The sequence below is a fragment of the Chionomys nivalis genome, chromosome 18, assembly GCF_950005125.1.
Source record: "Chionomys nivalis chromosome 18, mChiNiv1.1, whole genome shotgun sequence".
Classification (NCBI taxonomy): domain Eukaryota; kingdom Metazoa; phylum Chordata; class Mammalia; order Rodentia; family Cricetidae; genus Chionomys; species Chionomys nivalis.
Window position 1 is genome coordinate 11,468,505 of NC_080103.1, and position 142,885 is coordinate 11,611,389.

At 46.2% G+C, this 142,885-nt stretch overlaps 4 protein-coding genes across 6 annotated transcripts; 1 reads left to right on the forward strand and 3 right to left on the reverse strand.

Moving 5' to 3' along the window:
- Window positions 1-3,152: 3,152 nt before the first annotated feature.
- Cd160 (CD160 molecule) lies at window positions 3,153-21,390 on the reverse strand. The gene is made up of 5 exons (XM_057792910.1): window positions 21,272-21,390; window positions 12,271-12,412; window positions 8,840-9,166; window positions 4,701-4,820; window positions 3,153-3,459 (listed from the first exon to the last, which is right to left on the reverse strand). Exons 2-5 carry the CDS (start codon window positions 12,347-12,349, stop codon window positions 3,452-3,454), a joined length of 534 nt encoding a protein of 177 aa, XP_057648893.1. The 5' UTR covers window positions 12,350-12,412; window positions 21,272-21,390; the 3' UTR covers window positions 3,153-3,451.
- On the forward strand, window positions 18,301-73,810 carry Pdzk1 (PDZ domain containing 1). Of its 2 annotated transcripts, none has more exons than XM_057792904.1 (9): window positions 18,301-18,376; window positions 60,140-60,351; window positions 61,361-61,610; window positions 64,428-64,564; window positions 65,471-65,666; window positions 66,785-66,981; window positions 71,604-71,828; window positions 72,504-72,800; window positions 73,672-73,810. In XM_057792904.1, exons 2-9 carry the CDS (start codon window positions 60,142-60,144, stop codon window positions 73,723-73,725), a joined length of 1,566 nt encoding a protein of 521 aa, XP_057648887.1. In that variant the 5' UTR covers window positions 18,301-18,376; window positions 60,140-60,141; the 3' UTR covers window positions 73,726-73,810. The 2 variants fall into 2 exon arrangements, with proteins under 2 accessions (XP_057648887.1, XP_057648888.1); XM_057792905.1 differs by lacking the exon at window positions 18,301-18,376 and adding an exon at window positions 39,111-39,206.
- Window positions 73,811-74,415: 605 nt separating this feature from the next.
- On the reverse strand, window positions 74,416-117,345 carry Gpr89a (G protein-coupled receptor 89A). 2 transcript variants are annotated; one of them, XM_057792908.1, is made up of 14 exons: window positions 117,204-117,345; window positions 105,290-105,349; window positions 103,938-104,041; window positions 100,394-100,500; window positions 99,778-99,879; window positions 97,900-98,020; window positions 96,747-96,827; window positions 90,423-90,532; window positions 88,519-88,607; window positions 87,656-87,748; window positions 78,211-78,306; window positions 76,715-76,804; window positions 75,885-75,950; window positions 74,416-75,080 (listed from the first exon to the last, which is right to left on the reverse strand). In XM_057792908.1, the coding sequence occupies exons 1-14, from the start codon at window positions 117,243-117,245 to the stop codon at window positions 74,874-74,876; spliced, it is 1,368 nt and encodes a 455-aa protein (XP_057648891.1). In that variant the 5' UTR covers window positions 117,246-117,345; the 3' UTR covers window positions 74,416-74,873. The 2 variants fall into 2 exon arrangements, with proteins under 2 accessions (XP_057648891.1, XP_057648892.1); XM_057792909.1 differs by lacking the exons at window positions 105,290-105,349; window positions 117,204-117,345 and having other exon boundaries at window positions 74,420-75,080; window positions 100,413-100,500; window positions 103,938-103,961.
- Window positions 117,346-132,072: 14,727 nt separating this feature from the next.
- Window positions 132,073-133,395, reverse strand: Gja8 (gap junction protein alpha 8). Its single transcript, XM_057794166.1, has one exon. It carries the CDS (start codon window positions 133,393-133,395, stop codon window positions 132,073-132,075), a length of 1,323 nt encoding a protein of 440 aa, XP_057650149.1.
- Between the last annotated feature and the right edge of the window lie 9,490 nt (window positions 133,396-142,885).

The window sequence follows — 142,885 nt, forward strand, 5'->3', positions numbered from 1 at the left end:
TTACAGGACACTTGGCTTGGATAAGTAGATACCTCATTACATGGTCAATGGCAGAGATCCGCTTAAAGTAAAACTTTGTCATCTCTAAGGGTCAATAACAAATTACTTAAGGATGTTTATTATATAGTACTCATATATTATAATCAGTTGAACTCACATTTGTGTGTGTGTGTGTGTGTGTTTGAGGGGGAGGGTGGGAAGGGTTCATGTTGTAACCGAGGACAACCTTGGGTTTCTGAATCCCTTCAGCGTGGGATTATATGAGTGTGCCACCATGCCCAGTTTATGTGTTGCTGGGGTTGGAAGCCAGGACTTTATAAATGCTGGAAAGCACTCTACTGGGAGCCATGCCCCCAGTTCCAGTTACCTTGGTTAGTGTGAGAAGTGTCTCACTGTATAGCCCAAGCTGGCTTGGAACCTCAGACCCTACTGCCTTAGCCTCCAGGGCTAGGAAGACCGGTGTGCATTTCCACGCTTGGCTTGGTTATTAATTATTTTGTCTATATGTGTTTATGGTTTTGAGGGGACTGAGGAACTGAACCAAGGACATCAAGTACTCTTAGAGCATACATTAAAACTAAGCTTCAGTTGTACACTAGCCCCCCCCCTTTCTTTTTGTCACAGGGTCATGCTCTATAGTCCAGGCTGGCCTTGAACTCACCATCCTCCTGCCACAGCCTCCCAAGGGCTGGGACTATAGGTGTACCATACCAGGGTTAATACTATTGATACATGTTTGGTAGCACATTGAATTTCCCGTGACCTCTTGCATACTTCAGTTTCTGTCTGGCTACAAGTGCTGTTCCTCAAGGAGAGCAAGATCACTCAAGAAAAGCTTCGTCTGTCTCGTCTAAATTGCACCAAAGGGGTTTCGAAGTGAGGGAAGCTTCAGAGTTGTCTGCTAAGCTGCTGTGAGACTCACTGACATCAGTGAAGGAAGCAGACTGTAGAAGCAGGGTTTGTATAATAGATACTTAAATATTAAGGGCAAAACCTTTTCCTCTGTGGTAAAGAAATGGGAAGATAAACATGCTTGTGATAGCTACTTATTTATTTTTTTGTTTTATTTATTTATTTGTTTGTTTATTTATTTAATTTTGAGACAGGGTTTCTCTGTAGCTTTGGAACCTGCCCTGGAACTCGCTCTGTAAACCAGGCTGGCCTCAAACTCGCAGAGATCCACTTGCCTCTGCCTCCCGAGTACTGGGATTAAAAGTGTGTGCCACCATTGCCCTACTTTGCGATGGCTATTCTTGGTTGTCAACTTGCCAACATATGGAATGAACTAAAATCTGAAAATGAAGGGCACACTGTTGGGGGAGGCCGCTTGTTCTTCCCAGCTTCCCGGCTAGCTAAGAACTGAAATAATCACACAGAAGCCGTATTATTTAAATCACGGCTTGGCCCATTACCTATAGCTTCTTATTGGCTAACTCTTACATATTAATTTAACCATTTCCATTAATCTGTGCATCACCACGAGGTCGTGGCCTACCAGCAAAGTTCCAGCACATCTGTCTCTAGCGGCTCCATGGCGTCTCCCTAACTCTGCCTTTCTTTCTCCCAGCATACATCCTAGCTTTCCCTGCCTAGTTCTGTTCTTCCCTGCCATAGGTTCAAAGCAGTTCTTTATTCATTAACCAATAAAAGCAACACACCAGCACACCAGTGAGGGATTTGTCTTAATTAAATCATTTGATGCGGGAAGACCTATCTTTAATCTGGATCTTTCGATGTGGGAAGATCCACGTTTAATCTGGGCCACACCTTCTGGTGGCAGCCTCTACAAAGGACATGGAAGGACGAAGCTTCTGCTCTTTGCCTGCTTGCCCTTGCTCTTGATGGCAGCTTCATTCTCACTTGCCATCAAGTGAAAACGTCACACCTACTTCTTCAGGATCCCAGCAAATACTGAAGACAAGCTGAGACATCCAACCTAGTAGACTGTGCAACTGCTAGATCCTTGGACCTTCTGTTGGACAGCCATTACTGGGCCAGCCGGGCCTCAGCTTGTACACTACTCTAATTGTATAGTACGTACAATGTTATTATATGAATATATATGAATCATTATACATTATTTATATGAATATATGTGTGTATATATTTATTCAAGATGATGAATTCAGAGTTGTGGGATTAAAGGAGGAGACTGCTCTTAAGAGTTTCCAGAGCGAATCTCCAAAGTTCTATGAATGGAGCTGGGAAAGAGTTAATGGGACAGTGTCATTCCTGCGGGAGGAAATTCCGGCTGGTACTAATGTCCTTGTCTGGGCACACGGGTGACACTGTCCTAGGGGGTTCTAATGGAAATCAGAGTACAGTGTGCATGACTAGGGGCGTGTACCAGGACCAAGTGTAGCTCTTAACTGAGCTAGAAGATGTCCTGGACAAGAGGAACTGTAGACATTCAAGTTTGAGATCTTTTTTTCTTCTCTTTTTACATTTTCTTTGTGACAGATTGGATGGTGTGCACATAAACAAAGTATCTGTTATAGCTTTTTCTTCTCACTGAGATCCTGGCTGCGGCTTGTGGTGGCCATTTTTTCTAATCAGAAGTACAGCCGTTTTTTATTTGGTTTGGTTTTGAGACAGGGTTTCTCTGTGTAGCCCTGGCTGTCCTGGAACTCACTCTGTAGACCAGGCTGGCCTCGAACTCACAAGATTCACCTGCTTCTGCCTCCCAAGTGCTGGGATTAAAGGTGTGCGCCACCACAGCCCAGTTAGAAGCACAGTTTTCTTTTATAATTTATTATTTTTATTTGTGTTGGTGCTTTGCCTGCCTGTATGTCTGTGCGAGGGTGTCAGAGCCTGGAGTTAGACAGCTGTTAGCACTTGCACAAGCTTGGCCACCTGAGTTTGATTTCCAGCCCTCATAGAGGAAGGAGAGAACCAGCTCCCAGGAGTTGTTCTCTGACCTCTGCGTGTTCAGTGTGCATGCATAGATGCATCGTACACACGTATAAAACTAGAACTTGCTTATTTTACTGTGTTGCAGGGGAGACGAACCATTATTCTGTGGTATAAAACATACCTGGTATTTAAGGCCAGCACACCAACCACACTTGTAACATGTTTTCTCTCTTGGCACTGAGGCGGGAGTAGGTAAACTTGCACTGGTAATAAGGAAGGAAGATCCAGAAGTATGCCAAACGCTCTGCCAGATCCCTGGAATGATTTTATTTATTGGGGTCAGAGCACGGCACTCCCGTGGAGGTCAGAGGACAGCTTGGGGGAGTCAGTTATCTCCTTCCACCATGTGGGTGCAGAGGTTTGAGCTAAAGCTTGGCAGGTAAGCTCCAGTTCTTGGCTGAGTCATCTTGCTGGCCCTCCAGATTCTTGGTCTGCTCGGCATCTGGTCCCCGTTCCGTTCTTCTTGTGTGCGTTGTCAGACTTAGACTTATCTTGCTGTACCTTCTTTTGAAGGTTTTTTTTTTTTTTGTCATAAGGTTTATAGAGCTGTCGAAAGAAAATGAATGGTTTGTATCACTACCTCACAACTTAGACTAAGAAGCAACACCTGATTTGAGACGTCTCGCCCATCCTGAGGTGGCTGTTTGATAGGCTCTCGTGATTAGAAAGGGAATGAGGAAATGTGTGAACATAGTATCTGGGCTGTGTGGGAGGCGCAGAGGGAGGCACAGGGACATGGAAGAAAAAGCATTATAACTTGGTCTCCATGATATCGCTAAGGCTCTCGGAAACACGTACATTTTTCTGCTGAACACTGCCTTTTCCCTCTGTCTGCTAAGGCTTGGATTGGAGGAGGAGAAAGAGAAGAAAAAGCTGGACATGGCTCTTCACACCTGTAATCCCAATGGTCCGACGCCTGGGGTAGGACTGAGTTGGAAACCAGTCTGGGCTGCATGGGGAGACCATGTCTCACTCACACAGCTTCTTTTGTGTACCTTCAGAGCTCCTTGAGTATGGGAGAAAATAAATAGTTGAATGTAAGGCTTTGTTCTTGACTAGAAAAGGGCACTGGGAGAGAGGCCTTGCTGTTCTGGGGTGACTCTGGAGTCAGGTAGTGGCGATAGTGCAAGGTGGACCCCGTTTCCCTTTGAGTGTGTACTCAAAGTGTGCCCGTAGAAATAGCATTTATTAACAAGAATATAGCTTAACCCACTAGGGAAACTTGTATTCAGTATTAGTAAATGACCAGACTGCTCCATCCTCATGTCCCCCTTTGGCTGCCAAGGACAGTCAAAAATCTCGTATCATGTATTTGTTATGCAAAATCTTAGTGGAAAATTATTAAATGTCTCAGTCTTAATACTCAGTACAGTCATCATCTTTGTGGAGGTGCTGTGTTCAGACTCTACCTCAGGCCGACCCTGTCTCCTGCCTTGTTCATCTTTGTATAATAACTAGAGACCTGTGGCTTGTCTTGGCATTACTGTGTTCATGAGTGAGTGGGGGCAGCTGTGTTCCTTGTCTCCCACAGGCCTTTCCTAAGAGGCCCGACCTCTTACCCAGAGGGAAGTCCGATTTGTCTGTCTCCACATAGCTACAGTATGAGGACTTTAGTAACTTTAAGCCGGTTTCACCCACATACTGGTTTGCACTGTTCTGTAGATGGCCAGGCCTTGGGGAACATGTTTTCCCCTCGTTCCTTTCTGTGCTTTCCCACCTAGGAAATAATTAAGCTGGCAAGGATACAAACTCATATCTTGGAGCGCTGAAATCTCTTCTGAACATACCTTGAAGAGCCACCAGGATGGTGACCAGCATCCCGCAGGCCTTTATTTGCAGGAAGTCTGAACTGGGAGTGCTGTCAATATGGTCCTGCATTTGTCTCGGTCTTATCTCAGTGTGGTTCCCTGTTCCAGGTTCAAAAGAGAATCACAGATTAGGAGAGGGGGGTCAGAGGTTAGGACTTTCTTTTGTTGCTTTTCCCACGTGATCTCAAAGAATGCCCGGCAGCATAATCCACTTTCTGAATAAACAGTTTTGATTTCTGCGGGCTGTGGTGATAGGCTTAAACTGAGCAAATAAATACAGAACCTAGCCTTCAGCAGGTACAGAGACAAGTCAACCTCGGAGGAGCTCTAGAGTTTTTAACAGGAAGGGAAAACAGCTCACCTTGGACTTGGGTTTCCTCAATTGTGTTCATTATAAACAGTCTTCTATAATAGATAGAGTAATTTAACATAAGTTAAAATTTTGGGCTGAGCTAGTGGACCTCTGTGAGTTCAAGGCCAGCCTGGTCTACAGAACAAGTTCCAAAGCTATATAATATGAGAAACCTTGTCTCGAAAAACCAAAATATATAAATAAATAAGTAAATAAATAAATAAATAAATAAATAAATAAATAAGAACCTTGGGCGCGGGAATAGGGTTGGAGTGTCTGTTGCTGCCCTCTGAGTGAGCGCTGAGAATGTGTCCCGGGACAACAACACCTCCTGAAAGTCTGTGAAGACGACTATCAGCACAATGCCAGGTGCATGCTAGCGCTCAGTACACGGTGGGCACTGTTTATTAGTGCCGCCTGTTGCCTGTCTGCTCTTACCTTCCAGAAGGACCTTATTTCCACAGCTGACGATCATATGTGCTGAGTGCCTGTCACTCAATTAGAAACACTGGGGCGCATTGGGAAACTGTGAACACCGGGTTATAAGGAGCAAGGACTCTTGCACCCCATTCTTTTGTCCAGCGCTTGGCATTGTGCTCAGGATACACAGGGAGTGTCCATCAAAAGAATGAAGAGGAGGCAGGAGAATAGCCAGTTTAACTGGAGCAGAGGGGCCAGATAAATACAATGAAATTGCCTGGAGCAGTGAGTCTCAGCCTTCCTAATGCTGCGACCCTTCAATACAGTTCCTCGTGTGGCGGTGACCCCCAGCCATAAGATTATTTCATTGCTACTTTACAACTGTAATTTTGTTACTGTTCTGAGTTGTAATGTAAATATCTGATTGTGGGATATCGGATATTGACCCCCAAAGGGCTTGTGACCCACAGGTTGAGAACTAATGAGCTAGCACCTCATATAAGCTAATGTGATTAAGACATTGTAGACACTAAGAAGCCTTTAATTCTCTGAATGATGGCATAGAACATACACGCGAACTTTCTAGCTAAGTCTGTGGCAATCTCAAGTGAATTGGACAATACAGGGGTGGTGGCCCATGTATTGAACAATAGGTCCTGTAGCAAGTGTGAGAGAGGAAATGTTGGCAATCTCAAGGACCCCACTTGTTAAAGTTGAGAGGAATGTTTTAACTGTGATGTGAGAGAAACTTGGGAAACATTTGAAAAGAAAATAGTAGACATGGGGAAACTTGTAGTAACTTATTAGATGGGTGAAGAAAACGAGAAACCAGGACTTTGACCGAGAGCCATGGACAGATGCTAGTCTCAAGAAGACAAGTTTGGGGAGATGGGGTGCTGCCAGGAGGTGGTCCAGCTGATAGTGGGGTGTTCGGTTAAAGTGTTGAAAAGGAGGTAGAGCTGGAGAAGGTGACTTGGGGATCGCTTGTGAAGTGCAGGTTTAAACCAGGGTAGATGTAAACTCGGGGGAGGGAGGGAAGTTAGGTAGATGAGACTTAGGTTGTTTTGTTTTTTTGGGGGGAGGGGGTTGTTGTTGTTTTGAGACAGGGTTTCTCTGTGGCTTTGGAGCCTGTCCCAAAACTCACTCTGTAGATCAGGCTGGCCTCGAACTCACAAGAGATCCACCTGCCTCTGCCTCCTGAGTACTGGGATTAAAGGTGTGTGCCACCACTGCCCAGCTTAAGGACTTAGTTTTGATAGATAGGAAATAGAGGCAATGTAAAGGAGAAATTAAACCAGTCAGAGAACACTCACAGAAGCCGGGGGAGAGGATTTTGGTGGAAGAAAGAATAGTTAGAAGTGCCAAGTGACGGGTCGTTTAGGTAGGTAGCAGCAAGCAAGGAAAGAAGAAAATATAGATCTAACTGAAGAGAAGTGGACCATTTGAATGATTAGTAACCATAAAAGAGAATAGGAATGTTTATTAAAAGGCCCTGCCTCTCAGATTTTTTATTTACTGTGGGTGGAGGGCTAAGATAATGTTTATTTGTGTGTTTGCTGACATGGTCTAGCTATGTAGTCCAGGCCCAAAACTTAGAATCAGTTTTGTTTGCCAGAGTGCTGAGATTATAGGTATGTGCCACCATGCTGGATTGGTGGATTCTTTAAAAAAAAAAATTGTATGAGGGGCTGGAGAGATGGCTCAGAGGTTAAGAGCACTGACTGCTTTTCCAGAGGTCCTGAGTTCAATTCCCAGCAACCACATGGTGGCTCACAACCATCTGTAATGAGATCTGATGCCCTCTTCTGGTGTGCAGGAAAAACATGCTGTATATAACCAATAAATAAATCTTTAAAAAAAATTGTATGAGGCTGGCATGTGGCTCAGTGACAAAGTACTGACTTAGCATGTTCTAGGTCGTGGGCTCAATCTCCAGCATTGAGAAACGTTCACAGATGGCAAGCTTTTTCAAGCCATTGTACATCCAACAGTGTCTCTCGTCTCATATAGATTGGTAGTTTGGCTGGGTATAGAATTGTAGGTAGAAGGTGCGTTTTCCACAGAATTCTGAAGGCTCAGTCCCAGATGGGCCCTTTCTACAGCTTGGCTAGAGTCATCATAGTGAGATTCAATGGGGAGGTGATGGGACACGAAGGGTATAGGCAGAGGCTGGAAGCCTTGTTCCCTTGGTGAGCTTGAGACCCTGATGGACTGTTTTGGGTCCTGTTCAGCTTTCTGGCTTCTGATTCTAGAAAACTGAACTCGTGGGGGCTATCCACACTTCCTGCTTTATTTTTCTGTTCTAATCCAGTAGCTGGAGTAGGTTCATTTCTTAGAGTCAAATGCTTCTTAGGGAAATCACCGATTTTATTTTAAACCCATCTCTGTGTATTTGGGAAATACAGGCTCTTCACTGAGAGAACTGCAGAGTAGTCATCAAAAGGCCTGGGTTGATTATTATTATTATTATTATTATTACTAGGCAGTGCCTTTTAATAAACATCCCTATTCTCCTCTATGGTTACTAGTCCAGTTGATGAGTGGCATTAAATAAATCCCTGCACTTCCTGAAGACTCAGTCTTCTAATGAGAATGAAAGGGCCATTCTATAAAGATGCTGAACAGTAAAGACAAAGATGAGATTACCTTCATACATATACTTTGAAGAAAGGTTTAACATGAGGTATATTAGCCATGTGGTGCTGGCAGAGGACTGAGTAAGAGGAAGGAAGGAAGGATGCTCAAGGGAGGAAGGATGTTCTAGGAAGGAAGGATGCTCAAGGGAGGAAGAATGTTCTAGGAAGGATGGATGCTCAAGGGAGGAAGAATGCTCAAGGGAGGAAGGGTGCTCAAGGGAGGAAGGGTGCTCAAGGGAGGAAGGATGCTCAAGGGAGGAAGGGTGCTCAAGGGAGGAAGGATGCTCAAGGCAGGAAGGATGCTCAAGAGAGGAAGGATGCTCAAGGGAGGAAGGATGCTCAAGGGAGGAAGGGTGCTCAAGGGAGGAAGGATGCTCAAGGGAGGAAGGATGCTCAAGGGAGGAAGGGTGCTCAAGGGAGGAAGGATGCTCAAGGGAGGAAGGGTGCTCAAGGGAGGAAGGGTGCTCAAGGGAGGAAGGATGCTCAAGGGAGGAAGAATGCTCAAGGGAGGAAGAATGCTCAAGAGAGGAAGGGTGCTCAAGGGAGGAAGGATGCTCAAGGGAGGAAGGATGCTCAAGAGAGGAAGGGTGCTCAAGGGAGGAAGGATGCTCAAGGGGATTGCTATTTAGGACCTCAACTCGCTACTCGAAATTCCTACTGTCAGCCCCACTCACTGATCCTCTGGCTGCATTTGGTTCTTAGGGACTTACCCGTGACTGTAACAGAGACAAAATGACCATGAATGTAGATTTCTGGCTTCTGGCTTCGGGCACAGCACTGGTAGGTCCCACTGTCTGATGATGTGGCTTGGTGTATTGTGAACACCAACTGAGATTGCTGTTCATTGCTGCCATCTGTCCCAGGATCCCTTTTCACCCTTAGCTGCTCTAAGCTGGTCTCGGGAGAACAGTCAGACCGCCTGTCTTTGCACCAGAAGAGTATTAGCCCCTCGGCTTCGCCCCTCTTGTGCCACAAAGTGCAGGTGAAGACCAGTTGTCCTCCTTTCTGGGATACTGAGCTGGTGATTTGGATGCATCCTGAAACAGGGATGCAGGAGTTACCATAAGAAGTCAGGGAGAGTTCCTTAAGTCACACCTAGCTGGTCCTTGTCACTAGAGTGTCTTGTGTGAGACTTGTCTGACAGTGACACTGGCAGATGGGAAACACAATTTCTAGTTGTTCCTGGGACAATAAGCACCTTGCCCGCCTCCTCTAATTTTCCTGGGAGGTGAGACTTAAGGGACCAGATACATCCATGTGAAGTTTCTACTTCATGATGCTGGGGGGAGGGGACTATCTTAGTGACTTTTCTATGGCTATGACAAAGCACCATGACCAAAGCAACTTATTAAAAAAAAAAAAAAAACCTTTAATTTTTCAGGGAGGGTTAGAATCCATTGATGGCAGAGCAAAGGCGAGGTGGCAGGAATAGCTGAGAGCTCACATCTAAACCCATAAGCAAGAGAGAGCACACTGAGAGGGGTAAGAGGATTTTGAAACCCCAAGCCTGCCCCCCAGTGACACATCTTCTCCAGCAAGGCCATACAACTTAAATATTTATTTATTTATTATGTATACAATATTCTGTCTGCATATATGCCTGAAGGCCAGAAGAGGGCGCCAGATCTCTTTACAGATGGTTGTGAGCCACCATGTGGTTGCTGGGAATTGAACTCAGGACCTTTGGAAGAGCAGGCAATGCTCTTAACCACTGAGCCATCTCTCCAGCCCCCGAGGCCATACAACTTAATCCTTCCCAAATAGCCACTAACTGAGCACCAAATATTCAAATACCAAGACTTATCCAGGACATCTCATTCAAACCATCAGAGTTCTGCTCTCAAGGGTACAGCCCAACATAAAGATCACCAAAATACAAGCCAGGCAGTGGTGGTGCACACTTTTAGTCCCAGCACTCGGGAGGCAGAGGCAGGCGATCTCTGTGAGTTTGAGGACTGCCTGGTCTACACAGAGAAACCCTGTCTCAAAAAACAAACAAAACAAAACAAAAAAAACCCCAATAATAATAGACAACATAGATAAAAATAAAATAAATTTTAAAAGATTAGCAAAATACTGCAATCCAGATTCCAGGCAGTACCAGCAGCCATGGGTAGAGGCAAGACACGCAAATGCCACTTGGTAGAGATGGAGGCAGTGGCAGTGGAGGTAGTAGGGTGGATGGCTTGGGAGGATGCCCTATACCAATGGGGTGAACATGTTCGCAGGGTGAAATTTCATTCTTGTATGAATGCGAACGAGTGCTCTGAAATATTTTCTGTCTTGGGAGAGAAATCAGTGGTACGTCATACACACAAATGCCTGGGAAGCCTTAGTTGGGGTCTGCAGGAAGTGAGGAGGGATATGAGACGAAACTCCAGGAAGGTAAGACAGGAGAGCTGTGTGTCAGGACAGGTCTCAGGTGTATTTTCAAGCCAAAGATGAGAAGCAATAAAGTCTCAAAAATTCTACTCTCGTGGTATGATTCTACCAATGTAGTTGTGACCAGGCAATTCCCCTCAAGGGCAAACAGGCCCCCCAAAATAAGTGTTGGGGGAAGCAACAGCAGCAAACATAGGTGTCTACCTTGTCCAAAGGAACCCCAGGAGGAGCAGGGCTGAGTGGCAGTCTGAAGAGAGGAAAAGATGAGATGAGTTGATTGAGAGTAGCAAGGAGAGACAGGGACATAATGGCCACCAAGTCGGCCTCTCGGGGCGTCTTTGTGGTGGTGGACCTCACCTGGTTCACAGACACCAAGAGTCGAGGGGTTGTGTGTGCAGAAGATCCCTCCATGGGTGGCTACATGGTATTGTACTGTTTTCAGCATCTGAGCAAAAGCTACGGCATGGATGCTGCTGGAGCCATGGACCACCTGGGTCTATCTAGGAACTGCCAGATGGGGCTAGTGTGCCTCGTGCCTGGTACTTCCTGTCACCGGACGGTCAGGAGGGCTTCCAGCAGAGTGATGGCCCTGCTGCAAGATTGGGTGGAAGCCTGCCATGGATGAAGCGGTCACTAATGCCATCTCCCCTCTTCAAAGGACAAAGCCCTCAAAGAGAAAGGATTGTTTTTATGCATGAGTGTGGTGTGTATGTGTGTGTGTGTGGTATGTTTATGTGTGAGTGTGGTGTGATGTGTGTGGTGTGTGTATGTATGTGTGAGTGTGGTATGTGTGTGTGAGTGTGGTGTGTGGTGTGTGTGTATGTGTGAGTGGGGGGTGTGAGTGTGGGGTGGGGTGTATGTGTGTGTGTGTGTGGTGTGGTGTGTATGTGAGTGTGGTATGGTGTGGTGTGGTGTGTGTGTGTGTAGGTCAGAGGACAGTTTCAGTGGCATCTTTAAGAACACTTTACCTCTTTTGAAACAGGGTCTCTGGCTAGATTGGCTGGCCAGTAAGCCCAAAGGATCCTCCCGTCTCCACCTCCCTGGTTCTGGGATTACAAGTACATGCCACCGCCATCCTTGGCATGTTTTTGTGTTTGGCCAGCACTTTACCGATTAAACTGTCTTCCCAGCACAGTTTCTTTTTCTTTTTTAAAAATAAAATCTTAGAAAATTACTTAAGCTGCATTAATTTAAAAAAAAATAGATGTGTACATTTTATGTTTATGGGTGTTTTGCCTGCGTATATCTATATACAACATGGACTTGCCTGGTGTCCAAGGAGGTTAGAAGAGGGTGATGGACTCCTGGAACTGGAATTATCTATCATCTAATTTATTTGTCTGTCTGTCTGTCTGCCTGTCTGTCCATCTGTCTATCATCTATCTATCTATCTATCTATCTATCTATCTATCTATCATCTATCATCCATCTATCATCTATCTGTCTATCGTCTATCCATCTGTTCATCTGTCTGTCTGCCTGTTTGTCTATCATCTATCTGTCTATATATCTATCATTTATTACCACAAAATAAAACATTTCCACCAAATTATGCAGTTACTATAATAATAGTATAATATACTATTGAGGGAGATAATGAGTACTCGTGTGTGCCTGGAAGAACCAGGGAAAATCTCCACAGAGAAATCAGCGCTTGTGTCAAGACTTTTTCCTACAAGAAAACATGCATGGGGAATTCCTTCCCCTGAGCCCCGGATTCTCCCCCAGTGGCCGTCTCTGTCCCGGCACCTATACTCACCACCACATTGGAAGTCCACGATTGCCAGCAGGATGGCTAGGGCACAGCAGCTTTGGCCAGGTGGCATCAGGATTTGCATGTTTTCAGCAGCCCCGGGAATTCCACGTGAGTGTTGGCTTTGCTGCTCTGTGGCCTCACACCCCTGAAAGCACAGACACACATTAGCTGAAGCCTTCCAGACCTCTGGGACTGTCTCCCTATTTTAGGCACTTATTGAAGTTTCTCAAAGTGTGATGGAGATGAAGAGAGAGCCCCAGGGCACAGAGGGTTTGGAAGTGATATAAGAAGATCAAGTAAGGTGTAACTGGAGAGAGGAATGGAGCGGGCTGGACTGAGAGATGTTGCCTAGTTTTCATGGGCTTATTTGGCAAATAGCCCCTGTTATATCCATCCATCCATATATATGCAACTATATGTATATGCCTATATGTAAACAAATGTCCATGTGGGTAAATATGTAGTATATAAAAAGGAGAGAAGAAAGTGCAAATATGAGGGACCGAGGAAGGACTGAACTCAGGTAAAGGGCACTGTGTCCTGAAAGCAGATACAAAGCTAACATTGCTCCAGTTTCAACTCTTCCATGGATATTTTGGTGATGGGTAAGCACAAAAAAATATATTAGCTAATGAAAGCCCAAGATCCGACATGAAGCTTCGGAGTGCCTGTCTCAGCTCCGTAGGCATTTACTAAAATGCAAGGACTTTGGGCAGGGCTAATTTTGATGTGTGATTTTTTTTTATTTGCAAATTCTTTACAATAAAGTTTTAATTTAAAGAATGTTTGAGTTTCCAATATTGTTTTAATAAAGTTTCCCTTGGGTTGAGATTATTTTCTCCTAATATTTTTATTATTTTATTTTAATATATTTAAATAACCTAATTCTGTTTAAGCAAAATTATATCCACATTTTAAAAAGCACTCAAATAGAAAGGAAAAGTCAACAGGAGGCTGACTTGGTAAATTTGGTTCATTCATACAAGAGAGTATTACACGGGCATGTGCTGTGTATCAGCATTTCAGCCAGCGACAGACAGCACGGACATCAGTGGTCCTTAGAGATTATAACGAAATGGGGCAGAAATGAGTGACTTGAAGGACAAGAGGAAAAAGAACCGAGGAAAAGAGAGTGGAGGAAAGGGAAAAGGAGGCCAGAGGAAAAGAGAATAACAAGAAAACCACGGTGAAGGGGTTCGCAGACTTTGCAGACTTCAGCTAGCTTTGAAAACAGAGACCTCAACACTGAGGTCTCTAGTAGTTTGTCACCTGCTCATCAACAGAGACACCAAGCAAGCTGCCATGCATGAATATCTGAAGGGTCCCACGCAAGAGGAGCTTGGGCAGGTCTTTCATGAGGGATGCCAGAAAAAGATGGTGGCGTCTCAGGGGATGACAGCCTTGAAGGCCTTCTAGTGGGACGATACTGAAGATGTAAGACAGTAACATTAATGACCTTGACCTCTGCAGACATAGGTTACATGTGTTGTGTTTTTCTTTTTTATTGAATGTGTTCATTTTTAACAGAAAAGGTTTAAGAATTGGGAAAGCTTATAGGATAAGAACATATGTATATATGTGCACACACACACGTAACGTGAACGAGCCTGATTGTTGGGGTTTCTGTCCTGCCCAGTTCCCACAGCTGGCAAGTCCCAAAGAAACCACACAGAGGTCTTCATAAGTTATAAACGGATTGGCCCATTAGCTTAGGCTTTGCATTAGCTCTTATAACTTATATTAACCCATTATTCTTATCTATGCTAGCCACATGGCTCGGTACCCTTTTCAGCAAGGTAGATCACATCTTGCTTCTTCTGTGGTCTGGGCAGGACTCAGGAAGAGCTTCCTTCTTCCCAGAATACTCCTGTTCTCATTGCCCCACTTCTACTTCCTGTCTGGTTGTCCCACCTATACATCCTGCCTGGCTAATGGCCAATCAGCGTTTATTTAAAGCATAATTGACAGAATACAAGAATTGTCTCACACCGCACACACACAATTCTTATACAGCTGTATAATGTGTACAATGTCTTTGTAGGAACTTTTCCCCAGACTGGCCTCAAACTCATAAGCCTTTTGCCTCAGCCTACCCAGCTGTGATTATATGCATGGGCCAACCAAACTGGCATGGTTATGTTTTAGGCTAAATTTAAAAATTAAGGAGACTGTAAAGTAAAAATGTTATCGTGAGCTAAGGCTACTTTATGACTGAAGTCAGTTTCTTTCTGAGGTGCTGGGGATCCAGCCCAGGATTTGGGGTCTGACCTATTTAGAGTAGCTGCTATGCAGTGCACAGCAATGCTCAATCATGCCCCAGGCTTCCATCACTCATGCTCTGAAGATATTCCCAGACCTGCAGACTCCAGGCACAGAAAATGCTTTCTCCAGGCGTTCAATTTAAAGCCGTCGGCCCCTAATTTTAGTATATATTGTGTCTCGATGTATAAATACTGTTGTATTATGGCTGCCTACAGTATCATTATAGTAACATACCATGCGGATGTGTAACCCAAGAGCAAAAGGTTGTGCCAGATGACCAAGGTGTGCAGAGGCTGTGGCGTCTTGGTTTGTATGCATATGCTCTATGCTGTACAGCCATGAACTCATCTAGTGATGTATCTCTCAGTGTGCCATCACCATTAGTGATGAATTATTTTAAATTATTCTTATTACTCTTAAATTGTTTTTAAAATGGAGGCTCTCCACCTTGCTATAATGTAGCAGGCAGGCCCCTCAGCAGATGCTAGTGCTACACACTTGGACCTTTCCCTGTCTAGAATCAGGAGTCAAATCAACCTCTATTATTCATTTAAAAACTGAACTCGATTAGTTTTATAAATATGGGCTTAAATTATATCTATCATAATTTAGTATGTCAAATGGGCATCGTGTAGGAGATATATATATATATTTACTGTACATTATCTGTATCTGGATATATAACTACCTACTGTTGTATTACAGTTGCCTACAGTATTCATCATAGTAAATGCTGTGTGGGTGTGTACCCAAGACCCTTGCTGTACCAGATGGCTAAAGGATGCAGAGGCTATGCCATCTTGGTTTGTATACACACACTCTACGGCTTTTAAGAATCTTCTGTGTGATATATATATTTCCAGTCTGTACCTTCTTGAAGAGGTATACTCACAAGTTTTGTGGTCAGTTGTTTCACTTACTGAAGCAGCTCCAGGAAGGGAAGGACGACTTTGGCTCATGGCTTCAAAGGGATGCCAGCTTGTTATAGCACGGGAGGCTTAGGGACGTGGCTTTTGGTGGAGAGAGCTTGTGGCGTAGGTTTGTTTACACGACAGCAAGCGTGACACAGAGAACTGGGCCAGAAGAGGCTGGTCGGCTCACCTCTGGTGAGCCAGGCTCCTTAAGATGCTGTTAACCATGAACTGGGGAATAAGTATTCAAAATACAAGCCACTGGTGTACATTACAGACTTGAGCTTCAGAATTTGAGGGAGAAAACCAGAAATAGTTATAAATCCTGTTTCTGGTTTTTCAGTTGTATATTTAAAGATTTATTATTTGTATCTTTGGGCACTGCGTGCAGGTGCACAAGGAGTCCAGAAGAGGGCGTCAGACCCCTGGAGCTAAGAGATGGGTGGTTGTGAGCAGCTCTGTGGTTCCTGGGAAGTGAATCCTGATCCTCTGCTAAAGCAGCCAGTGTTCTTAATCACTGAACCATCTCTCCACCCCCTACACCATATTTCTGTCACATATCAGTTATATAGCGCTATGGATTTCATTGCTCTTTCATACACAGAGACAGCACCTTGATCATATTCATCTCCACCATTGCCTTCTCTTATCACCCTTTCCAGCCCAAGAAAGTCCAATTACTTTTCTTTCATTTTTATTTTTGTGCATGGGTGTTTTGCCTGCATATATGTTCATGAGCCACATGTGTGTTGTGCCCGTAGAAGCTAGAAGAGGACATCTCCCCCATTGTTATTTTAAAAAATAGGTTATGTTCAATGTATATTTTAACTTAGGGAGAAGTGAAATTTTTGTGACATTAATTCTTCAGATCCAAGCATAGATTTCCGTGTTGTGTATTAGTTTCTTTTCCGTTGCTCTGATGAAACATCAGTACCAAAAGCAACTTAGAGAAGAAAGAGCTTCAGTTTACAATCCAGAGGAGTAAGATTTCATCATGGCTGGGCAGTGGTGGGGCATGCCTATAATCCCAGCACTCGGGAGGCAGAGGCAGGCAGATCTCTCTGAGTTTGAGGCCAGCCTGGTCTACAGAGAGTTGCAGACCAGCCAGCTAGGCCTACACAGTGAGACTCTGTCTCAGAAAAAAATCCGACCATATACTACATGCAAGAGGAATGCTGAAGATTGCTGAGGGCTGGTGAAACTGCTCAGAGGGTAAAAGTGCCTGCCACCAACCCTGACACCCCGAGTTTGATCCCCAGGACCTGAATGACAGGAGAGAATGGACTCCTAAAAGTTGACCTCTGACCCTTCCTCAAATACACACAAAAATAAAAATAAATGTCATTAAAAAGAGCAATGATGTGGAAATTCAAAACTAAAAGGATGAAAAAATAGTGGTTAAGTATTGTCAGCATAACTAAGTTAATACAAGGCAAAAGTGTACAGTTTTATAAAGAAATACATAAGGTCACTGACATGCTTTGCTGGCCTCTACAGACACCACACACGTTGGTGCACAAACACGTTTGCAGGCAAAACACCATACACATAAAAACAAAGCAATGGAAAAAGATAGCCTGAAACTATGTAATAACCCTTAACTATATAAAGTTTGAAGAAATTGCTGGAAGAAATGGGAACTACAATGATACCCATAGTTCAATCCAGCTTCCTCAACTGTGAAGTGATAAAAAGATATGTATAGAAGATTTAAAGAACAACCAGCCCAATGGAACTGTAGAAGTCCTTCCAACAGTTCTTTGCAGAACACATATTCTTCTAAACAAACCAAACAGTTTAAAAATTGATAGTGTACTAGCCAAAAAAGCGAAGCTCAGACTGTCAGTATTGCAAGGCCAGATTCAGTTTCAGTGCAACTAGCTTAGATGTCAAAAACAATAAGGTACATTTTAAAAACTCTATTCCGGGGCAACATCAGGCTTCTTAGACTTCTGTGCTGGGCCCTAGGTCAAGCCCCTGAGAAGTGAAAACATCTGACTAGTATATCCCATCTAGCATCTGCCAGGTAGGTACGTGGTGGACAGAGAGATCATTAAAACAGAGTCTACATGGCGCTTGATGCCGCCTAGTCAGGTCGGGTTTGAAATCTGGTCTGACACTTACTAGTTGTCTGATGTTGGAAACGTATCTTAATCTCTCTGAAAATGAGTTTACCGATGAATAAAATGTTGACAACAGCGTTCTCTCCCCCAAGGTAACTATGGAGGTCAATCTAGCAGCTTTGTGAGCATAGCATGGTGCCTGGCGTAGCGCAACTGCTCAATAAATGCTAGCCGTGCTGATTCTTACGGCCGCACAACTGGCTGCAGCTCATACACAGTCGTATTTAGTGCTTGTAAAACTCTGAGCTATCATTAACCACGTGCTCGGTGCAGAAGTCTTAGAGGAGCCGTGTGACTTGCTAAAAGTCACAGAGACTGGGTGGGGAGCTGGGATCCTAACCCCCTCGCAGTCAGTATCTTTGGTGCCTCTCCTTACAGCCATCTCATTCCATTCCCAAACAGTGAAGAATAAAGGGCTATGACAAGAACAGAGTTGGGGATGCAGTTTACAAGGGTTAGAAGAGGAGGAATGCGGGCCCGGGGCTCTGGGAAGGTTGTAGGATGGCAGTGGAGTTTTGTTGACTTTAGGTGTTGGTACCGGAAGGATGCGGTGGGAGAAGGAAGGTGAAGGAGAACCGACCGGTTGGGAGATTTGGCTTGTAACCAATGCTGTGTACTTGCTGGCTGTGAGATGCCAGAAGGTCCTGCCTCTTCTTGAAGATTGTGTCCTCAGGGACTGGTGCAATGGGATGAGAGGGGCGGAGTAGGGACCGCTTCCAACTTCAGAACGACAGGCAGGCTGGCCTGCTGCAAGAAGCCCGTCCCTCCGCCGGAGTGGCTACGCGGTGATGAAGTTTGGCTGGAACACAGTGTGTAAGTATGTTTGGGCTCCTCAGCCGGTTTGGGGGTAGGCGGGAACCATTCGAGTAAGGACTCCCTTGTCAGAAGTGACCTTGATTCTTGGAGCACCTGGTGCGTCCCGCGGGCAGGCATGGGTGGCTGGAGCTCTCGCCGCTAGAGGGCGCTGCCTCCCAGCCCCGGGTGTGACCTTCGCCGCTTTGCCTGGCTCAGTCCAGCCCAGGACTCCTCCAGGCAGAAGAGCAGGGGCCGGAGGGGGGGGGGATCCGAGGTCGGAGGTGGGGGCAACAACCTTAACTAGGAGTGGAGAAGAGGAGATTGGGTCCTGTGGGCCCAGTGACTAGGACTGCGCTCGAAGCTACTAATGGCTCTTTAGCATCAAGAGAGGTGGGGTATGGGAGGGCAGAACTTTCTGGGTCCATTACGCCCCCAGCCGCAGGTCCTGCCTCCCTCATGAAATGCGGTGAGCTCTGGGGGTAGGGGATGGGAAGGGTGCAGATAGGGTTGGTATCCTCACATTTTAGTTTTCCTGAACTGCTCTGACCTCAGGGATTTCTTGGACTCTCAGAAATCCTTGGTAAGAGATGGAGGAAAGTGGTAAACGCCCTCATCTCTAGTTTATGAGAAACCAGAGTTCCGAGGAAGCCTTGGCGCCCTTGGTTGTTGTTCTCAGCCTGCCCTTCTAACCAGGTCCCTTGAGCTGGAGCGCAGCTTCCTCCCCCCCCACCCACCCCCCCACCCCCCCCACCCCCCCCACCCCCCCCCCCCCCCCCCCCCCGGCTCAAAGGGAACTATGGAGAGCCAGATGGCTCAGCCGGTAAAGGCGCTTGCCACAAAGCCCAAGGACTTGAGTTCAGTCACAATGGAAGGAGGTAACCGAATCTTGCAAACTGTCCTCTGACCTTCACGTGTACGGCATGCACACACACGCACACACACACACATCTATACACACTAAATAAATATAGTAAAACTGTATTTTAAACGGGACCAAGGAGCCTTTTGAAGACCTGGTGAAGAACATGCCACTTGTGCTCACAGGGAGGCAGCCACGATGTTTTTAGCGAAGTCAAATCCACACGATTTGTCTGATTTTCCTTTAATCTTGGGTATTTTGTTTCTCTTGCTGAGAATGTGTGGAAACACTAGAAAGCCTGCAATCCTGTAGCATGAATCTGCAAACTTGTATTTCTCTATACAGTCACAATGTACGTTCACTACCTTTGCAACATGTTACTGTACAGTAGTAAATCACTTTCAGTTATGTGTAAAGGAATAAATCAATTAAAATGCTCTTTGTAAAAAAATTAATGAGATGGGTTGGAGAAATGACTCATTGCTCTTGCCGAAGACAAGGCTGGATTCCAGCATCCACAGGGTGGCATCTCTGTCTGTAACTCCAGTTTGAGGGCACCCAACACCCTCTTCTGGCTTCTGTTGGGTCCAAGCTCACATGCGGTGCATGTGTGTGTGTGGGGGGGGGCATGTGTGTATGTGTTCGTGTGTTTGTATGTGTGAAGGCAAAACATTCATAATATATGGGATAAAAAAATCAGCCTTAGAATTAATAAAACAAGATGTATAGGATAATAAAGGAAGCAAATTCTATAAAGATGGTTGTTGGACTACATGATGGATTAACACACCCTTCCTCAGCCCCGGTGTCCATCTGACAACGACCATCATTTCTTTTTATTTTATGTGTATAGTTTGTTTTACCTCGGTGTATGCCTGTGTACTGTTTGGGTGTGTGGTGCCCGTGGAGGCCAGAAGAGGGCACTGGATCCCCTGGAACTGGAGTTATAGATGGCCGTGAGCCTCCGTGTGAGGGAACCAGGTCCTCTGCAGGAGCAGCTAGCACTCCAGCCCTCGTCTAGTCCAATGAAGTGTAACAGCTGCCAAGAGATTCGAATTTATCCGTGCTTTCTGCTAATGGCAGATTCTCCTGTGGCTCCTTGCCTGCAACACCCCCCCTCCCCATCCCGAGACAGAAGGTTTCTCTGTGTAACAGCTCTGACCTGGAACTCATTTTGTAAACCAGGCTGGCCTCGAACTCACAGAGATCCGCTTGCCTCCCAAGTGCTGGCCTTAAAGGCATTTGCCACCACACCTGGCTCCTTACCTGCATTTTTAATGGAAGCAAATACCAACTCCCTAGCAAAGGCTGACAAAAGCGAAGATGTATTTTCTCCCCAGACTCACAAACCCCGAGTGTGGTCTGACCTCGTGGGGTCACACACCCTAGGAAGCAACCAGCTCTGACTCACAGGCCTTCTGAAGGAGGCAGCTGGAACTGAACTGAGGGCAAAACATTGCTTTTTTTAAACCCCAGGAATTTAGAGGTTTACTCTGCCCAAACCACACCACGACTAAGGCTTCCCTTGTTTGTGCCACCTCCGGTGCCTAGGACATGAATGTCCCTCAGAGACACCTCACAGAGGCAGCTCACATCTCAGCCCAGACCCGAGGGCTGGAGCAAAGGCTTCACAACCTTTGGTACCTTTCTTGTGGTGATTCTTCATCTCCTTTGTATTTATAGAAATATGTGTTTTCCACCCACCACCTTCCCATGAGCATAGAACCAAAGGGAGCCCCTGGAGGAGTTGGCCCAGCATGCCTGAGTTAAGCTGGACAGGGGTAACTCTAAAATGCTCACGGAGAGAGACTTCCCTCCCGTGAATGGGGTGTGGTCTTTCCCCTTGAAGGCATGTCTGAGCCAGCCAAGCCCATGAGAAGGAAGAGTGAGCACGCCAGCCCACTGCCATAAGAAGCCTATCTCTTCCTCAGGTTTCTGAGGGCAGAGAACATTTATTTCCCTTTGAGAAGCAGGCTTCTCCATGCCTCACTGAAAGCTTGGCCTCATGTGAGCAGTTCTGTCAGGCATTCCATCTCTCCCCAGAGCCCAGGTACCTCAGGACAGAGTTCTTCCTTGCTCTCAAGCTGGGCGCTCACGCTGGTTGCTCTTGAATCTTATGCTGGTGTCTTTCTCTTGTTAAAAACTCTCTCCCCACTTCCGTCTCGGCTCCTGCTGTTATCAGTCTCATAGCGAGCTTTGAAAAGCCACAGGATGGGTTTTTAGCAGCTGGGGGGGGGGGGGGGGTCTTCCTGCCTTTCTTTCCTCCACCCCTAGAACTTTTCCTCTCTGCTTTCTCCCCAGCACCTCCTTCTCTTTCCACGCCTCTCTTATTAGGAATCCACTAAGGTTCTGAGAGGACTGAGAAAAATCGCCCCTTGCAATAGGTTTCTTTACCTTGGGAAATGAAGATTTCTCACTTGTTAATGGATAGAGATGGCTCTGGTAATAGAGCCGGCCAGAAGGTGCAAAGACAGCGCGTGCTCTCAGGGATAAAGGCGCTCTGTTTTTTCCTGTGGGTACCTTTGGATTTGGAGCCATTTAGAGCGCAGCAGACCTGTTCCACTCTGAACCCGTGCAGCAGGAAGTCCTGTAGTTCAGAGACACCGGCTGCGACTGCCAGCTAGTGCCAGGCTATCCAGAAGCTTGAGTTAGTGTCGGTGGCGCACGCCTTTAATCCCAGCACTCGGGAGGCAGAGGCAGGCGGATCTCAGTGAGTTCGAGGCCAGCCTGGTCTACAAGAGCTAGTTCAGGGACAGGCACCAAAGCTACAGAGAAACACTGTCTCGAAAAACAAAAAACAAAACAAAACAAAACAAAAAAAAAAGTGGCACTGGGGAAGCTTCTTCATGGCTACTGTAGAGTGCTCACACCGTTGCCACCCTGCTCAGGAAAGTGCTCTAGCATCGTGGTCCCCGCCAGCTGCCTCCCTGAAGCCATCGTTGGGTGAGACAGACCTCACATGGCGCCACCCTTTCTCAGTGCGGCATGTCCATCTTGCTTTCTCGGCCCCTGGAGACAGACTTCAGAAATGTATCAGTCCGCCAGTGTTTGGCCTTCTTGGTCTGATGAGAAGCTTCTAGGAGCTTGGCTGATTAGAGCCCATGTTAGGCAGGAGACTCTCCACGTCATCTCCATGTTTCTCACCACAGTTGATGTCATGGACATGGACTGCGGAAGTAGCCTGGCTTCCGGGGTCCCAGTATCCCTATCCTTTGTCCCTTAGATAGTGGGAAAAGCGCTGGAGTCCAGTTCTGTGTTCTTGCCAATGCTGCATTGTTGTCGAGGGGAAAACAGTAAGGGTTCTGCCTGTTTTTTTTTAAAAAAAAAAAGAGGAAAAAGTAAGAAGAAGCAAACTGGGTGGATGATAAATTATATTTTTATTTTCTATAGAATTATAGAGTTTCTGAATTGGAAGGACGACCTGGGTGTGTTGGCACAAGCTTGTGAATGCAACATTTGGGTGGCAGAAGTTCAAGGTTAGTCTGGGCTCATAGATCCTACCTTAAAAACAAACTAAGTACATCCTGATCAAAAGGCAGAAAGCGCCACAGTCGTCTGCTAGTCCAGTCTGTAATGATGTATAGAGATGTCTGTGCTAGTGGTACTCAAAGGCAAGCATGTCCAAATCAGCAGGCTGGCTTGTTAAACAGTTGAGGCTCTGGAATTACAGCTCGGTACTGGTGCAGAGACCAAGCTCTAACAAAGAGGATACGAGTTTATTCTGGAACCAAATATGAGTGACCATGGTCTGGGGCTATGGATTTAGGTCACCCACCCCAAGTTCCAAGTTCTGATGTGGAAAATGTTTCATGATATTTTTATAGAGACAGAAAATCAAAAACCAGGGCACTTTTCAAGGACATTGGTGGCAGTGTCAGGGAGGAGGGGAGAACTCCCCTGTGGTCCTTGGTGCTAGCCCACCGGTTCTGTTGAGTTCATTCATTCCAAAAGGCTTTAAGATGTCAGTCTGATAGGAGGCTGGGCAAAGATTGGCTATTTGGGGAACTGAAGGTAACCCCAGAGAAGCTGCAAACTGCCTGTTGACCTGCAGCATTCCCAACTCTACAGCTACTGAAGTTCTAACCTGCCAATCCACCTTGCCCAGGTTTTGGTGTTAAGGTCGGGCCAGCCGCTTTCTGGAAGCTTTACATCACTGGTTGAGGGCTTGTCCACCTTGCCCAAAGCCCCAGGTTTGATCCATACATTGTATAACTTAGGTGGGATAGAGGAGGATCAGAAATTCACGGCCAGTCTGGGCTAGAGACTCTGCCTCAAACCAACAATAACGTCATAATTGGCCTGGCGTTAGATTATACTAATGGCTAATCAGTTCACATTCACCTGCCATCTCTCTGCCACTGAGGAGAATTCACTGGGAGCTGGCTGTGATCCGTAAACAGAGTCCCCAGACATGCTGCTGAGACTACAGTCCATCCACATGTGTCCCCAGTCAATTCTCATGTGGATTTTGGGGTCTCTGCTGCTGTAGGGAGACAGCCACCCTATGGAAGAGTTTGTGAGCCAGTAAACACACTCCCTGACATCACACTTCAACTAGCGGACCCCTCCTCCATAGCCCCGTCATCCTAGGAGTTTCGCCTGTCTTCTCTGGAATTCTCTTCTCTTGTAGCCTGACCATGGACTCATGCTACAGAACCTTCCCCCTTTTGGGACCTATAGAGAAGGATGTTTAGTCTGCCTCACAGGCCTGATTTGCTATTCGAGCCCCTATCCTTCTGTCTGTCCATCAGTGACACTAGGGATGGACCCTGACTATGCTGGTCTCTGCCTGTCTGCTTACATGTCTACAGCATTAAGAACTCATCTAGTAAATTTCTTAATCAAGCCAGGCAGTGGTGGCGCACGCCTTTAATCCCAGCACTCGGGAGGCAGAGGCAGGTGAATCTCTGTGAGTTCGAGACCAGCCTGGTCTACAGAGCTAGTTCTAGGACAGGCTCCAAAGCTATAGAGAAACCCTGTCTCGAAAAACAAAATCTTAACCTAAAGGACAATCTGCCTCATTGTAGCCCTTGAAACACATAAGATCTTTTATATATGCAGTGTCTACCCTTTGGGTGAACCAAGCAGTTGCTTCTCTTCTGCTTCCAGCTGCTGCTGTGATGGGTCTGCCAGAAATGAAGATACTCCAAAGAGACACTGTCTCTCAGGTTGAACATCAGTCTATGAAGCAATGGACCCAACAGAAGTAGTCCAGCCTCAGGGAGAGAGATCTGTCTTCCAGAAAGATTCCACAGGCTTCTAAGAAGGTGTCAGACCGCCTTATGGGACACTACCAAAGCTCAGACAAGGATGCATCGATGGTGGGCAGGACCACACTTTGATGGGACTGCTTAGAGGCCATGTCTTTGGCCCTCTATTTATATTATTTTAAAGGATATATTTATTTTTATTTCATGTGTATGAGGGTGTGTGTGTTTCTCTGTTTGTAGACCACATGTGTACCTGGTTCCTACTGAAGGTCAGAAGAAAGCATCCCTGGAACTGGAGTTATAGCCAGTTGTGAGATTCCAGGTGGGTGCTGGGAACCACACCCAGGTATCCTATAGGAACAACAACTGTGTTTAACCATGGAACCATCTCTCCAGTCTCTGGGCCCTCTATTTAAACTTAAAGTTCACTTCAGGACCCCAAGGATGGACTTTAAGAGGTCACTGGATCTCTTTGTTCCTTTCCCCAAAGAATAAAACTCCATTTTCTGAATTTTCATATCAAGTTGGCTGTTTTAACTGACTTCCTGGGGACACAGGCTGTGAGCCTAAGTCTGGTGACATTACTGTTGTGATATTGCTTGAAAATGGTTTCCTTCCTCCCTCCCTTCCTCCCTCCCACTCTCCCTCCCACTCTTCCTCCCTTTCTTCCATTCGCCCTCCCTCCCTCCCTCCCTCCCTCCCTCCCTCCCTCCCTCCCTCCCTCCCTCCCTCCCTCTCTCCCTCCCTCCCTTTCTCCTCTTTCTCCTTCTCATCCTCCTTCTTCTTCATAAGGTCTCACTAAGTAGCTTTGGCTGGCCTTGAACTCACAGAGATCTGCCTGCCTCACTTCTCTAGTGCTGGGATCAAAGGCGTGCGCCACCACTATAGCTCCATATCTTGCATCCTTGTTTCAGTCCCTCTAGTGGTGTATAGCTCATTACCCCCAAACTGCTCGTCTTTTCTTTTTCTTTTTTTCTAATTAAAGATTATCTTCATACAATATATTTTAATCATTTTTTTCCTCTCATTCCCAGATCTTCCCCACCTCCCTACCTGCCAACTTCATGTTCTCTCTCTCTCTCTTTCAAAAAGAAATGAAACAAAAAACGAAACCAAAAAAGTCCAAAAAAAGCAAAATGAAACAAAATATCAACAAAAATACCTTTGCTTTTTGTTGGCCTACTTCTCCTGAGCATTGGCCTGCCCCGACGTGTGGTTGATATACCTGGTAATAAGACTCCTTTAGAGAAAATAGGTTTTCCCTTTGTCTGTGGGTATCAATTGTAGATAACTGTAGGTTAGGGTTGGGACCCTGTGTCCACATCCCGGCTCAGTGCTGGGACCTCTGCTTGTTTGAGCCTACGCAGGTTGTGCATGCTGACACAGTCTTCTTGTATCTGGAATACACTGTTCCTTGGCTCTCATATGTGTCCTTGGTCTGTAATCTTTGACTCTTATAATCATTCTGCCTCCTCTTCTGCATAGTTCTCAGAGTCCTGAGGGGAGAGGTTTAATGAAGACGTCCGACTTAGGACTGAGTGCTCTAAAGTCTCTCACTCTCTGAGTATTGTCCAGTTGTGGGTTTCGGTGTTAATTCTTATGTACTGCGAGAAGAAGCTTCTCTGATGAGGGCTGAGTGAGGCACTGATCTGTGGGTATAGTGGTATGCCATTGGAGTCATTGCATTGCTGTGTTCCCTTAGCAGAATAATAGTAGTGGGTTTTCTCCTATGACCATGACCTATTTAGTCTCAGATTCTTGGCCACTTAGCAGTTTCAGTTTTGAGCTCCATCTCATGGAGGGGGCCGTAAGTCCAATTTTTAAAAGGAGGTTGGTTACTACCATAACATTTATGCCACTATTGCACCAGTATATCTTGCAGGCAGGTTGCTGTTGAAGGTTGCAGGATTTGTAGCTTGGTGATATTGATAATTACTTTCCCCTCCAGTAGCACACAGGGTACTTTTCAGTACCATGAGTACTAGTCAGTAGGGGTGAAGCTTCTAGTTAGGCACCAACTCGACGTCTCCATGTTCAATGATGGATGTATTATCTTCAGCAAGAGAGCCTTACCATCAGGTTGTGGACAGCAAGAGATAGCCGCGGCAATAGTGTATGATGTTTGGGAGTTTCTATGGGATGCCTTTGGACAAGGACTCAACAACAGGTATCTTATTCCTACTACTGGAAGTTTTACTTGATGGCATAGGATGTTAAGTTGGAGCAGTCTCTCCCCTATTATTTGGTGACTCTAGTAATATTCCTTTTATATGTGTGTATATTTTAGAATGCTTCTACAGTAGTAAGTTTCCATATGGTGTTTCAAATGGCCTTCTGGCAGTTGTCCCTCCCCATACTTCCTCCCGTTCCCTCTCTATTCAATCCTCCTAGCCCAGTTTCCCCTTTGTCTCTTATTCCTTTTTTTTTTTGATTTCTTTTTTAAGTTGTTTTTATTGAACCATATATTTTTCTCCACTCCCCTCCTTTCCTCTCCCCATCCCTTCTACCCTCTCACATGGTCCCCATGCTCCCAATTTACTCAGGAGATCTTGTCTTTTTCTACTTCCCATCTAGATTAGATCCATGTATGTCTCTTAGAGTTCTCATTGTCATCTAGGTTCTCTGGGATTGTTAAATACAGGTTGATTTCCTTTGCTTTATGTCTAAAAGCCACTTATGAGTGAGCACATACTATATTTATCTTTCTGGGTCTTTGTTACCTCACTCAATATGTTTTCTAGTTCCATCCATTTACCTGAAAATTCCAAGATGTTGTTTTTTTTTTTCTGCTGTGTAGTACACGATTGTGTAAATGAACATTTTCCTTGTCCATTCTTTAATCAAGGGGCATTTAGGTTGTTTCCAGGTTCTGGTTATGACAAATAATGCTGCTATGAACATAGATGAGCACATGTCCTTGTGGAGATGAGCATCCTTTGGGTATAGAACCAAAAGTGGTGTTGCTGGAACTTGAGGTAGGTGGTTTCCTAATTTTCTGAGAAATCGCAATACTGATGTCCAAAGGGGCTAAAGCAGTTTGCACTCCCACCAGCAATGGAGGACTGTTCCCTTGACCCCACATCCTCTCAATATAAAGCTGTCATCAGTGGTTTTGATCTTGGCCATTCTTACAGGTGTGAGATAGAATTTCAGAGTTGTTTTGATTTGCATTTCTCTGATGGCTAAGGAGGTTGAGCATTTCCTTAAGTGTCTTTCAGTCATTTTAGATTCCTCTGTTGAGAGTTCTTTGTTTAGGTCTGTACCCCATTTTTTTTTATTGGATTATTTGTTCTTTTGATGACTAGTTTCTTGAGTTCTTTGTAAATTTTGGAGGTCAGTCCTCTGTCCGATGTGGGGTTAGTGAAGATCTTTTCCCATTCAGTAGGCTGTCATTTTGTCTTGTTGACAATGTCCTTTGCTTTACAGAAGCTTCTCAGTTTCAGGTGGTCCCATTTATTAATTGTTTCTCTCAGTGTCTGTGCTGCTGGGGTTATATTCAGGAGGTGGTCTCCTATGCCAATATGTTCAAGTACACCTCTCACTTTCTCCTCTGTGAGGTACAGTATGGTTGGCTGTATGTCGAGGTCTTTGATCCATTTGAACTTGAGTTTTGTGCATGACGATAGATATGGATCTATTTTTGTTCTCTACATGTTGATAACTAGTTACACCAGCACCATTCATTGATTATGCTTTCTTTTTTCAATTTTATATTTTTGCTTCTTTGTCAAAAATCAGGTATTCATGGGTGTGTGGATTGATATGGTGATTGAAAGTTATGTGGGTATAGTAGTTTGGGCTGGCATCTGTGATCTCTTAATGTCTTCAAAACACTTGACCAGGGGCTGGAGAGATGGCTCAGCGGTTAAGAGCACTGACTGCTCTTCCAGAGGACCCTGGTTCGATTCCCAGCACCCACATGGCAGCTCACAACTGTCTGAAAATGTAGTTCCACGAGATCTGACACCTTCACACCAATGAACATAAAGTTAAATAAATCATTAAAAAAAAAATTTAAAAACAACAACAACAACAAAAAACACTTGACCAGAGCCGGGCGGTGGTGGCACATGCCTTTAATCCCAGCACTCGGGAGGCAGAGGCATATCTTTCTTTAGGTTGGGAAAGTTTTCTTTTATGACTTTGTTAAACATATTTTCTGTGCTTTTGAGTTGGACTTCTCCTTCTTCTATGCCTATTATTCTTAGGTTTGATCTTTTCACGGTGTCCCATATTTCCTGGATATTTTGTGTTAAGCTTTTGTTAGATTTAATGTTTTCTTTGACTAGTGAGTCTATTTCCTGTATTGTATCTTCAGTGTTTGAGATTCTCTCTTCCATCTTTTGTATTCTGCTGTTCAAGCTTGCATTTGTGGTTCCTGACCATTTTCTCATAATTTCCTTTTCTATAATATCCTCAGTTTGTGTTTTCTTTATTGTCTCTATTTCGGTTTTTCATGTCTTGAATAGTTTCTTTCATCTGTTTGGTTGCTTTTTCTTGGTTTTCTTTAAGGGATTTGTTGATTTCTTCCATTTTTTTTTGTTTTTCTTTTCTTTCATTTCTTTGAGGGGATTTTTTTTTTTCATTTCCTCTTTAAGGGCCTCAAACATTCTCCTAAAGTTATTTTTTAGGTCATTTTCTTCTGCTTCATCTATATTTGGTTCTTCAAGTTTTGCTGTTGTTGGGCCACTAGTTTTTGTTGGTGCCGTGATGCTCTTTGTGGTGTTGAGTATGTCTTACTTTGTCTACTCATCTTTTCCTCTGATTGGTGTAGCTGGGGCTGTGGCTGTGTCTCTGGTGATCAGTCTTCCAGGTGCCAGATGGTTGCTCCTCGTGGTGCAGTCAGGGATATGGTTCCAGTCACTCTGGAGGTCACCTGGTGCTTCTGGAGGTGGTTCAGCGCTACTGGGGGTTGCTCTGTAATTTTGGGTCATTTGGGCCTCTCTCAGGAAGGTTGCTTGGCTGGGGCTGCTCCCACTGAGGTTGTTGCCTTGAGCCTGCTCCTGGGAGGTCTCTGGCTTGGACCTGCTCCTGCTCAGGCTGAGGTAGCTGACTCAGGCCTGTTGTCACAGATGTCCCTGGGTTGGGCCTGCTCCCTTGGATGTCCCTGACTTGCGCTTGGTCTCTGGCTGTAGCTGGTCTCCTGGGCACTCTCTTGTACCTGCTCCTGTTGAAGTCCCTACCTCAGGCCTGCTCCAGTGTAGGTCACTGGCATGAGCCTGCTCTTGCGAAGGTCCTCGCCTCTGGCCTGCTCCAGCAGTGGTCCCTTTGTCTCTTATTCTATTTCCCTTTCCTCTGGAGATCCCCGCCCCCCTCTAGTCCTTTACTAGCTAACTGACCTCTGGTTATTCGATTGTAGCACACAGAGAGAAGAATTTACAATATTTCTCCTTTTGAGTCTGGTTCACCTCATTCAGAATAACTTCTAGCTCCATCCATTTACCTGCAAATTTCATTTTCCTAGCATCTGAATAACATTGCACTGTGTAAATGTATGACATTTTCGTTATCCTCTCAGCAGCTGACAGGCATTAGGATGTTTTGCATTTTTGGGCATTATGAATAGAGACGCACCGAAGACGGATGGGAAAACGTCTCTGTAGTTCACCTGATAACCTTTGATAAATTTCTCAGTTAGTGTTGAAAAACTCTTCCTCAGGTTAACTTCCTAGCCACCTTGGACTTCTGAGCATGGGTCCCTAGTTCTGCTGAGGGCTCATGGGCCGCGTTTGTGTTTGCTTGGAGATTAAGTCACAAACTTAAGGGTCAGACCATCCGTGTTTCTGTCCCACTTCACCACTTTACTGTATGATTTGGGGCAGGTCATCCAAGTTTTCTGAATTTCCCTCACGTTTAGAATTGGGATAATAAGCCGGGCGGTGGTGGCGCACGCCTTTAATCCCAGCACTCGGGAGGCAGAGGCAGGGGCAGGCAGATCTCTGGAGTTCGAGGCCAGCCTGGTCTACAAGAGCTAGTTCCCGGACAGGCACCAATGCTACAGGGAAACTGTCTCGAAAAACCAAAAAAAAAAAAAAAAAAAAAGAAAAAAGAATTGGGATAATAATTGATATTCAGATAATTGAGACAAACCTGGGAGCCAGTGAGCCTGGTCCTCAGCAGGGGAAGTCTTCAGTGTGCATCGACTGTTATAATTACTTCATTTTATTGTTTACTCTAGAGCCAACGAAATCTCTGAAGAAATTAATCATTCTCAACCTAGGCACGGCAGCACATACCTGTAATCTTAGCACTAAGATTATTCAAGTGAATTCAAGAGGACCTGGGCTATAAAGTGAAATAAACCCAAAACAAAATAAGAACTTTATCATTCTCCCTAATGTTTCTTCTTTGGAGGTTAAATATCTCTAGCTCTTTTGATTATGTCCTGTGGTTTTGTTTTCAGAGCTGGGGACTGAGCTTCTAGCCCTCTGCACAGGAACGTGTTTGACCATTGAGCCATCGGCACAGCCCAGTGGTTTTAATGTCGCAGTTCCCTTGTAACTCTCCTGTGGGCAGAGTCCGGACTGCCATGCTCCCTTGTTAATTGCAGGAGCTCTCAGCTGCCTCCTGTCTTCCTTTTGTTACTGCTCCCAAAGAACCCCAAGTTAATCTCCACACCTCAGACTCGTAAACAGCGAGGATACTAGAGTCTGTCCAGCCAATACTTTGGGAGGAAATGCTGCTGTTCTGAGTTGTTTGCCCTCGGGGCTCCCTTGACTGACTCCGTGAGAGGGTCAGATTGCGTCTGTGTGCTCGTGCGCACGCGCGAGTGCGTTGGCGCGTTTGCGTGTGCGCTTACACCAAGCAGGGCTCCCACTACCATGTATTACTTTGATGGTGATGAGCAGTGACCGATGAAGCCATGGGCTAGACTGGGCAGAGGGGATGGAAGAGTCTCCTGGCTCCAGAGGCTGGCGGGAGATGTGACGTTTTCCGTAGAAAAGAGTGACCTGCTACACTGGCACAGCTTTCTGGAAGGAAACCAATCCTCCGGGCCAGAGGGCAATTGCATCAAAGCAGTGCGGGTATTTCATCCCCACCCCGCTCCCGTCTCTGTTGGCCTGTAGCCCAGAGTTCTCCGTTAGGGAAGACAAGGAGGGAGCCAGGACTGCGTTACTGTAGAGACAAGGATGGCAGCCTCAGGCGTTTGGGTAGCGGGCTGACAGAGCAGGCCATGAAAAGAATGTCTCCGCCTCATTTCTAATCTCCGGTCTGTACTGAATGGTTCACCAAGAATTTGGGCCTCAAGTTCTGTGCTTTTAAGCTAGAAGGCAGAGCATCTTCCCAACACTGTGGTGTCCTGGACAGTCTGTGTTTTTCTCCTGGACCACAAAGGGTACCAGGTCCCGTTCTAATTAGACCTCTCACTGAACGGAGGCCAGCACATGGAGGCTGTCTCAGCGGCTCAGCCCCCAACCCCCACTGAATACTTAAAGGTCACTCGAGTTTTTTCACAATGTCTCAGCCTGGTGGCAGAAGTGGGCACAGTCAGAGTTCTGCCGGAAGGACGAGTGGACTCCACAGCCCTCACTATTGCAAAGCCAGATTCTACTGTGAGGATAGAGACTTGCTCCTCACCAACCACGTCTGTCACTGCCTTCTGAGCCTGGCCCGGCCTACCCTGTGAATACGAGGGTACCCTCTCAGGCTCCTTCCAAACTCTGTCCTTAAAGGAGCTGGGGAAACTGGTCTCCTGTACTTGTGGGTTCTCATCTTCTCGCAAGCCAGGAGTCCTAAGCCTCCTGATGCTGAATACCTCGGATTCAGGATTTATTATTTTACTCTTCAGGACTTTGATCCTGGTGAAAGGAAAGTCAGTATCCAGTCCAGGGTTCACCGTGAGGGCAGACCCTCCTGCAGTTGGTGCAGAGGCTGCACGCCCCTCTCCTTACCAGACCAGATGCCGCATCCTCAGGCTTCGGGGAAAGTGTGCCCCTAGGGCCCAATGAAAGTAAGAACTGATTTTTTTCTAGTACATTAGACTTTTTTGTGTGTGTGTGTGTGTGTGTGTTTGTTTTTTGAGACAGGGTTTTTCTGTAGCTTTGGAGCCTCTCCTGGAACTAGCTCTTGTAGACCAGGCTGGCCTCGAACTCAGAGATATGCCCGCCTCTGCCTCCCGAGTGCTGCAATTAAAGGCATGCGCCACCACCGCCTGGCTAGACTTATCTTTTATCTACTATATTTTATTCTGTGGTGCTGGAGATAGAGCCTCATGCAGGCTAGGCAGGCACTCTACTGCTGAACGATACTCCCAGAGCTTTGATTGACCCTACACTGCCCAGATTGCCTTAAGCTTGCTGTGTAACGCAGGCAGGCCCTGATCTAGAAATCTTCCTCCACCTCCTGAGTAACTGAGATTACAGGTGGGGGTTGTCATGTTCTTACTCTGGCCTGTCAGGATTCTGAGCACACCAAAAAAGAACAGCCACAGCTAAGTTGTTTTCTGTAACACCAGGGGTGCCAGGAGCCTTCATGGAGGCCATACTTTGAGAGAAGGTTTCTCTGTGTAACAGCCCTGGCTGTCCTGAAACTCACTTTGTAGACCAGGCTGGCCTCGAACTCACTGAAATCCCCCTGCTTCTGCCTCCCAAGTGCTGGGATTAAAGGCATGCACCACCACTGCCCAGCCACGAGGGATGGCTTTTTTGAAGTCAAGCCAGAGGTGGGCCACTTTGCCTCTGGTAGGGTGGTCCCAGCCTCTCAGTACTTTTCTTGCTATTCTCTTGTCCCTGCCTAACCTGTTCCTGTAGGTCAGTGGCTCTCAGCTTGTGGGTCATGACCCCTTTCATGGGGGTCACATGTTAGATATTTACATTACGATGCATAAATTACAGTTATGAAGTAACAACAAAAACAATTTTGTGGTTGGGGGGGGTCACCACAAATGAGAAACTGTATTAAAGTGTCGAAGTGTTAGGAAGGCTGAGACCACTGCTCTAAAGGCTCTTGAGAAACTGAATCTATAAGATGGAATCCAGGTCACACACAGTCCTTGTGTCCCTCAGAAAAGTAAGCAGAGACCCTTAAAACCTATATTTCAAAAGAGTGACATTGCTACGTTAAGGAGCCTAGAGCACGGTTACATATATTCTTGCTCTGTCCCATAGTTTACCTTTGGTGGAAGCAGACTGTGTGTTCTGACCTCTCAGTTGGGAAAGGAGAGGGAATGACTAGATACAGTTCTTCATGAGGCTGGAGAGATGGTTTGGCATTTAAGAGCACTGGCTGCTCTTCTAAAAGACCCGAGTTTGATTTCCAGCATCTCCATGGTGCCTTACAACTGTCTATATTCCAGTCCCAAGGGATCCAACATCCTCTTCCGGCCTCTGGAGGCCCTGCACACATGCAGTGCACAAACACGCATACTGGCAAACACCTACTTTTAGAAAATAAAAAGGAAGAAAAGAAGTCTTCCACAGACAACTTACAAGTTTTACCAACTCATAGCTCTCCAGGGGTCCTCAGGCCTCCTCTGACCTGAAACCTGTTTCCTATAAACACTAGAAAATTCTGGTCAGCAACCACATGGGGCCTCAACGTATACCACGGCAGAGAGGAATGGCGTCGTCCTACGTGCCGCCCATCAATCCACACAGCTGTAAAACATTTATCTCCGTTCTGCATCTGGACCCTGGCCTAATAAATTCCTCTAAAGGTATGCAGCCTACGTGGCCAGCTTCTGTAGATGTTAGGGGAGGCCAGGACCGCACAGAGGCAAAGGGAGAGTCATTGCGCTGACTCAGAACAGGGACAGAGGACAGCAGGATCTAAAACGTTAGGGTTGGAGTAAGTTAATGAGCTACTAAAAAGTAATGCGGGACAATCAGATGTTGAAGCTGAAGTAAAAACGGGGGTCTCTCAGGTCCCCTGTGGCCAAGCTGAGAGAGCATTCTGTCGAAACAGAAGCACCGGCCTTCAGCCGCCACATCTCTGCATGCACAAGGTGTCCTTGGTTAAGTCACTTCATCTCTCTGGGTCTTTGTGTCATGGTCAAAAACTGAGGCATCTCAACGTGAATAACAAGAACAGCTTTTTAAAAACGGGGCAGGGACTCGAAATAGATGTTGCTGTAAAGAGGTATACAACCGGCCAGGAAGCAGATGCAAAGACGATGCTATTGGCATCAGTCGTTTGGGAAATGCAAATGAATTGTTACACACATCAGGATGATGAGTGTCAAAACAATAAACAAACCAACAAGTTAGGTGAAGGTTTATGAGGATGTGGAGGACCTTTGTGTCACTACTGGTGAAGAAGCAGAATGGTATGGCCATTATGGAAAACAGCGTGGGGCTGGTAAGATGGCTCAGTGGGCAGAGGCCCTGGAGTTCTATACCAGGAGCCCCAGAGTCGAAGGAAGAAACTGATTTCCAAAAGCTGTCCTCTGACCTCCACACATGTATACACACGCACGATTAAAAATAACAAAATAAATCTGAAAAAAGTATATCCTTGCTAGGCATGATGGCTTTTAAATCCCAGCACTAGGGAGGCAGAGGAAGGTGGATCTCTGTGAGTTCAAGGCCAACCGGGTCTACAGAGCAAGTTGCAAGACAGCACTACACAGAGAGATACTGTCTCAAAACAACAAACAAACAAACGAAATTCTACTTGTTTCCTAACCTCGTGGTCAAGCACGAATTCAGACAAAACAAGGGGTGAGCCATCAGCCCCAGGAAACCAGACAAGGAGCCTGAATCTCAGGGGCCTCCCATCAATCAGATGAACATCCTAGCCACCAGTCAGGCAGCCTGCAATACTCTGCCCCGTGTTCAGATACTATCTAAATGGAATGTTATAAAAGTATTAATTATTAGTATTAAATGACAGTAAAGCACACATATCAACTTGGCTGAATCTCACACATATTTGATTGAAAGAAATAAAACATACACACATTTTTTTTTGTATGAAAAAAGCCTAGCTCCTTTGTCCTCATTGTTTGTCGTGAATCAACTATTTGTATATGTTTGAAGCTGTTTTGGGGCTTTCTAGTTTATTTCATTCTAGTTTATTAATTTGCCTACCTTGTCCCCAAATCATATTGTAGTAAATGCCACCATTAACTACATGGTTTTGGTATCCAAAGAAATTCCTTCCTGAGTGCTGGTATTTAAAAATAATTTTACGTCTCTGTGTGTGTGCATGTGCATGCATACGCACAAACACTTGTGCAGGTGTGAGCATGGCAAGGCATGCAAGTGAAGGTCAGAGAACACTTCAGGGAGGTTTCTCTCCTTCCACCTTCTTCAGGGTTTCAGGGATTGAACTCTGGTCTTCAGGCTTGAATGGCAACCACTTTTACTGGCAGAGCCATCTCATTGGCTCCCTTCCTTATGATTATTTTTATTTCAGAAACTAGCTTATCCAGGTTCTACCAGCAAATGAGGGAAATTTCTTTCACTGGAAATGCCAATATCTGTCTGTCTGTCTGTCTGTCTGTCTGTCTGTCTGTCTGTCTATCTATCTATCTATCATCTATCAACTATTATCTATCTATCTATCATCTATCTATCTATCTATCTATCTATCTATCTATCTATCTATCTATCTACCATCTATCTAGTAGATTTGGAGAGAACTGGCGTCTTTATGTTATTCATGGACTTCCATCTCCATGACATCTTAGAGTTTTCCAAATATAACAGAATATCAACCCCAGCTTCTGGGGCATCTGAGCAGAGTCAGGGACCTGGCCCCAGGACAGTTGCTCCAGTCTTGAGAAGCTTCACTTGCCCACCCTAACAGCTGCAGGACTATTACCAATCTTTGTACGTGACCAGCAAAGGAAGCATTAGGAAATAGTGAAGGCGCAGGATACTGAGCTGCCAGTAGGCAGGGTGCCATTCACAGTGTCCCAAACACCACCGTGTGCTTCTAGCCCATCCATTTTCATGCATGTTGGTACACTGTGCGCTCAGAAGTAAGAGGACTGATTCTTGCAAACATGAAGCAGCCCTGTGCCCTGAACGTTTACTAGATCTGGATGGCTATAAAAGTCTTCTTGGAAGCTGGAGAGGTGGCTGAGTGGCTAAGAGCACTGGCTACTTTTCCAGAGGACTTGGGTTCAATTCCCAGTACCCACAAGGTGGCTCACAACTGTCTATAACTCCAGACAGTTCCAAGGGATCTGGTGTTCTCTTCTAGACTCCCTGGGAACCAGATATGCATGCGGTACATAGACGCACACTCAGGAAAAACACCCATACAAATAAATAAAATTAAAAAAAATAAATCTAAAAGAAAACACAAGTCTCTGTCCCTGAGGAACTGATATTCTGGCAGGAGGGACAAAGGGATCAAACAATACAATACTCAAGTCTGAGGACAAAATGGAGCGCAATGAAGAGACCAAGAGAACCACGAGAAAATGGCTGCCTCAGCCCAGATTCTGGGGAGAAAAAAAGAAATTTCTTTGGCAAATTCCTAGTCACAGACCTGCTTTGGATGAGGGGTGGATAGTGGAGGTGCTGGGGTTGAGGGTACCTCGCACGAAGTCTTTTCTTAACGGAAGCAGCCAGGTAAGCAGTGAACACGGATTGTAGGTGGAGGATTTTTTACCTTTCCTTGGGGCGGACAGGTGCTGCCTGACTGAAGATAAAGCCTCCAGCTGGAGAGAACAAACGAACCAAAGAAGAAACCATTAACGACTTATTTAGGATTTAATGTCGTATCTTCTTGATGCCAAAGCCCGGGCTGGGCTATGGCTCAAAATTAAGAGCATTAGCCTAGCGCAGTAAGGCCTTAGGTTCCATGGCCTGGATTTTGAGAAACAAAACTCAAAACCACTCCTATAGCCTATGCTTCAGCTGTACTCATAGCTTCTTACCTGCAGGACTCTAGAGACAAAGCAGAGCTTACACTTCACATCCTCAAGGGTGGGCTGCAGGGTGTGTGTGCGTGTGTGTTTGAAAGACCCCCCGAAGGATGTCTTTTTCTGGAGAGACCCCCTACCCAAGGATCAGTCGAGACCACTCGTGCGGATGCAAACAGCAAGAGGATTTTTTATTCTGTCATGACAGGGTCCCTCAGGTTCAGGATATGAAGGACATCCACAGCTGTTACAGCCCATCTTTTAAAGCAAAAAGCCACAGAGACAAGGGGGGGGGGGGACCTGTAAGTTGTTTTCCAACTTATTGGATTGGCTTATTCAAAAAGGCTGTTACCAATAATTAGCTGGAGAGTGATTGCCAGATCAGATGAGGTAAAGGGAAACTTCTGAAGGTCACTTTGCCCCTTCCCAGGGACTAAGTCAAAACATCAGTAACTGAGTCAACACCTAAGGGTTATCATGCCCCTATTCAGGGAGATGGAAAGTTTCCAACATCTCAGTACGTGCATACATAGCTGTTATGTCCTTGGTTCCCAGGGGAGGTGGGGAAGTACTGAGAGTCATCAGAAATGACTTTAGATTTTTCTACATTTTCTTAGGGTTGAGGGGGCTTACAAATGCATTTAGAGTCTTTCATGTTAAATCCCAGCAGATTTAGCTGGGCAGTGGTGGTGCACACCTTTAAACCCAGCACTCTGGAGGCAGAGGCAGATGGATCTCTGAGTTCCAGGTCTACAGAGTGAGTTCCAGGATAGCCAAGGATACACAAAGAAACCTTGTCTCAAGAAACAAACAATGCTTCCTCCCCCTCTACGCCCCCCCCCACCCCTGCCGCCTCACCAAGCAGATTTAGGATCACCGGATCTTGAAGTTGGAAATGACCCAGGAAATCCCAACTTGTCTCCGTACAGTAGAGAACGCCTCCTAGAAGAGCAATAGCTTATCATCTGCCTCCCCACCCCCACCCGCTCAAATGCAGCTGGGGAAGGTGAGGAAGAGGAGGCAGAAGGCTCTCCCAACCGCAGGCCTTATTGCCGCTGTAAAGGACTCATCTAAGAAGACAGGGCGGAGTCCAAGGCTGGCTCTTCAGTCCTCCTGGGCAGGTGACCCTGGGCAGGATTATTAAACAGATGAACCTCAGCTTTCTTATCTAGAGATGAGTGTCATGTCACGTGGTGAGGGCTGAGGAGAGTAATGTAAGGCCTTGAGGGGCACATGAGAGATAACCCTACGAGATCTATAGATCTATAGCGAAGAACTTATGCCGTTCTTGCACTACTCGGGTCGGACTCACTTATAGGTATGATATGAAAATTTTGTAATTGTTATTGTGTGTGTCCTGAGTTCCACCCATAACACTGTAAGAAAGAGAATCAGCCCAGATCAAACATCTGGAATCTGGCAAGTCAGAGTTTCAACTCGGGGGTTCAGATCCTAAATGTACAGCACCCTGATGCTTTGAAAGTTATATTAGCAGTCAAGAGAATATGGCCTAAAGATGGAAGGCAGCTGGGTATGATAGAGTGGTTCTGATGCTGGCCAGTTTCAAATGCTACCCACTGGCTTCGGTTGCACATGGGTTGAGGGCAAAGCCAAGACCCAGGGCAAACTAATGGCTGGCTCTTCATGAGTGGAGAGAGGTGAGGCCACCCGGTCCACAGCCTAGGGCTTGCTTTGTCTCCTGCTGTGAGCTGCCTCCTGCCCTGGATTAGGAGTGTGGGCTGGGAATCCAGGTGAGGATGGTTTGTGTGGGTGTCGTTGATAGAGATCAGCTGCTGCACGGCACCAACCCACAGGGGAACTTGTAAAAATGCTGTCCACTGCCCCGCCGCCTTCCTGAGGGCTGCAGAGTGTGGAGAGGAGTTCAGGTATCAGCCAGCGGGAGACAGGAGGGAGCAATAAAGACGCCAGGGCCCTGGCTTTGCTGCTGCTGACCCCAGCAAGCAGGTAAGTGCGAGCTCCCAGGGCACAGGGGGAGGCAGGACCGGTAAACAGGGGCTTTGCCGTCTTGTCTTGGGGGCTTTCTGGGCAGGAGGTGAAGTGCCCTGCTTTCAGGATGGCCTCAGAAGGTGGCTGGTGATGAGCCCCTACTCTGACCCTGGGCTAGGGGCAGCGGGGTTCCTACTGGGATTAGGGATTAGCTGGGTATGACCCAGTCATCTGTTCATTGGGTAGAACTGGAAAAGCAGAGGCACCTCCTCCCCAGCTGCCCCCACCTCTGCTCCCCACTTTTTGTCCTGAGGGAGCACAGATAAGCCCTCCTACTCCCCACATTGTTAGGCTGGGGTGGGGGCAGGGCTTCTTTTGGCTGAGGGATCTTGAGGGTTTCCAGCTGGCAGGGAGTAGGACAGAGGTCGCTTGAACTCAGACCACACGTCCCTGTTAAATACATCAGCTTTTAAATCAATCTTTGTCCAAAGTCCAGTAAGTTCCAAGACTAGTAGTGTTAGCAGCAGAGAGAATTCCTAGTGGCCCGGTGGCTCCTTCTCTCATAGGTAAGAAATGGCTTCTGGAACCTGCCATCTGGCCTGAGATGCTGTTTCCCTTTTCTTTTTCCTAGCAAGTGACTTTGGGGAAGGGTTGAGGCCCTTGGTGGTGGCAGGAGGACAGGTGTAGGGGAGCAGACTGTCTCCTGGGGTTTCTCAGTTCTTTCTGCTGGGGCTGTGAGGGCTAGTTAGGCTCTACCTCATCAAGGTGAGAGGCTCGCTTTCCTTGGATTGTACAAGATGGGGTGATGGGGGTTTGGGGAGTGTTGTATAAGATGCACAGCCAAGAGAGAAACCACAGACCTCATAGGCCCCAGGAAATTTTTTCCTGAGACCACTACCCAAGCCTTTTGGGTGTAAGGACAGCTAGCCCTTAAACTTACTGGCTAGTCAAAATAAACGCCGCCTCTCTACCTCCCAGGCCAGTGCTTAACCCTTTACCGTGAGGAAAGCTACGGATTCCGTGGGTGAACCTGAAATGTCTGTGTTACTCTGACGTTCCCCCAGATTCTTCTGTGTGTAGGCATTTTGGGAGGAACTCATTTCTGGAGCCATCAGGACCTTTCCCTAGGGGCCCACTAATTCTGAAGATTGCTGGTCTATAACTGTATTTATAAAGACTCTCACGGGGGCTTTGGTGTAGAAAGTGTCATCTTGTATCCATAAGTGACAGAGCCCTGACTGCTTCAGGCCACGGTTTGACTAGTCTTTCCTGTACAAACAAATCAGGGACTTTGAATTTGTGTGTTATGGCCGAGCACACTGTTCTCATAATTGACTCTTGTGTGGTCCCTGCCGTATGGGCTTGTTGTTGCTGTTGTGTGTCCTAGACCACTTGGTAGACAGCTGCTGCCCACCCGAGGGAAGGAGCACAGGTCTGGGAAACCAGGGGCTAAGGTGTTGTTAGATCATTGATCACAGGTCATTAGATAACATACCTTGCCTCGATTTTGTTATTTGTTGAAGGAAAGTCGGGCATCATTTCCCAAGGGTTGCTCTGAAAATAAAATTATAAACGTGAATGTGTCTGAAGGACTTGACAGCCCAAATCTAAGATGCCTACTCTTCAGATGAGTGTATCCAATTGAGTGGTGGAGTAGCGGGAAGCCGCATTCGTGCAGTTTGCTGGAGACCTTGTATGAGTCTTTCGGCGTCACTGAGTCTGTTTTCTTACCCCAAACTAAAAAGAGTTGACACTTGATGTTGACTAAGGCCTTTCCCATATAAGGGGATCTGTGCTTTGAAGGTGGGTTCCTTGTGACTTGAGGATGAATTCAAATGTTACCTTCCAAGGACTTCCGAAACCCAGCCTCCCTCCGTCTTGTCACGATCTCGTATTACTCCATAGCACCTGTCGTCCGAAATCATTGCTACCTGCTGTGTTTCCAGTTCTTGGGACAGTTCCTGACTCAGAATAGATGCTTACATGTTTGGGTGGAGGGAAGGGAGCTGGGTCATGGGTTGTTTTCGTCAGCTATTCCTTGGACTTCCTGTCAGGCTGTCTGAACGTGGAAATGGACCTCTCCACTCGCATCTTAGTTTAAACGACTCACAGTTTTGCATAGAAGATGGGCAAGAAGAGACGGAGGTAGATAGGATTCCCTCAAGCTCTTCAGCAAATCCTTTCCTTGGTTCTTCAGGAGAGACCACCACCCAACTCTCCTTAATCTTCTTGCCCGGTTGGCATTCTAGACAAGTGGTTAAGAGCATGGTGGTGGTGCACACCTTTAATCTCAGCACCTGGGAGGCAGAGGCAGGCAGATCTCTGAGTTCAAGGCCAGCCTGGTGTACAGAGTGAATTCCAGGACATCCAGGGCTGCACAGAGAAACCCTTGTCTAGGGTGCAGGGAGTAAAGAGTGCAGGCATTGGGATTGGAAGTCTGTGCTTCAGGTGCGACGTGGGTGTTACTCCGAGCCTCTGTTTCTTTCTCACATGAGTATGGTGGGGCCCAGTTCTTAGCTGTGGGGAAAGTTAAATGCTCAATGCATCTTACATGCCACATCATGACGTCTTTAGTTCCCCTGTTCTGTGTGCGATTCCAGAGAACACAGGACGCCTGGCAGTGACAAGAGGTTTGTGGTAGGAAGGATGACGTCTTGCCTTCTTAATAGCTGCTGTGAGGTTTCTCTATGTTTGAAACAACCAATACCTCAGCTTTGGCCAGAAACAGATAACTGTATTTAAGAAGCTGAGTGGAACCATAGGAACCAAAAGTTAAAAACAAGACAAACAAAAACAACAGAAACATCATCTCCCACACCTGCAACCCAAACAGGACTAGCTCATGGGATTCCCACCAGCTGTACGGAATAACTTTAGAGCATGAAAATACCACAAGGAGCTTGCCTACTCCACAGGCAGCTTATCTCGGCGGGGATGCTGATGCAAACAACCGAAATGGCATCTATAATGTTTAGGCCTGAGTTCAGGGCACTTCACTGTCTAACCTGACCTGTTTTCTTTTTTTCATCCTGAATATGCACTGAGGTGATTCTGAAACATTCACTGTTCCATGAAGATATGTGTGCTCTTCTGCCTGGAGACTTCTTGCTCCTTCCACTCTACCTACAAGATCCCAAAGCACAGTGTAGCTGTTGAGGCTGGGAAGTAAAAGGAATCCAGGCCTCACATCCCAGTCTAGGCTCGGGATATCTAACCAGGTGAAACCAATGTAGCCATCTAGAGTCTCCCCCACTCAACGAGAAATGACTCGTTAGGTTTCATCCCGTACTCAGGACTCAATACGTGTTTAACAATAGCACACTTTCACTCTTAGCCGCTGTATGGTGCTCATAGGTGTGTTTTGTGACTCTCCATTGGATTCTGGGCTCTCTCGAGGTAGGACAATGTCTTGTCTAATTTCAGTTGAGCCTGACACCTGCCTCATTATGGGTGCTAAATGTACCTTGATGGACATAAAGAAGGTGCTTAAAGAGGCAGGGTGACCTACAGAATGTGCTAGTCATGCAAGGGCTTGAATGTTGACCTGGACCTGGGAAGGGAAGGTCCTGAATTCATCCGCATGGAAAAAATGTTTAGTTAGCACCTCCTATAAATGGGTAGTCAGCACTGGGGAAGGGAACCCAGGCACAGCATGTGGCATGAGCAAAGGGCAGGCTGGGCGTGGGTGGCCACGCAGAGACCAGTTTTGTTTTTCCTGAGGAGCAGCAGAGGGTAGTGAGGTAACTAGAACCTGGGTCCTCGGAAGGAGCAACATATGCTCGATGCCTTAGCAGGAATCTCTACTTTTGAAGACTGGTCAGAAAGTTTATCTAGAGGCAGGAGGACTCCACTAATAGATTAGGCATATGGAAAAAGTGAGGGAGTAGAAAAGCAGGTATAGGAACTGGGTAGTGTGCTCACCCAGCATACACCAGCCCCTGGACCTGGTCCCCAGTGCCACATGAACCAGGTGTGGCTGTACACACCTGTGGCCGCTAGTCAGGGAGAAACAAGAGTCTGCAGCTGAAGGTAAGGTTTACAACTGGGCTGCGTGAGATCCTGCACCAAGACAAGCATGGTGCTGCTTTTGGGAGAAACCCTCATTGCAGCTGACCTCCAGGAGGCCTTAGCTGTTTAGGGTACTAGTCCCATCAACAGTGTGAGGGCATCCTCTCTCCGTGTTCACAATTTTAACTCCACCTCTCTCCCAGCTCCTGAAACTCTTAGGTAAGCAATTAAATTGTGGAGGGCATTGAACTCCCAGACTGGAGTCCTGCCTGCCATACAGTATAAAATATCATTTATGGAGCCTGCGGTACGGAGGATACTAGGTACCGGCAGATCAAATGACCTTTGATAAAAAAAACTTATTCTTTATCATAAAAGAGAGATAAAAATTACTTCCTGGGCCTGTTATCACTATTCTCTAGATAATTCTCCATGGAATGCCTCCATGAATTCTTTGCATTTTAAATCTATCCCCAGCTAAGACCAAACAGCAGCTGTCACAATGGGGAGGGACAGTTAGCAAATCTGTGTTTTAGGGCCTCCCTTTCCCTTCTGTTTTGGGATTAGTCATGTAAATATACTTGACTCGTTGAATTTCCACAGGTGTTGCTTTTCAAAGCAGGAGCCCTGGTGGCCTAAAATCTACCACCTGCACCAAAATCTTAAGCTGTGCTCTAGGTGAGTGGTTTTTGAAGGATGAAATCTCTTGCTTGCCAGAGATCCTCTTGTCAGGGTCAACTGAGCTACAGTATGCCTCCTTCCTCTTTCTTTAAAGTTTGCTAACGTTTCGTGTATGGGCATTCTGTCTGCATGTATGTACATGCGCTGCGTATGTGCCCGGTTGCCCACGGGACTCAGAGGATGTTAATTGAATTACAGATGGTTGTGCGTCATCATATGGGTGCTGGGACTGAACTCGGGTCCTCTGCAAGAACAGTAAGTGCTGTTAACTGCTGAGCCATCTCTCCGTCCCTACAGCATCATTTTATTTAATGGACAGAAGCAGCCTGTGCGAGGCTCTGCCAGAGAGGGATGTGGTTGTCTGGGCGGGAAGCCCTTTGCCGGGGTTGACCACATTGGGAATTCACAGCCTGTCTGCAATTTTGGACTTAGTCCCCACATGCTTCACCAACTATATTTTTTCTAACAGAAGTCTGGTGACTTCTACTTTTTCGGGTCACATAGGTGTGTGCGGATGCAAGGACGAGTGATCTCAGGTACGCGTCGGCTGCTGCACCCGGTTAAACTTCGTGGGAGTGTTAGCTCCCTTCTCCCTGACGTGCACAGGTTTTCTGACAGTCATGAAGGTCAGTGAAGGTGAATCAGGGCTAGATTCGATGTGGCCAGATAGGCCCTGCTTCCCCCACCCGCTTCTGCCTCAGTGAGACGGACAATTGGTTCGATCATGCTTCTGTCCTGGGTTATATCATGGAGGACCCTTCCACAGGCTCAGTGACCAGGTTAAACATTATTCACTTGCTGACCTGTGAGCCCTTATCTTTCGGTAAAACTGCTTCCTGAAGCAGGTGTTTATATAGGTGCCTGCGGGGAGACGCTCTGCTATCCCTGGAATTCTATCACACAATTGATTTCTAATTACTGTTAGATAAGATGCAGGTGAGACCGGGTACTAATAGTGACTAATAGTAGGGCATTACCACGCTCATGTAAAAGTCCCTCCACACCCAGGCCAGCACACACGCAAAGAAGGCAGCCCTTGGGGCTGTCATTCCTGAGCCCGTTGTTGACCGTAGCCCATATTTGCCCACCTATAGGCAGAGTTCCTGTTAATCCTACGTCCTTTATCAAATCTTTGGAAATTTGATGATGCTTTCTGGTTGAGTAGACCTGTTCCCTGAGTACTCCCTGGTGACCATGGTCTACACGTGACCCAGATAGCAGTGTATAAAGTAGGGTTTCGCTCACTCCAGCTCCTCCATCCTTGGGCTCTGCAGGGTCCCTGATTGTCGCCTTCTACTTTGAGCTCATGTGTTCTGGCTGGGACTATGCTGAGAACTTCAGCTCAGTCTGGAGGCTCTGCTGGAGCTTTTGATACACAGACTGACAGATATTCCCAGGTCAGGGAGAGTCTCAGAGTCTTAGAATTGTCTGAGCGGTTCCCTGGGAAGAGAGGCATCCGCTCTTCCCAGCGGCTAAGGTTAGCTTTGCGGAGACTATCAGGAAAGAGAAGAGGGAGAACCTCTGGCCTTGCTGGATGATTATGGTGCCTGCTCATCTCCAGTCCCTACTCTCCCCCACAGCAAATACCATTGTGTTGGGTGTCGGGTCTCCCACCAGAGGTCAGGGCTAATGGCACGGGCATCCTTGCTCTAGACTCTGTGCTCCAGAGATTTTAACATCATTTGGAGCGCCAGTCGGTACCACCATCTTCACCTACATCCTCATGGTTACCAAGGGGTGACCTGGGATTCAAAACTAGATAGAGCTAGGTTTACTCTGGTCCTTCCTAATGTGCTTTACCTGGAGTAGAATGTCGTGTGGAGATGGAGAGAAAAGCACACATTATTAGGTCTGCATAGCTGTGGCTATGGGTTCCCTGGGCAGGAACTAGTCTGTTCTAAGGGACCTTCATGACCTCTCAACGCTCCTATCTCAAGTTTGGTGTCTGTATTTGGGCATTTCTGGCTTGTTCCTTAGGTTCCCAAAATGGGTACAAATTAAGAGTTCCCTGTTGAAGCTGTGTGTTGCCTTTAAGGCCAGCAGTTGGGAAGCAGGTACATGCAGGTAGATCCCTAAGTCCAAGGACAGCCTAGACTACACAATAAAGTTCTCTGAAAAGGTTCCCTTTTGAATTGAAAATACATTCAATCCTTTCCTCCCACTAACCACTGACAAAAAAAAAAAAATTGAATCCCTTTAAATCACCAACAGCAAGTTGATTCCTTGGAAAAGAATGATGGTGCTGGGACTTAGGGAACATCCATTTCCAGGCTTTCCTACCTGTGCCTTTAGGCAGAGTGGGGTTGGCTTTTCTGTTTCCATAAACCTTAGGGAGTGCCGGGCGGTGGTGGCGCATGCCTTTAATCCCAGCACTCGGGAGGCAGAGGCAGGCGGATCTCTGTGAGTTCGAGGCCAGCCTGGTCTACAAGAGCTAGTTCCAGGACAGGCTCCAAAACCACAGAGAAACCCTGTCTCGAAAAACCAAAAAAAAAAAAAAAAAAAAAAAAAAAACCTTAGGGAAAAGGGTTTGGTCATTTGTCCTGGACATCTCCTTAATTCACTTAGAGAATACTGCCTTAGGTTGCCCTTCCTCCCCATCTTTCTGCTCCCACTTTTCTGGTTCTTTCTCACTCCTAGTTCACATTGGTTCTGCTCTCTACCACCCTGCTCTGGGCTGATCCTCAGGCTAGAATCCTCACCAGCCAGCCTCTTGCTTTTAAAAGTCAAACCCCAGCCAAGGTGAAAGATACTCTTAGTTCTGTCATTTTTCTTTATGCTGGTGGCCACGTCCAAGAACCCCGGCATGACAAGCTCATGCCGCATTGCTGGCCGGCACCCCCATCCCTTCCTTGCTCCTGGCGTCTGTTATGGTGAAAACGCCAATGCTCACCCAACTGCATTTTCTATGTAGGATCCATGATTATTTAAACCTGTTTCCTGATTCCCTACAGCGAAGTAATACTGCCTGTGACATTCCAGACAGGGTTGCACAGGCTGCCAAGCCATGGGCTCTGTTTGGTTGGGTTTTCCATGTTCTTAAAAGTCTGAGACGGATGCAAAATCTTTAAAAACGGGAGCATTTTATACAAACCTAGACTTGCAGAGTCCTCTGAGAGATGGGCAGGTTTAGCTTGCCATGTCTTCCCTCGTGGTGGCTGTCTGCCCAGCCATAGTCTTCTCTGGATTATCTGTTTGACCCCATTGTGTATCTGGATGTGACACTTTGGCTCCACACTTCCAAAGTTCCCGATTTTCTACCTCTCCAGCTACTTCTCAGGATGGATTGAAATGGTCTCTGTCTTCATTATCTCCCCCCCCCCCACCCCGTACCCTACTTCTCCCTGTTCACTGGCAGAGTATTCTGTCTCATCAGAGCTAACTCACTTCCTGTGTTCTCCAGATCATCCCACATGCTGACAATTTTCTTAAAATGGGAGCAACTGGGGCTGGAGAGATGCATGGATCACTGTTTAAGATCCGGAGGATCTGAGTTCAATTCCCAGCACCCACACGGCGGCTCACAGCCATCTGTATCTGCAGTCGCAGGGGATCTGACGCTCATTTCTGGCCTTCAAGAGCACTGCGTGAACGTGGCGTACAGACACACATGCAGGCAGAACACCCTTCCATATAAAAATAAAAAATTAAAAAAATACATTTGAAAAAAGTGGGAGCGACTGGCTGGACACGGTGGCACATGCCTTTAATCCCAGTTCTAGGAAGGCAGGGACAAGCAGGTCTTTGAATTCAAGGCCAGCCTGGTCTACCTAGTGAGTTTTAGGCTAGCCAAGGCTACGTGAGACCTCGTCTCAGGACAACAGCAACAGCGAAAGGGAGCAAGTGCCAGCTGCTTCCCCGGCTGCCGTCGTTCCGCTCCGGGACGTGTCTGTGTCTCTGTGGTTCAGTACCTTCTTGCTTCCCTGGCCTTTTGGTGTCTCAGCTTGGCGGCCTTCCCTGGTTTTGTTCTTGGCATCATTTGGCATTGGTATATGTGTCTGAGGTTGGAATTCCTCGGCATGGCACCATAGCCTGGGCTTTCTGCTGATTTTTTGCTAGAAATTCCCTGAGGCTTTATCCTAACCTCTTCCTGTCACAGTCTCCCTATGGGGCTTCACTTGGCACACCCACACAGACCGCCCTGGAGTAGGACTCTGGTTCCAGTCACCGGAGCTACCAGAGCTGTGCTCCTGATTTAAATCCACTGCAACCCGACCTTGCTATCCTATTCCTCAGTTGTACATCGTACCTTTATGAAACAAGGTCTCACTATGCAGCTCAGGCCGGCCACAAATGCTCATGCTCTTCCTGATAAGCCTTCCGAATATGGCGATCACAACTGTGTGTCACCGTGCCTGTCGAAAACTGTGCCATGTTGGTGTCCCTTGAGTCATCCCTCAGGAGGCAGGGCTGCTGTAATAGAATTCTACGAAGTGTCATTTTCTTGACTGTCTAGAGGCCAGAAGAACATGACAAAGATGCTATTAGGGTTGGGCCCTCTGAGGCTCCTGTCCTCAGCTTTCTTAAGCGCCACCTTGTTGTATCTTCACATGATCTTTTTTTCCCAGTGCGAGGTCATCCCCAGCATCTCACCCTAATGACAGCAGTCCTACCAGATTGGTCTCCTCCTCATGACCTGGTTTAACTTCAGTTGCCCCTGTAAAGTCCGTATCTTTGAATGTGATCACACTAGAGATCATGGTCGATGTTCAGGTTCAGAGGCAGGGCCACCATTCAGTCCGTACTGGAAAGGGAGTCTCTAGCTGGGAGGTGAGAGCAAATATCATAGTTAATTAGTAGAATAAACTGGGTAAGAAATTCAAGGCGAATTATTAAAAACTGGCCCCTTGCGGAGAAGCAGGCAGGCTAAGCAGGGCTGGAGGGTGCCAGTGTGAGAGCCGGCAGAGAGCAGAGGAAAAGTGTGTGGCCCGGGTACCATGTGCTCATTCCCGTAGCTCCTCCTTGCAAGCTGTCCTGGCAGGGGACACATTGTGACACCTCACTGTTGTTGCACCTGCTCTGTCTGATGCCATCTCAGTGTGGAGAAATGCGAAGGGACAGGGTTGAATGAATGCAGCCGATTGCTTAGATCTGCCACCAGCCCCTTTCTGTGACAACCATTCTGTTGTCAGTTTCTAGGCCAAGGCAGGCCCTTATCGCCTCTGTGATCACTGCGACGGCCTCCTCCTGGCCTGCCTCCAGGGTGTCTGCTCCAGTCCACTCCACCAATCATTCCTGAGCCCAACTCTAACCTTACTGTCCCTCTGTTTAAACACGCCGAGTGGGCCCTGTGCCATCAGGCCACAGCCAGATACCATGGACTGGACATGAAGTTCTTCCATGTCTGCCACCGGTGAGCTTCCTTTGGTTTGATTTTTGAGCTCTTCCTCAAGCATGCCCACGGACTTTCCCATGGCCTGGTAGCCACACCATTCTCTGTCTGAAACAGCCTCCCTCTACCTCGGATGCCACTGAAATCTTGGCCATCTGTTGTCAAAACCAAATCCTCATTAATTCATGAAGTATTCCTTAATTTGTCCCAAGGTGTAGCTCTTATATATGTATACTTTGTTTGTAGTGGTAATGCTTTCTTTTTTCTTTTATTTCATGTGTATGGTTATTTTGCCTGTATATATGTCTTTGTACCACATACGTGTCTGGTGTCCATGGACACCAGGAGTGTCAGATCCCCTGGAACTGGAGCTACAGGTAGTTGTGAAGCATCATGTGGGTGCTGGGAATTGAACCCCAGATCCTCTGCGTGCACAGCCAGTGAGTGCTCTGAACTACTGAGTCATCTCTCCAGCCTCTGAGAATTATCTCTCTGTCAGCCATTTCCCGTAACCTAACTGACCCCGAAGTCCCTTGAGAACTGGGGACTTTATATGTTAGTATAGGGTGGACATGGTGCAATCGCATGACCTGGGTGTGGGGTAGTGAGCCCTCTTGATGTTTAGTGGAAAACTGAAGGGGTTACATTCGCTGTTCTAGACAGACAGACATCCCCTGCCTGAGCACGCTGACTGGAGGAGCTTTATGGAGGGGGAAAGAAAGAGACTGGGATGTGGCAAGAAGCTGAAGTAGGGCTACAGTGGTCAGTTTTCCTCAGGCTGGCTGGGTTTCTCAGACTTGAGTGCAGCTGGGTGAGGGAGGAGGGGTGTCCTTAGCTCCCCCCGCAACACAGGGTCTTAGTATATAACCCTAGATAGTGTGGAATGCCCTACACAGACCATGTGGCCTTCAACTCGGAGTTCTGCCTGCCTCTGCCTCTTGAGTGCTGGCATTAAAGGTGTCTACAACAAAGCCTGCCTAGCTCTTAAGGAAGTCAGGTTTGGGGCCAGCATCAGAGTTCTATCAAAATCCAGAAGTTAAACATAGTTTTCAACTGTTTGATTCTATGTCTGCCTGACTAAGAACAGCTCGGAACTGTCGAGGGGGGAGGAAGACAGCAGACACGGACTGTAGGGTGCCTGCCCCAGCCACTGGGATCAGGCACTCACTCTAGACAGAGCTGGATCTTGAGGACTGCTAGGGTGACCAAGGGCCTCTTGCAGCCAGACTGTCACCAGGGCTTCTTAAGGGAGTAAAGGTGAACTCTGGGTAATGTTAATAGTTCATCCAAGCATGACATTCTTCCGTGACCCAGGAGAACTGTCCTTAAGGGGAAAGGAGTCAAGTCCTGTGGGGCGATTTCAAAGGCTAGTTTTGAATGTCTGCCTCAAAGTCTGTGCCCAAAGATGTGAGGTGGGGACAAAGTATCTATTTTTATGACTCTGTACAGGTGATTCTAAAGGGCAACTGGGATTGAGATCCAATTTGTGGGTGGCCATGAGCGCTGAGATGGTACCCCATACCTGTCATTGAACCATTTAATCTTGTGTGTGACTGTTTTCCCTACATGTACGTCTGCATGCGTACCACATGCATGCCTGATGTCCTTGGAGGCCAGAAGAGGGCATCAGATCCCCTGGAACAGGAGATACAGATGGTGTGAGCTGCCATGTGGGTGCTGGGAACTGAACCTGGGTCTTCTGGGAGAGCAGCTGTGTTCTTCACCACTGGGGCTTCTCTCTAGCCTGGCACTGGGTCTTTGCAGGCATGATTTATTACCATTAGTGACGCCTGATGACCGTTGGGTTTATATAGCTTTGATTGGCTTGCCTCTCACACAGATGGAGGCAGTCGGCACATTTGGGTGGGGTTGGACAACTCCCCCTTGTCTCTCACAAAGTGAAGGCAGCCAGCACACTTGGGTGAGGCTGGACAACTCCTAGGGGCGAGGAGAGGATGCTCTGACTAATGATCTTACGTCTCTAGGGTTTGCTACTTATACTTAGCTCCTTTCTTGGTAGAGCTTGGGCCTTGGGTTTGAACCTGAGCATCACAAAACAACAACAACAAAAGATCACAAGTGGTGATGCTCACCTTTAATCCCAGCACGCGGGAGGCAGAGGCTCACAGGAATTAGACAAAAAATAGATTTTTCTTTTTGGCATGTAAGCGTATGTGCTGTGCACATGGATGGGTGTGTGCATATGGAGATGGGGTTAACCCTCAGTGATTTTTTTTTTTTTTTTGAGGCAGAGCCCCTCACTGGTCTGGAGCAGGCTGGCTGACTGATGAACTCCAGGATTCTGCCTGTTTCCACCTTTCCACCTCTGGGGTTACAAATGTTTGTTATCATATCAGCAGGTCCCAGGTATCTTAGGGTTGCTATTGCTGCAAAGAGACATCATGATGATGGCAACTTTTTTTTTTTGGCTTTATGTCTAAAAGCCACTTATGAATGAGTACATATGATATTTGTCTTTCTGGGTCTGGGTTTCCTCACTCAATATGATGTTTTTCAGATCCATTCATTTGTCTGGAAATTTCAATATGTCATTTTTTTTCTGCTGTGTAATACTCCTTTGTGTAAATGTATCACATTTTCCTTATTTGTTCTTTGGTCGAGGGCCATTTAGGTTGTTTCCAGGTTCTGGCTATGACAAACAATGCTTCTATGAACATAATTGAGCACATATCCTTGTGGTATGATTATGCATACCCAAAAGTGGTATTGCTGGATCTTGAGATAGGTTGTTTCCTAATTTTCTGAGAAATCGCCACACTGAAATCCAAAGTGGCTGTACCAGTTTGCACTCCTACCAGCAATGGAGGAGTGTTCCCTTTACCCCATAACCTCTCCACCTCTCCAGCATAAGTTGTCATCAGTGTTTTTGATCTTGGCCATTCTTACAGGTGTAAGATGGAATCTCAGAGTTGTTTTGATTTGCATTTCTCTAAAGATGTTGAGAATTTTCTTAAGTGTCTTTCAGCCATTTTAGATTCTCTGTTTAGGTCTGTATCCCATTTTTTATTGGATTATTTGTTCTTTTGATGACCAATCTCTTGAGTTCTTTGTATATTTTGGAGATCAGACCTCTGTTCAGTGTGGGGTTGGTGAAGATCTTTTCCCATTCTGTAGGCTGTCATTTTGTCTTTTTGACTGTGTCCTTTGCTTTACAGAAACTTCTCAGTTTCAGGAGGTCCCATTTATTAATTGTCTCTCTCAGTGTCTGTGCTACTGGGGTTATATTTAGGAAGTGGTCTCCTGTGCCAATGCGTTCAAGTGTACTTCACACTTTTTCTTCTATGAGGTTCAGTGTGGCTGGCTTTATGTTGAGGTCTTTGATCTATTTGGACTTGAATTTTGTGCATGGTGATAGATGTGGATCTATTTTCATTCTTCTACATGCTGATATCCAGTTACGTCAGCATCATTCATTGAATATACTTTCTTTTTTCCATTTTATATTTTTTGCTTCTTTGTCAAAAAAATCAGGTGTTCATAGGTGTGTGAATTGATATTTGGGTCCATTTGATTGGAATTTTTTTTCTCAATGCTTTACTCTAAGGTGATGTCTGTCTTTGAGGTTGAGGTATGTTTCTGGTATTCAGCAGAAGGATGGATTCTGTTTTTGTGTCCAATCTGTTAGCCTGTGTTTTTTTTTTTTTTTTTTTTTTTCGAGACAGGGTTTCTCTGTAGCTTTTGGTTCCTGTCCTGGAACTAGCTCTTCTAGACCAGGCTGGCCTTGAACTCACAGAGATCTGCCTGCCTCTGCCTCCCGAGTGCTGGGATTAAAGGCATGCGCCACCACCACCTGGCTAGCCTGTGTCTTTTTATAGGTGAGTTGAGTCCATTCATATAAGGGATATTAATGACCAATGATTGCTGTCTCCTGTTAATTTAGTTTTTGCTGTTGGTGATGTTATTGTGTGTGTGTTTTTCCTTTCTTTGTGATTTGCTGCTGTGAGATCATCTATTGTCTGTGTGATTATGAATTTAACCCACTTCCTTGGGTTGGAGTTTTCCTTCTAGTACTTTGTGTAGGGCTGGGTTTGTGACTACGTATTGGTTACATCTCATTTTGTCATGGATATCTTCTTTTGTTCATCTATGGTGATTGAAAGCTTTGCTGGGTATAGTAGTCTGGGATGGCATCCATTGTCTCTTAATGTCTGCATGACGCTTGACCGGGACCGTCTGGCTTTCATTGTTTCCATTGAGAAGTCAGGTGTAATTCTGAAAGGTCTGCTTTTATATGCTACTTGACCTTTTTCTTTTACAGGTCTTAATATTCTTCTTTCTTTATTCTGTATATTTAGTGTTTTTTTTATTATGTGGCGAGGGGACTTTTTTTGATCCAGTCTATTTGGTGTTCTGTAAGCTTCTTATATTTTCATAGGCATATCTTTCTTTAGGTTGGGAAAGTTTTCTTTTATGACTTTGCTAAATATATTTTCTGTGCTTTTGAGTTGGATTTCTTCTCCTATCCTTATTCTTAGGTTTGGTCTTATCATGGTGTCCTATATTTCCTGGATATTTTGTGTTAAGCTTTTGTTAGATTTAATGTTTTCTTTGACTAGTGAGTCTATTTCCTGTATTGTATCTTCAGTGTTTGAGATTCTCTCTTCCATCTCTTGTATTCTGCTGTTTATGCTTGCATTTGTGATTCATGATCATTTTCTCATAATTTCCTTTTCTATAATTCCCTCAATTTGTGTTTTCTTTATTGTTTCTATTAAGGTTTTTATGTCTTGAATAGTTTCTTTCATCTGTTTAATTGTTTTTTCTTGGTTTTCTTTAAGGGATTTGTTGATTTCTTTCAATTTTTTGTTTGCCTGTTCCTCTATTTCTTTGAGGGAATTTTTCATTTCTTCTTTAAGGGCCTCAAACATTCTCCTAAAGTTATTTTTTAGGCCATTTTCTTCTGCTTCATCTATATTTGGTTCTTGCTGTTTTAGGGCCACTAGTTTTTGTTGGTGTCGTGTTGATCTTTGGGGTGTTGAATGTGTTCTTACCTTGTCAACCCTTCTTTTCTCTGATGTAGTTGGGACTGTCTGTGACTCTGGTCATCAGTCTTCAGGTGCCAGTGGATCCAAGGCTCAGATGGTTGCTCCTCATGGTACAGTCAGGACCATGGTTCCAGTTACCCCTGAGGTCACTGGTTGTTCCTGGGGGTCACTCTGTGTTGGGGAGGGGGTAGCTCTGCAATCCCAGGGATGTTTGGGCCTTCTCCCAGGGAGGTTGCTTGGTTGGGGCTGCTCCCACTGAGGTTGCTGCCTTGGACCTGCTCCAGCAGAGGTCTCTGGCTCAGACCTGCCCCTGTGGAGGTCCATGGCTAGAACCAGTTCCAGCTGAGGTCTCTGGCTCCGGCCTGCTCCCTGTGTGGTGGCTTCCTTGTACCTGCTCCTGTGGAGGTTGCTGCCTGGGGTTGCTCTAGAGGAAGTTACTGTCCCCACAGCAACTCTTATAAAGGAAAGCATTTAATTGGGGCTACTTACAGTTCAGAGGTTCAGTCTGTTATCATCATGGAGGGGAGCATGGCGGCATGCAGGCAGACATGGTGCTGGAGAAGGAGCTGAGAGTTCTAAATCTAGACCGGCAGGCAGCAGGAACCTGGGTTTGAGCTTTTGAGACCTGAAAGCCCACCCCCTAGTAATATGCTTCCTCTAACAAAACCACCCCTACTCCAACAAGGCCATACCCAATAGCATCACTCCCCATGGACCAAGCATTCAAACACTTGAGTCTTTGGGGGTCATTCCTAGTCAAACCACTACACCAGAGATCCGACTCAGGTCCTCACGCTTGAAAGGCAAGAGCCAACACTCAGCTCTGAAACTTTATGTGACCTGACTCTTGTTGTTGTTTTTGTTTGTTTTTTAAGACAGGGTTTCTCTGTGTAACAGTGGTCCTGGAACTAGTTCTGTTTACCAGACTGGCCTCGAACTCACAGAGAGGCTCTTGTGCTTTTGAGCCTGAAATGTTTCGGGGAATCCCACGTTCCTGTCTCTGTCTGGAGCACAGTCTGCGTTCCTGTCAGGTTTCCACTGAAGCTAAGATTTTCACACCCTTTCAGGAGATCACGCAAGCTGATGTTTAAAGGGCTTTAAACACCTCTTTCCTCACTTTGGTCTGGCTTGTCTCATTCACATTCAAGCCCGTGACATTTCTTAGTAGGACATTTCCACCCACATGAAACATTATCTTGGAACAGAGGCTTCAGATGGAGTTTTTCATGGAGCAGTCTGACAGGACAGACAGGCCTTCCCACAAACCCACTCCCAGCAGGAACAGTGATAACAGTTCCTTACCTTCCTCCAAATAGCCCTCAGTGGACAGTCCGTCAGCTTCCAGCCTCAGACACACGAACTGAGGCCAGCAAAGCTGGACCTGCTGGCTGTTTGGGCCCTGGGCTCGGGACCTGTCTTCTGGCCCCGTCAGTGACTGCTTTTCTGTGGGAAAAGCCTGGTAGTTTGAATCCTTTCTAGTCTGACCCCTGGTAGAAGAGCCTCCTAACGCATCTGTGTTCATTTTCTCGCCTTCCTAACGTGCAAAATGCTCTGAGCTTTTCTTCTGGACCTCGGTGTATCATTCATTCTTGAGAGGAAGAATCCAATTGTTTGGAAGAAAATGAAGTCTGAAGGTGAGAGTAATGTTACCAGAAAGAGTGATGGACAAACACCTCTGTGCCTTTGCTATCTGCCTGGCCAGGGCCTGGTTCTTGCTGTCTGCCTGGCCAGGGCCTTGGTTCTTGCTGACTGCCTGGCCAGGGCCTTGGTTCTTGCTGTCTGCCTGGCCAGGGCCTTGGTTCTTGCTGTCTGCCTGGCCAGGGCCTTGGTTCTTGCTGTCTGCCTGGCCAGGGCCTTGGTTCTTGCTGTCTGCCTGGCCAGGGCCTTGGTTCTTGCTGTCTGCCTGGCCAGGGCCTTGGTTCTTGCTGTCTGCCTGACCAGAGACTTTATTGTTTTTCCACACACAAACAACTTGGTTGCCAAGAATTGACTTTTCCGTGTCAGTTCAGACAGGAGTCATGGCTTCCTTTCATCTCCAGTATTTTGATAATTGGGAATAGAGCCGCTTTGGGATATTCTAGAGATCTCTAAGTCTTCACTAATTACCTACACACCCACCATCAAGGCCTGGCCCCCAGATTTCCTCATCAAGAAGTAGATGAGCTGGGGGTTGAAGAAACAGGAAACAGATCCTTAAGCACAGTGTCCTAGCTAGGTCAAAACTCAAGAGTCCAGACATCTCCATGAAGCAGCAACACAGACCTGAGGCAGGAGCAACATAAAACCAGGATGTGGACTAGATAGAAAAAGGAATGGAGGTGGAATAATGGAGCTAAAATGAATTGATGCTCTTAAATACTGTAACGGAAAGAGGTTTTTGCCCGGGGGGTCCCATGTAAGACCAGGAATTTGGAGTTTTGGGGGGCTTGGTTGGGGTGATGGTGTCTATCCACTAATCTATGTGGGGGACACCTGCTGGTGGAGGGGCCAGCACTGATCTGTTAGTGACTGGATCTTTGTAATGGCAGGCATGGCAGGAAGTGGACAGAGCTAGAAGTGCTTACCTCTCCCTGTAGGCACGATGACATTCCAGAATTGCTGTTGCTCTGAACTGGCTCTAACCTGACTTTAGCCATAGCCGTGGGAAAAAACGGTGACCTGGTGCACCCGAGTCTCTTCAAAGCCTCAGCCACAGGTCTCACTGTGACCTGGTGCACCCGAGTCTCTTCAAAGCCTCAGCCACAGGTCTCACTGTTCTCAGACTGACTGTTAGAAACTCTGAATAGCTGCCCAAACCAGACACAGCTTGAGATTGTGCCAAGAAAGAGTAAACTCATGTCTTTCTGGCCGGTTGGGCCTTTGAGTCTCCAGGGAGATGGGAAAACATCCCCCAGTGGGGAGGGATTTCACATTTCCTCTTTGGCCTACAGAGAAAGAAAGGAGGGATCCTGTGGTGGCCAACCCAGGGTGTGAGACAGCTGCATTTTAAGGTAGATGCCTCAAAAGCAAATATTCATCTGTCGACCAAAAACACAGCCGCTTCTTTTGATGAACGCACAGAACCAAGCACCCTTTATTCTGGTTGTACAGGCACATTCTGAATCGGAAGCCTGTGGATGAGGCTGCCCACTGTTTACCTGGAGGAACTAAGAGGGATGATGGATGCCTTCAAGGCTTTCCAGCCCCGTGGAGCTGAAAACTGACGAGGTCTAGAGAGGAGCTCGCATGTGCTGGGAAACAGATGGTGTGCACAGGCTGAGCAGAACGAGCAGCTCAGAAGCCAAAGTCAGAACAAGACTAGAGGTGGGCAAGTGAGGAGAGCCGGCTGGTGCTGGCTGCCCTTGGCCCCTTCCTCCCCGAGGGGCCCTTTCCGGGCTGTGCCTTTGATGTGAAGAGCTGCTGTGCTCTTCCGAGGTGTGAGGACAGCCACTGGTATCCGCGGCTTCACTCTTTTCTCCTCCAGGTGCCTGATGGGGCCATTTCTTGGGTTTTTTTTTTGACCACAGAAATTTTCACATTCAGCTTTGCAGAGAGAGAAGGGCGAGCTTGAGGCACCGACCCACAGGTAGTAGGAGCTCTTCCTGTCTGCTCATTCTGCCCTGCTCTGTGGGAACCAAAGCCTAACGGCATCTTGAGTGGCCACAGCAAGGCCTCTAGGGAGCCTGCAAGCATACTGTTGCTTGTTAGTCATTCTGCCCCTCCATGTCTTATACAGTCACCTCTTCCTGTCCTTCCAGAGCAAAGGGACGTGCTCACAAGCAGGAGCTGTGCCCTGAAGACAACAGAAGGAGCTGGCCGCAGCCACCTTGGCCCTTTGCTTCGTATGCCAGCCTTTTGCTGGGTTACTCCCACTCTCCTCTGAAAGCACAGGGCTGAGTGGGAGGCCTTGGAGCCCCTAGCAGTTGGCCCACTTCCCTTAGCAGTGAGGACCCAACCGTTGTTCACACATTGTTCCTTTTCTCCTCTGGCTGACTCAGGTTTTTCCCTGTAGTGACAAAACAGGAGGAGCAGGATGGGTGGAGACAGATATGGCCTTGGGAGGGGGAGAGCCCTTAGTCTGCCACTGGCATCTTGTCTTGGGTACCCTTACTCCGACTAGAAACTTCGGGACCACCCACGGCCATTTTCGTCCCTTCCTCCCAATCTCATTGACTATTTCACAGTTTCAGGTGTATATGCATGTATTTTGATCATGTCTCCTGGTTACTTTCCTGTCCTCTGCTGCTGAACCCCTACTTCCCAAGACCTTCTTTCACATGTTCTTGTTGTGTGCCTCAATTGTGTTTGTACCAGCCAGGGGCACGCCATCTTTTCTATTACATCACCAACACGATGAGCAGGCCCTGAGGCCTGGCTTCTCTCCTCTCCCCCTCTCTCCCTCCCCGTCTCTCCCCTCCCTGTCCTTTCTTTCTTTCTTTCTTTCTTTCTTTCTTTCTTTCTTTCTTTCTTTCTTTCTTTCTTCCTTCCTTCCTTCCTTCCTTCCTTCCTTCCTTCCTTCCTTCCTTCCTTTCTTCCTTTCTTCCTTTCTTTTGTTAGAAGTCTGCCTTGCTCTGTCCTGCCTCACCCAATTCCCACTAGCCCTGCTCTTCTTGGGAATTCATTTCTCCATGGAGATGGTCTTCTTTCTCCCCAGCCCATTCCTTCTTCCCCAAGCTCCTTCCTTGTGCTATCTTGTATCTCTTAGCTCTTGCACAGCATGACATGCACTGCATTTTTGTAGACAAAGACTGCACTTTTGTTTCCCAGCTGCCCAGACCCGAATAATCACACAGAAACTCTATGAATTACAGCACTGTTTGGCCAATGTCTCAGGCTTCTTACTGGCTAGCTCTAACTATTAAATTAACTCATTACTATTAATCTGTGAATGCCACAGGGTGGCTTACTGGTGTGACATGTTACTCCTTCAGCAGCTACATGGCATCTCTTTGATTCTGCTTGTTCTTCTTATATATATTTGGATTTCCCACCTGGCTTGACTTTGCTAAGCCATTGGCTGAAATAGCTTTATTCATCAACCAATAAAATCAACACATATTCAGAAGGACACCCCGCAGAACATTTTGTTTTAAAAATATAATTATGAAAAAGCTATTTCCCCAGATTTGAAAGGCAGCATGTAGTTCCTCTTATTCACAGGCTAGAAGCTGACAGACTCACAGATACCGTGAGTGCAAGTGTGCTTTGCAGAGGTGGATGTGGGCAGAGCACAAGTGTGAGAATGTCTTAAGGAAACTTCTGGGGGCTGGGAAGACAGACCTGTTCGTTAAAGCGCTTGCTGTGTGAGCTCCAGGACAGGAGTTTGGAGCCCCACACACCCTGTGAAAGTCTGTGGTATGTGTCTGCAGTCCTCACGCCAAAGAGGCAGAGATGGAGGACGGCTGGACCTGCTCGCCAGCTACTACAGTCAGAGCTGTGTGCTCTGGGTCCATTGAGAGAATCTGTCTCAATAAGATGGGGAGGGATTGAGAAAGACACCTGACAAGACTTCTGATTTCTACACATATGTGCATGTGCATGCATGCGCACCCCACCCCCACCAACCCCAGCACATGCCCAAAGGAAGTCTATTATTCTGTCTGGTAATTAAAATAAGGTAGACTTGGCTTCCTAAACCTCCTGGATCACATGTTTTTAGACTGAACTTCTTTGGGACGGGGACAAAGGTGAGTGTGGTTGGAGTTACTGAAGCTAAAGCTCCTGTGGTAAGTACTCAGCTGAACACATGGGTCTAAAATGAGAGTGAAGAGGCCATTCTTGGGGAATGTGTTTAGAAATCGTGAGCATGGTCTGCACAAAGATTCCCTGGAGCCCCTGTGTTGCTACACCGCACACAACAGAACGGAATCGGACAAGCAGAGACACAGGTTTCATGCTCCAATCGGATTTCCTTGTCTGTGGATTTACCTATTTGCTTTTCATCATAGAAATGGCCTCCGCCTTTAACCCCAGAGAGTGTAAATTGTCCAAACAAGAAGGGCAGAACTATGGCTTCTTCCTGCGCATTGAGAAGGACACCGATGGGCACCTGGTCCGGGTGATTGAGAAGGGGAGCCCAGCAGAGAAGGCAGGGCTCCTGGATGGGGACAGAGTTCTCAGGATCAACGGTGTCTTCGTTGACAAGGAAGAGCACGCACAGGTGAATGGCTACTTGGGGTTCTGGCACCTCTTCAGCTCCACATCTCTGTGCACTCTGATTTTGGGGATCAGTGGAGCTTGGTTCTCCTCTGGATGCCAGTGGTTCATGGCGGGCAGTCTAATTGCTTATGATGAATTGAGAACTGTAAAAAGTATTATGTGGCCAGTCTGATGACCCGAGGGGTTCAATCCCTGGGACCTGCGTGGTGGAAGGAGAAAACTGATTTCCTGTACCGTGGTATATGCCCTACTATAAAACTGATCAATCAATTAAAAACTGTTATTACGTAATAGTGTCAGGCCAAATATGCATTGCCTGTTTACTGCATACTAGACAGCTTTCTCTGAATAAGCTACAACCCTCAGCACAAGCCTGTGAGGTGTGTGTGATTGTGCAGGTGTGATGTAGCTTCTTCACGTTTGTGCAGTGACTATACGGGAGGGGGGGTCCTCGCCCCACTTCTCCATCATTCCCCTTTTGCTGCACCACGCCACCCTTAGACCCGAGAAGCCCCGCTGTGCTCTTTTGACCTCCCTAATGCTGAGACCTTTTAACACAGTTCCTCATGTTGTGCTGCCCCCAACCATATTATGTTGGTTGCTACTTCATAACTGCAGTTTTGCTACTGTTAGGAATTGTAAATATCTAACACATGGCCTCGGTGGAAGTGCTGTTCAAGCCCTCAAGGGGGTCGCAGCCCACAGGTTGAGAACCACTGTTCTAGAGCATTCGTCTCTGGGAAAGACCCGTCCTTGTAAGGACTTCCTAGATTCCCACGGTGCCAGGGTTCGGTCTAATCCTCCACTGTGTGTGTGTGTACATATACATACATATACATTGGGAGTGTGGGGGTGAAGGTGTCTGGTACTCCTCTGCTTAGGGTATGGGTATCAGGTCAGCTGCCAGACCTTTAGGGACACATGATGCCCATCCTCCTCCTGCGGGTGATGGGGCAGGAGGGTGGTGATCAGGACATGGTATCCTTTGACCACTTCCCCTTTCTTCGAAGGTGGTGGATCTGGTGAGAAAGAGTGGGAATTCTGTGACTCTGCTCGTCCTGGATGGAGATTCCTATGAGAAGGCTGTAAAAACACAGGTGGACTTGAAAGAATTAGGCCAAAGCCAGACGGAGCCGGCTTTGAACGATAAGAAACCAGGCCCTGTGCTGAATGGGGCGGTGGAGACGTGCGCCCAGCCACGGCTCTGCTACCTGGTGAAAGAGGGCAACAGCTTCGGCTTCTCTCTGAAAACCATCCAAGGTGAGCTTGGGGTGGGCTGAGCAATAGCCTTCCTGAAGATGATGCTGTTACTGACAGTCTCTCTGCAGTTGCTATGAATGCTCACAACAATGCCATTCTCTTCCTTCGTCTCCAGCATGAATCCTTTCTCTGCAGCTGTACAGAGAGAGCTCTGGACTTTGGACAGCTGCGAGACCTGAGAGGGGAGCTGGGCACTCTCTCCCTAGTGTTTGCCAGGCTGGCCCTGAGGCCGGGGTTCTAGGGCTTGGTGCCTCTTCATTGTTTTGTTTCACATTCCCTTGGTTTTCAAGACAGGCTTTCTCTATGCAACAGCCTTGACTGTCCTGGAACTCACTCTGTAGACCAGGATGGCCTCGAACTCACAGAGCTCTGCCTGCCCCTGCCTCCTGAGCACAGGAATTAAAGGTGTGCACCGCTATCGCCTGACTTCATTGTTCTTTTCTAGCTCCCTTAGGGTGAAGATGGAGGGGGTGAGGTTTTTCAGTTACCTTTGAGTGAGACCGATACCTCTTTTCATGGCCCAGAGAAGCCAAGTGGTCATTCACTTAGTCAACAAATATTTGAGCATCTGTTGCCATGTTACAACCCCAGAGCTGCTGTGGAAACCCTGTCCTCCTGTGACATTAGAGCACTCTCAGTCAAAGCCCAGGCTCAACTGTTCAAGCGTGTCCCTGACCTATGCTGCAGAGGACATACTTGAGAATGCCTGGTCCTTGAAGTCCTAGTGGTCCTGTTTCTGCGGTTTCAGAGGACCGTACCATGCTGCGTTGTCGCCTGGAGTTCTTTAGTGTTTGTTTACCCCTGGGAAACTGGCCAGAATCAGGAGTCACGCTAGCTGGCTGGCTCCATCTTTAATTGTTGAACAGAAGAGGTTGGTGGGTCCAGAAAAGATCTTGACATATGATTGCCTTTCAGAAATTAGGTTTATTACAAGAAAGGGCCATGAGGTGAGTGTTTGATCATTACTTAAAGCTAGTGTTGCCCCTGCCCACATTCTCTCTGGGACTGGAGAGGACTGATGGCCGGTCATGTTTGGTGGAAGATAAAGGAGAAAAGAGAAGACCATTTGACAGTTAAAAATGGTTTTCAGAGGTTACATGACCTCTAGCAAGAGATAGAAATTAAAACCATGAGAGACAGTCTTCACATCTGGACCATTAAACCCAGTGGTGTTGAGGGCCAGAGAACCTTGACATTTCTTAGAAATATATTAGTGGTAAAACAGTGTTAAACAAAGGCAGGGGACTGGTGAGCTGGCTGCCCAGCCTAATGACCTGGGCTTAATCCCCAGAGCCCCCCTTGGTGGAGGAGAAGACCAACTCTGACCCCCACATGCATGGTATGGTGTCTGTGTGTGTGTGTGTGTGTGTGTGTGTTCATCCACAGACACAGATTAAAAAGTCAAAATTCAGTCTACTCAGTTGGCGCTTGTGCTGATGCCTTGTAGCAAGGCCGTTTGTCAGCTGTGTGGAGAGAACGTTTTCTTTACACAAACTAAGATAATGGTGGCTGTAAAAGAAGCCAAGCGGCAATTGGTTTGGAGAGGAAGCTGGCGTAATTGCCTTCAGGACTCAGGCTTACTAGATGAGAGAGGGCATTGAGGCCATGATGGGGCTTGGGGCAGAAGGGGGAACACTGGATAACATAGTATATGGAGAGGCAAACATGGTGGGGTCTTAAAGGGGGAAGGGCAGGCTTCCCCTTAAAGCCTGAAGAGAGAGAAAATGAATGGATGAGTGAATGAACATGAGGAGGATGTTGGGGGTGGGGCTAGAGCAGCCTCTTCAGAGATCACTTTTAGAGCTATCTCTGAGCCCAGAACAAAGGAAAGGTCTGGCATTTTATTACCTTTTAGGGGTGGTGAGGAGTTTCCCATCATGGGATTTAGTTCAGCACAGCCACGCGTGACCAGGAGCATGGAGGACCCAGGTACCACAAGGCTAGAGCTGGTGAGCCCCATCACAGGTGTTTCTAACTCTGTTCCAGAGAGAGCCGCAGGGAGGCGCCATCCGTGGGTTCTAAGGGGCAATATGGGAACTGTTAAGTGTTCGAGGAAGCTGAGCTAATGGTCCTCCTACTCCTTACAAGTAACACATATGGCCGCATAAAGCTGCCCTTGGAACAGACGGAAATGCTGGCGTCTAGAAAGAGTTACTAGTACTTCCTTGGGTTGGCACCTAAGCCACACATGTGATTCTCATCCTCCTTCCTTCAACCCAGCTGCAGCGGAGGTTTATGGACTCCAGCAGTGTGTGATGGTTCCATCGAAAGGGGAAGGAGCAGAGTAGATGACTTCTAATCCTACAGATGCAAAGATAAGCGTATGAAGCAGTAGTTTCTGGTTCAGGCGGCCAATGCCAGACATCTATTTTTAAAATTTCCATTGGTGTGTGTGTGTGTGCACGCGCGCGTGCGTGCGTGTGTGTGTATGTGTGTGTGTGCGCGCGTGCATGCCATGCTAAATGGGGTGGGGATCAAGGGACAACTTGCAGGAGTTCTGGTCTTCCACTTTGTGGACCTGGGAATTGAACCCAGGTCATCAGACTTGGCATCAGCTGCCATCACCCTCTGTACCGTCTCACCGGCTTGTCACTGGGAGTCCTGCCTTTCCTTAGGTCAGGCTGAGGATTGCTCTTCACACCACCAGACCCATGCTGGGTAACAGCAGTGCCCAGCCTTGTGCTGGGAGCTGTAACTGAGTTGAGAGCTGAGGCCGATGGCGATGTGAGGCCGCTCTGAAGCTATTCAGGGGGAACTCTTCATTGCCAGGTGTGCAGCTTTTCCGTGCAACTGAATCTCTCTCCAACTCTTCTTCAGGTAAAAAGGGTGTGTACCTGACTGACATAACACCCCAAGGAGTGGCCATGAAGGCGGGTGTCCTGGCCAACGACCACTTGATTGAAGTAAACGGAGAAAACGTAGAGAACGCCAGCCACGAGGAAGTGGTGGCGAAGGTAATCTAAAGGGCGCGCTTCTCACCTCGGGTGCTAACAGGGCTCTGTCCCCCACTTCCTTTCACAGAGTCCCTGGTGGGGCGGACGGTGCTAACAGGGCTCTGTCCCCCCACCCCACCTTTGTTTCTATTTTTACATTTGCTTGTAGCAACCCCATGTGAAAATAATAAAAATTTCCAGAAATAGACAGTTCATAAGTTCAAATAACTATTAACAATACAGTGTTAAATGGACTTATTATTTATTGTTAGTCACTGTGTCCAACTTGTAAATTCAATTATCGTGGATATATGTGCAGAGGCAGAAACAGCACAGATGAGGCCTAGTACTGTTTGCCTCTGTGGATGGTTGTGTCGTTCAGTGACCGACGGGGGTACTACACAAAGATGGATCTACTAGGTACCTTCTGGGGGGTGGTGTGGGTGGCAAGGGACAGATTTCATCACTACTCGAAACAGAATACTGCACTAAGCTTATTAGTGATTTCTGAAGTCTCCACTTAGTATTTCCATCCTGTGGGCAGTCATGGGTATCAAACCGTACCTGCCAGGTATTGGAAGGTCCAGAGCGTGCTGGCACTGGAGCAGGGTTCTCCTGTCGAGGTCAAGATGGAATCTTGAAAACCGCCCACCCTCTCTGTAGGATGATCTGACAGAGCTGACCCTTATTTCTTTTCTAAAATGCCATTCTGCCCTTCTCACCCGCACATCTTTCTGGGCTCTGAGAATTTGGGCTTCTGCTTGAGTTCAGTTAACACCTGTGCGGCTGGATGGTTTCCCTCCCAGTAGATGGATAAATACCAGTCAGGCTGGGGGAGCAACTCAAACATCCATGTTCAGCCCGTGTACCCTGAGCTTTCTGCACTGTAAGGCAGCCCCTGCCCCTCATCTGTGTGCACTGCTGCAGGTGAAGAAGGCAGGCAGCCGTATCGTGTTCCTCCTGGTGGACAAGGAGACTGCCAAGTGTCACAGTGAGCAGAAGACACAATTCAAGAGGGAAACAGCCAGTTTGAAACTGCTGCCCCATCAGCCCCGGGTGGTGGTGATCAAGAAGGGAAGCAATGGCTATGGATTCTACCTGAGGGCCGGCTCTGAACAGAAAGGTGAGACACAGGACAGCAGACTGCGAGTCCCCGAGTCCCTCATCCTCAGTGCTGGGTCATCAAGCTCCAGTCCTATGGGGGAGCTGCCGGGAGAAGCAGGCAGAGCTCCACTGTCCCGGGCGGGCGGGCGGCCTGACGCTGGAGTCTGTTTCTGTAATGAGTAGTCAGGCCGGATATAGGATCTGCACAGACTGGCGGGACTAACTTGGCTCTCTGAAAGAAACCCGAATTCAGAGCATTTGCTGATTTCTGGGGTGTAAACACCCCAATGTTTTGTGACCTCATGTTGCCAACATAACCTTCAGTGGAAGGCTGAGCAGTTTGTCCAGAATTGGCCTTGGGAAATTCCCTCAGGAATCTCATGCTGGGAAGAGAGAAAGTTTAAGTTTCGGGGGTGGGGGCCCAGAAGGAATTCACAACTCATCAGATCACCTTGCAGGAGAGGACAGGATGGACCAGTGTGTGTGTGGGGGGCTTATCCTCACTTCAGAACCCTGAAGATAGACCTGAAGGGGTCACTAGATCCCTTTGTCCTTACCAAATAAGTCTCCCCTTTCTGCTATTAATTCAGCTGTTTTGGTCAGCTTATGGAGGGCTACCGGCTGAATGTTTGCTTGTTGGGGCACAGCCTATGACCCCCCAAATAGGGCTATAAAATGCCAGCCTGGTTCAAAGGCTGGAAGCTTTGTGCTCTTTACCTGCCTCCCTGCCTTTGGCTCAGGGTCTCACCGAGTACAGACTGACCTTGAACTTGGGACGGGCCTGCTTCCACTTCCCTAGTCCTGGCCCCTTTCCCTTCCATAACTCACTGCTGGGTATGGATTGTGGTTGTAAGTGTGCTGGCTGACTTCCTAGGAGCTTCTAAGCCTGCCACTTTGTCCAAAGGTACTTTTAGTAAACGCTGGGTTCTCATTCTTTTAAGATCTTCTCATTGTTTGAGGCTCAGTTTGGTCCAGAAACAGGCTCGAGAGATCTGTGGGCCCCTGCCGTGCAGAGAGATGGAGGAGTTTGATTCAGCATGCCTTTTATACCTGTTCCTTCAGGCCTGGGATCCAGCAGAAATCCCAGAGCTTATTTGGAGGCTTTTCTGGTAACTTTCCTTCATGTGGGGAGGGTAGGTCAAGTCGTCAAGGACATAGAGTCTGGGAGCCCAGCAGAGGCAGCTGGCTTGAAGAACAATGACTTGGTAGTTGCTGTCAACGGAGAGTCCGTGGAAGCCCTGGACCACGACAGTGTGGTGGAAATGATTAAGAAGGGCGGAGAGCAGACTACACTGTTGGTGGTGGACAAAGAGGCAGACAGCATCTATAGACTGGTAAGTTAGTCCAGTAATGTATGTAGTCAATATAATGAGCAGCTATCCACGCATATATTCATGCGTTAAGGCTGGGTCCCTTCACTCACGTGTTCTGACTTTGAGCTGAGTTACTTTGTTCTTCAGCCTGGAAGGGGCATAACAACCGCTAAGGTCAAATAGTGGCTCATATTGGTAGCGACGTGTTAAATGAGTTATAAATTCCTGGACTAAAAACTTTGAACTTGTAAATTAGCTGAACAATCACTCTTGCTGATATCTGGGATAAGCTATGAAGAACAGGAATCTAAAACTGGACAGAGGTGGCCCGGATGTCTCCACGCTGGCACAGACATAAATGGATTTATCTGGTTTAGATTCATTTTTATGTGTGAGTCTGCATATGTGTATATGCATGTGCATGCATTCACATGTGCATGCCGGTGCCGAGGTTAGAAGAGGGTGTCAGATCTCCTGGAGCTGGAGTTACAGGAGGTTGCAAGCAGACTGTTGTGAGCACTGGGAACCGAACTTGGGTCCTCTGGAAGAGGTGAGTGCTCCTAACCGCTGAGCTGTTTCTCCAGCCCTGCTATGTGGATGTGATATTGTTGGTCAGCAAGCTTCCTCAGTCTTGAGTAAAGGTCTAGAAAGTTTATTAGTTTGTTGTAGTTGATGATGCAAAACCACAGCTCTCACCTCAGAAGGAACAGGAATTTATTTTGGAGTTAAATTGGAGTGGCCATGGTCTGAGAACACAGATGTAGGTTACCCCAAGTCCCACCACGCTCCAACATGGAAACAATTTAATGGAGTTTTTACAGTAACAGAACAAAGAAAGGTATAATAAATCAAGCCCTAAAAATACATTTGTGGAAACAGAGGCAGGTTACAGCGAGACGGAGGCCCCAGACACCATGTGACAACAGGGAGCCCTTTGGTTGACAAAGGACAGGTTTTATTTATACACTCCACCTGGCTTATCAGAATGTTAGAGGTGGGCTAGAGATCGCCCTAGAGAAACCAGGCTCTGGACCTGCAGTCTCCCAACCCCTCCGCAGTGCTGGAAGCTCTGGTCACTGGAGACTCAGCTGCTGTCCTGGGGTTCTCACCCACACTGTCCTCGGTAAACACAGCAGAAACAGGTTCACCTTCAACAAGCCGCTGAAGAGCTCCACTCCCTCTTTGTATTATGATAGCTATTTGCGGGTGGTGAGGATTTAAAAAAGGTTTGTTCTCATAACTTTTAAATTATGTGCAGATGTGTGGCTGTGTGTGGGCGTGCTGGCATGAGAGCAGGTGCCCACAGAGTCCAGAAGACAGTGTTGGGTCCCCTGGAGGTGGGGTTACAGGCAACTGTAAGCCATCGGATGTGGGTGCTGGGAGCCAAGCTTGGGTCCTTTGCAAGAGTGGCATGTGCTCTCGCCACCGAGTATCTCTACCCCAATGTTAATGTTGGTCACAGGGATAAATAGTCGTCTTCTGTGTATGACACAGTAACAGAAGTTCCTCAGAGCTGTGGCACAGGGAGGAAGAGTTTGGGTGGTGCTACTGGCCTCTTTTTAGTGCTTGGAAACTAAACTTAACCACTAAATGACTTAGATACCCAGCTTAGCAGAGACTCACCAGTATCTGAACTCAAAGTTCTCAGAGTCGATTCACCACCAGACCATATATGTTCTCTTAAGTCTTGATTATGTTTTCGAAGAGACTTTTGTAAACAAGATTAAAGAATTAATTGGATGGCAGAAAAAAGAATGGGTATGTTCACTTGCTGAATAATCACACCTAGAGAATCTCTGGTATTGGGAGAATGTCAGCCTGAACAGAAGTCTGGAGTGGCACACATACATCCTGATTGATTACATTGGGATGGAGACATGTTTAATGTATTCCCAGAGGAGTTAAAGAAATGCTGGATAATTGACAGGAGGATGGGATTAACATTCAGAATATCCAGCCTAGGGCTGGGGTGATAGCTCAGTCCAAAGTCCTCACCTTGCTTGAGGATCTGAGTTTGCTCTCCAGCGCCTCTGTGACAAAGCCGAGTGTGGCAGTGTGGGCTGTAATCCTAGTGCTGGAGAGGTGGGGACAGGGGGATTCCTGGAGCCCAGGGGCCGGCCAGCCTAGCCTAATGGGGGAGTGCCAGGCCACTGAGAGAGCCTGTCACAGAAGAGGCGAGGTGGAAGGACACCCAAGGTTGTGTGTGTCCCTGCACACCCAGGAGCACCACCCTCCTATTCAGATTAGGAAGAATAAAAATGAAGACAGAAGAGAGATGGTTTTAAAGTACTACTCTAACTTGAAAGGAAATTGAATAGAAAATGTCGAGAACATATTTGGTACTCCAGAAAGCCGCTCCCCAAACAATTTAAGGTTGCATTAATTGGCTTCTAGAGGTAGTCAGATCAGCCATGGAAACACCGGCCGTGGAATGATGGGGGAGCTGTCCTGAGCCAGCTTTCTCGGTTTGTAAGGGATCATGAAGGGTAGGGAAAGGACTGACTAGCTGCTCCTTAGCCCGTGTGGATGTCTCACATGTATGGTCCTGAATTCATAGTGTCTAGTTCTGAGAACCTGTTCTGACAAAGTTCTGCCACCAAAACGGTGATGGCGGGGTAGACAGGAGGACATTGGGGTTACCTTGAAGAAGGACAGGCTTTGAGGGGAGGAAGATCGCAGGCAGTAAACACGCATTACTACCCAGCCCAAATACTTCTCTTTGTTCCTCTTTTTTCTTTCTTTTCTTTTTTAATAAAGAAAAAAATTTGAAAGGCTATTTCCATGACTAAGCTCCAGGGAGCTATTTCTTAAGAACAACCGTAGTTGTTAGAAATGGGGACAAACTTAACTTCTGCCAGCCACGGTTTTGATGTTTGTAAGTTGAAGCTGGCATTGAGGATTTTCTTGTAATTCCTGAGGGGAATTGTATGATAGAATGATGTAACTTTCCGGGTTTTAGTCTGCCCACTCTCCAAGGTGGGCTTGTGGGCTGGTGTGGGGGTGGAGTGGCTCTGAGACACAGTACTGAATGAGAGAGATTTCTAACAGTTCCTGGCGGCCTCAGGAGTTCTCAAAAGGATGGGTAAAGCCTTCCTGCCGCTGCTTTCATGCTGACATCAGCAGTCATCCCCAGGCGGGCGCCGCTCTGCCTACTGCGAGAGCTCAGGGGTAAGGAGTCACTGATTTCCCGATTTCCAGCCTCCAAGGCAGTGATGTCTGTCAACATCACTGAGGGTGGCATGGGGCTGGGCTGCCGGGTACCTGGCTTTCTAAGGTGATGAGGGCAGGAAGGCAGATGAATCCCACATCGCATTCTTGCTAAGCTCCTACAGTGGTGAGGTGGACAGCATTCCTCCCTCCGTTGACTATTGTCCTGGACACCTGCTGAACTGAATTTAACTGCTGAGCAGGTCCACAGCACACCCAAATCTAGCCTCTAAATCAGGCGAAATCCTCAGCCAGCTAAGTTAACTCTATTAAAATACAAATTAAAAAAACAATCAGGATGGGGATTTAGCTCAATTGATAAAGTGCTTGCCCCAAAAGGGCAAGGGTTTGAGTTTGATCCCCAGGACTTGTGCTGAAATGCTGAGCTTGGCGGCAGTGCTGGGGAGGCAAAGATGATCCCTGGGGATGCTTGGCAGGCCAGGTTAAACTACTGGGTGAGCGGCAGGTCAATGAGACCTGTCTTAAGTTAGCAGGTGTTCCCGGGGATACCTAGGGAAGGGAAGCAGGAAAGTACCAGAGCAAACTGGAACACAGGGGTCAGGGCAGAGCCTGCTCAAGCCTCCAGTTCCTTTCCGATTCTCTCAGTATTCAAGGCCATCACGTTGTGGCTGTGACAGTGGGAGGGACCAGAAGTATTTAGAGACAGAGGAAGCTTGGCGTGAGAGAAGTGCTAAGATAATTATGATAAACAGCCAAGTAAGTTGAGCATAACCGAAGCCAGCACTGGAGCTGGCTCGCAGCTGAGGATGGAATCCACCTTTGCTACCGTACGCGGTCGCCTCTCATTACTAGTGTGTGGAGCTGGTCTTTTCTGATGGCTTTGTGTCTTCAGTTAGTCACAAAAATGTTTTGTCTTTTGGTTTTTCAACAGGGTTTCTCTGTGTAGCCCTGGCTGTCCTAGAACTTGCTCTGTAGACCAGGCTGGCTTCGAACTCAGAGACTCACCTGTCTCTGCCTCCCAAATGTGTGTGCCACCACTGCCCGCTACCTTTTAGGTATAGAACTTATAGTGTGCTTCAAGACAGTTTCACTGAAAGGCAAGGGAGGGCCTACTCGGAGCAGCCTCATACGTGTCCCCACGTGAGTATAGGCCGTGTTTCGTGATTGGCCTGCTCTTGCTTTGGTGGAGTTAAGCTAGTAATTCTGTTAGATAAGCTTGCGATTTGGTACAGAACCCTATACTGTTTGTATCTCATGCACCTGTATGTGTCTACATATATGTCTCTACTTTTCTGGCCGTGGTGGAGAAACTTCTAGAGTCTACAGTTGAAGAGCAGACGTGCAGGACACCCTGCAGTGGAGAAACTTCTAGAGTCTACAGTTGAAGGGCAGACGTGCAGGACACCCTGTGCATGAAGCCGTCTCGTGTAACGAAGTGTAACCACTCATATCTTTTCCCCCTTTCTTTTCATAAGGCTCGTTTTTCTCCACTGCTCTACTGCCAAAGCCAAGAACTGCCTAACGGTTCTGTCAAGGAAGCTCCAGCTCCAGTCCCTGCTCCTCTGGAGGTCACAAGCTCAGACGCCACAGAGGATGCGGGAGAGTACAAACCCAAGCTCTGTAGGTTGATCAAAGTGGACGACAGCTATGGCTTCCACCTGAACACCATTCAGGGTCAGCCAGGCTCCTTTGTCAAAGAGGTATGGTAACTGGTCCTGGCAGCCCGGCACACACGGCCAGTTAGGGTCAGCACTTTCAGGGCCAGCCATGAGTTGACACGATGCTAGATGCTAGTTGCTGTCACATTCCGCACCTCGGGGACTGCTACCTGTCTGCTTTTGCGCATGTATCAAGGTGCCTGTAACCTGCAGGGGTGGCAGTGTGACCACTGCAGCTCTCAAGTTAGGGAGGGCTGTTATGATTCCTGGTGGCGCGACCCTGACAGGTCTCCTGGTGGGTGGGAGACAGACAGATGCGCCATGCACCGTGAGGAGAGTGCTTGCGTAGTTTATTTAGTGGGTATTGGGAGGGGTGTAACAGTAAGGGGATTATGGAGGGAAGAGAGGAAGAGAGAGACAGGAAAGAAAGGGGGGAAGGGAGAGGCAGAGGTTGCCTCTTCAGAAGGAGAGAGGCACAGATCAGCGGAAGGGGGAGAAGCGGGGTGGGCAGAATTTGTCTCTTAAAGGGACAGGCTACTCAGGTGACAGGCCAGGCCAGCAGATTTATAATTATAACAGGGGCCCAATGCCTTCAGTCCAAAGATGTTCAGTATGGTGCTCGACCAGTGTGGAGTAGAGGGGGTGTAGCCCCTGAAGGAGAAAGAGGTGACATCCTCACCCATGTTTGGAACTGACACTCGGAACTTCTGCTCCCAGGTGCAGAAGGGTGGCCCGGCTGACAAGGCTGGGCTGGAAGATGAGGACATCATCATTGAAGTGAATGGGGAGAGTGTGCAAAACGAGCCTTACGAGAGGGTGGTGGACAGAATCAAGGGCAGCAGCGAGCACGTCACCCTCTTGGTCTGTGGGAAGAAAGCCTACGACTACTTCCGAGCTAAGAAAATTCCCATCGTTTCCTCCATGGCTGACCCCCTGGTCGCTAGCCCTGGTGGCGAAGGAGAAACAGTGGCGGCAGTGGAGTCCCAGCCTGACTCCCACACAGCAAAAGAGCGCGTGAGTGGCGACCTGCTTCTCTGGGATACAGTCCCCAAAAGTAACACAGGGTAGCCAACCTGTCAGGGTTCTGTGAGCAGAGGAGGTTGTATGAGGACACATTTATTGTCCTCTTAGACATGCGGCCTCAGTGTGGAGCACAGGCTGGTCTAGAACTCGCAGTCTCCTTGTCTCGGCCTCCTGTGTGCTGGGATTGTGGTTTGTGAAGTTATTTTCTTAGCCTGCGGTTGGCAAGCCGTCGATGAACCTTTTATCAGTAACATGATAGAGCCCACGAAAAGAACGTGATTCGATTCTGTAGAACCAGGTCTGGTTCTGCCACACACTGGGATTTCCTGGCCCTGTGCTTTATTTACCTTTATAAAACAGGGCTATGTGTACAGCCGTTTTCAGAATGAAGTGTTCAGACAGCACCTGGCTCACAGCGGGTGGAAACAGAGGTGGTTCAGGGCAGTATTAAATGGCAGGTTTTACAATTATTTTTGTCAGAATTTTTTCTAGTCAATTTTTTTTTCTTCATAGATGAACTTGGGATTTAAAAATGAACTGACATCCAAGTTTATAAAAGGAGATTTATGGTAGTCAGGCTTCTGATGAAAATCTCTCTGCGCTCGTCCTTCCCACTGTATTATTCTGATAGGTACTGACAATTACAGAACTATAGTGTCCTATAGAAAACCGACTGCATGTATACATAGATATAAACATACAGGAAGAGTTTGCATTAAAAAGGAAACCAAGCAGGGATGGCAGCCCATGCCTTCTAGAAGTGCACAGCTCTCCTCCCTGACTTAAGCGTGCAGTCTAGCGCAGGCCACGCTCCCCTGCTGCTCACACTCTTGGGTGTAAAACCCTGTTTTCTCTTACACAGACTTACAGCACATCCTCGCTTTCTTCTTCCAACTCTGAAGACACAGAGATGTGATGAGAATGAATGATGGTTTTGGCTGCCGGATTTCTTCCACGTCCAGGAACTACCTTTCCAAGGAAGGAGCTCTCTGCTGACCCAGTTAGACCTTTGGAATCACTTGTCCCACGTGACTGTCTGCTGTTGGAAGGGCTGCTCAACCTAGCTAGAGGGAGCCGCCAGGTTCTTTCTATGTGATGTCTTCCAAAGCGCAACTTCCCACTGCTGCTGATGCTCTTCTGTACGCTTCCTGAGCACTGGAGCTATTCGTTTGTGTGTGAGTGCGGATGATTAAAGGCTCAAGCAGGCGTCCTGTGAGAAGCGTGCTTCTGTAGCAATGCTGGGCCTAAGCATTAGATTAGTAAAATGCTTTTCGAGTTGCTTGTGACTTCCCTGCTGGCTAACAGGATCTGAATTTGAACAATGCCTTTGTTCTCTAGAAACATTTCATGGTTTTCCATTTGCTTCTAGAAGCCCCAAATGGCAAAATAAATGCTGCGACCTTAGTAATGAAAGACTTGCAGGCAGTACATTTCAGAATTGTCTTACATTGCATTTGAGTATTAAAACAACACCACCTTCCTTCTACAATCGGAGAGCTTGTGTTCCAGGACAGGATAGGGCTTGTTGCAGCTAACAACAGCCCCGTGACTCATCCCACGACAGAGGGGAAGGACCCGAGACCCCACCACTGATTAGGGCAGGCAGCCACTCTTCCCTGATTTAAAAGGAAATAAAAAATGGCACACCTAAATCTTCTGGTAAAATCTATCAGTTGCTTACCATCCCTTTTCCAGAAAAGAGCAGACAACCTTTGGGTATTTTTCTGGGTAAAGTCAGGTGGGGCGGGAGAGACGTATTCACATTTCCACAATAACACAGCACACCAAGCTGGGACTGATAAGTAAACCCAAGGCCACAGTGTTACAAACTCTGATTTTACTAAATTTTTCAAACGAAGGCACCTGAGGAGCACCAGGGTCTCCTCTGGCCCTGACCCTCCCCCTCCCCATTTGCACAGCCTCAGACCCACACAGGCTCCCTGGCAGGAGGAAGGCCTGTGGAGGCAGACTAAACTGCCCCAGCAGCTCCTCTGCTTCAAGGACTTAAGGCCCTGGTAGCTCCCATTGTGTCTCCTTTGCTCACAGTTTGCAATGGGTCTCAGTTCAGGGTGCCATATGTTTCTCTGGTGCCTGCTTGTGAGCCAGGTAGAGGAACAGGATGCTGGAGAGGGCGCTGACGAGGAAGATGACATCAAACCAGCGGTGATAGAAGTTGAACTGGAGTTCTCCCAGGACCTCTGTGATTATGGTGCGGTATTCTGGGGGCATGCTCATTCGGATCAGCAGCACGGAAGAGACGAAGTACATGCCCTGCAAAGTTGAGCCAATTAATTCAGAAGTTACTCGGTGTTTCCAGGGACAAGCCAGAGCAAAGTTTAATACTGTTTTTAAAATTTACTGGATTTGGAGAGACTCAGTGGTTAAGACTGGCTGCTTGTTCAGAGGATCTAGGTTTGATTCCTAGCACCTGCATGGTCTGACCCAGGGGCCTGAACACCCTCTTCTGGCCTCTATGGGCACCAGGCGCACACATGGTATATAAACATACATGTAGGCAAAACAGCCATACACATAAATGAGTGAAAATTCTTAAATGATTTGTGTATATGGGCGTGCCTCTTCCTCGTGTGCATCTGATCAGAGGACAACTTGCCAGAGTTGGTTCTTCTACCACGTGGGTCTGGGTACAGAAGTCAGGTCATCAGGCCTCGGGGCAACCATGGTGACCCACTGAACAAGCCATCGTATGGGCCCAACTAAAACAGTTTAAACATTTCTGAGCTGGAGATGGCTCAGCGGTGACAGTGCATTTGCTTTTGCAGATAGCCCAAGTTTGGTTCCACACATCAGGTGCCTTACACACAAATACATATCCTCCCCAACAAAACAAAACCCACACATTTCTAAGCTGGCTGTGGTGCTGCATGTCTGAAATCCCAGCACTTGGGAAGGAGAAACAGAAAGATCAGGAGTTCAAGACTACCCTTCACTATTTAGAAGACTTGAGGACAGCAAGGACTACACGAGACTTTCTTTGTCTCAAAGACCCTCCCCAACAAAATCCCATTTCTGGCATTTACAGTCCTAGACACAAGGGGAGATCATTACACTCACCATTATCTGTGCTAACAGCAGGACGATGACATTGGAGGACTTACTGCTGGAGATGGCATAGAAGAACTGTGGGGAAAGGGAGGGGGTGAGCGAGGGCGGCACAGGTGGGTTCCTGCCATGAACAAGACGCTACATGATTAGCCTTTAATAGCTTCTGTTTCTCAGCACAAAAACAGAGCCAGTTCAGAGGTTAAGGCTACAGAGAGGGAATTAAAATACAAGAGAAACCAGTTTCCCCTGAGATGTTTGGTGGTTTTATGTGTGAAACAACAAAGTAATCCTCACTGTTAAATTCAGAAACTCTAACGCCTTCGACACCACAACACTAAATCACAATTTTGGGCCACTCCAAGCACTGCAACTGTCAAGGCTCCTGAGCTCTTCTCAGGTTGTACTAGATGTTGGGAGTCCCTTCCTCTCAATCTCAGTGTTTGGACCTTCTACCAGAGAGGATCCACTTTGCACCACCACGTGGTCTTCCTTATGCTGCTCAGAAAAGAGCAGAGTGTTCTTATCTCCCTCACCGTCACTCCCAATTATTCTAACCCTGAGTGTCTGTCTGCTGTGTTTCCTAAGTACCAGCTGAATACCATGTGCCAGGTTTGGTTGTAGGTGATGACAGCTATAAGGGATCCCTGATCTCTACGACCACTGGAGTGGCCTGTGGCTGGGAGACGACGCCTTACCTTACCCACACCTTACAGACAAGTTTAATAGTCTCTTTAGTCTATTTTTCTGGATGTCCTCTGAGTTGTTCAAGACTAATGTGCAGGACCTAACTCAGAAGTCATGTAATTAAATAAGGATCTGAACACTGTGATGCACCATACCTTGGTCAGAGTGATCAGCAGTCCTCTGATGGATGTGACAATGATTATTCCAACCAGAATGAAGGAAATATGCTGGGACCAGAACTTGACCTGCCATCAGAACAGGAAGCGCAGCAGGCCATTAGTTCCTGGCAGAGCCGAGAGCCACTGTAAACTCTGATTACTTGTGTGATCATGAGAAGGAATTCCATTGGGTTCCTCTCGACTTGTTCTGAAGTAAATACCTACAGGTGGTAGATGCTTATGGGAAGACTGCATCGATCCCTTAATTAGCAGACTTAATCAAGTCTGAAGGGTCAAAGAAAGCAAGTACAGAGAAGCGAGGAAAAAAAAACACTAATTAGGAAACTCAAAGCTGATGAGAGGGTCCTACTGTGAGACCCACAGCTGATGAGAGGGTCCTACTGTGAGACCCACAGCTGATGAGAGGGTCCTACTGTTAAAAATGTGTTCTTTAGTGGTTGGGGAAATGGCTCAGTGGGTCAGGTGCTTGCTGTAATAGCAACAGGACTTGAGTTGAAATTCCAAACTCTCATGTAAGAGCGGGGGATGGCCGTGTGTGTCTTAACAACAGCACTGGGAGACTCTGTCAGGCCCCAGGTTCAGTCAGGGAGGACTAGCCACAGCATCCTCCTCTGCCCCAGTGAGGACTGTGAGTCTGCAGCCAACTTGTGCTACACAGGGAGACCCTCCCTAAAAGGACGAAAGCATCCTTGGCGCTGCTTCTTCAGGACTGCAGCTCAGTGCGCTTGCTCATTGTATCTAGCTGCCCTTGAGAGCAGGGACATGCTATGCTGAGACAGAGGACTGAGGGCAACACACCCTTCATCCAGGCTCAGGGGAAGCTTAGCAGTCCACACAAGACAACGAAATGTGACAGCAGTCTTACTGTCAAAGTGTTTGTCAACCTGAATGATGTCATCTAGAAACCACATACTATACTATGAATAAAGACACTGAACTTGAGATAAGGTGAGTGTATGCCTGGTCTTATGAAATCGGGAGAAATGATAAAAAAATCCCTAACTTTGTACATAGGTGACAATTAGACTTTAGTCCAAGGCCCACCTGACCCGACTGACAAAAGGTCATTTCTTACAGTAGAAGCCACCTCAGCGCTATTTCAGGACACTAATTAGCTGTTAATTTTCTACCTGGAGATCAAAGGTGAGCTGAGAGCTTGGAGAGCTTGCTGAGTATCACAGAAAAGATATGACTGAATACGTGGTGGAGAGAAACCAGCAAAGTGGTAGTTGGCTGTGGGCAGGCTGTGGCTGGCCGAGGGCAGGCCGAGGAGGCCCTGTAGGAGCAGGTAGCACCCAGGTCACTGTTATGGCTTTACAATAAGAAAGCTAAATCGGACCATTTACAAATGTGCCAGGTGAGCTGTCAACACACAGAACAAACGGACCCAAGTTCAGGGGTTAAAACCCAAGTGTCAAGCTACGGCTGGATGGAGCAGCAGGAACCAAACCAGGGTCTAGAATGGCTCTTACGTCAAATTGGATCCCCAGGTAATTCACGGTGATCTCAATGCCTCTGGTGACAGGGTCAGTCTTCCCAACTCGATCAAGAACAATATTGATGGTTGCCTGCAGAGACAGAGCTGTATGTCAGAAGACCTTTTACCACTGTCTCAAAGAGTGACACACAGCCCCGATGGTCCAGCGAACAAAGTCTCATGCCACCCAGCCTGACCACTTAAACTTGATCCCTGGGATTCACATGGTGGGAGACGAGAACTGACGCCTGTAAGTTGTCCTCTGACCACCACACATGTCCATGTCACATGTGCCCTAACACACACACAAATAAATGTAATTTAAAGGTTTTTTTAATAAGAAATATTCCACATGAATTAATGAACATATCTTACAGGTTGATGTTTCCTAAAACACATTTTAATCCTTCTTCCAATCTAAATCACGAGCAGGAAATCTATTTCGTCTGCTCACACACAGGCAAACAGTCTCTAGCCCATATTTATTTTCTGTAAAGAGTCAAGGGCAATAAAGTATATGGTCTCTATGATTCCGAGGTCAGAAGCTAGCGTTCTGGCAAACGAAGTTAGAGTAAGAACCAGGCACTGCCAGGGTTGTTTCTGTGGTGATTCTGTGAGTGCTCAGAGCTACGACAGAGGTGCACAGCTGTGAGGGACACCAGCTGGCAAACGAGAGCACGTGGCTGAAAGACATCTGGTTTATCCCAGCTGTGGAAGCTAAAAGACCAGGAGGGCAGGAAGAGGTGTGACAGATGCCAAGCCAAGAGCCGCGTGGGAGCTTTAAATCCAGCCACCAATAACACCACTAAACGTAAGGAGTCTAAATCGTGGGTCAGCACACTCAGCCCCTGTAGCGTGACAGCAGCCATGACAATAAAGCACTGGGCTTGGCTCTGTGCCAGTAAAACCTTATTTACAAAGGCAAAGCAGAGCTGGGTTTGCCCGAGGACCATAGACTGTTAATCTCTGGTTTAAACCCACCAGTGAAACGCCAGACTGTCAAATTGAATTTAAACGAAAAAAAAAAAAAAATCAAAACCTGATCACTGTATATGTTGTCCACAAGAGACTGACTTTGAATATGAAGACACAAATAGGTCAAAGGTAAAAGGATGGGAGAAGATACAGCCCAGCAGCACCAGCCTAAAGAAGGCAGTGTCTCTGTTAACCTCACAGAAGGATCCCACAGCAGAAACATTGCCAGGGTGCTGTCAGAAGGTCATTTTATAATCACAAAGGATATATAATGATCCTAAATGTTTTATAGCTGATAAAAGCTTGGGATGTTACAGTGAAACCCATGATTTATACACTAAAATGTCAGGATATTCAGAAGCAACACGTCATACAGCTCAAAGTGTCTCGAGGAATTAAGAGACAGGAACAACTGAAGCACAGATGGTGGCTCCCGACCCTGTGCTGATCGTTGCTCAATGCACACATAATCAAAGTGCCACACAGCCTGCAAAGTGACTTGGCTGTACAAGCCTAGAACCCACACAGAAAGCTGGGTTCAGTGGTGCACAGCTGTGACCCCAACATTCCCACTGCAGGATGGAAGCAGAGATGCATGGCCTGAGAGTATCCAGGCCAGCCCGGATACATACATCAGCAAAAACAAGAGCTGTCCCAGGACAAGGGCACAGACGCACAAAAGCTGTCCTCTGTTTGGGGAAATGCATCAGTGAGAAACTCAGAGTCACAAATATTTGTAGGTGTCACATTGAGGAAAAATGCCAAGGTACTTCTCCTTGGAGGAATTTTGCCTAGAGAGGGCCCGGGTTTGAATTCTCCACTTCGATCCCCGTGTCTTCCATCTCTCTGGAGCTTATGGTTTTGGACCTGCCTGTAACCTGTCTGCTGTCTAACATGCCCCTCACGAAGGGATCTGTCCTGCACTCACTGAACAGCACAGGAAGCACCACGTGGGGAAGGAGCTAGAGATGCTCTGCAGAAACTTGAACTGAGTTTACCCAGCGACCCCAACCGGCACACACACACCAAGGCTGTCTAGCAGAATCTGTGTGCTGCTCGACATATACGGTGGAGATTCATTTCTTAAGGTTGGGCACACACACACACAAACACACATGCATTGCTCTCTGGGTCAGAGGCATGGAAGAGTATACAACTTAAGATCATGGCTATGCATTAGCTTAGTTTGTAAAAACATGGAAACTCAAGGCAAGTAAAGTTAGTTGCTACACTGTTCTTGTAAAAGCTGGTCAAACACATGGCAGCCTAGTAGTCTGACGTGACCTCAAGGCGTATTATTACCTGCCTGTGCGGTCCAGAGGAAGGTCCTGTCTCTGAGAATGTAAGGGTATTTTCATAACATACCACGTGGCTTTGGTACATGCATGTACACACAGAGACAGACACAGACACACACAGAGAGAGAGAGAGAGAGAGAGAGAGAGAGAGAGAGAGAGAGAGAGAGAGAGAGAGAGAGAGAGAGGGAGTATAAGTGTCAGAGAAGCTAGCCTCCTCACTTGCTGTTGGCAGAATGTAAAGTGGTGTTACCACCAGGGGCAACAGTCTAGCAGGTCGGCAGGAAATTAACACTCCACTAACATGCAACACAGCAACACTTTTAGGCACGTGTGAGAGAAATCAAAGTATGTTCACTGCAAAACATGGGTGTTCACAACTGCATAAGTGATGGGGCCAATAAGTGGACACATGCCAAATGCTTATCAGCCAATAAGTGGCTAAGCCAAATGTGGTAGTGCCCTTACAGAACACTGCGTAGCTCTGCGAAGGGAACAGCACCGGTTAGCATTTAGAGAATGAGAGTGGTACAGCATAGAGAATTTCTGAAGCATCCTCTAAACCAAAGTCTTAACTGGGTGACTCTGGCCATAAAATACCAGCAGAGGGGAACCAACACAACCAGGGCTCAGGGACCGGAACACACATGCCGCACATGCCGCCTGACACTGGGGCATGGGGACCGCAGCACACATGCCGCACATGCCGCCTGACACCGGGGCACGGGGACCAGAGCACACATGCCGCCTGACACCGGGGCATGGGGACCGCAGCACACATGCTGCATGACTGCTAGTGAACCTGGGACTTCCTTCGGGTTTAATAAAAATGTTCAGTACTTGATTGAGGTAATGGTTCTGGTTTGGTAAAAATGTTCAAACCTGACTATGGTGATAGTTGTAAAACTCTGAAAACACCAACAGCTACCGGGTTACACCACCCACACAGAGGTGGGAAGAGAGGACGGCCTCAAAGTTGTCCTCTGACCTCCACAGGTGCGCCTGGGCAAGCCACTCCCTTAACAATGAAGTTTAAAAGTGAAGCATGTGTCAGTAACATTAGTCAGATGCCCCACCCTAAAGTGTCTGCCTAAGAGAAAAGAGCGCACATGTCCACACACAGGCTTGTGGGTGTGTTCACGGCACACATGTGACATCCCCAAATGGGAAACATCCAGATATCTACTATTGGAGAGTGGGTTTGCAAACTGTGGCACAGCCACACCACAGCAGAATCCTGCTCAGCAGTAAGAAGGAACAAATTACTGTACATGTAGTAACACTGCCATAGCCCAACAATCAGGCTGAAGATAAAAAACAAACAGACAAAAGCAAGGCAGAAAAAGTATGTGCACTGATCTACTCAGAGTAAAGGGTTGGGAAAAGGTTTTTCAAGCAAATGGTCCTAAGAAAAAAGCAGGTGTGGCCATACTAATTTCTAACAAAATTGACTTCAAACTAAAATCAATCAGAAGAGATCGAGAGGGACACTTTATACTCATAACAGGAACGATTCAGCAGGATGAAGTCTCAATCCTGAATATCTATGCCCCTAATATAAAAGCGCCCACTTATGTAAAAGAAATATTGCTAAAACTCAAGGCAGACATCAAATCACACACACTAGTAGTAGGAGACTTCAACACACCTCTCTCACCAATGGACAGGTCAATCAGACAGAAAACTAATAGAGAATTAAGAGAATTGTTGGAGGTAATGAATCAAATGGACTTAACAGACATCTATAGAACACTCCACCCAAATAGGAAAGAATACACCTTCTTCTCTGCAGCTCATGGAACCTTCTCGAAAATTGACCACATACTTGGAAACAAAGGAAACCTCCACAGATACAAAAAAATATCAGTGTCCACCTGTGTCTTATCAGATCACCACGGATTAAAGTTAGAAGCCACCAACAATGCTACCCCCAGAAAGCTGACAAACTCATGGAAACTGAACAGTCAACTACTGAACCACACCTGGGTCAAGGAAGAAATTAAGAAAGAAATTAAAGTCTTCCTTGAATTTAATGAAAACAAAGAGACAACATACTCAAACCTATGGGACACGATGAAAGCAGTGCTAAGAGGAAAGTTCATAGCACTAAGTGCCCACTTAAAGAAAACGGAGAAAGCATACATTGGGGACTTAACAGCACACCTGAAAGCTCTAGAAAAAAAAGAAGCAGACGCGCCCAGGAGGAGTAGAAGACTGGAAATAATCAAACTGAGGGCAGAAATCAACAAAATAGAAACACAGAAAACAGTCCAAAGAATCAATGAAACAAAAAGTTGGTTCTTGGAGAAAATCAACAAGATCGACAAACCCCTATCCAAACTAATTAAACGACAGAGAGAGAACACGCAAATAAATAAGATCAGAAATGAAAAGGGGGACATAACCACAGACACAGAGGAAATTCAGAGAATCATTAGATCTTACTACAAAAGCCTGTATGCCACAAAACTGGAAAATGCAAAAGAAATGGACACTTTTTTAGATAAGTACCATATACCAAACCTAAACCAAGACCAGGTGAATGATCTAAATAGACCTGTTAGTCGCGAAGAATTAGAAACAGTTATCAAAAATCTCCCTTCCAAAAAAAGCCCAGGACCAGATGGTTTCAATGCAGAATTCTACCAGAACTTCCAAGAAGAGCTAATACCTATACTTCTTAATGTATTTCACAATATAGAAACAGAAGAGTCATTGCCAAATTCCTTTTATGAAGCTACAGTTACCCTGATACCAAAACCACACAAAGACCCAACCAAGAAAGAGAATTACAGGCCTATCTCACTCATGAACATCGACGCAAAAATTCTCAATAAAATACTGGCAAACCGAATCCAAGAACACATTAGAAAAGTTATCCATTATGATCAAGTAGGCTTCATTCCAGAGATGCAGGGCTGGTTCAACATACGCAAATCTATCAATGTAATCAACCATATAAATAAACTGAAAGAAAAAAACCATATGATCATTTCATTAGATGCTGAAAAAGCATTCGACAAAATTCAACACTCCTTTATGATAAAGGTCTTGGAGAGATTAGGGATACAAGGGTCATACCTAAATATAATAAAAGCTATTTACAGCAAGCCGACAGCTAACATTAAATTAAACGGAGAAAAACTCAAAGCCATCCCACTAAAATCAGGAACACGACAAGGATGTCCACTCTCTCCATACCTCTTCAATATAGTGCTTGAAGTTCTAGCAATAGCAATAAGACAACATAAGGGGATCAAGGGGATCCATATTGGAAAGGAAGAAGTTAAGCTTTCATTATTTGCAGATGATATGATAGTATACATAAGCGACCCCAAAAACTCTACCAAAGAACTTCTACAGCTGATAAACACCTTTGGGAATGTGGCAGGTTACAAAATCAACTCCAAAAAATCAGTTGCCTTCCTATACACTAAGGATAAGGAAGCAGAGAGGGAAATCAGAGAAGCATCACCTTTCACGATAGCCACAAATAGCATAAAATACCTTGGGGTAACTCTGACCAAGGAAGTGAAAGATCTATTTGGCAAGAACTTTAAGTCTTTGAAGAAAGAAATTGAAGAGGACACCAGAAAATGGAAGGACCTCCCTTGCTCTTGGATTGGGAGGATCAACATAGTAAAAATGGCAATTCTACCAAAAGCAATCTATAGATTCAACGCAATCCCCATCAAAATCCCATCAAAATTCTTCACAGATCTGGAGAAGACAATAATCAACTTTATATGGAAAAACAAAAAACCCAGGATAGCCAAAACAATCTTATACAATAAAGGATCGTCTGGAGGCATTACCATCCCTGACTTCAAACTCTATTACAGAGCTACAGTACTGAAAACGGCTTGGTACTGGCATAAAAACAGAGAAGTCGACCAATGGAATAGAATAGAAGACCCTGACTTTAGCCCACAAACCTATGAACACCTGATTTTCGATAAAGGAGCTAAAAGTATACAATGGATAAAAGAGAGCATCTTCAACAAATTGTGCTGGCAAAACTGGAAGTCAATCTGTAGAAGAATGAAAATAGATCCATATCTATCACCATGCACAAAACTCAAGTCCAAATGGATTAAAGACCTCAATATCAGTCCAAACACACTGAACCTGATAGAAGAGAAAGTGGGAAGTACTCTACAACACATGGGCACAGGAGAACACTTCCTACGTATAACCCCAGCAGCACAAACACTAAGGACATCATTGAATAAATGGGACCTCCTGAGACTGAGAAGCTTCTGTAAAGCAAAGGACACTGTCACTAAGACAGAAAGGCAACCCACTGACTGGGAGAAGATCTTCACCAACCCCGCAACTGACAAAGGTCTGATATCCAAAATATACAAAGAACTCAAGAAATTAGACCGTAAAAGGTTAATCAATCCAATTATAAAATGGGGCACTGAGCTGAACAGAGACTTTTCAACAGAAGAAGTTCAAATGGCCAAAAGACACTTAAGATCGTGCTCAACTTCCTTAGCAATCAGGGAAATGCAAATCAAGACAACATTAAGATACCATCTTACACCGGTCAGAATGGCTAAAATCAAAAACACCAATGATAGCCTCTGCTGGAGAGGTTGTGGAGAAAGGGGCACTCTCATCCATTGCTGGTGGGAATGCAAACTTGTGCAACCACTTTGGAAAGCAGTGTGGCGGTTTCTCAGGAAAGTCGGGTTCAACCTACCTCTCAACCCAACAATACCACTATTGGGAATATACCCAAGAGATGCCCAAACATACAACAAAAGTATATGCTCAACTATGTTCATAGCAGCATTGTTTGTAATAGCCAGAACCTGGAAACAACCTAGATGTCCTTCAATGGAAGAATGGATGAAGAAAGTATGGAATATATACATATTAGAGTACTACTCAGCAGTAAAAAACAATGACTTCTTGAATTTTGCATACAAATGGACGGAAATAGAAAACACTATCCTGAGTGAGGTAAGCCAGACCCAAAAAGAGGAACATGGGATGTACTCACTCATATTTGGTTTCTAGCCATAAATAAAGGACATTGAGACTATAATTCGTGATTCTAGAGAAGCTAAATAAGAAGGTGAACCCAAAGAAAAACATATAAGCATCCCCCTGAATATTAACCTTCATCAGGCGATGAAAGAAGACAGAGACAGAGACCAACATTGGAGCACTGGACTGAAGTCTCACGATCCAAAGGAGGAGCAGAAGGAGAGTGAGCACGAGCAAGGAACTCAGGACTGCGAGGGGTGCACCCACACACTGAGGCAATGGGGATGTTCTATCGGGAACTCACCAAGGCCAGCTGGCCGGGGTCTGAAAAAGCATGGGACAAAACCGGTCTCGCTGAACATAATGGACAATGAGGACTACTGAGAACTGAAGAACAATGGCAATGGGTTCTTGATCCTATTGCACGTAATGGCTTTGTGGGAGCCCAGGTAGTTTGGATGCTCACCTTAATAGACCTGGATGGAGGTGGGTGGTCCTTGGACCTCCCACAGGGCAGAGAAACCTGCTTGCTCTTTGGGCTGAGGAGGAAGGAAGACTTGATTGGGGGAGGGGGAGGGAATGGGAGGTGGTGGCGGGGAAGAGGCAGAAATTTTTAATAATTAAATAAATTAATTAATAAAAAAAAACAAAAAAAACAAAAAAAAACCAAAAAAATAAATAAATAAATAAAAAAGTATGTGCACTGTCTGATTACATCAATCTAAACATCTGGAAAATACAGACTAACACACTGTGACAGAAAAGAAAGACTAGCTGCAGCCTCGGGACTGGAGGTGGGAGGGAGCATTCTGGGTGTGCATGGAAATTTGACCGTGATGGGTTTTCTCTATCTGAACAGAGTAGCAGCTATGGTACAGATGTACCTCGTGTCAAAACTTACCAAGCTGTGCATTTAAAATGCACAGCTCGGCACATGCCCATTGCAGCTGAATGCAGCTGCTGAACAGGTGGCATGCTCCCTAGAGGCTGCAGCTCAGGAAGGATCGGAGGACTGCAGCTCTGCACTCTCTCACAGGAGGCATCAGACTCTAGAGCGTCCTGTAGTGCGACTGACTCTAGCGCCAGTGATTCAAAGCCCCCACTCACCAGCACTGATCAAAATGAGCTAACGGGCTGACAAAGCTGTTCTTTGTACAGACAGCCCCAGCAGGAAACTCACCCAACCAGACCATGAACTCAGCCTTTCCCCTACAACCACAGGGCATGCGTGGACACCACAGCTGAGTCAGAGGCAGAGAAATCAATACACGACGGATAAATCAGATCACTGAGGGACAGCCAGACTGGTAAGAGCAGAAAACAAGTATGACCTACAGAAGCACATCTTAGAATTTATTTGTACTTAAGTTTTAGGTGAGCATTATAAAAACTGGCTTCTATTCCAAGCTGAAAACTGGAGTTGAGGGGGAATAATCAGTGCCCACAGGCATTACAGAAGAGTATAACATAAGAAGCGTATGCATCTCCCTTTCCAAGTCCTCCGGGGGGGGGGGGGGGAACGACAGAAGAGATGCTTGCAGTGTGACAGAGGTGTTTGGTCCAATGTGCAACTGAGCACAGTGTTATCAGCCAAGCCCATCTAAAGCCTGCCACTCCCTGAAAAAGTCACCAAACTCTGACCATTAAAAACACCATTGCTGAGACAGTTCAGGGAGAAAGTGCTTACCACTTGCAAGCCTGAGGACCCAGTTCTGAGCCCTGGACACCAGCCCTGCCCCACCCCCAGCTGGACATGATAGTCTGAATCTGTAACCCTTGAAGTCCTCTGCCAAGATAGGAGGTGGATTCAGAGAACTGTCTGAAGTCCGTGGGCCAGCTAGCTGGGAGTGCTCAGCGGGCCAGGAGTGCTCAGCTGGCTGGGAGTGCTCAGCGGGCCGGGAGTGCTCAGCTGGCTGGGAGTGCTCAGTTGGCCGGGAGTGCTCAGCTGGCCGGGAGTGCTCAGCTGGCCGGGAGTGCTCAGCTTAGAACAAAAGACTCTGCTCCAACAAAGTAGAAGGAGAGAACTGACTCCCCAGGGCATCCTCTTGCCTCTACATAAACTTTATTATTACTAATAAACACCAACAAACAACAATAGAAATAATACATAGAAAACATTAGTAAAATCAATAAATAATAATAATAAATAAATAAATCCTGTAACATACGTACCATAAAAATTTTCCAGACACAGTAAATAGAGAAAAAGTAACCCAGGAAATTGAAATACTTCCCCTTGAATGTTTTGGAGTATTCAATTCTTTCCTAGGAAAACCAAACACAAAACATGGTTTTGACAAAAGGCAAACATTTTCAACAAAAACATTCCCATGTCTGCGACTCACTGCTGAGGCTGAGTCAAACAATACACATGGTAGCAACAGTAAGTGACGTTACCAAGGGCAACCTGGGCTGAGTGCTACCTGTCAGCCAGAGACAGGACAATCTATTCCCACCAGCATCCAAAGCTCCACAACCCTGAGGAGATATGTTCTAGGCCCTTCATCTTACAGATGAGAAACTGAGTCTAGAGATTAAACAACTTGCCCAGGGTCAGGCGGTGAGTGGGCTCAGGCCACACTGGCAGCCCTTGGCCCATACAGCCACCCTGGAAGCGGCCCTCAGAGAAGCTTAGGATCATTTGCAACCTTAAGTCTGTGTATTTCAACCACACTGCATTTTTGGTGTGTCTTGGGAAGTCCCAGTAACATAGGCACCCATCGCTCTTTTGATGGGGCTAATTTGTGAGGCAGGAAGAACTGTGGCAACCATATTTATCCCTGGCCGGAACAGGAAATGGAGTGGGCCAGCCTCCCGGGTGTTGAAGTCTCTGCTAATCCCTCCAATTCTTTTGCTGAGAGAGTTCCAGGAATGATTTTGCCATCACAGGAGAGATATCCTACACATAAGCCCTCTTTCCTAACGCCACTCGGCTTACTCAGGAGCACTGCCTGGTCACAGAGGACTGTGACAAGCCAGGTCTTATCCTCTCTTCACCCGTGTGGTAAAACCATAGCTGTCCCCTTGCTCTGTACCTTAGTAGCATACAGGTCAGCTGTTTCCAGAAAAAGCTGCCTGCTTAGTTCTTCCAGAGCATCTACTTCCTGTTGAATAAGAGTCAGATCTGGCGGAAAGCGGGCATCAAGGGTTAAACCACCGAGAAACTTCAGAAAACAGCGGGAGGAAAGGGCTCGCTTCAGCTGTTCTAGAGGGCGGATGCTGGGACCTGCCTGTGTCTGGAATTTCCCACCTCAGCCAGTAGTGCTTCAGGGTAGTGCTCCGGCCTGACGAGGGTGAAGGAGCACCCCAGATGTCTGGTTTCTTGGGGTAGTGCTCTGGCCTGACGGGGGTGAAGGAGCACCCCAGACGTCTGGTTTTTCAGACAGATGCTTTCCTGAGCTTGGTGTTTGCTCAATCCCTGAGGCCTCAAATGGAGCACAGCATCAAGACCTATGATGCAGCAACTCTATGCCATCTGAGTAGTCTGTGCTGGGAGTGCGTGGCTCATGGCACCGAGTCACCAGGCTGGCTTTCGCCACTACCTTCTTTACCCCCACATTCCCACAGGTCAGTTGCTACTCATCTCTCAGACAAGGAAAGAGGCTCCAATCATACACCCAGACGTAGCTGCTAGGGCCACTTGCCTACAGGTGGGCCTGCCCTTCCCACTGCCAGATGTTATCTTCCACACCTGGTGAGCAGTGTCACTATTAAAGAAACAGGCGTTCAGAGAGCTAACATCACCTTCATACGCTTGTTAACATATTTATTAACCTACACTTTGGTTTTTGAGTTTAAAGTAATAAAGATATTAAGTCCTAGTAATTCAAAGCTTCCTTCCTTTGTGAAATGCAAAGTGCCCTTCCGTTCCTTCCCTCATCAGGGCTATCAGCAAGGCCTACGGCCCTCAGCGTCAGAGTGGAACAGTCACAGGTCTGTCTCCCTTGAGGTCCATTAGACTCATTGTTCTATCACTCAGCACTGCCTAGGAACAGACACAGATCAAATGCTTCAGGACTGCTTTTCTGTTTTAAAAACAGATTGATTTTCCTTTTAGCTGTGTGTGTAGGGGGAAGTGGGGTATGCCTATGAGCGCAGGTGCCCTCAGAAGGCAGAGCTGGTGGGTCTCCCGAGAAACAAAGTTCCAGGTGGCTATGGGTCACCTGATGTGGGTGCTGGGAACTGAACCCAAGCCTCTGCCACGGAGCCATCTCTCCAGACCCGATTACTCGCTCTCCTCTTTCTGCCACAGTCGCCTGGCTTCCTGTCTAGTTCTTATCTGCAGCCACATCAGACGGTGTGGCAAGGTCTATCTCAACAGCCCGCGTCCTTCTGCAACTGATTGATCTGGGCGAGAGGGAGCAGGAATGTGTCACCTCATATCAGCCCTCAGTCTGACACGGGGGTCACACACAGACTTGGTTATCCCCATGTGGGAATTAGTGAGCCCCCAAACCAGCAGGGCCAGGAATAGTCTATAAACCCAGTCATCCTGATATTTAAAGAAGAAATGGCGCTACTTGAAATCTATGTAGGCACTACGTGGGTAAGAGATGGACCCTTGCCAGCACATGCATGCACCACCCACTGCTGCAGGGAGCCTCTGTGCGGTGTGGTCTTGCAGCAATGCGACACGGAACAGCAGGGCAGAACAAGTTATGGAGGTGAGAACACAGTTCTGCTCCTACATTTGCCACAAACCACTGTGTGACTTTACCTCTCCGGGTCTGTTCTCATGTGTAAATTGGTAAGAATGACCTCACAGGTCCCCTCCAGCTCAGAGGCTGCCTCTGTGGTTAGGTACCCACGCACTTCCTATGCCCGGTGCTGGTGAGTCTGGACTCTGAGGCATCAGGCTCCCTAGAGGGGTCTGATCTAGCACTAGGCTCTTTCTGCCCCTGGTGAGGAGAGGAGAAAAGTCAGAGGAGATAAAGGATACTTTCGCTTCCTGGGGCTGATGCAGTCACGCTCTTCAGCATGCCCCAGAGTCCTGACGGCTTGTTCTGCACCTCCCCCCTCTGGAACATGGTTCTCCGTGCCACGGCCATCCTGAGAAAAAGAAAACAGAAGGCTGAGCGAAGAAGCGTGCCTCAGCCTCGTCCCATCCACCTTTCCACGCCACAGCTGTGTGTCCGCTGGTGACGTGGCCTGGTCCAGAGGCACAGGACATGGAGTAGGCCCCTGAAAGCTGAGAGACCTACAGCTAGCTTCCTTCCCCACTCTGGATGGTTGTAGAGACTAATAACAGCCAGCCTCGTCCTCGCTGTCTGTTAGTATCAATTAAGGAACAAGAGGCAGCTAACAGATCTAGATAAAGAACCATGCAGAGGAAGACACAAGGAAAGGCCGACGACAGAGAGGAAAAAGGAAGATCACATAAACAGGGTCTCATGGCTCACCGAGTCCACCTCTCTCCATGACTGTTACCTGAGCCACAGCTGGATGAGTTGACATAAAGACACCACTCCCTCCCCCTCCTCCTCTGTGGGGGACTCGGTGGCCCAGTGGCAGCTGCCAGCAAGTTCTAATCTCTCGGAGGCAATAAGAACAAGGTCCCGTGAGCTCAGAAAACATACAAATGAGTGTTTGAAGAGTACAACGGGCCCAAAGTTAACCAGCGTGGATCTAGTACAGGTACAAGGGAGGCCACAGAGAAATCCAAGGAGGACATTTCTGGGTGACGAGAGGTAAAAATAGCGAGGTGAAAGCATCGGCACTGGTTTCACATCTGGGACTCCTACAAATGGCACCAGGGGACCAAGGGCCAGGTGGCATTTCTGTGGGCTAAATTTTTAAAGCCCCAGGTAAAGGCCATTCACAACAATGGCTGCTGGAAGGGCCTCCTCCCCAGCGAGCTCTGCCTGGGTGCTGGAAGAATGAACTAGCCCAAGCTTGAGCTTTCTGTCTTTCCTGACATACGCCCCATAGCTTGGCATGCTGGGAAGACATAAAGAGGAAGCAGCAAAGGCTTAGACCCACGATTCAGCTCTAATGGGAGCGTGGGACTGGGCTATGCAGTTCACAGTTTATTGGCTCAGCACCTGGGATGAGCGGCAAGGCAGCTGAAAGAGGAACACAGAAGTCATTTCTGTTGTCCTTGTCAACATGTAAAGGCTCTGCTGGGGCACTGGCTGCCTACGTGAAGGTGAGAGACATCATGCTGTGCATTCTCAGCAGACAGACAAACGGAATAACCAGATGTGAAAGTTGGCTGTAGGCAGACAGGTACCCCCAGTTTTAGACAATTCACTTCTACTTTTGATTTTAATCACCTAATTCTAATTCCATTTTGCTCTTGGCAAATAAGTTGCAGACAAAAATGAACATACACTTAAGAAGAACAGGTGCACAGGATCAAACTTTCTGAGATGCTTTTCCAATGCATTTGAGCACACAAGCACCGTAGCCATTTTTGCCTTCAGCTTTCCCACTGCCTCCCTTTGTAAGGTCATCTTGTAACAAGAAAGAAGCCATTTACTATGGGTCGGATGCCATTTAAAAATTCCTCATAGGAAAACCACAGGCAGGTGGCTGAGGTCTGGCAGAAGCATGAATGAGAGGAGTCTGAAAAATGTCTACTCCGCTCTTTAGAGAATATCAAACACGTCATGAAAACCCGTATCATCCTTGTTATGTGCAGGGGCCATGCTAATTCTGCCCGCTCCGATTTCAGCGCACGGTGTTGCTGATGCAAGCACTCTACCCTACTTTATGTCACCCTATTGTTTTATAGTTCAGCCACTACTCCTCTTTATTTAAAAAAAATTTATTATTTGTGTGTATGTCCTTCAAGTATGGGGTTGAGATGGAATCATATCACCAGGTTTAGTGGCAAACACCTTTACTTGCTGAACAATCTCACCAGCCCATCAGAACTCTGATTTTAGAGATAACATACACTCATATATGGCTTTAAGTATAGGGGATATCGACATTCAAACACTTATAAATACAACATCTCCATCACTAAAGGACCTTCATTTGCCCTTGGAGAGTCCACAACTCACCTACCTCAATTCCTCAGCCCCTGGAAATGACCAGTCTGTCCTCCATTTCTTCAGTTTTGTCATTTCCGGAATGTGCACACAACTAGGATGGAGCAGTGCCTGTCCTATGGAGAAGGCCTTCCTCATGACGAGGATGGAGCAGTGCCTGTCCTATGGAGAAGGCCTTCCTCATGACGAGGATGGAGCAGTGTCTGTCCTATGGAGAAGGCCTTCCTCATGACAAGGATGGAGCAGTGCCTGTCCTATGGAGAAGGCCTTCCTCATAACTAGGATAGAGCAGTGTCTGTCCTATGGAGAAGGCCTTCCTCATGACGAGGATGGAGCAGTGCCTGTCCTATAGAGAAGGCCTTCCTCATGACTAGGATGGAGCAGTGTCTGTCCTATAGAGAAGGCCTTCCTCATGACTAGGATGGAGCAGTGTCTGTCCTACAGTGAATGGCCTTCCTTCCTCTAAGCAAAGGTCCTGTAGGTTTGTTGAGGTTCTTGTGTGCGCTGAAGTTTGTTCATTCTTACTTCTAAATAGCATTCCACAATATGGTTATTACCAGTGTTTTTAATCACTCACCCATGAAAAGTTATCTCTAATTTGGGCTTTCTATGAATAAAGCTGCTAAAAACAATGCTATATTCATTTTTTGTGTTCTTATTTTATTTCTTTGTGTGAACACCTAATACAATTTCTGGATTTGGATACTGGAATATTTAGGTTTTTTTGTTTTTTATTTTATTTATTTTTTTTTAGAGAGCTAGATTGTATTCTAGTTACTCTACAACCCTACATTTGTACCAGGAACTTATGTAAGTCCTGTTTTCTGTATCTTTACCAACTAGCATTCTGTGTGATCACCATTAAAATATGTCATGTGTCTGTGCATGTGAGTGGATCTGTGGTGTGTGAGCATGTGTGTCTGTGTGTGCATGTATGTCTGTGTGTATGTATGTGCATGTGAGTGGGTCTGTGTGTATGTGTGTCTGTATGTATGTGTGTGAGTGGATCTGTTGTGTGTATGTGTGTGTATGCATGTGAGTAGGTCTGTGTGTGCATGTGAGTGGGTCTGTGTGTATGTGTGTGTCTGTACATGTGAGTTTGTCTGTGGGGTCCAGAAGAGGCGTCAGATCCCCTGGAGCTGGAGGTACGGGCGGTTATAAGCTGACGGGAATAGAGCATGGATTCTATGCAATTATAGATGTGCTCTTAATTGCTGGGCCACCTCTCCAGCCCACTGTCACCAAGTTTTATCTGAGTCATCCTAACTGTGCAGTGACCTTTCCATGGTTTTAACTGTATGTCCACGGTGGCTACTACTATGTCACTGCCACCATGCTGACAAAATGACATCCAGATGTTAGTTGCCCACGTTCTGATTGTACTGCTGTTTTAATGTGAACTTCGGGAGTCTTTTCTCAAACACTTTCTCCCGCCTGTAGCTTTTCTTTCCTTCTTTTTCACACAGTCCTGTTTTTGTTGTATGGACTGTATTTTAGGGGATGAGTATTAGATTTTTTTGCCTATTTCTAGATCTCAAAGATTTGTTCCCCCTAAACATTTTGTTGTTTTATACCGTACATCTAACTGTAGCTCAAGGTCTGTTTTGAATTCATTTTTCTACATATTGTGAAAGTTAGATTTGGGTTTTAGCAGAGGAGGAAAAGGCTGTGGGTTTACTGTCTCAGAATCCTTTGGTAAAATACCTGCCTCCATTGAACTTTTTCTGAATCTACTTCTTATTGTGTCCACTAATTAATATCATATTTTCCTTTATTCCCTTGAATGGATCTATGCTAGCTGTGTTCAAGTCTTAGCTAAACGTTCATCGCCTGGGCCCATTTGAAGTTATTGCCTATTTTGTAGCTGAAATGCTCACAGTTTCATTTCTTCAGAGCTGGGTTAAGACTTTTTGATGGAGACTTGCTCTGGTAATATGTGTGCCTGTGGGAACCCCCACCACCCTGCCCTCAGTACTGTAAGTTCTGGCTAAAGTCCACAGCGCCTGCTAAGGACATCAGACAAATTCTGTAGCCACACTTGAGGACGCTCTATGGTTCCTCCTTACAGCCTCCTAAACTTCTGATCATCAGTCCTGAGCTCTACCTTCTCGTACGTCACGCCCAAAGACTTTCCCTTCCTGTCATCCAAGTGTGTGCCCAGCCTGCACAAACCTCAGGCAGCCATTCAGGCAGAGAAAATTTGCAAATCTAGGAAGCGTGTGACTATCAGTGACAAGCTTCTTGGGCTCTTTGGAGGTTTCTGTGCATGTACTGTTGAGTGGCTAGGCAGGATCTGGTGGAGCTGACATTTAAATTATGGAGCGTGGCCTCTCTAGCATCCCTGGTTTCAACACTTCACTTTCATTTTCCAGGTATTATGCTAATCTGAACTCCATAGAGCACACTCAGGCCATAAAGCCAGAAGCTTCTAGCAGTTACTTGATGCTCTTCTCAATTTGCTAGGTATGATCCACTCTTCTTAGAGGCTGCACGAGTCCTTATGCATCTCCTTTCTGCTGCGTGTGTGTGACAGGGCTCTGCCACGTGGTCCATTGCCATCTCTTTTCTGTTGTACGTGTGTGTGACAGGGCTCTGTCATGTGGTCCATTGCCATCTCTTTTCTGTTGTACGTGTGTGACAGGGCTCTGCCACGTGGTCCATGCTCACTAATGCACACTTTGTACCCTTCTCAGGCTTTGAATTCCTGATTCTCCTGCCTCTGTCTCACAAGTGTTGGGATTACAGGCATGTGCCAACGCACTTGGTTTATTTCTTCATTTTTTTTTTTTTTAATGTATGAGGAAACACAGGCACACAAAGACACAGTGCCTAATTCAAGGTCACATTATAAAGTATGACAAAAGATTCAAATGCAGATAGTTTGATTTCAGAGAGCTTTACAGGCCCACTGTGACACTAATTTCTATAATTATGCCACTTTGAAAATATGTATAGTAGAAGTACTTTTTTTGGGTAATTTTTATGTAACTTTTTGGTGTGTTTATGTGTTTCCTCATACTGCATTCCACTGTAGACTCTCAGAGTGAATATAATTCAGAAGACTCAAGATTCAAAGAAGTTCCTCTTATAGTTCACAGTGCTGAGCAACTGCTGGAGGCAGGAGTGTGTGCGTGTGTGCTTGTGTGCATGTGTGTGTGCGTGTATGCATGCGCATGCATGCAGATGGATGCTCTTTGGTAGAGAACTGCCTTAAGCCGCAGGGTAGGGGGTCCACTGTTAGAACCTGCATGAGGTGTCACCCACACTGGAATGGCTTTTCAGTGATGTAACTGCCCAAGTCACTCACACTCCTGTGGATCTCACTAAACTCCCATGCTCACCAGGCTGGATTTAGCTGGACCCCTCTCTGCTCTGTCACGGCCCTCTCTAGCTGGGGCAGACAGGAAAACATTGTAACAAAAATAAAAACAGCAATGGCTAGAAGACTTAAAGGAGTGTTAGGTAGTTGGAGAAAAATAAGTGAAAAAAAAAATTCCAAGTCAAGCAAGGAAAGGTTTGTAAAAACTGTAGGACAACAGCCTTAGAGTACCTGTCCTTGTCCTCTGCACAGTGACATTAAAAAATTGAGTGAAAAACAAATGAAAAAAATAAAAAAACCCTCCAAATATCAACATAATTTTAACAACGGATCTAAAGGGAAGAGCTGAAAATCAGAAAGCAGAACTTGAGAATGTCTTCATCTGAGCAAGACTGGCTCTTTGGTGGTACATCACCCTGCAATGGACGAGTAAGAAGGCGCCTGGCTCTCTACAGCGAGCACAGCCCTGTGATGGAGATGGTAAGAAGGCGCCTGGCTCTCTACAGCGAGCACAGCCCTGTGATGGAGATGGTAAGAAGGCGCCTGGCTCTCTACAGCGAGCACAGCCCTGTGATGGAGATGGTAAGAAGGCGCCTGGCTCTCTACAGCAAGCACAGCCCTGTGATGGAGATGGTAAGAAGGCGCCTGGGCTCTCTACAGTGAGCACAGCCCTGTGATGGAGATGGTAAGAAGGCGCCTGGCTCTCTACAGCAAGCACAGCCCTGTGATGGAGATGGTAAGAAGGCGCCTGGCTCTCTACAGCGAGCACAGCCCTGTGATGGAGACAGTAAGAAGGCGCCTGGGCTCTCTACAGTGAGCACAGCCCCGTGGTGGAGATGGTAAGAAGGCGCCTGGGCTCTCTACAGTGAGCACAGCTCCGCAGTGGAGACAGTAAGAAGGCGCCTGGCTCTCTACAGCGAGCACAGCAAGCACAGTGTGCTGTCCTCACCTTTTCTTTTTGCTTATGATCATGTCCATGGTCTGCAACAGCCGCCGTTCCAGGGCCAGGATATCCGTGTCAGTCACGTTCCTACAATGAGCAAAAACTGAGCCAGGTTTTGGGGTCCCATCCATGCACATCATACAAACCATCTGGTGAATCATAAACCCCAATTGCTACTCAACAATTCAAGGGCCTGCTTTTCTGGAAAATATTAAATGATTCCATTAGGCTAAAATGCTTGTAGTGTTGCTTCTTATAGCCAAGTTTTCTGTTGTCCTAAGCAGTAGAGGGTACCCTGAGCCTCACAGTCTTTCTTAGCTTTGACCCAGACACATTTAAAATGTTTAGTGGCTAGATACCTGGCTTGGGGTTAAGAGTACTGGGCAGGCAGTGGTGCACATCTTTAATTCCAGCACTTGGGAAACAGAGGCAGGCAGATCTCTGTGAGTTCAAGGCCGGCCTGGTCTACAGAGTGAATTCCAGGGTAGCCAGGGATACACAGAGAAACCCTGTCTTGAAAAGGAAAACAACAAAAAGCAAAACAAAACCTGAAAAACAAACAAACAAACAAACAAACAAACTTGAGGGGTCAAAAAAAGGAAAAAAGGAGTAGGGCCCCTCCTGCAGAGCGGCCAGTTCCTGTCCTCTCCGTGGTGGTGCACATGTCTGTAACTCAGTTCCAGAGCAGCAGCTGAGGCTCTGTGGGCACCAGGTGTACACATATGCACGTGTATATACACAGGAACTTATATACATAAAATATTTTAAAATGGCGATGTCTTCTACTATTTGATGTTAAGGAGGAACCAATTTACGGAAGTTGGGAGATGTCCACACTGTTGCCCACTAGAAATGCGCATTTAAATAGCATGGTACAGGGGCATGAAATTCGGCACTTAAAAAATAAAGGAGTTGGATGTGGTGGCACATGCCTGTAATCCCAGTGTCAGAGAATCTAACTTAAACTTAGGCTATGTGTGGAGTTGCTGTTTCCTAAGAAATGAGAAAAGACTTGTAAGGAAGGCATCTGATGAGCAACCATGGGCACAGAGGAAGAATAAGAAAGCAGTCCTAGATCTAATATGTGAATATTAAAGATGTGGCATGACACACATGTTCCAGTAACAATGAAACAGGAAAGAAATGAAGTACGCATTACCTAAGGAAGTAGGACATGTATGTGTACGGGCAGTTGACAGCGCCAAATCCGGACAGCAGAGCCATGAGCGTCACCCCGATCACGCCCACCCGGCTGATGAGCTGTTCTATGGACAAGATCCCTAAAAACATCCAAACACATCAAGGCCAGGCAATACACTCGGAGTGGCTGTCACCTGCACCGCGAAAGCTAACGTTACTTAAAATATCAACCAGTATGTGTAGCTTATACAAGCCTAGATTCATTTGTTATACATATGAGTGTTTTGCCTATGAGTACACCTGCTGCCTGCAGAGGTCAGAAGAGCACTGGATCCCCTGCAACTGGAGTTCCAGACGGTTGTGAATCACCACATGGGCGTTGGGAACCAAACCCAGGTCCTCCACAGGAGCATAAGTGCTTCTAACCACTGAGCCAGCTCTCCAGCTGACAAGCATTATTTTTAATTATTAATGACAGGCTGTGCTTATTATTTGAAATGCTGCAACAGATACTGCTATTTATGTTTAAATATACTTAGTTATGCAAAATGTGCTTCTGTTAAAATTGGTTTTTATTTCTTTATTAATTTGCTTTGTTTGAATGCACCAGACCACAGCACACATATGGTTAGAGGGGATGTGGCAGATACTGATCTCCTTCCACCATGTGGATCCCAGAGATGGAACTTGGGTCGTAGGCTTGACAGCCGATGCCTTTGACTTCTGAGCCATCTCACTGAATGGCTATGTGCTTTTAGAAACTATGTGTTTCCTCTGACCCAAATGAAGGAAAACTTTTCTTTCCCAAATCCAAGCTACCAGGTCATGTGAACATATGGAAGGATGTTGGGAGGTGTGCGGACTGCAGGCTCTGGAGCCGTGGAAGGATGTAGGGAGGTGTGCGGACTGCAGGCTCTGGAGCCGTGGAAGGATGAAGGGAGGTGTGCGGACTGCAGGCTCTGGAGCCGTGGAAGGATGTAGGGAGGTGTGCGGACTGCAGGCTCTGGAGCCGTGGAAGGATGTAGGGAGGTGTGCGGACTGCAGGCTCTGGAGCCGTGGAAGGATGAAGGGAGGTGTGCGGACTGCAGGCTCTGGTGCACTTGGCACCCATTCCAAACCTTTTCCAGCTTTCCCCCTATACTAGGATCTGGGAAGCACAAAGCTCTTGCATTTCCAGGCTTTCTTGAAACTAAGGCTCAAATGTTTGTAGGTTTCACCAAACTGGCATGCCCATGTGGACATGAACAGTGCAGGGGTGGTGAGTGGCTGGGCAGAGGCTCTGTGCTGGCTCAGTGGGTAAGAACGCTTGCTGCCAGAGCTAATGACCTGAGTTTGATCTCTGGGATCCACATGGCAGAAGGAGAGAACTGACTCTCGAGAGATGTCCACTGACCTCCACATGAGTACCTTGGCATGCGCAGGCCCACCCACAAGTGTCAAGAAAAAGAAAACAAGGTTCTATCAGAAAGGCATGCTCTTGAAGAGAACAGTGACACCCAGGCACCCCTCTTCCTTCTCTGCATCTCTCGGTGTCATGAAGGGTGGGTGCCTCCTTTGCCACGTGCTCCCGCTATAACGCACTTTTTTGCAATAGACCCAACAGGCCAAGCGCCCACTGATGAACCTCCAATGCTGTGAGTCACAATAAATCTTTCTTGTTTTAAGTTAATTAATTCTTGCAACAGTAACAGAAAGCTGACTGGCAATCATGCATGCTCTGTAATTCCTATGCAGCCGAACTAGCATTCGATGCCCTTGAAAAGAAGGAAGAATTTTATTTTGAAGTCAAATATTTTTGAGAGAAATATCTTGCTGTATTTCCCACAATCAAAGTTTGAAGCGTTATTTTTCATTTCTAATTAGAAGACGGAACAGCCATGCTTCCCACTGTACTCACCATGCTTTGGGCTGAGAATGGGAAACGGATCGCCCAGCTTCCAGAAGAAGTACATGAAGGTCAGCCATAGGAGACAGGAGAAGAGCAGGCGCTGCTTGTGCACTGAGACGGGAACGAGGCTGTCAGGAGGACAGCTACTAAACAGCTCATCACGCACACAATTAATATGCAAATACCGGAACTACACAATTCTTTTCAAAAGCATTCTCACCACCATTAGGAAATCCTTGCGTGTAATTAGAACATTTTATATTTTAGTTAAGAATTTCTCTTACTCAGTTTTTTAAATACTGTTTTCATTTATTCTTTGAAGATTTCATATATTGGTCATATTCCTTTTCCTTCCCCAACTCCCCCAGACCCTCCCCCTCATTAGAAAAATGTTGCTAAAATTACAGTGTGGATGAATTGAAGGGAACATCATAGCAGAAGCAGAAATTAATCTGTGGCAGCAGACACAATCTATTTTTTCAGACAGAACTCATCTTATGACTGCTTTAAGATGCTGGGTGTCCCCAGACACCATATAAAAATAGAGAAGTGAGGCTGTCTGTGATCTACTCCCAACAGCATGCATCCCAGGCTAAGTGCTGACGTAAGGAGGCAAAATACTCACAAAGTTGGATGTTACTCACGATAAAATAACCAATGTAGAAAGGGACCATGAAGACCAGGATGAGCAGAATCACACACAGGTTCATCTTCCAGTGAAAGTAACGGGAGCTGAAATCAACACCAAAGTCATTTGGAGGGCAGGTCGGCAAGTCCATTCTGTTAGTGTTCCGAGGCCCCTGCTCTTGGAGCCCACACTGAACACGCTCCATGTACTCAGCCAACTAGACTGTTACAGCTGGGCGCCTGTACTCCCAGCACCTGGCAGGCAGATGCAAGAGAATCTTTGTGAGTTTGAGGCTAGCCTGGTCTCACACAGTGAGTTCCATGACAGCTAGAGTTACAGAGAGATACCCTGTTTTAATCCTTCCCCCTCCTTGGTGGTTTATGCTTATAATCTCAGCATTTAGGAAGAGGAACTAGGACTGTGAATTCAAGGCCAGCTTAGGTGACATCATTGAAATCCTGTCTTGCAAGAAAGCAAGAAACAAAACCAATAAAAATTTCTAAATGGTACATGACCATCTTAACCTGAGATTTTCATTTTAAAAAGTAAAAATGTTAATACTTCAGTCATGCTCCTAGGCAATATGGATAACACACATTCTAATTGTAATAAGAATGATAATAATAATAAACAACAGCAATAATAATAATAATAGATGTGGAACATCATTTTAACTATGTAAAGATGTGTTATACTTGTTTCACCTCGCTGCCTAAGGTACCTGATTGGTCTAATAAAAAGTTGAATGGCTAATAGCTAGACAGGAGAAAGGACAGGTGGGGCTGGCAGGCAGAGGAAATAAATAGGAAGACTCTCGAGAATGAGAGAAGGAGGAGGAGAGAGAACAAGGGAGAAAGAGAGAGACATGGCTGGGGCAAGAAGCCAGGCAGCCACCTGCCAGCCAGACATGGGAAACACTGAAAGTAAGATATACAGAAGGAGAGAAAAGTTAAAAAAAAAAAAAAAAAATCCCTGCGGTAAAAGGTAGATAAAGAGAAATGGTTAATTTAAGTTAAAAGAGATAGCCAGAAATGAACCCAAGCTAGGTCAAGCATTCATACCTAATAAGAAGTCTCTGTGTCATGATTTGGGAGCTGGCTGGTGGCCCCCTAAAACCATGGTACAAACAGAATTATAGAAAAGCTTAATCCTACACACCTATAATTCCAGGACTTGAGAAGTAGAGGCAAGAAGACACAAAATCAGCCTTTGTCACATAGTAAGTGGGAGGCTGACCTGGGCTACATGACACCCTGTCTCAAAACCAAACCAAAACAGGGCTGGTGAGATGGTTCAGTGGGCAGGGGCATTTGTGCCAAACCTGATGACCAAAGTTTGATTCCTAAGACCCACATTATAGAAGGAGAACACTGAGCCCTGAAAGTTATCCTCCAGCTTCCACATATATGCAGGGACCTATATTTATGTGCCCCTCCCCAATAAATAAATGTAATAAAATTAAAATAAAAATTATTAAAGGAAAATATATGTTAATAGCAATTCTGAGGTAATACTCAAATACTTTCATAGTTTGTTCTAAATATTTGACATGCACAACTCTTGTTAATATTTATAAAATACATTTTATCTATTAAAATTTTTATGCAGGGCATAGTGGCACACATCTTTAATCCCAGTACTCAGAAGGAAGAGGCAGGTAGATCTTTATGAGTTTGAGGTCAGCCTGGGCTATGTAAGTCCCAAGCTAGCCAGGGCTATATAGTGAGACCCTCTCTCAAAATAAATAAGTAAAAAGTAACTCCAGTGCCAGAGGATCTGATGCCCTCTTCTGGCTAATTTGGGTACCAGGCATACACATGGCACACTTAACATGCATGCAGGTAAAAGCACTGATACACATAAGAAAAGTGGTCACATGTTTTAGCTGGTCTTTTTAACAGGAAATAAAGTGATGTTCTCTTGAAAAAAAATAAAGGATCCAAATAATCCTCTCCATGTGAACAGGATGCCTACATCCTCTACCTAGAGGTATGTCAAAGGAATACTCATTCAGAGGCAAAATTCTCTTCTGAAAGTTATTCTGAAGGTAGCGAATGCAAGAGAGACCACATGATCAAGGTCCACATTTCTGTCCACAGAATGTTGGCATGAAGAAAGAGATATAACTGCATACATGTTTCAGCCTAAATAAAGCCAGTCTGAAAAATAAACCGGAACTGGACTTGAGCAGCGCTCATTCCTGCGCTCTAAGGTAAACTGAGGAATGCGAGAAATGAGCACTAAAGACAGACCGTTTCTGATGGGAAAGACAGACCATTTCTTTTTTTTTTTTAAATATTTATTTATTTATTATGCATACAATATTCTGTCTGTGTGTATGTCTGCAGGCCAGAAGAGGGCACCAGACCTCATTACAGATGGTTGTGAGCCACCATGTGGTTGCTGGGAATTGAACTCAGGACTTTTGGAAGAGCAGACAATGCTCTTAACCACTGAGCCATCTCTCCAGCCCAAGACAGACCATTTCTGACAGGAAAGACAGACCGTTTCTGACGGGAAAGACAGACCGTTTCTGACGGGAAAGACAGACCGTTTCTGACGGGAAAGACAGACCGTTTCTGACGGGAAAGACCGTTTCTGACGGGAAAGACAGACCGTTTCTGACGGGAAAGACAGACCGTTTCTGACACGAAAGGATTACCATGAGTTGCGAGTTTGGAGATACAATGCACCACAAAAAAGCAGATGTGCTCTTACCATGACTACCACTCAGCTCTATGGTCAGTGAACCAGGGACCCTGCACCTTGGAACTTTCACAAAGAGGTTTCACTGGGGCAGGACTGTACTCGTTTGTTTCCACACCGCTTACAGCGCTTCTGCTTTACAGCAGATCTGAGTGTTCTGGAAGACACCCTACAGCTTACAAAGTCTGAAATATTTACTATCTAGTCCTTCACAGAAACGTTTGCTAAATTCTACCAAGAGAGTAAAATGTCCATGTTGTGATAATGCAATCTAGCAAATAGCATAGAATGACTTGTCCATCCTCCGTAGCTCATCCAGAAGGTCTGGACGACTACAGCACAAGTCTGGAGTAGGAAGTCACGGCTCTCCAGCCAAGCCCCAGGAGGGCTTTAAAAAGACATCTCAAAACCATTCTCAGTTCAATCCACCTGACTATGTGTAAAATTAACCGGGGTGGGTAAGATAGACGAACTGGAGATCAGTCTTCCTTGAAGTCCTTGAATTTTGATCTTTTCAAGTGGCGGCCAAGTTGGGGGTGTGACTAGCATTTGGTCAGAGTCTGAGAATCCGAAAGCTGCTAGGAGTGAAGCCCAGGCCAGAGACTCCCACAGCCTCACGCTCATGGGGTTCTGCAGAGCTATCGGTCAGGGCAGTTTCCCCTGGAGATGTCTTGCTGAACCTGTTACTAGGTAACCATTTTTGGCGATCACTGCAGCTCCCGAGACTAACCTCTAGCCGCACGGTAGATAATTCCACTATGACATCCAGGTGACACACCTACTGCAGAGAGAGGGCAATGCACTTCTGGGGAAAGGATGTCGGGCCGGCACTCACCTGCTGTTCAGAACTCCCAGGATTTCAAAGATGATAAGCTCAAACATGGTGCAGGAAAACGCAAAGGTCACGGAGAAGATCACCTGCACAACGTACTGCCGCACCTGTTAAAAGTCGGATGCCAAGCCAGTTATGTCCTTCCCTGACATTCTGAATGCAGAATCTTCCAACGGCGAGTCTGAAAACCTGTGTTCAATTCTGCAGTCTGAGGCAGAAACTTGGGTTACACGATTGAAGCGGACAGCACTTAGGACTCACGGCCGCCTCTTACTGGAATCTTCTCATGGTTGGAGAATTTAAAGCACAAAGGACAAAATGACTGGGTCACAAGCAGCATTTAGATGCCAGATGTCAATGACAGAAAGGAAAAGGTCTGCACGCATGGTTAAAGTTAACAGTTCTTCAACACTGTTGAGCTCACATAGGCTCTAGAACTTTCCTGAGAGGCCTTAGAATATACAGATTCTCTAGAATCCTGGGCTCTTCCAGGCACTTCCTAAAACTCCAGAGGAGGCTTAATAATGAACATCTTAGAAATGCCTCCAAAGTGTCCAGACAACTAAGTAGTGAAATTATATTAGAAAATGGTCAGCATAGAATATGAATCCAAGGCTTAAACAAAACAAAACAAAAAACAGAGTAGCTTTGGGATTTGCATGTTGACTTAAACTTGAAGGCTGGCAATTGTGGACTAAAAGAGTACGACCCAGGCATTAGAAATTAAATTTCCTCTTGAAAATAAGCATCTGCTTTTGGGGTATACAGCACCCAAATGACTAAAGGATGGTCTTCCTGGTTCTTAAGTTTTTTTTTTGTTGTTGTTTCTGGTTTTGGTTTTAAATCACCCAAACCAGTAGGGCCTTGTGGTACATGCCTGTAATCCCACTACCACTTGAGAGGTTGAAGCAGGAGGATTGCTATGAGTTACTGGTCAGCCTAAGCTATATAGGGAGTCCCAGGCCAGCCTGAGTTATATAGCAAGACCCGGTCTCAAAACTCTGTGATAAGTAAGTTAGTAAGGAGATAGATAATAAATCTATTAATGAAGCCTGATCGTAGTATGTAGCTTCAGAATTGCACATTCTTGATTGACACAGGTTTTTTATCTGAGGAAGTGAACACAATCTTTTTGTTTGATTTTAAAGATAGGGTTTCTCTGTGTATTCCTAGCTGTACTGGAACTCATGTTGTAGACCAGGCTGGCTTTGAACTCAAGAGACAAGCTTGTCCCTACCTCCTGAGTGCTAGGATCATATACCACCACTGCCCTGAAATGTTTTTTTTTTCTTTAATGGCACCATTTTTCTTGTTTCATTCTAAACAAATCAAAGCATAAAATGGTTTCTTCTCACCTCATAGTCCTTAAACAACTGGCGCATGAAGAAAAGCCAACCGAATCCAAAAAACAGTATCTAGGGGAGAAGAAAGACAAAATGTCAAGATCTATCTTCTTTTGACAAATGCCTCATAGAGATTATTTTATGGTAAAATGTCTGATAGCTAGACAGTTATTTTTAGAGATTAAAAATGAGACCTACTTATGACATTGGAAAGAGACACTTAGATGCTCTTAGAATTTTTAAATTATTCATTGTACAGAATGAGTTTTAAGGTAGACAAAAATGGAAATATATATATTTTCCCATAATGCTATAAACCAGTTTATAAGCTATAGAAGTCGGCAAAGAAACAATGGCTCTACTTAGTATCTGGCTGGTGCCACGGGCCATATGCTAAACCAAGTAGAATGTCAAGCTTTCACAGAAGCAGAGCTATTTATTTCCCAGAAAAAGAATCCTGGGCATTTATGCTCCTTTCAACTCTCCTAAACGAGCATGAAGTATTTCTGGTACAGATCAATCCCAATCCCTACTTGTCTGGTTACCTGTTACCCACACATCCAGTTACCTTTATATACTGATGATAATTGCTGACAACCACCCATCCAAGCCCTACTGGACCACACCTTGCCCATCCCATTATGTCTGTTCAGCAGCCTGTTTCCACAGAGTATACCTATCTGCTGTGGGATGTCTTTCTGTATGCTGTGAATATGTGCTGCTCTCATTGGTTGATAAATAAGTTGCTTTGGCTTATGGCAAGGCAGGATAGAGAAAGGCAGGTAGTCCAAGCAGAGATACAGGAGAAGGGTAGAATCTGGGAGATGCCAGTCAGCCAGCCACCAAAGAAGCAAGACATGTAGAAAAAAGCAAGACAGGTAATATGCCACAAACCACAAGGCAAAGCATAGATAAGAAATATGGGTTAATTTAAATGTAAGAGCTAGCTAGTAATAAGCCTGAGCCATCAGCCAGGCATTTATAAGTAATATTAAGCCTCTATGTGGTTATTCAGGAACTGGCAGGTGGGAGAGAAACCTCCATTTACACCTATTATCTGCTGATGCCAGTATCCTGTACCTGAGTTATGGGTTCATTCTTTTCCTACATCTTACTCCAACACCTTCCAGGCTGACAAATACTGTAAAAGTTATAACTATGGAATGCACTGAGCATCCAGGGCAGGTCTTAGCATTGTTTTGTCATCAAAGCAGGAACAGAAATGGAGGGTCAGTAGTACCTAAACCACAGTTTAGGGTTTTTTTGTTTTTCGTTTTTGCCCCGAGTCAGGGTTTCACTATGCAGCCCTGGCTATCCTGGAACTCACGTTGTAGACCAGGCTAGCCTCTAACTCACAGAGATCCACCTGCCTCTGCTTCTCAAGTGCTAGAATTAAAGATGTGTACTGTCTATGCCTGGTCCCCAGTTCTTAAAATAACATATAAAAACTAAAAGACCACAGGTAAAGAATGCTGCTACTCAGAAAGAAACAAACACAGCAGGTCCTGCTAGCCAATCAGAAACTGCCTTTGCATGTTGCATAAGAACACACACACAAGACCTTCACAGGCTTAAACCAGACAAAGTCCTAGTGCTGAGAAGGGGACATGGACATACAGTCCCACCCCTAACGAAGAAGCTGTTTGCAATTGGCACCTGCTGGAAAAGAGAAAGTAAGTTTTCTCCAATGGAGGTAACGGGGTGTATCAGCCACACTCCAGGGCCATGCTCAGGAGTAACTGGCCAACACAAAACAGGCTCCATGCTTTGTTGTGTTATTTTTTTGTCTCACTGGTTTGTTTTGAGAGAACAAACATGCTGTTGGGAGAGTAGGGAGATGAGGAAAATCTGGGAAAAGCTGGGGGAGGGGAGAGAATATGATCAAAACATATTGTATGAAAAATTATTAAATACAAAGAAAAAGCATGAGGTCCTGGCCGATGAGTCCCAACAAGCTGATTCTCATTAGATGTCACCACGAAGATGTCACACTCCACAGTGTTCTGCAAGCCCACAGCAGGAGGAGCGCTCATTGAGGAACCAGTCTATACGCAAGAGCAGGGGACGAGTGAGCCAATGCTGACAGCAACAGCTGCGCAGTCCCAGACGAAACAATAACCAGCCGGGGACAGGGTCACTTGCCGGCGGCCATGTCAGAGGAGCAGCAGTGGTGTCAGCCCACCAGGAGGAATATCCCTGATGGGTGAATCTCGGCTGGGTAAGGCCCAAGACCATAGACTCCAGAGTAGCTTTTGCTTCTGCTGTGCCTTTACATGTTTGCCACTGCCATTTTCTCTGGTATCTGGCATGGTGTGGATGGGTGTGGGGAGAGCCCCACTCCCTGTAATATGTGTGTTTATCTCATGGATTCTGAAAATGCCTGTTCTGCTGGGCATTTTTACCTGTGGATTATTATGAAGATGATTTCTTCCAAAGCTGTACTGTCTAACTGATAATAATGTTAATTTACATAGAGTTTTGATGACAAAAAATAAAACAAGGAAGTGTTACACAGCTAGACACATGAGTTTCTTTGAGGAGCTGTATAGACTGTGGCTTAGGTTAATGATTAAGGAAAACAATTGAGTCCCATTAGTTTAATTTCTTAGTTTAAATTCTTTTAATCTCAAAGTTGGGAGGTGTGTTCACAGGTTTTGAAGCACAACACAGCTGAAATAAAGCTTTGAAAGTAACTTCAAGTTAACTAAGATGTTTTGTCAAATAGGTTTGAGGTGAAAATCCCAACAAGACAATGCAAAGTTTTAGAAAGGCACAGAGTTGAGTGAGGAACTCTCTAAGGTCAGGGAAGAAGAACAGAGCAGTCCAGTTACCATTAGCTGACGTGCCTTTCCTGCTAGGATTGGTTGATGACCAAAGGGGATGATTAATTCCTTGTACACATTTCTTCCCTCAATCTCCTGATATAAGACACTGTTGATGAGTGGTATGTACCCTAAAGACTTAAAGTAGAGCTGGCTGATTCCTTTTCATATACAAAAGTTTAGATTTGTGATTGCTTTAAGATTTCTTATATGTTTATCTTTTGAGAGTGATTGGCCCTTCTTTGTAACCTCAGAATGCAGCTTGCCAGTAGAGAACACCTTGCTTACACTGTCAGTGCACAACAAGATGCTTGAGTAAGAGTGTATGTGGGTTCTTGAGATAATTTTTTTTACCTGTAATATGTAAAATGCTTAATATGTAAAGGACATGGAAAACACGGTGCTTTTTACTTGTATTCATTGCAATCATTCACTTGTAAAACAGAATATAACCACACAGTAATTGTCATATTGCCTGAATGATTTTTCTGGGGTGTATAAAAAAAGAAAAAGAATAAAGAGAGTTAAAATGAGAAAACATCAAGAATGAAAGCGTTAGAAGGAAAGCATCAAGAATGTGAGAAGAAATCATCGGGAAAATAAAGAATAGAGAACGCAAAAGATGAAAGGGAAGGCCTGAAGGAAACCGTCAAGAGCGTGTGTGAGTGTCTTTCCCTAACCCCTCCGATACAAAAGTCATAGTACTTGCTGAGTCAGTGGATTCCCTTTCGGCCCTGTGCTGCTGGAGGCTGGTCCCCCAGGCAGTAAAAGTCTCTGTGAAATCCTGATTCTGGGAACATGAACCACGTGTAATCAACCACCTGTAGAGATAGTATGAACTGATCCAGTAACTTGCCAGGCAGCTCAGAGAAGAAAACATGGATAGAAACAAACAAAAAAACCCAGGCACGTTCAAGAGTTGGAAGGCAAACTGAAAAGGAAGAGGTTCACAGGTTGGATTTGGATGCTGAGGGCACCAAAACATAGGGTTTGCAAAAGACACAAGATGATAATAAGCATTCACAACCCAGGAAAACTCACAGAAGGGACCCAAATTCTGGGTCTTTGTATTCTGAAGACAAAGATGGGTTTCAAGAGCTAAATAAGAATGGAATACTAAAGATGAGAATTCTCAGCAGAAATTTTCTTCAAAGAAAGTATTGGAAGATTTAACAGAAAACTTCCCACAATACAGTCTGGGCTCTAATTCCCATTACCACCTCAGTTCTTAAACATGCAAAAGTCAGAAGAAGAAAGCATTAGCTGCAGCCCTCACCATAGCTCAAGCATAATCAGAACTAAGGAGGGAGAAATGCAGGAGGCTTTATGAAAAACAGTTGAAACAAGAGACCGACACAGCCAGACAGTTGCTCTGGGAAGCAAGCAGTGAAGGGCAGCAGTCACTAGCACCACACCTCTGTCCTCCACGGTTGTCACTGAAGACTCTGCTAACGAACCACGTACAAGCATATACCAAAAAGATTACCCACACAATAAAACTGGCTTTATCTCCGAGATGCAGGGATGGTTCAACATACACAAGTCAGTAAGTATAAGAAATAGCATAAGTGAACTTAAGGACAAAAATCACATGAATCATTTCAATCGATACAGAGAAGGCCTTTAGCAAAATCCAACATACCTTTGTGATAAAAATCCTGCAGAGAGTAGGACTGGAGAGAACATAACTCAACAGAATGAAGGCTATATATGACAATGTGCATTAACCTCACTTTAAATGAGAAAAACTTGAAGCAAAGCCATTAAAACTGGGAATGAGTTATGACTGCCCACCATCCCCACTCTTTCACTATAGTTCACAAAGCATTCGCTGGAGCGATAAAGCAAGAGGAAAAAAATTAAAGGGATACAAATAAGAAAATAAGTTAAATTATTTCTATCTGCAGATGAAATATCGTACTTAAGAGATCCCACAAAGTCCACCTGAGAACTCTAGAATGATTACCAGTTTCAGCAAAGTGGCAGGATAGAGAATAAACGTGTACAAATCAATAGCCTTTCTACGTATGAACAACAAACTCTGAGAAAGAGGTCGCATGCACGCTCCCATTCACAACAGCTTTAAAGGAAACAAGGTACCCGAGAATAACTCTAACCAAGGAGGCGAAAGCCTCTGCAGTGAAAGCTTTAATTATCTGAAGAAAGAGATTGAGAAAGGCACTAAAAATGAAAAGACAGCCCACGGTCATGGATTGTAGAATTAAAATTGTGAAAATACCATTATGCCAAAAGCAATTTACAGATTCAGTGTAATCCTAATAAAAAATTCCAATCTCATTCCTCACAGAAATATTTAAAAAGCTATCCCCAAATTTATTTGGAACCACAAAAGACACGGGATAGTCAAGCTAATCTGAGCAGAAGAACAGTACTGAAGAGACACCATCCCAGACTTCAAGATCTATTACAGCGGTAGAGTACTAAAAACAGCATGCTGCTGGCTCTGAAACAGATGTGTAGGCCAAGGGAATAGAATAAAAAACTCAAACATATAAATATAGCCATATGATATTTGACAAAGATCCCAAAAACACACACTGGAGAAACAACGGCATCTTCAAATGGTGCTGGGAAACTGGATGTTCACATGTGGAAGAATAAAATCAGACCCATATCTATCACCTTGCACTAAAACTAAGTACAAATGAATAAAAGACCTCAATGTAAACCTGAAACACGGGAACTGCTAGAAGACAATACAAGCTGTATCCTAAAGATGCAGGTGTAGGGAAGGACTTTCTGAAGAAGACTCCGTTGCCCAGGGGTTGAGGAAGACAGCTGAACAGTGGGACTCATGAAAGTGAAACGCTTCTGCACAGCCTGGGCAACAACCAGGCGAAGAGGAAGCCACTGAGTGGGAGAGAATCTTGTCAGCTATGTATCCTGCAGAGGATTAATATCCAGAATACATAAAGAACTAAGAAAATAGAAACCTCCCCAAAACACTGTTCTAAAAATGGATCTATACAGAGTTCTCAAAAGAAATGAAACTGCTAAGAAATGTCTCACAAGATGTGCATCATTCTTAGCAACTACGGAAATGTCATCTTTCCCCACTCATGAGGGCTGAGGTCACAACAAGGAACAGCAAATGCTGAAGGATGCTGTAGGGAAAGGGGGACCCTCTCCCACTGATGGTGGGAGGGCAAATTGGTGCAGACTTTATGGAAACCAATACGGAAAATTCTCTATACTACTCCATGACATATGTCCGAAGACTCCACATAAATGTCCTTCAAGCGATGAAAGGATGATGAAAATGTGGTGTGCACAGACAGCGGAATTCAGCTGTAAAGAAGAGGGAACTCATGGTATTTGCAGGTAAATGTGGTGTGTACAGACAGCGGAATTCAGCTGTAAAGAAGAGGGAACTCATGGTATTTGCAGGTAAATGTGGTGTGTACAGACAGCGGAATTCAGCTGTAAAGAAGAGGGAACTCATGGTATTTGCAGGTAAATGGAGGAAGCCAGAAAATACTATATTGAGTGAGGAAAATCAGACCAAGAAAAACAAAACATGTTCTCTCTTATCTTTAGGCTCCTACCCAACTCTTCAGATGTGAACATATAACCTGGAGGAACCAGGCTGGTAAAAAGGCACTAGAGAGAACGATAGCAGGAGAGGAACAATATGAAAGGGGAAAAGAGGAAAGGGGCTTTAATTAGGAAGAAGTCAAAAGAAGGAGAAAGAGGGAGGAGAGATAAATAACTCCAAGGATGTTTGAGAGAGTCTTAAAGAAACATTATTCTATAATTACCTAATATTATATATAACACATGTATCTCCAAATCCATCCATCCATCCATCCATCCATCCATCCATCCATCCATCCATCCACCCAAAAGGAAGTTATGGGGCTAGAGAGACAGTTCAGTAGTTAAGAGCACTATCTGCTCTCCCAGAAAATCTGGGTTCAATTCCCAGCATCCACATGGCAGCTCAAAACTGTTTGTAAGTCCAGTTCCAAGGAATCCGACACCCTCATATAGACATGCATACAGGCAAAACAGCAATGCACATAAAATAAATTGTATTAAAATAAAGTTATGCCACTCTGGCTGACAATGTTCCCCACAAGAGTCACAGACCATCTAATAAAAACCTAGCACCTGGCATAAGAAACTTCTTTTCAAACTGTTGGTCAGCAAAGTCCAAAAGACTCCTGAAACAACAAGGCTATTGTTGGTGCCCTCGGCAACCCCACTTGGAGGTTGGAGGAAAATGGAAATCCCCATTGCTGAAGATCCATGCACTCTAGGCACAAGACTTGGATGATTAGAGCTGGATCTGATCTGAAAGTTTTCACACACACACACACACACACACACACACACACACACACACTTCCTCTTTTCTTCTTGTATTGGTTGGGAATTTTATTAATAAAATTCTCTTCCGCCCTTCTGACTGGCTGTAGCAGGAGTCTAAACGCACGAGCGGTCAGCACGAGCTATTCCAGCCTGTCCTTCCTGCCGACCCAACACCTACTTAGGCACAGCTTCTCCCGGGTCCGGAGACATGTTCTTTCATATTGAGACTTCTGTGGTCCCAGACAGGAGCTCTCCCCAGCTCTCTCTGCAGATAACCCCACAGGTCCTACTGAATGCACTGTGGCCTCTGGAAGACCTTCTCTAGCCTCCCAACCACACATCAAGCATGCTTTCTGGAAGTCATATTTATTTTCCCTTATTAAGGCACTGAGCACACGGTTTTATAATGCTTGATGAAATGTGTTTCGAATTAAAAGCTGTCACAATAAGGATTAGGGTTGGTTGCTTGCTCTTTGCACATAATACTCCCTGTAAAAACGTCTGTAGTGGGATGCCAGCCACTAGAGATTGAAATATAGAAGACAGTTATCATCCCAAAGAGTCACAGCACAGTGGTGAAGAAGGCACTAAATAATGTAATGTGGATGAGCAGTGGAGGGGCCTGAGCCTGACAATGTAAAACACAAAGCGGAGGGACCAAAGCACTCTCTACAGGGTTGTTAGGTTTCCTGGAGGTGATACTGAAGAAGGTCGCAATCTGAGGTAAGACCCTAATACCATGTGCAAATTTAGGGAGCACTGCATTTTTCTACATGGGTTCCAAGGTTTCTAATCATTAAAATATTAAAAATTATTCCTGACACATCTTTAATCCCAGCACTTGGGGGGCAGAGGCTGGTAGATCTCTGAGACTTTGAGGCCATCTGGTCTAAAAAGTGAGTTTTAGGACAGCCAGGGCTGTTACACAGAGAAACTCTGTCTTAACAAAAAAACAAACAAAACAAAAACAAAACAAATCAGGCAAGTAAAAGACAAAGGTGGTAGGAACAGGAAGATGGGGTTTTGTAGATAGCAAAGGTCATGAACAAAGGTGGGTACTTGATGTTGGCACACACTGGCAACTACATGGCTGGGAGCTGGCAGAAGATAATGTCTATTAAGGAGAAAGTTTAAAACCAAGAATAGGGAGGAGAAGCAGGAGACCCATCACCAAGAGCCCAACATGCCATCTGAGGAACTTTAACTATTCTGGAAAGATGAGGGTCACTGATGCTATACCCTGGAAAAAGTTGTCACTCATATTGGTTTAATAAAATGCCGATTGGCCAGTAGCCAGGCGGGAAGTATGGGCAGGGTGACCAGACTAGGAGAATTCTGGAAAGAGGAAAGACTCAGTCTGCAGTCACCACCAAGACACAAGGGAAGCAAGATGAGAATGCCTCACTGAGAAAAGGTACCAAGTCACGTGGCTAAACATAGACAATATACGTGTGTGTGTGTGTGTGTGTGTGTGTGTGTGTGTGTGTGAATGATAGACACAGAGTGGGGAACGAGAGACAGCTATCTGGCTCTAACCTGCTATCCTGTGCTCACTGACAAAGCTCCACTGAAAGGACTTTTAAATTACAAGCGCACCAATGAGCAGCCGCAGCTGGTATGCTTGCCCAGGCCTGCTGTGTGGCTGCACAGGAAGCAAAGCAGAACCCCTTGAGCCCAGAAGTTTGAGGTTACGCTTGGGAAACTGAGACCCTGTCTTAAAAAAAAAAACAGGAATTGGAGGATTTATTATATTCAGGACAACTACGAACTCTGGCGAGGTTATAGCGGGAAAAGTAACTTCAATCTTTATTTTTTTCAAATAAACAGGAACCTGCATGGCTTATTTAAAAGACCTGAAGAGTGTTAGAACTGTGCGAAGCAGACCCTTGACCTTGACTCACAGTGTGCTGTGGCACTCACGAGAGTACTCTGGAACTGATAAGTTCACACGGCTGAACTGATGGCTCACAGAAGTTGGTGGCAGTCGCTCTTATAAAACGACTTCAAATTTGGAAAGCAGGATAGATTAAAAAAAAGACAACGATTGGCAGAACAGTTCCCAAGAATTACCCGGAGAAGACACTTTTCTTGGGTATTTATTCATGCCTCTATTCATTAGTTATATTTATTGGCAATTGATATGTGGCAGGTTCCAGAGATAGAACAGGGACTGAGAAAGCAAAACTGCAGCTCTCAAAGGGTTTATAACCACGAAGGAGATAAAAGTAATTACAGGGTGCATGACAGCCCATAGGGAAGCAAGTGAAGGGGACCAAGGTGACAAGAACAGAAACATTGGTCTAACCTGGTCTGGGAGAAGTACTTGAACACTCAAGCTGAGATCTGAAGGCTGAACAGCAGTTGGCCAAGAGAAAGAGTGGAAGGGATGAGGGAGAGGATCCCAGAGGAGAAAAGAGACTCTGAAAACTTGGAGGCACAAAGGAGCATCCAGGTTAAGAAACTAAAAGAAGTCTAGGAAGTCTATAAAGTATAAACTGAAATCAGGACATGGCAAGTGAGAGTCAAGGCTAATGAGCTAAAGTCAGTGTCTTAAGGTAAGAGGCTTGTAAGGCATACCAAAGACCTTGTGCTTATTCTATACAACAGTGAACAAAAATGTCTAAGGTAGTAAGTTTTATGAATTTAATATTAAGTATTACATGTGTGTGCATGTGCATACACACACGAGCATGTTAGTGCACGCACAGTGCATAAGTAGAAGCCAGAGAACAACTTAAGGGAGTTGGTTCTCTCCTTCCACTGTGAGCATCAAGAATCTAACCCAGGCTGTCAGACTTGTGTGGAGTGCCTTCACCTGCTTAGCCTTCTCACTGGCCTGAGGTGATAGGGTTTGATACAAAGCCTCCGGTTGCATTTCATAAACCTTTCAGTTCATACCAAGCTGGAAAAATGGTGTATGTGTTGCTCTCCAGTTAAGCACACTTCCCTAGGAAGAAGCTCTCTATTAAACTAAGACTGACTAGGTCTCTACTCTCTGCCAGCAGCTGGCTCAGATGCGAAGGACTACAGACATAGTAAGGAAGATACTACCTTGGATTTCATGAAGCAGAGAAATAAAGCAGAAACGAGAAAGAAAGTGGCCGGAATAAAAGGCCAATTTGGTTATTGATATGGAGCAAATAAAGCCTCTCCGAGGTGGTATTTTTATTTTCATTAACACCTCAATGATAATAAAATATCCCCATAAACATATGGGCAAGGGATACTCAATATAAAGCATTGTTTGATCCATTCAATTTAATATTTCAATTGGATATATTTGTAAAAGTTAAAGGTTACAAATTTAAAAGATTAGAAAGTCATACTCTTGGGTTAACTTTTGAATTATATTCACAATCGCACAGGCAAAAGTGAATGGCAAGCCGGGCGGTGGTGGCGCACGCCTTTAATCCCAGCACTCGGGAGGCAGAGGCAGGTGGATCTCTGTGAGTTCGAGGCCAGCTTGGTCTACAAGAGGTAGTTCCAGGACAGGAACAGGGCTTTGCATACTCCAGTTAAGTGCTATACCATTGAGCTACAAGCTCAACTCTTCGACATTTATATTGTTCCATGGGGAAAAATGTCACTTAAAACTTAAGTATTGTTATTTTATTTTGACTCGGTACTAAAGCTGAAGCCATTGTGTGTTGTTATGAAGGACAAGAGGGAGGTGTAGAGAGGTTTTAAGAAGGCCTGTGTGTTCAGAATTTTCTGTATTCACACATTTTAAAACTATGCTGGCAACAGAAACAACCAAATGTATTTGAATGGTATTAATTTTGAAAAGGGAAAAACGGTTATTATATTAGAATGGTGAAACCGAGTGGCCTTTTCTTGTCTCATATTGTCTTGTGTTGTCATCGAAGTTTTCAAGAGGCAAGACAAGACTCCGCAGAGGGGGAAGCATTAGCAGTCAGCAGTGCAAACCCTAAATGTCTGGAGGGTTTAAACCTAGGAATGTACCTTACTTTAGCTTCCTGAAGGGAACTGTTTCCTTCACTTGCCGTTCGGATGCGATGAAGAGAAAATCTTGGACTGGAAAGATGAGGGGGCAAGAGCAATAATCGGAAGAACTTGGTCTAGTCACCCATTATTTCGTGAGTGCTTGCATTTGGAGGCGAGTACACGGCTATGCACATAAACGCGTACTGATGTCAACACTGTGATAAACATTAGCGGGGGGGGGTGTACCCTCGAGAAGCACGGACGACAGGGAAAGCAAGAGGCTCACTAGATGAAGCTACTGGAGAGCAGGACTTATCAGTGGTTTATATACTCCCACAGTTTTGTATAATAGTGGGTGTCGACTACAGAAAAGAATGGAGGTGGCCAACCGAGAAGCAACGAGGTTCTGACCGCGATCAGCAAAGAGCGGACAGCAAGGAGAAGACGAAGCAGAGGAGTCACGCCACAAAGGAAATGTCAGACTCGGAAGTCACAGAGGTAAACACGTCGGCACCCGGATCCGGCTAAGCCCACACGGGTTAGTCGCAGCACTCAGCTCTAGCCCGCACGCCGCCGTGGGCCTCCCGCCCGGAGCCACACTTCTCCAGGCTCCGCGGTCCACGGCGCAGCCCGAAGCCTCGGGACACTGAAGGAACTGCCCCCACCCCACCCGGTGGCACCGGCCCCCGCGCGGACCCGCACGTCTCGGGGTGGGATGCACGCTAGGTGAGTGACAGGGCCACAAGTCAGCCCTAACCATCCGGGCTAGGGCACTGGCTGAGCAAATCCGGGTTCTCCGGAGCGCGCGAGGGCGGGCGGCGGCTCACCTGGGAGGTGATCATGATGCTGGAGTCGATCAGGAAGCTCATGGCGAAGCCTCGGGAGGCCCATGCCCAGCTGTCAGCCCCTCAGAGAAGCTGCAAGTTAAGACACTCCGGCTGCAGCAGAAAGTGGCCTTTGCCCCCAGCCATCCAGGCTGGGCTGTCGCGTGCTTACGCCATCAAGCTGCGCCACAGCCAGCCAATCAGCGGTCGCATCCCTGTTTGCACAGCAGGTGAGGGTGGGCAGGGCTGGAGGCCGCGCCTCGCTCAATTCCGAGGGCTGGAAACGGTAGACTAGGCTAAGCCCAAAGCAAGTTCGGTTCTCTTTAGTAGGCAGAAGGAGATCAGACCTTTGTCTGTTGCGGGGTTGGTGAAGATCTTCTCCCAGTCAGTAGGCTGCCTTTTTGTCTTAATGACAGTGTCCTTTGCTTTACAGAAGCTTCTCAGTTTCAGGAGGTCCCATTTATTCAATGTTACCCTTAATGTCTGTGCTGCTGGGGTTATACATAGGAAGCGATCTCCTGTGCCCATATGTTGTAGGGTACTTCCCATTTTCTCTTCTATCAGGTTCAGTGTGTTCAGATTGATATTGAGGTCTTTGATCCATTTGGACTTGAGTTTTGTGCATGGTGATAGATATGGGTCTATTTTCATTCTTCTACAGGTTGACATCCAATTGTGCCAGCACCATTTGTTGAAGATGCTTTCTTTCTTCCATTGTATACTTTTAGCTCCTTTATCGAAAATCAGTTGTTCATAGGTTTGTGGGTTAAAATCCGGGTCTTCTATACGATTCCATTAGGAAGTAACGTCTTGTTTTAAGTAGTACTGCCTTTAAATATACTGATCCTAGCTAAAAAAACAAGAAGTTAGCAATTAACTGGACTGAGAGTTGCAGAGAGGCACCGAGTTGCGTGATAGTTCAGCGCTTTTGGTTGTGGAGTACTAGGCATCGTGTGAGACCCACAACTGCGGCAGGGCGGGGAGGGGAACAAATCATTGGAACATAATCAAAACTGATTCTTTGAAAGGACAGGAAGAGGGAATTGAAGGCTCAGGAACTTAAAGAATGGGTAGCACTGATATAACCCCAAGGGATGCTTGTAGGGCAAAGGACTGAAGTTATATGAAGGCAGATTTTAATTCAAAATAATAATTATTTAGGAGTCCGCAGGAGGGTTATTGTTAGAAACTAGTTTCGCCCTTCACAACAGACCGTGTGGCTATGGCTCAAATACAAAGTAAATCACATCTTTCCCCCACTGTATCCTCATTTCGTGAAGGCTTACTGCACTACCATGGGGCTTCTTCTTTCCCCTCTAGAACCCTAGCTAGTCTTTAGTCTAGCTAGTCTCCTAGTCCAGGGAACTGGCTCCAGCTCTGAACAGTCCTTCGTATGAGTGACTAGTCAAGGCTTCAGGCAAGACCTGGAAGGGGATGTGTGTGTGTCATGAGAAAGGCTAGTAGCTAGACTACAGTATGAATAAATGAGGACACCCCCTCGGGGTGCTGCACATAAAGAGAGATGTCCTTCTCTGATCTCAAGTCTGTCCCATCAAACAGCCTGTCTTCGTTAGGGTTACAATTGATGTGACGAGAAACACCATGTCCACGAGCAATGCCCAAAGCTGATGCAGAGGCCATGGAGAGGCACTGCTTTCTAGATTACTCAACCTGCTTTCTTAGAGCCCAAGACTTCCAGACCAGCTGGGCGGTGGTGCACACACCCTTAATCCCAGTCCTCCGGGTTGCAGAGGCAGGAAGATCTCTGTGTGTTTGAGGCCAATCTGGTCTACAGAGCGAGTTCCAGGACAGACTGTTACACAGAGAAGCCCTGTCTCAAAAACAAACAAACAAACAAACAAACAAACACAACAAGAAACAACAACAAAGGACTACCATCCCAGGCGTGGCGCCACCGACCATGGGCCGGGCCCTCCGCCATCATGTTCTAATGAAGAAAACGCTGTATAGGCTTGCCTACAGCACAGTCTTCTGGAGCCATTTTCTCAGTTGAGGTCCCTTCTCTCAGACGACTTTAGCCCGTGTCAAGTTGACATAAAACTATCCAGCACACTGTCCAATCCCTGTTCTAGAGTGCCAGGGAGCTGCGGAGGCTGCCTTGCCATGAGAGTATCTCAAACCAAAGAACTAGGGTTTCCGGTCCCATCTATGAGGGAAGCAGGTGGCTGTCTACAGCGTGGCACTCAGTTGTCATTGTCATTCAAAGCTGGGGGGTAGTGCAGAATGCTGGGAGAACTTGCTCCTATACTTATCATGCCTAATTAATTTGATCTTTATAATTTGTGAACAAAAAGAAGCACACACAGAGATGAAATTTAAACTGAAAACGTAAGTTGAAATTGATAAATAAAAGAAACAATAAGGGACTGTTCTGAACATCGGGTCACCTGTCCTCTGTGCCTGGGTGGGGCAGACAGTTCTCCCTACCGTAGCTAGAACTTCCTGCTCCAAGAGTAATGACCTTCCTGAATACGTCAGCAAGGCAGTCACTCATCTTAGATACGTACCTGCCTTTATCGTGATTTGTGATTTGACACCACGACGTTGGCAAGGCAATCAGAAAAGAGTGTAACGCTGCTGTTATCCCAAAGTCGGAGATAGGCCTTATTTGTTATCCTGATGTATAACCACCCCATACTCTTCATCATTTTCCACCAAATGTTGGTCTCCCTTAAATTCTCCCGTCAAAGCCCTAATGGGATGGTATGTGGAAGCAGACCTTTGTGGGGTGATTAGGTTTGGTTCAGTCATGAGGGATGACACTCATGATTAGTGCCACTTCAACGAGGTACGTGGACCGGGATGTGCATGTTCCCTCGCCCCTCTCTCCTCCATTTGCCCCTTCCTGTCCTGTCATGTGATACAGCGAGAAGGCAGCTGACCGGAAGGCAGGAGGACTGTCACCAGGGAGTGACAATGTTAGGACCTCGGCTGTGGGCTTGCAGCCTCCCAGAACTGTGACCCATACGTATGTGATATTTAAGCCACCATCTATGGTATTTTGTCATATTAGCTTGAAATGAGGCAGTTAAAATAATGTCATATATTTTCAATTAGAAACATATTTGAATATTTTCTCATGCTAGAACCTTTTCATTTTCATTAACTCAGTAACATTCCAACAATGGTCATGCCATGATTTAATTAATCTACATCTGTGGGGAGGGGAAAGTGCTCATATGTATGTGTGTACATGTGTGTATGTAGAGACCAGAGTCAACACGGAGCGCCTTCTTGTACCCTCCTGCATTGTTCTCCATCTTGTCTTTTGGCAGCATCTTTCAGCGAACCTGGAGTTTGCCAGTTTGGCTACACTCGCTGCCCAGCAAGTTGCAGAGATTCTCCTGTCTCCACTGCTCTAGCATTGGGGTTGCAGTAGTGTGATGCCATGCTTTGCTTTTTTGCTAGGATTCGGGGGATCTGAACTCTTGTTTGCATGCTCTTGTGGCAAGTAGTTTGCTACCGAGTCATCTCCCCAGCCCCCCAATTTACATGTTTGATTCTTTCTGTATTGTTTGCTATAATGCAATTATGTGATGAAATAATTGATTTTTCATTTTTAATGCATGTGTGTATATGCACATGTGTATGCATATGTATGCGTGTGTAAAGCCCAAGAGATAACCTTGAATGTCATCCTCAGAAACTCCATCCATCTTTTTTGAGAAAATGTCTCTCATTGGCCTGGAGCTTACCAACTAGGCTAGACTGGCAAGCAAACGAGCCCAGGAGATCCTCCTGTCTCCCCCTCCCCAGCACTGGGGTTATAGGTGTGCCTCAGCAAGGCAAGCACGTTACTGGCTGAGCTTCCTGTCCTTCTTCTACATGACAAAGACTAGGAACCACAAGTAATAGTTATTTTAACTTTCAACTTTCTCTAGGCAAGGGACTTTCACTATATGTGGCCCAAACTTCCGGGACACACCCTGAGTTCCTTTAGCTAGCTCCTGAGGCAGCTGGAGTCGAGGCTGTGAACTTCTACAGCAGAGTAGTGGGTGCTGATGAGCTGTGTGAGTGAGAAGCCTGCCGTCCACCCTAGCAATTGCTTCTGAAGTTTTGTCTTCTACCAATTGCCTAAGACCAGGGGGCGGGTCAAGTCTCTCAGAGCCACTGTAGCTCTGTTTGTATTTCTGATGGCTTCCTATTGATGTCTGAGGTTTTTTTTTTTTTTCAGCATAAATAATTCATACTATTATGAATGTTTGTGGCTATTATATTTTACATCAATGAAAATTAACATTTGTTTTTGTTTTGATGGTTCTGTCTGGTCTCTTTATTTTGTGACTTTTGTGTTTTTTTTGTGCAGACTCTAGAAGTTTAAGAGGTAGAGATTGCTTTAGTGTAAGAGGTGGGACCCCGCGTTTTCTGTGCCCTCACAGAATCAAGCAGTCAGGCACTTCTGCCTTCTCATGTTTGTCCTTCTCCCTTCCGCCCTCCATTCACAGTCCTTCAGTTTATGTTCTCGTAATCTAGGACTCCAGATCTTTAAGAAGTATATTACGAATTATTAATGTATAAGTTGTAGCTTGTAGCTGTACTCACAATTACATTTAATTCACCATATGCTTAAATGTATTTAGTAATTATCATTTACTTCTCCACTTTGCCTCTGTGGCTTTTTTAACATTTCTTTTATCTTTGACCTGAATGAATCATGAAATAGTTTATTCTTTGAAGATGTTTTGTAGTTATTTTGTGTTCTGTACAGCTTAGAGCATATTTTGTTACTTATTTATTTTTTAAATTCATTTGCTCACTCACTTTGTGTGTGCACAGATGTGTGCGAGTGTCATGGCGTGCCCGTGGCGGCCAGGGGACGGCCTGCAGGAGTCAGTTGTGTCCTTCCACCGTGTGGGGCTGGGGATCGAACTTAGATCATCAGACTTGGTGGCAGATGCCTTTACCCGCTGAGCCATCTCGCTGGCCAGAGAGTACCTTTTAGTTGCACTGACTCCTGGGGAAATTTGATCTGTTCAGAGTTCCTGGATTCTATTTTCATTCTCAGTGTCTTATAGACGTCCCATTATTTCTTAAAAATTTAATATGATCATGAAGAAGTATGATGTCAGCAAATGTTTCCCCCTTTCCTGGTAACCTAATCTCTTTATTTCTAGTTTATTCTCCCCCTGGCATTTGGAGCAGTCTGAGGGGAATCACCAATAGAATATGGTGGAAGATATATGACTTCCAAGGTTAGGTCACCAAAGATGTCGAACATCTCTCCTTGATCTTTTGGGTCCCTTGCTCCAGGGTAACCAGACACCAGGTCATTAGGACACTCAAGCAGCCTTGTGGGGAGGCCTGAGTGGACGAGGACCAATTTGGTAGCATCAACTTCCTTCTCAGGTAGCCACTTGAGTGAGTGGATTCCACCATGGTAGTCAAGTCTTTGAGAATAGCCGTGCCCCACTAATACTGGATTGTAGCCTCAAGGGACATCTCCAGGCTGCTCCAGGCCCAACCTACAGAAAGACTGAGAGACAATATGTTCTTCTTGTTTGAAGTCACTTTGTTTTGGAGCGATTATTACACAGTAATTATATAACTAATATATGTCCCCACAAGTAACATTTTTACTGTATATTTGTGTGGAGTTATCTGGGAGTCTATTATATAGCCTTGACTTTTGTTTCTTTGCTACTCACTAAAGTAAACATACAGATTTTGAATTTTTGTTACAGACCTACTTAACCTCAATGAATCAGTTTTTGTAAACAGATCATGATAGTTACTGTAATGTAAATCTTGATATCTCAGTGTCTTTATACAAGAAAGGTTTATTTTTTTGTTATTTATTTATTTATTATGTATACAATATTTTGTCTGTGTGTATGCCTGAAGGCCAGAAGAGGGCATCAGACCTCATTACAGATGGTTGTGAACCACCATGTGGTTGCTGGGAATTGAACTCAGGACTTTGGAAGAGCAGGCAATGCTCTTAACCACTGAGCCATCTCTCCAGCCCAAAGTTTAGTTTTTTATGCAGGCAGTGTCCAGAAGTTCAGATAATAAGGACTGGTTGTATGGAGAGCCCTCTGCTCTCTGGTCGTCCAAAGGTGACATCCAGAGTTAATTCCATTTACATTCCTAAGTTTACGTTCATATAATCTAGGAGTTAAACCTTTAAAATATACTAAGAATTATATAAGTTGGAGCTTGTAACTATACTCACAACAATTACATTTAATTTCCCATATGCTTAAATGTATTTAGTAATTATCAAAAATTCAGCAAAGGACTTGCTCCACAGCCCCAGGACACTCCTAGGTGAAATGAGGGAGGATATTATCCAGCCAGAGCAGAAGGACTCTCCCAGTCAGCTGAGATTTGCTCAGTATGCTTCCTCTCCTACTCCAGCAGCCCTCAGGGAGAAACGAAAGGTGCACCTGGTTAGCCATGCAGAGAAGCAAAAGGATAACATGTGTGAAAGCATCCCTAACATGATGGCTTCATGCGGTTGCCAAGGTTTCTCTGATGAGGTCCAGGAATGTATATGTAAACTTTTTTTCTTTATTTATGAAAACCTCCTTTTCTTTATTTATGACAATGGAAACTTGTTTGCTTTTGAGCCTGGAAACCTGGGACTATTAGGTGTAGCACAGTTAATAAAAAACCCAGAGACAGAAATTGAGGTTCAACCTGAAGGCCAGAAAAACGAAACAGCCAGCCACTGGCTCTTGCCTCTACCTCAATCTGAAATGGGGATCCTGCCTCCAATCTCACAATCAAACTGTATATGAGAACTGTCTCTTCCCGTCTTAGATTTCTCTCTAGGGCTGGGATTAAAGGTGTACACCACTACTGCCCAGTTTCTATAGCAAACCAGTGTGGCTACTGGGATTAAAGGTGTGTGTCACCACTGCCTGGTCTGTAAGACTGACCAGTGGGGCTGTTTTACTCTCTGATCTTCAGGCAAACTTTATTTGTTAAAATACAAATAAAACATCACTACAGTTACTGAATCACTTTTTCAGACACAGCCTAAGTTAGAGCCAGCCTGCATTGTTGCTATGAAGGGATTGGCCAGTTGCATTCCTGCCCTGAGGGGTCCCAGTAATTAATTTATTTATTCATCAAATGTAACTATGTTCCAAGTACTCAATATGCAGTGTTAAGTAGGATAAAAGCTCTGTCGTAGTGAATTAAAACATTAAAAAATTACATGTAATTTTTAGTGTTCTGTGTGTGTGTGTGTGTGTATGTGCATACATATATAGGCACACATACACCATTCCATGTTATTAGAAGTCAGAAGACAACTTGTTCTTCCACCATGTCCGTCCTGGCGATCAAAATCAGGTCCCTATGCTTGGTGGCAAGTGCCTTTATCTCCTGAGCCATCTCTCCAGCCCCAACAGGACAATTTGGTAAGTGAGGATGGCAATAGAAGGGCTCATGGGCATCAAGGGTCTGCAAGGGAAGTAGCAACTAACTTTTTCTTAGAGTATGTGAGATTTAGTAAACAAAGAGACGTGGATCTGAAACAATATAGCGCCTATTGGTTTCTGTGTGCCAGAACTATCTTTACTGGATACTAGATCTTAGTTCCATCAGACTAAGGCGAATACATGAAGAGAGAGGTGGGGGATGAGGCTTCAAGGTGGTTCAACCATGTGGGATTGCTGCAGTAAGCAATGTAAGTGACTTGGCCCATGTTAAGTTTAAAAAGGCAGGGAAAGGGGGAAGAAACTCTGAGCAGCTTAGCTAATTGAAGGAAAGCTAAAAACCACAGTCTGAGGAACCAGGTATTTCCTGGAAATCTGGATGGTCTAGAGCTTGTGCCACTATAAATGAATTCCAACCAATTTTTAGTTTCTGTTATCCCACAAGTGACATTCTAGGGACTGTGTCTGATTGACCTAGTCAATCCCCAAAACTGATTTCCACCCAGGAAATCAACTAAGAATCCATCTAGAGGGGCTGAGAGATAGCTCAACACTTAACAGCACTGGTGGCTCTTCCAGAGAACCTGGGTTCGATTCTCAGCACGCATATGGCAGCTCACAAGCCCAGGGCATCTGATGCCCTCGTCTGTCCTCCTCAGGCACTGTATACACATAGTTCACAGACATCTCTGCAGAAAAACACCCATACACACACACTAAAGGGACAGGGGAATCTATCAAGTCTGTATCCAACTGCAGAAGGGTGTTTCTTGTGGATAAATTGGGCTGATATAGAAGAAGAGAATACCAACAGGTAAAAAGAGTTATTCTCTAAGTGGGTGGGCACAAGCTACAAATGGCTTTGCTAATCATAGGAAGTGAAAAATTACTAAAGAGTTTTGACAAGAGAGGAGACATGATAAATCCCAGGCAGAAGCTTCTGACTAATTTAATCTGGTTATCGGTTTGTTTTCATACTCAATGAATCATTTTATTTCTCTTTTAAATGCTCAAGGGAAAGAAAGAGAACACATGCTCTCCTTTTGCTTTTCTGCATGGCTAAGCAGGGGTGCCTTTTGTTTCTCCCTGAGGGCTGCTGGAGTAGGAGAGGAAGCATACTGAGCAAATCTCAGCTGACTGGGAGAGCCTTTCTGCTCTGCCTGGATCATATCCTCCCTAGTTTGACCTAGGAGAATCCTGGCACCGTGGGGCAAGTTGTTTGCTGAATTTTCAGGAACTTTGTAAGCCAGCTCTTCGGTTCATTCAGTCGTAACAGCTAGATTGTATTAACCTAAAAATGGAACAAAGATAACATCTACTCAAAGCCTCCTATCTATTTTGCAATCGTTTTTATTCCATGAGTCAGCTTCATGTCACGTCAACAAAATGCTGGACACGGGCTATGAGTAAAAGAAAGTTGTGCTATTTAGCTCACAGTTTGGGAGGTTCAACGGCACAGCACGTGCATCAGCTCAAATCTGTGGTAGAAGGCAGATGGTAAAAGCGTATGTTGTGTGAGCAGCCATATTTCAAGCCAGAAAGCAGAGATATCTAGAAGGGGCCAGGATTGCTCCTTTTGTAACCACTCTCTTTTGAAGAGCTATCAGGAAGTCACGTTAGAACTATGAAGATGTCAGATGGGAACTACCATGGGGTCATGTGAGAAGGACTTCATACCACCGATGACCTAAGGACCTCCTAATAGGCCTGACTTCTTAAATGTTCCACCAGCTGCTTGGGGACCAAGCCTCCTATCTTATGGACTGTTGAAGACATTCAAACCATAGCACTGAGGTTATTTTTCATAGTTGTGGAATATTGCATATGCATTGTATGATAGGGGAACTTCAGAAGGCGCTACTGGACCTCTTATTGCTCTGCCAGGGATAGCGTACTGGTAACTCAAGATTGACAATGGTGGGTGAATTTACACAAGTCAGGTAAGGAAAACCCACAAGCTAGGGCTTCTTTACCCCGGAGAAAGCTATTAATTGTTTACTAGCGTACCCCGCTCCCTTCCTTTCCCGGATCCCAACTCCAAGAATAACAATTAGAAACTGAGGCAGCCTTGATTGATGGGCCAAGAAAGAAAACAAAGGTGGTTAAAAGTCCAGCTAGTTTATTTGTTTTGTTAACAATCTAACGTGCAGTTATTAGTTCTGACACAAGAGTGAGGAGGGTTGGAGAGTACAGGACCAGCATCTCCATGTTGCCACTCATGAGCTGTTTCCCAGTGGCCCTAAGTCTCAGTGCATCTCGACTTATTCTTTACTTGTGCTTCCCAGATGGACAAGAAAGCACACAGAGACAGCGATGGCGCTATTTCCTTTCTCTCCAGACAAACTTCTGAATTCTCCTAGAATTTATTTTCTGCTCTGGAAATCTTCTGAAGACAGTGAGGCTGGAAACTCTGGTTTATCTCACGTCCACACGGTGGCCACTACAGGCAGTGTCAAGTGCAGTGGAGACCGAGCTGTCTTCCAGATCGCTTCTCTCTCCTTACTTAACTGCTGGATCTAGAGTTACCTTTCCTTTATCCCCTCCCTTCCCCAAAGACATATTTGGTTACACTACAATAATTTCTAGAAAGGGAAACTTTAAACGTAGTTTCTAGGCACACACTACATCTTATAGAACATATTTACGCTCAGAGAAGTTCTTCATCCAACCTGTCCTTACGCTTTTTACCTAGGCTGCGCTAACTTTGGCTGGGCAATTGTCTGCACATGACATGCACAAAGGGCTAGTTTGGAGCCAGGGTAAGACAGGAGGAGGATGGAACGGGAGGTGCTGCTGGGGTCCACACATGCCCACTGCCCCTCAGGAACTGAAGAGGAAGAGTTGTCTTTACTAGACTTGTCCCACACCTTCCATGTGGCTTCAGCCGAGCGGTTCCTGTTTGCTCCTCTTTCCTTTTGTGGGTCAGACTTGGGGGTTGACACTCCTTCCTCCTCTGTACATGAGCTCTGGTAGATGAACACCTTGGCATTGCTTGCAGCAACAGATTCTCGTGTGATTAAGGATGTTGTTTGTCTGCAACGTGATTCTTAGGACTTCAGGACCATCCCCTCATTTTACTCATTGTCCCACTTTTTATAAAACGGTCTCTTGGTTTACTGAGCTGTGCCTTCTTCGGGAGTGACGAGTGTCATTGCTTCAGGTTGTACTAAAAATATGATCGTACAGTTTGGATAAGGCCTTCTTTCTCTTCTTCTTATTTCTACGTTAGTAAGTTTTTGAGAAGAAGAATTAGACCTTGAGAAGGAGGAGGCTTCTACTCCTATCACCTTAGAGAAAGCTGTCATAGAGAGCAAGGGGATAGGATGACAACTTGTCATCCCCAGAGTTGAGCAGAGGTGGCCACCAGATCTCACAAAGTGCCAGTGACTTTTGTGGGTCTCCAAACCAGATTGATCTTCAGGAATATTTGTTCAATACTGTGTCGGATGCATCACCTGAACAGCAAGAGCCAAAGTCATGGAAACCAAATAGATCTTTTTATGAAGCGCTGGATGCTAGGGATTTCCCAGACAAGCATGCAGCTCTAACTGAACGTTGAGCGGCTCTAGCCTTCCTGGCGCAGACCCTCTCCTAGTGGGGATGTAAGGACCACTATCCAGTCATTAGCCCTTTTCCCCTGAAAGGAGCCACACTTCCGTTGTCTTCTAGTCAAGGCATCTTTCATTGGCGGGACCATGTGCTCTAGGGGTTTGTTTAATGAACCGGAAGTAAAGCTGGACCTAATAGAACCCCAAAGCATCGTAATCCTAATCAGTCATGAGTCTTTTCCCCCAAACAGAGAGCATGGATGTACCACAAAGAGCACAGACCATCCAAATGGGACCTGACAGGAACTATGTGGCGGCCGAAGAGGAACCTTATTCCAATCATTTAAATAGTTGCCCATCTGTCTGTGGTCATTATATGGAATCAAAATGTTGTTGAGTCTCCTCTGAGGAAACTAGCTTCTAGAATGTCTACCTTGATTAACTCTCACCACGGAGCTGAGGGGACAGATGGAAGCCACCCACCTGTTCTCCACCCTGTCTTACTGCTGTTGGAGGAACAGCTCCGGAAGCGAGGTTCCAGAAAGCAGGCTCCAGGCGAGGTGGCCAACTCATCAGTTCTTATGATACCCCGAAGGGAGGCAGGCAGCGAGTGCCATTGCTTGTTTGTAGACAGAAAACTGAGGTATAGAGAGGATAAGGCACAATGATGACTCCACCACTAACTGGCAGAAACAGGAAGAAAATCCTGATCGCTGGGCGCCTGTGTCTGTTTCTTTCAGCATAGACTCCGTTTTGTCAGGAAGGCCAAAAGAGAAGCAGCAGCTTATATGGGGGCCCCAACAGGTGTGGGCAGTGAAGTAAGACACTACTTCATCCGCTGACATCCAGCCAAGACAAGGAGGCCAGCAACCTTTCCTCACAGCTCCGCAACTGAGCAGTACTGACAATGTAGCCTTAAAACAGGATTTAGTTTTCATTTCCTTTTTTTTTTTTTTTTTTAAATTCGGTCTTAATTGAGGTACTGGGGATTGAACTCAGAGCCTTACTCTCACCAGACAAGCACTCTACCGCTGAACCACATGCCTCTTGTGTCAGGTCCTAGTTGAGATGCCCCCCCCCCGATTTTGGTCAGAAAGAAGGTTCTTTTTAAACCGTAAGCACAACTGTAGGGGTGATAGGGCAGCTATTAGAGTCAAGAACACCCTGGGCTCTTGGGCTTGGGATTTTTGCTACTGTTCTCATTGCATACGACAAGGTCCGTGCCGGGCTGTTATGACCTGGCAGGGATAAGATTCCAGCAGTAGCTGGAAAGTCGCATGTTGGGAAGGTAAACAGGGCCTTCTGTTCAACTGTTCCTTGCTCGATACAGTCTTCCGTTGAAATTTTGTTACTTTGGTTTTCTAGATAGATATATAGTTAGCCTTTCTCTTTTAAATGCAGATTTCTTAGGCATAATTATATATATATATATATGAAAACAAACCATTCATGAGTTTATTTTCGGAATTGCTTTGGCTTAGAATGTGGCACCAGGCAATTAGAGCATTAACTTCCATAAGGAGGGATAGTTTTTGGAGGCTTATCCAGAACAAATATGTTAAAATGAGGGTGGTATCCAGAGGGCCGCAAAAGGATTTTACACTTTGAGATGGTGTTGCCAGGGAGTAGGAGTGGTTGAAGGGCAGTTTTTCTGGGCACCTTGGTCCAAGTCTCTGCCCTACTAACTTAGCTCCTCCACTTCCTACCCATCTCTGGCACCCAGTTCCCGAGGCATGGTGTTCGGCATATTCGGCCTCTTGACATTATGATTCTGTTGTCTACAAAGTTCACAGTGGGGAATCATGGATTTGAAGCACAAAGAAATTGCAAGAATCTTACACTGTTCTACATAAGTGTGGTGCACAGCTTCGAGTCAACTCGATACAGGCTAGAGCCATCTGAGAGGTGGGGACCTTAGTTAAGAAAATATCTCCAAAAGATTGGTCCGCAGGCAAGCCTGTAGGGCATTTTTTCAATTAGCGGTTGACGAGAGAGGGGACCGCCCATATTGTAGGTGCTGCCCTTTCCTGGGCGGGTGGTCCTGCGTTCTATAATAAAGCGGCTGAGCAAACCGCGAGAAGCAAGCCCCTTTATGGCTTCGGTATCACTTCCTGGAGGTTTCTGCCCCGTCTGAGTTCCTATCCTGACTTCTTTCAATGAAGGAAGACAAAGTGGAAATATAAGCCAGAGGAGCCCTTTCCTCCCCATCGTGCTTGTGGCCATGGTGTTTCGTCACAGCAATAGTAGTAGCCCACACTATGACAGCACATTTGTGATGCTGTGTTGGGCCGCATTCGTGGTTGTCCTGGATGGGATGTGAAGCCCAGTAACACGAATTCCTGCCTTCTCTTTAAAAGAATCAGATAGGTAGATACTAAGGTCACATTACTTGATTTTATCTGTATTATCTGTCTGTCTATCTATCAGTCATCTATCTATCTATCTATCTATCTATCTATCTATCTATCTATCTATCTATCATCTATCTATCTATCTATCTATCTATCATCTGTTCTGGAAATCAATCGAGAAAAATTGTTCCCTGTGTGAAACATGCATATGTACTTTATATTCTCCCCTGATTGGACTCAGTGTTTGAGGTGGGTTGGCTGAGACCTATGAGGTTCCCCTTTAGTCTCTGCGTCCCAGGGGATACAGTGTGACTGGCTACTGACTGCGCATCCAGTTGGTGGCACTAGAGTAAGCCGCTTTCCTCCCCTGTCATTCCCCGCTGGTAGTCAAAGCTTGAGAGCTGCCTCCCTCAGGCCAGGCCTGTGGGCAGACGTCCTCTAGCTTGGAACTCTTTCTGCTCCCAGCCCTGGTAAAAGGAAATGCAGATTTTAGGCCGAATACTGATGTTAGAAGAGGAGAATTTTTTAAAAAGGATTTTTGTTTCTCCAGGGAAGAAAACTGCAATTGGGCTTGAAAGCCTAAAGCCTTTTCATTTTCCGGGGAGAGGTTTGCTAGCCTGCGTGCTCTCTTACTGTGCCCAGGGCATAATTCCTGCCAATCAAAGGCTCCACTGCTTTCAACCGGGGGGCACAGTGACCCAAAAGAACGGTCAGCAAGAACTCTGGGCATTTCCTGGACTGACAACTTAAAACATTTCAAACTGATAAAATGAAGTTGGGAAACCACAAAAAGAGACCAAGACCACAAAAAAGTGAGGCAAATTCCTTAGCAAATGTGGGCTCATTAATGTAAACTAGTGTTGCAAATTGATACCCCGTAGGTTAAATCTGGACATATTGCGTTTGCTCCACGTATTGTATTTAAAATTAACTTGCTAAAATTTCAATTCTATTTTGAATTTCTCTCTCTCTCTCTCTCTAAAAGATGTCCAGGTATCAAGGAAACTATTTCCTGGAAGCAGCCAGCTATTGCCCCAGCCTTCACAGCCCTACCTCTCTCTATCATATTCTATCATATCCTATTAGAGCAGGGCCACGTTAGCTATTAAATCATCTGCCTGGATCCTGCAGGCTTTTGAGTTTGAGATCACTCATGTAAGATCAGGGGCTTCTGCTAGGGAAATGCTGGGTTCGGGGTCTGACTGATTCAGCGAGCTTGAGACAAGCCTAATAAAAGGTTAGGAGGTAACCACAAATCTGACCTGATGGTTTCCCATGGGGGAATGAGGAGGAGAGTAAGCCCCCCCCCCCATAGTGGTTGGGATAGAAGACAGGGCAGGTGTGTGAAACCAGGAACTTGACTAGGACAGGGGTTTACCTTGGTAGCCCGTACAAAGGGGAAGGGCTGTCTTCCAGTTGTACAGCTTGCTCTGTTCTAAGACAGCATCTATCCAACTAGGGGTGGGGGTGGCCCCAAGGACACCGAAGGCTCCAAGTGTGTTGGCACCAGCTGATTTTATCTTGGTCTGTATTAGCAGAAGGTGGGATGTCTCTCTTCTGCACCACTTCATATCGTGAGATCGTCTGACCTGGCCCTGCTGCTGGCTTTGCTCAGCCTGCTCAGGGGCCTGTTGTCATCGGTCGTCAGCTCCGGACAGAGCACAGGGGCCTTCTCAGCAGACAGACCTTGCTTGGTTACCTTTTCAACTTGCAGGTCTTCTTTCTCCCCGTCCTTCCCTACTCCGGGGGTCTCTGCTTTCTCCCCATCTGGCACCGCGACCCTCTCCTGCCCTTCTGCGGTCACCTTCTCTGCTTCCTGCTTCTTCTCTCCCACTTCTGGTTCCACCGCCTCCTCTACAGGCTGCTCTTCCCCCTCGACTTCCGGGGCCCCCACCTGAGCATAAGAAGGCAGGGTTTCTTGGTAACCCCGTGACATATCTGACAGGGGTCCCGTGACGATCTTCTCCTCAAACTGACCGAAAGGCTTAGCTGAAAGTGGACTGGTCTCCACCATTCCAACCTCAGTCAGAGGGAAATAGTGGGACACGATCTTCTCTTCCTCTAGGAGCTGGTAGCCCTTGGCTTTCTGGATAGAGGAAACCGCGATGGAGTGGAGGGACTTCTCGGGGATCTCCCCCAGTGGCTGCTCCACAGGCCTCTTGAAGGCAGACCGGATTCCCTTCATGCCCAGGTGGCTCATCTCCATGACGTTGAGGAAGAGGGACACAAAAGCGACGGACAGCATGAACAGGATGAAGATGGTTTTCTCAGTAGGCCGGGACACAAAGCAGTCCACCACATTGGGGCAGGGCCACCGGCTGCAGCGATAGAGCGGCAGGATGCGGAAACCATACAGGAAGTAGTGGCCCACGATGAAGCCCACCTCAAAGAGGGTCTTGAAGATGATGTGGCAGACATAGGTCCTTAGCAGTGTGCCCTCCAGCCGGAACTTCTTGGTGCCCTTGCTACTGCTGCTGCTCTTCCTGATGCTGGCCTGGTCTGGGGCGATTGGTACTCTTTCACCCCCGTTGCTGCGGGACTGCTGACACAGCTCCTCAGCTTCGCGGTCCTTTCGCTTCTCCTCCATGCGGACGTGATGTACCGCGTGCCCCACGTACATCAGCGATGGGGTGGAGACGAAGATGATCTGCAGGACCCAGAGGCGGATGTGAGAGATGGGAAAAGCCTCATCGTAGCAGACATTCTCGCAACCTGGCTGCTGGGTGTTGCACACGAAATCAGACTGCTCATCACCCCACACAAACTCGGCTGCCGTGCCCAGGATGAGGATGCGGAAGATGAAAAGGACTGTGAGCCAAACTCTGCCAATGACGGTTGAGTGCTCGTTTACTTCCTCCAAGATGTTCCCCAGGAAACTCCAGTCACCCATTGCTCACCACCTGGGAAGCAGAAGACAAAACCTAAGTGGCCGCAGTGCAACTCTGAGATGACTTCTTCCCCAGCTCTTGGAGTGCCCATCTTTCTAAGCTGATGGACCAGTCATGGGGATGAACAGTCTCCATGGAGTGCATTGTTTGTGTGGACTAGTGCTAAGGGACGAAGGGGACCATGAAGGGGGTTTAACACTAATCTATAAAATAGTGTTACTAATAATATCTATTCTCATTCACCTCACAAATTGCTTGAAAGGGTCCTTGAATAAGTATCTGTATTACTCCTTGAATTTATTGTGATTTACTATGGACCAGAAGTAGAAAGCTATGGGGTACATGAATTTAAATCAAGGCCACACGGTGATGAAAGATTCATGAATCGTAATACTGAAAACAAACCTATACTGTGGGTTCCTGGGCTCCTGACAACGTTGTTATGAGAATGAAATTGTAAGTTACATATTCCAAATCAGACCATATGTAATATTCCGTGTACTATACATGATCACATACATAAAATTAAATGGGAGAGAATGAACATTTAATGAGCAATTTTAATGGACAGACCTTTGATATTGTCTTGATTCTTTCATCTTAATCCTGTTAGACTTTAAGCTCTCGGGTGGTAGGGACATGCCTGTTGTATTTTCTGCTGTGTAGCCAATGCCTGCACATAGCCCAACACATAGGACTTTATATGAGTTTTTAAAAAACCAGTCTGCTTTCAACATATGAGATAACAGGGGCTTTAGAGGCTAAGCAGATGGTCTTAGGCCAGACAGTGAAACACTGGCAGTTTTGTACCTGATCCCAAAGGTTTGATTCTCAAACAGTTAAGAAATAAGACCTGCGATGTGGGCTACATGTTTCTCTGACATCTATAGTCTTAATTTATGCTTTCTTTACTTGAGGTTGAGAGCTGGAAACCCCTCTTAATAGTTTTACAAATTGAGGGCAGTATATTTTGATTATTACCCCTTTAAATCCCAAGTGCAGAGAGGGTGCTCTCGGAGGGAGTTGTGTTACCCAAGTCCACGAGGACTGTTCAGTGTTTCACAGAACGACTAGGCATCAGGGTTAGTTACAGGTGGTGGTTTAAATATAAAAGTTTGATCTGTAGGGGGAAAATACCATTAAACACAATGATATATAATGTCTCTAGCATAGCAGGGGCTGGCAGGGAGAGGGACCGAATTGACCAGGAGGGTGAGTACAAATGGTGCCACTCATTAAAGACTACGGTAAAAACAAATAAAGCCTCCCCCATCACTTCAGGTCAGTTGTCCCTCCATGCTGAACATCTCTGAAGCTGTGGAACTCACTCATGCCTGCCCTAAGAACAAGACAATAGCTCCTGTTGGAGGAGCCTCCTCTGGGTTTCTTCTGGCCACCATCCAGAAACAAATGAGAAACAATCACAGTTGGGTGATCCATCTAAACATCAAGCCCACACACGAGACAGATCCAGGGAGGTTGGTTTCTTGTTAAATGGTTCTATTTTCTCCTGTAAGACTTATTATTTCTGTGTGCTTAATCTTACTCCCTTAGAATAGACCATTCTTGAATCACTTTCGGCTTTATCTTCCATGACCAGTCACAGCACAGAGCAAAGCACTTCAGAGTGTAGGGCTTCTCTAGATGCCAGAGGAGGGGACAGAGGGTGGTGGATTTAAGATCTGAAAGTCTCAGCTCCCATAAAGACAATTCTCACCCAAATTCAGGCCTCCAGTCTTCTAACATAGCAGTAATGAGAGCAAGAACTCATGGTAAATAAAAATGAAGGTTATAAAATTTAGAATAGACAAGAGGATTTTCAAGGAAATGCAAACACCAGGAAAAAAAAGAACAAAGTAAAATGATCCAAACTACCTATCTTGAACCAAAAACAAACCAGCCTTCCCATCAGCTGGGGCGGATGGTGCTTGTTCTATGAAACATTGAGATATAAATGGGTAGACAGTGACCCTTAACACACTGTGTCGTGATACACGGTCATGGCCCAAGACCTTCCTGACGATGATATCAATGACTTCTAAAAGTCAAAACAAAGTGTGTCCTTCGTAACCCATCCTGCCTTGTTAGAATTGCTCTGAACTTTTAAATTTTTTTCCTTATGTCTACTCAAGAGTTTTGTGCCAAGTTTCAGGCAACTGTAACTTAGGATAAAATCACCCCACTAGCATGGTGGTGAAGCAGTTCCCTTCTGCTGTTCAGGAGAGAGGATTTAGAGATGCTGAGGGAAGTGTTTGGGGAATTGCAATATGTTTTAGATTGTGTATGTGTGTGTGTGTGTGTCTGTGTGTATGTATGTGTGTGTCTGTGTATGTAATACAGAACCTACTTTTGGGAGTCAGTTCTTTTCTACCACGTGGGTTTCTGGGATCACACTTAAGTTGTCAGGCTTGACGGCAGGAGCCTTTACCTTTTACCCACTGAACTCTCCCTTACTGGTGCCTTTCTCCTCTTAAATTTAAATAAATTATTTGAAAAAAGTATTTTTTATTTAATGTGTACGATGTTTTTTCTGCGTGTATGTCTATACCTCAATGTGTGCCTGGTGCCTGCGAAGTCAGAAGAGGTCATCAGACCTCCTGGGACTGGAACTACACATGATTGTGAGCTCCCAAATGTGTCCTCTGGAAGGGCAGCAAATGAAAATAACCACGGAGGCATCTCTCTAGCCACGCCCCCCTTTAAATTGTTATTTTTAAATTGTTGTCTCTTTTTTTCCCTCCACGGATAAAGATTGGACTAAGCATGCCAGGCAGGCGCTGTATGACTGAGTTACACCTCAGCCCTGGTCTTAACTCACATGTGCAGTGAACATTCAAAGCAGTAAAGCCACAGTAGCATGCTGAGGCATGGAGAAAGTGGGAGCCACAGCCACTCACTTTTGCCATCCTCTCTGTTGTATTTTGTTGTGAAAATGGAATGTGCCAATCTAGTACAGATGCAAATTAAATGGTTGCTCTTTTTCAAGCCTCAACCCCAGGACCTCCATTTATTCCTGGCGACTTCCCACTCAAGAACTGTGGGTGGAGGTGATAACTGAAACCACAGTTTATGTCGGAGAGCTCACCTCTGCCTAACAGCGATGCACACTGATGTGTCCCGTCAGTCACCACGACAAGTTATGAGCTAAGCAAGTGGCTGTCATATTGAGATTTCCGATTACTAAACACAACAAGCACAATAAAAGAGCACACAGCTGCCAGGTCCTTATTTTAAAAATAAGAAATGTTCTAGATCACTAAGCACTGTCTATAGTCTGATTCCACCCTCGCTTGATTAAATGTGGGCTTTAGGACCCCAAAACTTAAAGAGGACACAATTTCAGAATAAAAGCCAACTCTTTAAATTGGACACCTTTAACTTGGCGAGACATCCACCTCTTTGTTCCCTTTATTACAGTTACATTTTTGTCACGGGCTGTCAACATTTTGCCTTGAGCTAAAATGGACAAATCTACATTTTGAGACTCAGAGAATGAATTATTGACATTACGATCACGGAGGGGCAAGCTGAGAAATTTATTGACTCTCCTGAAGTAGTCCATCTAGGGAGGACAGACTTCAGATGTGAGGCCTAGTCTTCCCCACTCCGAGCCCCCAGGGATTTTCCAGGGCTGTGTGGCCTTTTCATGGGTTTGAAGGCACAGAAACACATAAACATCCATGCTTACAAGGTTTTCAAAGCTCCAGGGGACACACATCATTCTGGCTGCGAGTGGGGAGTAAGTGTGCCTTCATCTTTATATGTAGGGCTACTAGGCAGCGACTCTCACCAACAGACAATAGAACCAGCTCCTGGAAGAGTTTTAGGACCCTTAGCCAGATTCATTTCTGTTCCCCATGAACGGCTTTAACATTGCGAACCCTGAGCAGGTGGCTTCCCCTCTACTCATAGCACCCAACAATTGGGACGTTCCCTCCCTTCTCAGAGTTGGGAGCGAAAAAAATGATTGGTAACTGGAATGCTTATATTTATATTCCTCTGGATTCCTGGAGGCACGCTCATTCTCTCTGAAAATGAAAAGACCTTAAGTCAAGAGTTGGAACTCAAGCATCATCTCGATTCACACCCACCGTATCCAAGCACTCTCTCCCTTCCAAACATCCACACTCCCTCAGACAAGCTCTCAGAGGGTTTTCAAGGTTGAGCTGGAAGTGCGGCCATCTCAGCCCCGTAATAGAACTTGGTGGCATCTTTCTTCGTCTTGGAGAAAGCTGTGTATGGCCCTGATCATGCTGGAAAAGAAGCCTCGAAGGGAAGGTTACAGTGTAACCGCCCAAGGAAAACTTGCCAGTATGAGTTGGGTCCCACGGAGAAACAGGTGCGGTCTTTCTCTCTTGGTGCTCGGCAGGAAAATGGCAACTTTGGTGTCTTTCCTTTGCCACCTAAAAGCCCACCTCCCCCTTCTCTACCCCGCCCCTAATATGCTGCACGACTGAGCAGATATGATTGGATCGGTCCTGATGGGTAGGTTTTACTGTCCAGCAATATTTTAAGCTCCCAGCCAGACGGCTTTTCTGAAGGGAGGGACCTTTGGGAAACAATGGGAGGGAGAGAATGGGCGAGCTAGGCTGGGCACCCGGGGGAGGAGGGTGGGGGAAAGCGGACATGGGAAAGCTTAGCTGGGGCTTCTGCAGGTTCCAAACGTTTCTTTTAGCTACAGAAAGGCCTTCTATGAGGGGAAATCTTCCGCTTCTTGCAGAGGGCAGGTGTGTAGGGGTCTTTCCCCAGCCCTGAAGCTCTCATCTTTGACACTCTTAGTAATGTAGGGAGAGTAACAAGTGCCCATTGCCCGGTCTTCTGCTTCTAGTCAGACTAAATGATAAGGGGTGATTCCTTTTAAAGGGTGGTATTTCATCCTCCATCGGGGCTTGATCTTGTGACTCAACACCCTTAGTAAACATCCTCCCGAATGGCTCTGTTCCTAGCAACAGTGGGGTGCTGCATACAGTTCTCAGTCCCAGCTGGGAGACACATGCCCCCAGGTGGGTCAAGGAAAGCGCCAAAAGCCCCCGAAGCCACACAGGTTCTTGTCACTGCTCATGCTGCCCACCAGAACGAGAGGCTAAAATCACACTTAGACACCACACACTCTGACTGTCGGGGAGAGAGAAAGCAGGAGGCACTGAGTTAGAATTCCTGCCACATTGGCTGGCAGTCAGACCACAGTGGGTGCTAAGCAGGATGCTGCAGGAGAAAGGTCACTGCCGACCTTGCCCCGTTCTGAGCCCTGTGAAACAGAAGCTCAACCTGCCGGCCACAATAGGCCTGCTTCACCTGAGTGGCTTGATGATGCCGGGTACCCAGATGCCTTCTAGTTGGAGTGTTTGGTGGTGGTAGTGGGGGATGACAATGCATTCCTGGTACTTTAAGCCCAGCTAACCACTGAGGTCTAGGGAGACTCGAGGCTTCAGTGGGGGAACCTATGACCGATAGTTAAGTAAATGACAAAGCAAACTGCCTTCTAGATATCTATGCTTCTGCAAATAGACAAAGCTGATCCTAGAGAAGCCTCTTCCTGCAAAGAGTATCAGCGAAAGCAGAGACCCAGGGATTCCCAAGATGCTGAGAAGAAGCAAGAGTTGTGAGCCCGGCCTAAACAAGACGGGCACACCACTCCCTCTGGGGCACAGGGAACACTGAAAAAGAGAGGACCGCAAGTTCGTAGAACAGAATATAGGGCTAAGGGCTATAAATCACCTCTCTTTAGACTCAATACAGCGGTTGTTGTTATTAAACTGTGAATAATAGTAACTACCAGCACTGGGTCCACACAAGACTGCCCCTGCCAACTGTCAATCAAGGAGGTGGGAGGGGCTCATGGGGCCCTACCCTTTACCTCTGAGCTATTGGCTATTGATAGGTTCTGAGAGAGGAGGATCTATTGTCTGTGTTGTTTACCCTCTCTCTGCCGAGCCTACCAGGCTCCAACAAATAGCACCAAACCCAGAGCCGCACAGACAACCCTGGTTCGTCTCAGTGGCTCACAAAGCAAAAGGAATAGGCATGAACACAAGATTTGTGGGGAGAAGGGACATGGGGGAAGACAGTGGGGAGGCAGGGTTAGAGCGGTCAGTATGTGTTGTGTACACAAGTGTAATTATCTCAAAACAAATTTAATGAATAAAAGAGTAATCTGTGAACTCTAAAGGGCTCGGGCATCATTTGTCAATTTTGTATGGTTTCTCACCTCATCACCTACCTTTGAGAAGCTGCATCGTGTGGAGGGAATATGCAGAACCACACACTTTCTGTAAACGATGGTGTGATGGTTTGCTCCTCAAGAGAGTCTGCATGAAGTATCACTGTAGCCCCATAAAGAATGACACTGGGAAGTCACCTTAGGCGGCATGGACATGCACTGTCGAGAGCCACACCCCTTTTGTTGTCTGGGACTGACTAGATCACACAGCCGTAAAAGTGGCTGTTTGGACCACGTTTTCCCAATGAAAGATTTAAGGCAATTTATTTTCCTTTTAACTGTGTGTGTGTGTATGTGTGTGTGTGCAGGTGTGTGTATATACGAGAGAGCAGGTGCCCATGGAGTTCAGAAGCGGGTTCAGGAGCCCTGGAGCTGTAATGAACATACTGTGAGCTGCTGATGTGTCTGTGTGGCTGCTGGGAATACATGTTGAGGCCTCTGCAAGAGTGTGTGTGCTCTTAACCCCTGACCAGGGGGTCCAGGCTGACCTCCAATGTGCATTTCTTCTGCCTCAGCCCCCCAAGTAGCTGGGATTGCAGGCACACGCCAAAATTCGGGGTAGTTTATTCTTCCAATTTACTCATGGAAATACTGGGGCAAAATAGCTGGTATTTGGATTCTTTCAGGAAATAACAATGCTCAATTACTCAAGCACAAATGAAGGGCAAAACTGGCTCCCTGAAAGCTGGGTGCTTGCTCGCCTCCTCCCGTCCACTCCGTTTTTCTTTCTGTTTTCTGTGGCCATGAACACCTCTCATTTTAACCGTGCAGGGTGAAGGAGAGTGGCATTAACCCGTGTAAGTCTTAAGCGCCACTGTCGTTAAAATGTTCGCAAACTCACAACCTTACTTCTGATTTCTTTCGAACTTCCAAGTTCAAAAGAAATGGCCCACACGCACTAGGGCAATGCCTTCCAGGGAGCCCTTCCATGATAACAGGAGGCTAAGACTGTTCCCTTGATAGCAATGTGGAGAGGAGCCAGAAGTGGGAGGGAGGGAAACCACCCTTTTGAGAAGGATTGCTCACATGCTCATTCCTGTAGTTCTGCTCTCTCTGAGAGATTCCAGGACCTACAGAACTTGTTATCAAAATGACTCCCCCAACCTAATCTAGGAGTGACCTATGACCTTGGCTGCTGTGGTGGGTGGCATCAAGTGCCATTTTGTAGACATTTGGATTGTTTGAGCACAGATGGGCAGGATGACAAATAGCTCTGGTCATAGTCTCGTGGGTTTGGGACATTTCTCTCTTTCCTCCTTTTTTTTCTCTCTTCCCTCCTTCCTTCTCTTCAAACTTCCTTCCCTTCCCTTAGTTTTCTTTAAGACAATTCCCTTCTGTAGCCCAGGTTGCCTGGAAACCATCATGTAGCCCATGCTGGCCTCACACTTATGGAAGTCCTCCTGCCTCACACTACTGAGTGCTAGGATTAAACTCATTGCGTCTGGTTAGCTTTCTAATTTAGTACTTGTTTTGCTTATTTACTTGGTTGACACAGAAGAACACTCTACTAACAAGGCCTAATTCACTGATGTGGTTTTTTTTTTTTTTTTTCTATTCTATTCTATGAGAAGAGGTCTCGCTTGCCACGTAGCTCAGGCTGCTCTGGAACTTTTGATCCTCTTGCCTGAGCATCCCCACGGACTATGATTACAGTCGTGTACCACCGCTCCTGAGAATTAACTTTTGTTGTCAGCTCTGTATGCAGTTAACAAGCCCTTGAAAATATTAGCACCCAATCTCATACCTTCTGGACAAAAAGTTTGAAAAAAGATGAGGAGTGAGGCTCACCTTAGCCTTACTGAGAAGAAAGGACATGTCTATGCCAGCCAGGAACCTGAGATGGAGGCTGTATTGCTTTTTTTTTTTTCTTGTCTTTTTCTTTTTTGAGATGGTCAGTAGAGCTGTCCAGCCCCTCACAGCCTCTGTTTTCTCACCACCTCTGCGGCTTTGAGTACAGGAGGAATCTACTTGCCACCTGTTGGCCATGCTCGCTGTCCTGTGTTCAGATCTATGGGTTGATTCGTCCCCAAGTCCATCTTGACTAAGATCATGCCCGTCCCACTCCCTCAGGGAGAAGTCAGAACTGGGAAAGCCTGGGAGACATTACCAACCTCAGTCCCCTCATTTTCCAGATAAGGAAATAAAGATTCAGAGTGAGCAGAACACTGGGAGTCCAGTTACAGGCTGAGCCCAGGCACTCTATGTGGTTCTGGTGCTCCTATGTCCAGGCCAGAGTCACTTAGGTAGCAAAGGTCTTTTGGCAGCAGCAGGTAGCACAAAGATTTAGGGGCCCGAGGCCACCACCCTTGGTCTGTCCCTTTGGAGACTGGGAATGGAAGATGAACAAGTTCCAGATTCTACTGTGTGCAACGGGGTGGGAAGCCCCGAGAAATACCACAGAGGGCCGTGTGCAAACTGGATCACTTCCCTGAATATTTCTTAGTGACTCCGCGGGCAGGGCCTGGACACTCAGACAAGTGTCGGTTGAGGACACACCCTTGAGGTCGAGTGGGATTGGGAGGGCTGGAGCTCACACAGATGCCATTGACAAGGTAAGATTTGGGCCCATGAGGGCACAGGCAATTCGGGGGGACGGCTCCAACCCACAAAGAACTTGGAGCGGCTTGAGATGGAGTGGCAAGGGCAAAAATGTTTAGAAGTGTAATTTTTAAATTTCCTTATATTTTTTCTTATCCATGTACAGTTTCTTACTGGCATGTGTCCTAAAACCCACTGCCATCAAGAAATGAGACACTCCACCACGTCCAACATGTGCCAGGCCCATTCTGTCTACCGTGGATTTTGTTAGGCAGCCACTTTGCCAGGAATGCCGACATGGATGAGGCAAGGCTCCTGGTGTGATGTCTCCATAGTACATGGAGTGTGCACATGTGTGCTCTGCCATGAGGGATGGCAGCAGGAAAGGCAGAAAAACCCCGTGTGTGCTGAACCCTAGACCTGCCTGCCGTTTTACAGGAAACTGAACCACAGGCTGGAGGATGTGAAGATCTGGAGTGAGGGGTCTCAGCTCCGCACCAGGCAGCTGCCAGGTCTTGTAGAAGAGACTTTTCCCTCCTTAACCCCAAGGGAACACGACTAATCTTACAGTTACAGTGATTAAATAGAACTGCGTGTAAAACTGAGCCCAGCGCCGGCCACCTATCCCTTGATAAATGGTCACAGCTGTCATTGCCATTGCTAGGAAGAAGGTCAGGGCACCTTTGGAGAGATCAAAGGTTCTTTGCTTCACCGGCATGGGGCTCAGAGCTTGC

Coding starts and splice junctions, on each gene's coding strand:
- Pdzk1 (XM_057792904.1), top strand. CDS start 60,142: ATGGCCTCCGCCTTTAACCCCAGAGAGTGTAAATTGTCCAAACAAGAA. Junction 64,565..65,470: donor ACGAGGAAGTGGTGGCGAAG/GTAATCTAAAGG, acceptor GCACTGCTGCAG/GTGAAGAAGGCAGGCAGCCG. Junction 65,667..66,784: donor GGCCGGCTCTGAACAGAAAG/GTGAGACACAGG, acceptor TGGGGAGGGTAG/GTCAAGTCGTCAAGGACATA.
- Cd160 (XM_057792910.1), bottom strand. CDS start 12,349: ATGCAAATCCTGATGCCACCTGGCCAAAGCTGCTGTGCCCTAGCCATC. Junction 9,167..12,270: donor CGTGGACTTCCAATGTGGTG/GTGAGTATAGGT, acceptor TCCCTGTTTCAG/GATGCATCCAAATCACCAGC. Junction 4,821..8,839: donor TGTCTCTGTTACAGTCACGG/GTAAGTCCCTAA, acceptor AACCTGGAACAG/GGAACCACACTGAGATAAGA.
- Gpr89a (XM_057792908.1), bottom strand. CDS start 117,245: ATGAGCTTCCTGATCGACTCCAGCATCATGATCACCTCCCAG. Junction 100,501..103,937: donor CTGGGAGTTCTGAACAGCAG/GTGAGTGCCGGC, acceptor TGTTGATTTCAG/CTCCCGTTACTTTCACTGGA. Junction 98,021..99,777: donor CATTCTCAGCCCAAAGCATG/GTGAGTACAGTG, acceptor GGATGTTTTTAG/GGATCTTGTCCATAGAACAG.
- Gja8 (XM_057794166.1), bottom strand. CDS start 133,395: ATGGGTGACTGGAGTTTCCTGGGGAACATCTTGGAGGAAGTAAACGAG.